Raw genomic sequence first — 144,179 nt, 5'->3', positions numbered from 1 at the left:
GAGTCATTAGTGAGCAGAACATACCTTCTAATGATTGTCAGTCATTGTCTTAGTACAACATACCGTCTATTGGTTGTCAGTCATTGTGTGAGTACAACATACTTCCTAATGGTTGTTAGTCATTGTCTGAGTAGAACATACCTTCTAATGGTTGTCAGTCATTGTCTCAGTACAAGATACCGTCTATTGGTTGTCAGTCATTGTGTGAGTACAGCATACTTCCTAATGGTTGTTAGTCATTGTCTGAGTAGAACATACCTTCTAATGGTTGTCAGTCATTGTCTCAGTACAAGATACCGTCTATTGGTTGTCAGTCATTGTGTGAGTACAACATACTTCCTAATGGTTGTCAGTCATTGTCTGAGTCATTAGTGAGTACAACATACCTTCTAATGGTTGTCAGTCATTGTCTGAGTAGAACATACCGTCTATTGGTTGTCAGTCATTGTGTGAGTACAACATACTTACTAATGGTTGTTAGTCATTGTCTCAGTACAACATACCGTCTATTGGTTGTCAGTCATTGTCTGAGTACAACATACCTTCTAGTGGTTGTCAGTCATTGTCTGAGTCATTAGTGAGTACAACATGCTTTCTAATGGTTGTCAGTCATTGTCTGAATCATAAGTGAGTTCAACATACCGTCTATTGGTTGTCAGTCATTGTCTGAATCATTAGTAAGTATAACATACCTTCTAATGGTTGTCAGTCATTCGTGAGTACAACATACCTTCTAATGGTTGTCAGTCATTGTCTGAGTACAGCATTCCTTTAAATGGTTGTCAGTCATTGTCTGAGTAGAACATACCTTCTAATGGTTGTCAGTCATTGTCTGAATACAACATACCTTCTAATGGTTGTCAGTCATTGTCTTAGTACAACATACCGTCTATTGGTTGTCAGTCATTGTCTTAGTACAACATACCTTCTAGTGGTTGTCAGTCATTGTCTGAGTCATTAGTGAGTAGCACATACCTTGTAATGGTTGTTAGTCATTGTCTGAGTCATTATTGAATACAGCATACTTTCTAATGGTTGTCAGTCATTGTCTGAGTACAACATACCTTCTAATAGTTGTCAGTCATTGTCTGAGTCATTTGTGAGTACAACATACCTTCTAATGGTTGTCAGTCATTGTCTGAGTACAACATACCTTCTAATAGCTGTCAGACATTGTCTGACTACAACATACCTTCTAATAGTTGTCAGTCATTGTCTGAGTACAACATGCCTTCAAATGGTTGTCAGTCATTGTCTGAGTACAACATACCTTCTAATGGTTGTAATTCATTGTCTGAGTCCTTAATGAGTACAATATACCTTTAAATGGCTGTCAGTCATTGTTTGGGCCATTAGTGAGTACAACATACCTTCTAGTGGTTGTCAGTCATTGTCTGAGTCATTAGTGAGTACATCATACCTTCTAATGGTTGTCAGTCATTGTCTGACTACAACATACCTTCTAATAGTTGTCAGTCATTGTCTGACTACAACATACTTTCTAATGGTTGTCAGGCATTGTTTGGGCCATTAGTGAGTACAACATACTGTCTAATGGTTGTCAGTCATTGTCTGAGTACAACATACATGTACCATTCTAATGGTTGTCAGTCATTGTCTGAGACATTAGTGAGTACAACATACCTTCTAATGGTTGTCATTCATTGTCCGAGTACAACATGCCTTCTAATGGTTGTCAGTCATTGTCTGAGTCATTAGTGAGTACAACATACCTTCTAGTGGTTGTCCAATTGCTACCCCCAGTCCTTGAAAGAACAACACCATACCCAGGACCGTTCGGAACAACTGAGGTCCAACGAAGTCTTCCACGACTTTAGTATTGAGAACCAAAACAACACCTCCAAAAAACCCATAAAGAGCTGCATGAATGCTCATCCAAAAATAAACTTGACCAGCAATCTCAAACAGGATAATGTTAACCCCACACAGTATCGAACAGGTGGCCAGAATTTTGTATCGTTTTATGCGTGGTTGATCTCCTACAAACACCCCTAAGAGCCTCCCCAATAGATCTCCTGCTCCCGTGTAGGAAACCAGTGCAACATTCTCGTATTTAGTGATTCCACGCGACATGGCATCCAATGGTAAAAATAAAATGAAGTTGAAATATCCTACGAACACCAAGAAACTGAAGAGAGTGAAGAACAGCACCACTGGCAATTTGAGAACATAAAACTGGAATAAAGCTGGGAATGTTCTTTTTCTTCCACACATATGAAAAGTCCAAACAGGCCTTTTTGGGATGTCCTTTGGTTTTGCGACTTTATTTGCAGTATCTTCCCCCTTCTCATTTTCAGACAGGAGCCTCTTTTCCACTTCATCCCCATTCCCTATATCACCAGCCACATCGACCCCTTCCTTAGTCTGAATTTCTACAGGCTCGAACTGCTTTACATCATTTTCATTGGCTTCAGGTTTCTCCATGGCGATCGGAACTTGCTCTGGATCAGATGACCTCTTTTCAGCATAGAATGATAGGGGCCGATATAGAGCTCCACAAATACAGCCATTGAGATATATGGCGGCCACAATCAGAATGGCACCTGAGAGAGAATATTTCTCTAAGAAAGCTTCCACAAGGATAGGCATGATAAATGTCCCTACGCTGACACCAGTTAAGGCACAAGCTGTCGCCCTGGTGAACCGTCTGGAGAAGTATATCTCAATCATCACCAGTCCATTACCATAGACGTAGGCACTAGCCAAACCTAAACAACAAAGAAACAGGTATTATCCCAACCCAAACGACAAAAAAGGAATAAAAGTCACCAAACAAATGAAATAGGTGCATCATATACTTATAGAAAATGCACTGTTTTACGCCCTTATTCGTAAGTCGAAAATACAGAAATTATACCACTACAATATTTCAATAATAAGCATCAAGACCATAAACAAAGAATATACTAAAATCTAAATTTTGAATCTAACTAACTTTTGAAATAATTTTCATAAACCAATACAATTTCTAGTATATGTTTGTATTTGATTTTTTTATTTTATTAAAAACCAACAGTCTTTAAACATCTATGCTCGATAAATGTTCAGATATAAGTAATCAAATTTTGACTTTTCTCAGTTTGTGGTCATGGATTCTGATAATATCACGTACATCCCTCTTTGGAATTATATGGATCTCCCCAGAACTCTTCAATTTTATTAACAAATTATAGACATTCTGATGTCAATATTTTATGCAATAACATCATATCGTCATGGTGTCTACTCAGTACGGTTGTCACCAAAAGTAAACCGGAAGGATCCAGCTGTGCAAAGGTTGGTTAGCCTTAACCGACAGTTAACTTGTCATCGACACTTACAATGATAAATGTTAGCTTAAAGCTGACACGAAGTAGTACATATGTACACTTTTCTCATCTTATCCGCCATATTTATCTCAGGTAGCCTAATTTACTCTACCCGTATATACCTCAAATGTGATTGTCACACCTGAGTGATTTCTCTAGGTGGACTCGACCAGTGCAGATCTCCGATAGTAATATATAGGGAATGAGAAACAAATCAAATCACATTTTAAAACATTATACTTTGCTGATAATTACAAAATATTTATTGTATACCAATCCAACGTTTAGATAATTTAGACAAAAATGCAGCAACAAAAATTAAGCTTTCTTGCATACTTGCAAGTGAATGCAAGAATTTGCAGTTTCTTATGAAATAAATGCGGATAACTCATTTGCCAATTACATACTGATGGAATGGAATAAGCAAAGAGCATAAAATATATTATTTATATCAATTCTTGCAAAATACAGGTGCATGCCATATGCATAATATGTAATGCACATGGCATATTAGCCAAAAAATACCGTATCAAATACGGACGTCTACTCAACAGGTATCGGAGATGTGCACTTACCGAAAATATTAGATTCTCTTTATTCTGATAATTCCACGAAACAAAATGATAAACTCCATTTGTATATCATTAGAAATTTACAACACGTTGTCATTCCATTATACAGACTGCGACACACTTCACCCGTGCCAAACAGGGCGTCTTCAATCAGGGGAGATGTCAGAGTCGAAATTTTTTCCTGTATTGAATGCTTGTCTGGTCGAGGTTTTGCAGTTTATAGAAATTGGGAATCTAATCATATACACTGAGCATCTGGTTGGATATACTGCGTGCACAATTCAAAATTTATCAATGATCATATGCAAACTTCGATATAGAAATAAGGGAATAATGATCGAAATATACACCTTTGTGAAAATACCGTTATTACAATTGCAATCCATAATAAACAGTTGATTACACAAATACACATATGAAAGGAAATATATAAACGGAAATATAGTTTTATTGTCTCTTTGGGAACCATATAATTATTTACGGTCTATGTATGTCCATATTCATTGATTGAACAAGAGAGAGAGAGAGAGAGAGAGAGAGAGAGCGTCCTACTTCGATGTACAATACATCATTTCACAGAAGGAAAGACAATTGATCACTGATTTAATGTAAGCTTACAATCATTAAAAATTTCCAGCTATTTAGAAATTGGTGATTGCCAATATATTGGAAACTTACAGGAGTTGATGCTTATAAATGAATTCATTACAAATTTGTTTTAAAAAAAAAATATTAGTTTGAAGTGTACATGTAGAAAATTTTGACTTTGTATGTTAGAATAACGGAAAAAAGTAAATTGTCAAGAAAGTGGGGAGAGCAGGTCAGCCTCCCTGCCCACCCCAACCCCCTGTATACGTGCCTAAAATAACATATCAATTCGTGTTGAAAGAAAGGTGCATATCTGCATTTTATTAAATTCCAAAGGAGCCCGAATTTAAGTGTTCCCCTATCAATTATTTTGTATGCAAGATTCGTTTCCGAATTTCGAAGCATGCTTTCAGTCAGAGCAGAAACGAATTCATTTTGAAGTACAATGTACATCTAGTTTGAATGCAAATGTGGGGTTCCTTCTTTTAATTCCATCAGACTCAATAGAACCCCCTCCCCCAAACTATGCAGCTTTGTTTTAATGATATCTAAATCGATATATGAATCCGGATATGAATTATATGTTTTTTCGTGATCATATAGATATTGATACTAATAATGAAAAAGGAAAAGGTTTATACTCTTGCCTTATGTATATCCTACTAATGCATTACAGTATATTGACACTGTATCATATCAACTAAAACCTCAACACGAATTTTACTGATTTATGAATGCAAGGTGGAGATATACTAACATCTTACCGATACTTTGTTTTTATTGATATCTAAATCGGTATATGAATCCGGATATAAAGTATATAATGTTTTTTCGTGATCATATAGATATTGATACTTCTACTAATGCATTACAGTATATTGACACTGTTTCATATCAAATAAAACCTCAACACGAACTTTACTGATTTATGAATACTAACATCTTATCGAATACATTTGAATTTGCAATTTCGAAGTACAGCGTTATGTCTATTTTCATTATATATCCATTGCGCCAGATCTACAAAATGAAAACATTTATGAATAAATTACACTCAAGCCTCAAAGTAATCATAATGGCATGTTACAGAAACGTTAAAACACACATATAATATAGTCCTGCAATGCATGCATGCGATTTTTCTGAATACATACATTTATGTATTCGTGAATGAAGTTCCTACGCTTGAAATATCTTGGTCTTTACGCATTTTGTTTTGTGAATTTGGTTTATCATTCTTTACACTGTGTAAAAGAAGTAAAAATTGGTGAAGGGTGCAATTCTACACCATACAATTAGAATACATACATGTGTTGCAAAGCAAAATGTACATGTAATAACCAGACATGTATCGTCATTTTTCATGGGGTGTGGGGTACAACAGGAAGAAAAAAATGTAAATTTGGATTCTTCAAAATTTTTCGCCATTCAAAAAATAATTAAAAAAGATGAACGAAAACAACAATAAAATAAAACAAAAACAAAAAACCAAACAAACCAAGATGTTTTGTCCGATGTTCAATGTCTTAATGTGGGGTGAAGGGTTAAAAAGTCTTTCACTTTGACTGCCTCAATAATGTCCCCCTACACTTCATTTTCTTCAATCGTTGGGGGTGGGATGGGTTGGTTAGAGTCCTCTACTATGAGTGCCTCATGATATATTAATTTTCTTAATTGATGGTGGTGTGTACCTTCTACTATTATAGCAGAACTTTCAAGCTGGGGTCAAGTGGGGGGAGGTGGGTTGTCACCCAATATATCTTTTATTTGCATTACAAAATAACAAATAATGGATATTGTTATTTAAGGTGAGGGACAAACACTCTTATCCCCTCCCCTTGATTCCATGTGCTTGATAACAACGCATATGATAAACTCGATTATTACATTTTGCATTAGTACAATTTGCAGAATGTAATAACGCAAAATGACATAGATCTATTGAATGCCAAATTATTAATGAAAATAACATTATTTAAAGATATGTTTAATTTTTAATTATTTCGTGCTTTAGATTAATCAAATAAATCTGTATTATCAATTAATGAGAACAATATTGTGTAACTGTTCTCTTTTATTGAATTAACATATTATTTGTCTTAGTAAGAGCGCGATTATTACAAAGATCATCGTTTGAATTCCCCCCCCCCCCCTCTCTCTCTCATCCCATACAGTGTTGCATGTGCAAATTATATATGCATAAACCATTTATGTACCTAAATGATTTCCTGATTTATAAATCTGCAATACTATGACCAGTAAATCATACGGTATAATGATTCATGCACAATACATTGTACGTATTATACTCTGATACTTCCCCTGATTGAAGATAGCTGATCGGTACGGGCTAAGTGTGTCACAGTCTATACAATGGATAGTGGTATTTACTGTTGGAATTCATGGATTCATGGATTATGCAAATCAAGGAAGTTTTACTACTACTTAGAGTATTTTCGACAAGTGTACACGTACATCTGCGACCCTTTACAGATATTACGAGTAGACCCAGGTAAATAGTCGTCCGTATTCGATGCGTTTTCATGACGAGCATACATGCCATGTGCATAAGTACAGTAGTATTTATGTTTATGCATTTTGCTTGAAGTAAGTGTGAATGGTGTATATTTTATACCCTTTGCTTATTCCATTTTATCAATAGATAATAGATGAAATATTTCTCCGCGTTCTTGTATAGTTTTGACATATTTACTGCAAATGTACGCACATTCAAGTAAAGAAAAGGCATTCTATATCTATTTATTCAAAGCTTTTAGAATGATTTACTACTGTACGATATGTGTATTGTAATTTTGAGCACTGCATGGTGTTTCAAAACGTGATTTCATTTCTCCTTGATGTCCTATAAATTAGTATCGGAGATGTATGTGTTACCTGTCGAAACTACCCGCACAGGTAAATCGAAGACACTGATGTGAAGTGAAGCGTAGCAAACATCGTCCCCTTATATACCATGCGAACCCTGATACACATATAACAATAGAATATCCAACTAATATGGCGGACATATAGAATTATACTATACTTATTAATTCATGTCAGCTTTAAGAAATCACTGCAATGAATACTTACAACGATACAGCGTTAACATAAGAAATCACTGTCATTAACACTTACAATGATAAATGTTAACTTAAGAAATCATTGTTATTAACACTTACAATGATAAATGTTACCTAAAAGAATCACTGTCATTAACACTTACAATGATAAACGTTAACTTAAGAAATCACTGTCATTAACACTTACAATGATAAATGTTAACATAAGAAATCACTGTCATTAACACTTACAATGATAAATGTTAACATAAGAAATCACTGTCATTAACACTTACAATGATAAATGTTAACATCAGAAATCACTGTCATTAACACTTACAATGATAAATGTTAACATAAGAAATCACTGTCATTAACACTTACAATTATAAATGTTAACATCAGAAATCACTGCCATTAACACTTACAATGATAAATGTTAACTTAAGAAATCACTGTCATTAACACTTACAATGATAAATGTTAACATAAGAAATCACTGTCATTAACACTTACAATGATAAATGTTAACATCAGAAATCACTCTCATTAACACTTACAATGATAAATGTTAACATAAGAAATCACTGCCATTAACACTTACAATGACAAATGTTAATATAAGAAATCACTGCCATTAACACTTACAATGATAAATGTTAATATAAGAAATCATTGCCATTAACACTTACAATGATATATGTTAACGTAAGAAATCACTGTCATTAACACTTACAATGATAAATGTTAACATAAGAAATCACTGTCATTAATACTTACAACGATACAGCGTTAACATAAGAAATCACTGTCATTAACACTTACAATGATAAATGTTAACTTAAGAAATCACTGCCATTAATACTTACAATGATAAATGTTAACATAAGAAATCACTGCCATTAACACTTACAATGATAAATGTTAACATAAGAAATCACTGCCATTAACACTTACAATGATAAATGTTAAGATAAGAAACCACTGCCATTAACACTTACAATGATAAATGTTAACATAAGAAATCATTGCCATTAACACTTACAATGATAAATGTTAATATAAGAAACCACTGCCATTAATACTTACAACGATACAGCGTTAACATAAGAAATCACTGTCATTAACACTTACAATGATAAATGTTAACTTAAGAAATCACTGCCATTAATACTTACAATGATAAATGTTAACATAAGAAATCACTGCCATTAACACTTACAATGATAAATGTTAACATAAGAAATCACTGCCATTAACACTTACAATGATAAATGTTAATATAAGAAACCACTGCCATTAACACTTACAATGATAAATGTTAACATAAGAAATCATTGCCATTAACACTTACAATGATAAATGTTAATATAAGAAACCACTGCCATTAACACTTACAATGATAAATGTTAATATAAGAAACCACTGCCATTAACACTTACAATGATGTAGTGTTAACTTAAGAAATCACTGTCATTAACACTTACAATGATAAATGTTAACATAAGAAATCACTGTCATTAATACTTACAATGATAAATGTTAACATAAGAAATCACTGCCATTAACACTTACAATGATAAATGTTAATATAAGAAACCACTGCCATTAACACTTACAATGATAAATGTTAACATAAGAAATCACTGCCATTAACACTTACAATGATAAATGTTAACTTAAGAAATCACTGTCATTAACACTTACAATGATAAATGTTAACTTAAGAAATCACTGTCATTAACACTTACAATGATAAATGTTAACTTAAGAAATCATTGTCATTAACACTTACAATGATAAATGTTAACTTAAGAAATCACTGTCATTAACACTTACAATGATAAATGTTAACTTAAGAAATCACTGTCATTAACACTTACAATGATAAATGTTAACTTAAGAAATCATTGTTATTAACACTTACAATGATAAACGTTAACTTAAGAAATCACTGTCATTAACACTTACAATGATAAACGTTAACTTAAGAAATCACTGTCATTAACACTTACAATGATAAATGTTAACTTAAGAAATCACTGTCATTAACACTTACAATGATAAATGTTAACATCAGAAACCACTGCCATTAACACTTACAATAATAAATGTTAATATAAGAAATCATTGCCATTAACACTTACAATGATAAATGTTAACATAAGAAATCACTGTCATTAACACTTACAATGATAAATGTTAACTTAAGAAATCACTGCCATTAACACTTACAATGATAAATGTTAACATCAGAAATCACTGTCATTAACACTTACAATGATAAATGTTAACATCAGAAACCACTGCCATTAACACTTACAATAATAAATGTTAATATAAGAAATCATTGCCATTAACACTTACAATGATAAATGTTAACATAAGAAATCACTGTCATTAACACTTACAATGATGTAGTTTTAACTTAAGAAATCACTGTCATTAACACTTACAATGATACAGTGTTAACGTAAGAAATCATTGCCATTAACACTTACAATGATAAATGTTAACATAAGAAATCACTGCCATTAACACTTACAATGATAAATGTTAACATAAGAAATCACTGTCATTAACACTTACAATGATAAATGTTAACTTAAGAAATCACTGCCATTAACACTTACAATGATAAATGTCAACTTAAGAAATCACTGTCATTAACACTTACAATGATAAATGTTAACTTAAGAAATCACTGCCATTAACACTTACAATGATAAATGTTAACTTAAGAAATCACTGCCATTAACACTTACAATGATAAATGTCAACTTCAGAAATCACTGTCATTAACACTTACAATGATAAATGTTAACATAAGAAATCACTGCCATTAACACTTACAATGATAAATGTTAACTTAAGAAATCACTGCCATTAACACTTACAATGATAAATGTCAACTTAAGAAATCACTGTCATTAACACTTACAATGATATATGTTAACGTAAGAAATCACTGTCATTAACACTTACAATGATAAATGTTAACATAAGAAATCACTGCCATTAACACTTACAATGATAAATGTTAACATAAGAAATCACTGCCATTAACACTTACAATGATAAATGTTAACATAAGAAATCACTGTCATTAACACTTACAATGATAAATGTTAACATAAGAAATCACTGCCATTAACACTTACAATGATAAATGTTAACATAAGAAATCACTGCCATTAACACTTACAATGATAAATGTTAACTTAAGAAATCACTGCCATTAACACTTACAATGATAAATGTTAACATCAGAAATCACTGTCATTAACACTTACAATGATAAATGTTAACATAAGAAATCACTGCCATTAACACTTACAATGATAAATGTTAACTTAAGAAATCACTGTCATTAACACTTACAATGATAAATGTTAACATAAGAAATCACTGCCATTAACACTTACAATGACAAATGTTAACTTAAGAAATCATTGTCATTAACACTTACAATGATAAATGTTAACATCAGAAATCACTGTCATTAACACTTACAATGATAAATGTTAACATAAGAAATCACTGTCATTAACACTTACAATGATAAATGTTAACATAAGAAATCACTCTCATTAACACTTACAATGATAAATGTTAATATAAGAAATCACTGTCATTAACACTTACAATGATAAATGTTAACATAAGAAATCACTCTCATTAACACTTACAATGATAAATGTTAACATCAGAAATCATTGTTATTAACACTTACAATGATAAGTGTTACCTAAAAGAATCACTGCCATTAACACTTACAATAATAAATGTTAAACGAATCACTGCTATTTACACTTACGGTGATATAGTGGTAACTTAAGAAATGAATGTCGTTAACACTTGCGATGATAAATGTTACTTATTAGCTAGTCAGTTTTTAAATCGAGGTAAGCTACCGACAAACAAGTTGATGGTACAGGGATTTCAACAGTCTCGATTGAAGTCAGCATTTCGCAAATTCTATGGTCGTTATAACGATCTAGTTCGTCAATACAACCTCGCATTGGGTCAAATGATGTCTGACGTGTTTCATACCGATTGTTAAGCCGTTCTTGGCATACTGATTTTGACTACGGATACCTCCGTTTACCTGGTCAGGATATGGGGCTCACGGCAGGTGTGACCGGTCAACAGGGGATGCTTGCTCCTCCTAGGCACCTGATCCGACCTCTGGTGTGTCCAGGGGTCCGTGTTTGCCCAACTATTTATTTTACATTGCTTGTAGGAGTTATGAGATTGATCACTGTTCGTTATCTTCACCTTGCATAATATTGTGACGAATTGGGATTGGGCACGGGATGTATTATTATCTATAAATAGAGCTGATGTGATCCGGACGTTATCGTATGACAATACGATATGACCCAATGCATAACGAATGCCGGGTAACATAAATACGGCTGTTTTGCGAGAGACAGTGTCATTCTGAAGTAGACGCTGGCAAGGAATACTAGTAATCGAAGGTACGGTGAAGAAAGAAACTAACAGTATACGATGTCTAGTATACTAGTAGGGAAGCGTTGAATGGTGGGGACGTTCACCTGGTGTTTTGTTAATTTTATTTTATTTTGTTTGATAAGTCCATCCTGTCCTGTATAAGACACATCTCCCGTACTCCCGGATCTGTCACATCAAGATCTATAGTCTCTTTATGATAAAGATAGGAAATCTTTAATATATCTGTATATATTGACTCGTATATTTCATAATCATTTGTTTAAGATCAATATCAATAAGTATAGGAACTCATTCAAATCTTCGAACCCTAACACGTTACAATATTTTGTGATATTTCAGGAACAATTCACTTACATCCTCTTATCCTGTTTCTACCAAAAACAAACTTGGAGTGCATTACCAGGTCTGTATAAGAGTTAGCATATTTTGATAGTTTCTGGTTGTGGTAAATAAAAATGTAAAGTCATCTCTTATGTATTACAAAAAGTTGCTGTAGTAGAGAAGACGAGAACATTATTTGGATCAATTAGAGATCAAACCCGGGACACCTTTCTAGTTAGGTGATCTAACTAGGTCGATGAAATTTTGGAAATCATAAAAGAACTCTTGATATCGAGATGAAAGTATAATTTTGCCAAAATGAAATGTCAAAAATGTTGAGTATGACCTCAACAAGGAAGACTCGTTTTTCTTCTTTCAAGCAGTAGCATGAGTTATCTTTCTTTTTCACATATTTTACCTTCAATAGACAAGGATATGTTTATTAGGCCAGGTATTTAAGAAAGCGTGTCTAGGTTACAAGATCCAATATAACTGTAGGTCTTGTCATTAAGAATTTGTATACAAAATATGAAAGCCCTAACTTTAATAGTTCTGAATATATGTGTTTTCTTAAAAGTAGGTCAAATTTCAAGACCGCAAGGTCAAAATTCATAGAATGAAATAAAATGTCTTGCAATAGCTATATACAAAATATGAAAAATTTACCGTAATTAGTTCGGGAGATATTGAACGAGTCAGAGATTCAAAAAGTAAGTCCAACTCCAATATCAAGATCAGAAAGTCATACTTCAAGATCTTGCCATAAGGAACCTATATACAAAATCTGAAAGCCTTACCTCAAATAGTTCAGGAGATATTTGATAGGTCGTTTTAAAAAAAAATCACGCTCCTATGTCAAAAGATCAAATATCATTGTGTTCAAGGTCTTGCCATAAAGAATTTATATACAAAATATGAAAGCCACACCTAGAATAGTTCTGGATATATCTAAAAGGTTACGTAAGTTAAGTAGGTCAAACTCCACGCTCAAGGTCAGAAAGTCAAAGGTCATGATTTGAAATGAAAGGTCTTGCCATATGAAATATATATACAAGATATGAAACAGTTCAGGACATTGTATAGGTCAGATTTGTATTGAAAGTATGTCAATCTTCCAGGTCGAGGTAACAAGATCACATACCATTGTAAGGTCTTACCATAAAAAATATATATACAAAATATGAAAGCCCTAGCATTAATAGTTCAAGAGATATTTCTAAAGTTTCCCCTAAAAATCAGCATATAACACTTTGATCCCCCGTTGTTTCTCCACCTATCCTCGAGGATGATGAATTGCACAAACTTCGAACTATTCTATGTCAGGAAGCTTTCATGTAAATTAGAACTTTTCTGGCCCAGTGGTTCTTGAAGAAATTTTTTTCAAAAAATGTCCATATATATTCAGAAGTAAAACGTTGATCCCTTATCGTGGCCCTAACATGCCCTCCGGGGTCATGATTTTATCAAACTTGAATCTGCACTTTCTCAGGAAGCTTTCAAGTAAATGTAAAGTTCTCTGATTCAGTGGTTTTTGAGAAGAAGATTGTAAAGATTTTCCTTATATATTTGCATGCAAAACTTTGGTCCCCAATTGTGGCCCATCCTACCCTTGACAGCCATGATTTTAAAAAACTTGAATCTGCACTATGCCAGAAAGCTTTCATGTAAATCTGAGCTTTCCTGGCTCAGTGGTTCTTGAGAAGATTTTTATAGTTCCCTTTATATTCGCATGTAAAATTTTGATCCCCAATTGTGGCCCCACCTTACCCCCGGGCGATATGATTTTAACAAGCTTGAATCTACACTATGTTGGGAAGCTTTCATAGAGATTTGAACTTTTCTGGCGCTGTGGTTCTTGAGATTTTCCCAATGTAGAATTTTGACCCCCTATTGTGGCCCCACCTTACACCTTGAGGATATAATTTGAAGAATCTTGAATTTGCACTATGTCAGAAAGCTTTCATATAAATTTGATCTTTCTGGCCCAGTGGTTTTTTAGAAGATTTTTAGAGATTACCCTATTTACTCGCACGTAAAATTTTGATCCCCCAATGTGACCCCTCCTCAACCCCGGGGGCCATGATTTTAACGAACTTGAATATGCACGATCTCAAGAAACATTCATATAACTTTGAACTTTTCTGGCGCAGTGGTTCTTGAGAGGAAGATTTTAAAAGATTTTCCTTGTATATTCTCATATAAAACTTTGATCCCCTATCGTCACCCCACCCTATTGCCGGGGATATTATTTATGCAAACTTGAATCTGCATTATGTCAGACACCTTTCATATGAATTGTAATTTTTCTCACCCAGTGGTTCTTGAGAAGATTTTAACAATTTCCCCTGTATATCCTCATGTCAATATTTGACCCCTATTGTTGCCCCACCATACCACCGGGTGATATGATTCGAACAAACTTGATTCTGCTATATGTCAGAAAGCTTTCATATCAATTTGAACTTTTCTGGCCCAGTGGTTCTTGAGAGGAACGTTTCAAAGATTTTCCCTGTATATTCTCCTCTAAATTTTTGGTCCCCTTTGTCGCCCCACCCTACCCGGGGATATGATTTGAACAAACTTTAATCTTCACTATGTCAGGAAGCTTTCATATAAATTTAAACTTTGATCCCCTATTGTGGCCCCACCCTATCCCGGGACCATGATTTGATCAATCTTGAATCTGCACTATGTCAGGAGGATTTCATGTAATATTCAAATTTTCTGGCCCATTGCAATTGGTTCTTGAGAAGAACATTTTTAAATAGTCCCACCCTATCTTAGCACTTTAAACCTTTATAAAACAACTCAATCTACAGGTATTTATTTTACAGTATCTAAGTTAATTTTTTTATAAAACATCTCAATCTACCGGTATTCATTTTACAGTATCTAAGTTAAACCTTTATAAAACGTCTCAATCTACCGGTATTTGTTTTATAGTATTAAAGTTAAATCTTTCTAAACCTTCTCAATCTTCAGGTATTTATTTTACAGCATCTAGGACTAAGATAAAATTTAATAAAACATTTCAATCTACAGCTATTTGTTTAACAGTATTTAAGATAAATTTTGATATAAAGAATTCATTTTACTGGTATTCATTTTACAGTATCTAAGATAAATTTTGATAAAAATTAATTCAATCTAAGGGTATTGATTTTAAACCATTTACCTGTTCCCACGCCGAAGAAGAACGAGAAGAATTCGATTCTGATTAGAAATGAAGACAGAGAAACCATGACAAAGGCCACAATACTGCCCACAAACACTACCTTCCTCTGGGTGAAGTGTTCTCCGAGCGCCATACAGAATGGACCTGGAAAAGACAGAGCATTCATTTTATTTCTGTTAGTACTACCTTAGATCAACAGAACCCAGACAACATGAATAGGGTTTGCCCTACTTTGACATAGTGTAGACCTTGAGCTTTACATTTGATCTTGGAATATACAAGATGTGTTTTGTCTTAACTTGTTTCCATGCAATTTAACTTTGTTCCTTACAGTTTTAGACTTCAATGAAAAAAAAAGACCACAAGCATCATCAGTCAATTGAGTATTAATTTAAAATATCACTAGCCCACAGGTGTTATCAGTCACCTGAATATTAGTTAAAAGTATTACTAACCCCTTTGACAATATCTATAATAATTATAATTATAGTTTTCCTGATGTGCATACCTAAGCAGAATTCTAATACATGTTTTCAGCAGAACCAAGTTGCACAAAAGTTACATGTAGCTAAGTTTAACGGACAGTTAATGGTGAAATTAATGGCAAGTTAACTGTCGGGTCAAAGTTCACTAACCTTCGTGCAACTGGATCCAGTAGTAGAAAACAAGATGTGTTCTTTTAGAATACACAAATACCTCTAAATGTACCCATATTGATGAAAAACTTGACATGATATAATATTAAATGTTATATCAACACCATATGAGGTATTTGAACCCGCTCTAGAGTCAAAACCCTGGGATTGTGAAATTCACAATTTTGATTGTACATCCCTTTCTGTTTTTCATTAATATGTATTTGTCATGTTTAGGCTTTATATAAATAATATCATCAAAATTAAAGAAGTATTTCTAATGATAGACATTTAATCACTACGACCATTTTGGTCCCACCCTGGTACCCAAACCCTACCCCTGGGATCAAGAAATTTCCAAGTTAGTTAAAGGGCTGCCTGCTCCTTCTAATATCTGTGGGTGTAGTAGTCTTGAAATTTACAATGTAGGTCTCCTTTGTCCCAAAGGTACTTCAATTCAAATCTAAAAAGAATTGAAATTATAGTTATCAAGAAGTTTAAAATGCTTAATTGCTAATGCTAGTCTTAACAAAAAGCTTTTTCAGCAGTGGCCATTCATGCCTCTGTCTCTGAACTGTTTACTAGACCAAAGAAAAATCCACTGGGCCAAATAAAACATAAACTAGTATTTATATTTCAGTTTTGTGAATAACTCTGAAGAGAGATTACAAGAGATGAACCACTACTATGGTTTTAGTCATGATTAGCTTAAGTTAGATAGAAACACTATATATCCAATTGATTCTGATTACTGTATTATCTTCACTTCATTTCAATATACATTTGTTTGGTGTTATGATTTTAGCTGAAAGTCAGTGATATTGATGATTTTGAAAGCACAAACCTGACGGTCTTGTATATGCAATAAGTTTACAAGTCCAGCCCAAATTTTGCTAGAGTTGGTCTTCAGGCCAGTGGTTTATTTCGATGGACAGAAGCAGACTCAAGTGACCTGAATATCCCTCCACTTGACACAATATCCCTCGGAACACAATATTTTAGAACTACCTTGCATGTACTTTGCTAAAAGCGGGATCCTTTGAGATGGTCACCATTTCGAATTTGACCTCTGGCGAGACTCTTTAGATGCTAGTGTAACGAGTATGCGAGTGGATAGACAATCAAATTTTAATTGAATTGGAGGTGGGGGCTCGTCTACATGCAATGAATTTGAACGATTTGCCGGCAAAAATCATAAAGATTTGGTTTTTCCTTCCCCATTTCTGACAACAGTAGATCAATTCCTCTCAATTTGAGAAAGAAATACAACACTTAATTTTTCCCTCTACTAATTAAAATCAAAGTTCCAGAATTTTTGTTTGATGTATATATTTTTGTCATCGTGCGATAAGTGTCTCCATGAAAAAAATGCTGGTGTGCACTCACAACGCATTTTATTTTTATTTTCAATGCATTGACTTGGTCCCAAATTTAACACACTTTCAAAAAATTCAAAGTGGGTAATGTTTTTCAAAGTGCGTTGCCACAGCACCACTTCATTATAGTTTCTCCGGATCTCCCAATTCTAATGACTTAATACCAATATCACAACCCTGGTGCAATATATACATACACCTGAATCAATACTGAATTGTCTGGCTAAACTATATACTCAGGGAAATGTGCCTCTCGTGAATGTAATGTGAAAATACTTTGTATGTGAATCTCATGTTAACATTTCACATGAGAAGCGATTCATGTGAGATTCACATTATTCAAACACATGTGAAGAACTCATATCAAAATTTTTCCTGTGGAATCATATTTGATGCTCTTTCCACAGGAAATTCAGCGTAGAAATTTCACATAAAATTCATACGAGACACATTTCCCTTTGCGCACATATTCAAATGATAACAAATAGCACTCAGACAGACAGACAGATAGCATATATTGTTCAAATAGACAAAAAGAAAGCAGATATTGCTCAGAGACAGACAGATAGCACATATTACTTACATAGACAGATAGATAGTATATATTGCTCAGATAGACAGATAGATAGCAGATATTACTCAGAGAGATAGCAGATAATACTCAGATAGACAGACAAATAGCAGATATTGCTCAGACAGACAGAGAGCAGATATTGCTCAGAGACAAATAGATAGCAGATATTCCTCAGATAGACAAACCGATAGCAGATATTGCTCAGATAGATAAACGGATAGCAGATATTGCTCAGATAGATAAACGGATAGCAGATATTGCTCAGATAGATAAACGGATAGCAGATATTGCTCAGATAGACAAAAAGGTAGCATGTATAGCTGCAGGACTGTAGCTCTCTGAAAAAAATATTTTGACGGAACAGATCTAGAGAGCTACAGATCCACCCCTTATAAATAAAAACCTTCGATTTACGGCGCACAAAAAGCTGCGCACGGTTGAGGCCTGCTATTGTTGTATTCTTGTGTTGCTGTCTCATAAATTTAATATAAAAAATTCTTAACATATTTTTCTACTATACTTGTGTCCAAACAAACCTTCAAATATTCATTAAAGGAAGTGAACATGAAAAATATATTTGTTGCATACTAAACTGAAAAGACCTCCTGAAACTAAATAGTGTGGCCTGAATTTAATTTGCTTGTTTCTATTACGATATTTGATCAATTAAACACTCTAAGTTAAAGGTTTATGGAGGTCATCCATTATTTCCCAGTATGCATCTGTGCTCTGACGTAGATGAGACACATTGCTGTTGTTGACTGCGCATGGGTCACTATTATACAGCAGAAATTTATGGATTCATATTAGAATTGATGGATAAGGTTTTGGAGCAAAAAGAATTGAAACGAAATCTAATTACAATACATTAAGAAAAAGAAGAAAATACCCCCACAAAATATCTCCAGCTCCTCCAACTAATGGACTTACTCAGAAGCACTAGTACTGTTATATTTCAAGATTCCAAATCAATTAATTTTATTAGATTTAAAAAATATTTGGAGATAATTAAGGTGACTGTGTCATAAAAGTACTGTAACACAGGCATATAATTTATATATTTTATAATAATTGATGTACATGGACCACAGATAAATTTCGGAGATGCAATTTACAGTTATATTATTTATTTACACTAATAAAAATTACTTATTCAGAATCTGTATCAAAGTCTGAGGTTTCAAGAAATCCTTTATAATTGCAGTGCTCTTTAGGAAATCCTCCCTTAATTTATGTCACAACAAATGAAGGTAAAACTACTCTGATCCACCCCCACCCCCACCCCCCATCCCAAGAGGCTGACCGCGTCTGACCTAGTTGATAAACTGTCTGTAGGCCATAAATCTTGATAGCATGCCTGCAACAGAATTGTTACTGTATTCTATCACGTGTGTGTGTAATTGGAAATATTTACACACAATTAAATGCCATGTTATGTTTAGATTTTAATACATGTGAATACAGAAGGTATTTTTCATTTTCCTGTTTTTCTTACTTGTTAACAAGTTGTTAATTCCAAGTCCTTTGAGACCCTTCCTCTCTGGATAGATAAATCCATGGATAAATGTAAGCTGTATCAATTATAACAGGACGTAGACACAACATGTCAAATATGGGTGTAGAGAACCGCACTTTATGTGTATATCCATGTAATCTGACACAAAATGTTCAAACTCATGACAACAAAGACACTCCTTGAATGTATACATAATTCCTCTCCATTAAAATCAATTGCTAGTAAAGAAGAATTTTTCTGAGAAGCATTTTCTTCCTCTGTAACATATCAGGTTTAAACTGATATCCCATATTTAATTCACTTTCTGCTGATGACATTTTAACGTTGATGCTTACAATGTGCCAAAAATACACAATGTGTCCTACTGACATCAGCATCAGTGCTGCCCTCTAGTGGATGCTAAGAAATAACCCAGCAGGGAGGTAATAATTTTTTTTCAATATGACAGTTCCCAATGATTGAAAAGATTAGTTAATATTTATGAAATATCTCCCTACTAAACAAAGCTACATCTTAACGATTTTCAGAATTCGTTATATACATCAAAATGACTTTAAACACTTTGTCACATTTTCATGTTCACTTCCTTTGTAGCCCCATACGATCCGAAAACTCCCAGCTTAAAATGATTTCGTTTGTTGTTATAATAAGAAAACTGACAAAAACCATATGTATCCCCTTTACAGGAGAGATATATTAAGAGGCCTATGTACACAATGCTCACACGAGTCACCTTGCTAATACATGACAGGGGCATCTTTTGCTGTAGGGATCTTGTAATAACTCTCTTGCGATTGTATACAATGTGATTTCTTTCGTTTGAGGAATCAATTAGAGAGAATTCAATTTCTATTTGGTAACGATAATGAATGGATTTTTTGGATATTCAAGGTTTTCTATCTGAATACCTGTTTTCATGTTCAGTCATGAAAATAAACAAAACTGGTTTTGATAAGCTAGTCAGTTAAGACAATTTACATCAGCACATAGACCAGTAAAGACGCATTCAATTTTTAAAAACACATTATGTCTTTTCAAATCATACAAATCCAACTTTATAGACATTGTTTCCTCGGTATATCGCTATCCCCACATACTGCCATTGAAATGTGTACAACGGATTTCCTTTCACACTAAAAAGATGTCTTAATGCCAACTTGTCTAATATCACCATCTTTCACCAGTTTGCAGGTATAAAAAGTCAAATTATCTATATATATTTCCCAATAGCAATGCCAACACACTAGTATTAGAAGTTGCATAATTATAAAGGATGGGTCTTAGCATATGAATTGTGTGGTGAATCGTAGCAAACTTGAATTTTATTGGCACCACCTGCCATGGTAACGAATATCAATTAAATTATAGGCAACTGCTACATTATCGTCATAAATTAATCTCAAAATTTAAAAAAAAATTCTGAAATTTTCCATTAGAATGGCCCCACCAAAACAACAGAGAAATACATATTTAAATTAAGCTTTAATCACCTGTTGTGTACCATGTGAACGTTATGTGTTTTAATGTGTGTGATGTCATATTGTCTGTGTTCCAGGAAAAAAAGTTGCCATTATATGTATTTGTCGATCTCTCAACGCATTCAGTAAGTCATCAGTCATGGGTACATGTATAATGCAATAAACGTTATTCGAAAAATTACCCACACAAGTTGTTGTACACACATATAGATTTTGTTTTGAAATAACACATTTTCGTTATTGATTTTTCTTTCAAAGTGTCATTGTTTTCGCGTGAAATTTTCAGGTTTTGTTAACATTTTCCTGCCAATATACAGTACATTATATTCTTGGGTTCAATGATATAATATACAGTTTTACACAAGACATGTAGCAGGTGTAGACTAATAGTATTTTTGAATTATTAATGAAAGGAGGGAGTAGCACGAGGTAATTGATGAAGGACAGGAGAAAAGAGAGGTAATTCATTGTGACAAACAATAACTTGTGTATGTTATTTTTCTAATAACATGTCTGCATTATACCCTTGATTGGTCATGACAAAAAAGGAGTATGTCTATATGTGTTTTACATATGCACAAGCACAGAATATCACACTATTAGATGAAATCTTCAGAACTAGTTTAAAGCAAAACAATTTCATGTACTTATCTATGTTTTTCACGACAATAAAACGATAATAACTGAATTCATTAACCCATTCTGAATTGATAAACAAAAATGGTCAAACTCTTCTTAATGCCAAAATAGCCTGGGACAAAAGCTGGCCATATAACAAAATGATAGTGTATATCATTCATGTACATGTATTTCTATTCATACACTAAAGTTGTGTTTTGTGCTGCTGCTAATTTGGATTTCCTAATAGTGTGTTGTTGATTTTAACTGATTATAACTGGGTTTCAAAGGAGAACAGCCCCTGAGATATATATCATAAGGACACCTGTAAGGATATGTAATAATTTTACCTTTGACAGTATACACAGCCCCAAAGATCCCCTGTAGGGATTTGTAATAACTTACCTGTGACAGTATACACAGCCTCTGAGATCCCCATAACATGGGCACCTGTCCCAGTAGTGATTTGTAATAAATTACCTGTGATGGTATACACAGCCCCTGAGATCCCCTGTAGGGATTTGTAATAACTTACTTGTGACAGTATGCACAGCCCCAGAGATCCCTGTAGGGATTTGTAATAATTTACCTGTGACGGTATACACAGCCCTGAGATCCCTGTAGGGATTTCTAATAACTCACCTGTGACGGTATACACAACCCCTGATATCCCCTGTAGTGATTTGTAATAACTTTCTTGTGACGGTATACACAGCCCTGAGATCCCTGTAGGGATTTGTAATAGCTTACTTGTGACAGTATACACAGCTCCTGCGATCCCCTGTAGGGATTTGTAATAACTTATCTGTGACAGTATACACAGCCTCTGAGATCCCCTGTAGGGATTTGTAATAACTTACCTGTGACGGTATACACAGCCCCTGAGATCCCCTGTAGGGATTTCTAATAACTTACCTGTGATGGTATACACAGCCCCTGAAGTCCCCTGTAGGGATTTGTAATAACTTATTTGTGACGGTATACACAGCCCCTGAAATCCCTGTAAGGATTTGTAATAACTTACTTGTGACGGTATACACAGCCCCTGAGATCCCGAAAACAGGGGTACCTGTTGTTGTAGGGATTTGTAATAACTTACTTGTGACGGTATACACAGTACATGAGATCCCCTGTAGGGATTTGTAAAAACTTACCTGTGACGGTATACACAGCCCTTGAGATCTCCATAACAAGGACACCTGTTGCTGTAGGGATTTGTAATAACTTACCTGTGACGGTATACACAGCCCCAGAGATCCCCATGACAAGGGCAGCTGTCGTTGTATGGATTTCAAAGTAGAGGATAACTTCTCTCATGATAATTCCAAATGATTTGATAATTCCCATAATGATGAAATATGAAATAAAAACAGCTGAAAAAAAAACAACAATAGATCGGATGAAAACAAACAGTCTATTATGAAGCCCATTAGCTACAATGATTACTTGAGTCCATTTGCTTTAATAAAAGCATATGCATTTTACTAGGTAGCATAGTAGTCTTACTTAGATAACTAACTGACAAGCACAATGCATTGAAAAAAGAGGCCGATAGGCCACAAAACTCGCCTCCTCCCTGCTGTTCTTCAGAAGATTTCATAAAATTTTATAAAAGGAGTCCTCTTTATTCCAAATAGTTTCATTTTACAATGTAGTATCAATAGCTTGTTCACGTGTTTGGGGGGAAATCCATTTGAATGTTTTACATATACACACTATATACCAAAGTTTGACCCAACCCAGGAGTCAAACCTCTATCCCTGGGATCATGAAATTTACAATTTTGGTAGAGGCTTTCTTGCTCTACTTGACAATGTATTTAGTTTGTCTTACAGATGTCTGGTTGTAGAGAAGATTTTGGAATATCTGTAATTTTTGCAGTTGTTGCCCTGCCCTAAAAGCACTGGGGTGCGAGAGTCCTGAAATTTACAATTTAATGTCCCCTTTGTCCCAAAGATGCCTCATATCAAATTTGAAAATAATTGGAATCGTAGGTATCAAGAAGTTGAAAATATTCAATTGTTACCACACATTTAATCACTATGACCATATTGGTCCTACCCCACTACCAAAATGCCTACCTCTGGGGTTATGAAATTTACAATTTTGGTAAAGGACTACCTGCTCCTTCTAAATATTCATCAAGATTCTATTAAGTGTCAATAGCATTAAAGATGTCATTTAAATGTTTTAGTTTACGATACTGTATACAAGGCAATTGTTCGTGTCGTGAATCATTTTATTTTTATTTTTGTTGGGTTTTTTTTTTTATTGTTTTTGTTGTTGTTTTTGTACACATGTATATTTCACAATTATCCTGTATAGTGAATTTTGCTCCATGTTGTTTTCATAAATACACAGAAAATAATTGAACTCAAGATTTAGATTTGCCTAAAGTTGTTTCTTGTTACTTTAAAGTGATGAAGGAATTCATACTTCCTCAGCTTTAAAGCAAAAAGAGCGAAAATAAAAAGGATGAAGTTTACCTTGTAAACAGTACTGTGGTTATCTGTACTGTACTGTAGTTATCTGTACTGTACAGTAGTTATCTGTACTGTACTGTAGTTATCTGTACTGTACTGTAGTTATCTGTACTGTACTGTACTGTAGTTATCTGTACTGTACTGTAGTTATCTGTACTGTACTGTAGTTATCTGTACTGTACTGTAGTTATCTGTACTGTACTGTAGTTATCTGTACTGTACTGTAGTTATCTGTACTGTACTGTGGTTATCTGTACTGTACTGTAGTTATCTGTACTGTACTGTACTGTAGTTATATGTACTGTACTGTAGTTATCTGTACTGTACTGTATTGTAGTTATCTGTACTGTACTGTAGTTATCTGTACTGTACTGTAGTTATCTGTACTGTACTGTACTGTAGTTATCTGTACTGTACTGTAGTTATCTGTACTGTACTGTAGTTATCTGTACTGTACTGTAGTTATATGTACTGTACTGTAGTTATCTGTACTGTACTGTACTGTAGTTATCTGTACTGTACTGTAGTTATTTGTACTGTATTGTAGTTATCTGTACAGTACTGTGGTTATCTGTACTGTACTGTACTGTAGTTATCTGTACTGTACTGTAGTTATTTGTACTGTATTGTAGTTATCTGTACTGTACTGTAGTTATCTGTACTGTACTGTATTGTAGTTATCTGTACTGTACTGTAGTTATCTGTACTGTACTGTAGTTATCTGTACTGTACTGTAGTTATATGTACTGTACTGTAGTTATCTGTACTGTACTGTACTGTAGTTATCTGTACTGTACTGTAGTTATCTGTACTGTACTGTAGTTATCTGTACTGTACTGTCGTTATCTGTACTGTACTGTACTGTAGTTATCTGTACTGTACTGTACTGTAGTTATCTGTACTGTACTATAGTTATCTGTTTTGTACTGTAGTTATCTGTACTGTACTGTAGTTATCTGTACTGTACTGTCGTTATCTGTACTGTACTGTACTGTAGTTATCTGTACTGTACTGTAGCGATCTGTTTTGTACTGTAGTTATCTGTACTGTACTGTATTTATGTGATTTATACATGTTATAGAACAGTTATAGTGAAAACTTAACAGTACTGTGGTTATCTGATTTATACATGTTATAGAATAGTTATAGTGAAAACTTAACAGTACTCTGGTTATCTGATTTATACATGTTATAGAATAGTTATAGTGAAAACTTATCAGTACTGTGGTTATCTGATTTATACATGTTATAGAACAGTTAGAGTGAAAACTTAACAGTACTGTAGTTATCTGATTTATACATGTTATAGAACAGTTAGAGTGAAAACTTAACAGTACTGTGGTTATCTGATTTATACATGTTATAGAACAGTTAGAGTGAAAACTTAACAGTACTGTGGTTATCTGATTTATACATGTTATAGAACAGTTAGAGTGAAAACTTAACAGTACTGTGGTTATCTGATTTATACATGTTATAGAACAGTTAGAGTGAGAACTTAACAGTACTGTGGTTATCTGATTTATACATGTTATAGAACAGTTATAGTGAAAACTTAACAGTACTGTGGTTATCTGATTTATACATGTTATAGAATAGTTATAGTGAAAACTTAACAGTACTGTGGTTATCTGATTTATACATGTTATAGAACAGTTAGAGTGAAAACTTAACAGTACTGTGGTTATCTGATTTATACATGTTATAGAACAGTTAGAGTGAAAACTTAACAGTACTGTAGTTATCTGATTTATACATGTTATAGAACAGCTATAGTGAAAACTTAACAGTACTGTGGTTATCTGATTTATACATGTTATAGAACAGTTATAGTGAAAACTTAACAGTACTGTGGTTATCTGATTTATACATGTTATAGAACAGTTAGAGTGAAAACTTAACAGTACTGTGGTTATTTGATTTATACATGTTATAGAACAGTTAGAGTGAAAACTTAACAGTACTGTGGTTATCTGATTTATACATGTTATAGAACAGTTAGAGTGAGAACTTAACAGTACTGTGGTTATCTGATGTATACATGCTAATGAACAGTTATAGTGAAAACTTAACAGTACTGTGGTTATCTGATTTATACATGTTATAGAACAGTTAGAGTGAAAACTTAGCAGTACTGTGGTTATCTGATTTATACATGTTATAGAACAGCTATAGTGAAAACTTAACAGTACTCTGGTTATCTGATTTATACATGTTATAGAACAGTTAGAGTGAAAACTTAACAGTACTCTGGTTATCTGATTTATACATGTTATAGAACAGTTAGAGTGAAAACTTAACAGTACTGTGGTTATCTGATTTATACATGTTATAGAACAGTTAGAGTGAAAACTTAACAGTACTGTAGTTATCTGATTTATACATGTTATAGAACAGTTATAGTGAAAACTTAACAGTACTGTGGTTATCTGATTTATACATGTTATAGAACAGCCATAGTGAAAACTTAACAGTACTGTGGTTATCTGATTTATACATGTTATAGAACAGTTATAGTGAAAACTTAACAGTACTCTGGTTATCTGATTTTTACATGCTATAGAACAGTTAGAGTGAAAACTTAACAGTACTGTGGTTATCTGATTTATACATGTTATAGAACAGTTAGAGTGAAAACTTAACAGTACTGTGGTTATCTGATTTATACATGTTATAGAACAGTTATAGTGAAAACTTAACAGTACTGTGGTTATCTGATTTATACATGTTATAGAACAGTTAGAGTGAAAACTTAACAGTACTGTGGTTATCTGATTTATACATGTTATAGAACAGTTAGAGTGAAAACTTAACAGTACTGTGGTTATCTGATTTATACATGTTATAGAACAGTTAGAGTGAAAACTTATCAGTACTGTGGTTATCTGATTTATACATGTTATAGAACAGTTAGAGTGAAAACTTAACAGTACTGTGGTTATCTGATTTATACATGTTATAGAACAGTTATAGTGAAAACTTAACAGTACTGTGGTTATCTGATTTATACATGTTATAGAACAGTTAGAATGAGAACTTAACAGTACTCTGGTTATCTGATTTTTACATGCTATAGAACAGTTATAGTGAAAACTTAACAGTACTGTGGTTATCTGATTTATACATGTTATAGAACAGTTAGAGTGAGAACTTAACAGTACTCTGGTTATCTGATTTTTACATGCTATAGAACAGTTATAGTGAAAACTTAACAGTACTGTGGTTATCTGATTTATACATGTTATAGAACAGTTAGAGTGAAAACTTAACAGTACTGTGGTTATCTGATTTATACATGTTATAGAACAGTTAGAGTGAAAACTTAACAGTACTGTGGTTATCTGATTTATACATGTTATAGAACAGTTAGAGTGAAAACTTAACAGTACTGTGGTTATCTGATTTATACATGTTATAGAACAGTTAGAGTGAAAACTTAACAGTACTGTGGTTATCTGATTTATGAAAACTTAGAATGAATGGATAGCAAATGAACAGACCTCAATCATGTCAATCTCTCTAAATCTTGATGCTCACCAAATGCCACAACGAATGCCCAGCCTCGGTCAATAGGCGGTCCTGACATAATGACGGATTGAATAATTTCTTCAGCTAGCAATCGGTATTATGGTTTCTGAAGCTACAATATATTTTCAAATATGTATATATCCACGGTATCTTTAATTCAAATGAATTTAAGATTTTTTTTCTTTTTTTGGAATAATTGCGTTCATTAGTTATGTTATATTTATCGATATCATATACAGTAAATAAAACTTGATTAATAGGAAGTCACTAGTCGCTCCAAATTAAATGTTCCTTATATAACGTATATCATCTCTCTCCGTATTGAAAATTAGATAATGATTTTACTAATGTAATTGTAAACCGTTATGCCGAATAGTTGACAAAAGAGAAAATGAACGGTCGTTAACATTTTCGAAATTTGAACCTCAGTATAGCGAATGTGTTTATAACGGTAGTTTTTGTCCAGTGCGACAATTTAAAGGCAACATTTTAAATACACGTCGTTTCTCCTCGTCAAACGCAATAATCGAAAACATAATGCACTATATGAATGACAAACAGTAGAACTTGCTATATTGTAAACAGTGGCCTGATTTCTTGGACGTTGTCAGGTAGTGTACAACCTATGTGTAATTTCGGTAAGATGGTTTAAATCACAAGGGCGAGTCAATAAGTAGTCAGCCTATCCTATTTACGGTTGACCTAGACGGTCACAGTTTTCATGCCTTATTTCAATACATGCTTTATACCTGGGTACAAAATTGCACCCGTATCGAGGCATACTTTAGTAAGATATTGAATGTCAAACGTGGCTAGTGAGGCATGCTTTTCATTTAAAGTTGAGTACCGTGCTATAATTTGGTATTTGTATTTAAAAGATAAAACAGGCAAGGAAATACAAGGCGAGTTAGCCGATGTTTATGGGTCTTCTGTACCATCTTATGTTCAGGTTAAATTCTGGATAGAGTAATTTAACCCTCTCTCTACCGTATCGGTCAATATGACCGATAGCGCGTAAAAACAGGGCTACGCAAAAGGAGTGTCTATAAATCTTTGAAACTACGGACGTAATATATATGTTTTATATATCATATTTTTGGAAATTTTCTATATTTTTGAACTATGCAAAAATCAATTGAATAAATAAAGCCATTAAATTAAAAAAAGCATTTAAAATGAAAGATGACTTCGTCTAAATATGACGCAACGCTTTGTCGCAAGGCCATTTCCCCCCTCGCTATGATTTTTTTCATTTTCCCTATGAATGCAATATTTTTTATATTTTTGAGAAGCATATATTCCCTGCTTTCAGTACATATAAAAATTATTTTTAATGCCTGGCAAAGTTATAAGAAAATAGCAATTTTTTGCACATATACGTTGTTTTACGATTTTATTTCTCAATGTTTAAACAGATCGGCGTTTTATCTATATTTATATATGGAAATAGGGAAAAGTAAATACATCCTGTAAAAGTAGAGGAAGTGTTCTTTTTGATGGACCCTTATTCATATTATAATTGCCCGTAGTTTTTATATTACGATAAAATGAAATGGGGACATGCTGCGCGGTTTTCTAAAAAATTAGCGACAAATCGACATGGCCAACAGCAATCGACGCGCGTCGCACAATAAAGTGGTGAAAACTATTTGTATTGTCCTTTTTTAGTAAATTCAGTACCTGTTGATACACTAAAACAACATACATACATGTATGAAATAATCAGCCTGGTATCTCTGCTTTTTTTTTTAAAAAGCATAAAACCAATATTGGTTTATAACAGTTATACAACCTACATGTAACTTCATAAAACACCTATTGAGAATGTTACATCGGCAGATTGAATTTAAAAAAGATAAATAAAGCACTTCAAATTCAGATATAAACGTTATATTTGTTCGGAATAGTAATAATTTTTTTCTCTGCCAAAGAAAGGAAAGAAAAAAGAAGTTCGCCTATATATAGCCTGTATACTTTTATCCGGATCGCGGGCCTCGCTGGGTTTTCTGAAAGTGTGCACGGAGAACACACGTGTTTCCGTTTCAACGAAAACAAACACAGCTTCACCGTGACTGTCACAGCGAACGCTTGTATTTTACATCTTTAAAACGACCTGATGTCAGAAGAAGATGCCCTGGATCTCCTGTTGCAGGATGACCCAAACGATCATGCATTCAGTATAAATACGTACATGTAAGTTGATGTAGCCACATAGGCCGACTAAAAAGGAAAAAAAAATGCGGTTTTGTTATGAAAAATTCACGATTAATTAACCGCGATTTGATACCATGCTTTGTCGTTTCATGAAAGAAAATATTTATATTTTATGATATCTAAAACAAGTGAATAACACCCTGTCCGGGTCCGGCAGTTTGATTAACACCCCCCCCCCCCCTTTCCCCCCCAGAATGATCTCCTTACCTGACGCGCGAGTGTAAGAAGGGGTTGTACTTAGTGTATAATGGGATGGGGTGGTTTTAATCAGACTGAGCATTCACGACCGTTGGTGAAAAGGCTATTTTCCAAGTTTTTTCCATGTTTATAAAAGAAATTATCTTTCTATGAAAAGAAAACACAATCTGTTAGGAAAACACAATTTGCATTATTGTAATGATAGAATTTATTATCATAATTTGAATTATTTTCTTTATTCTGTAACAGAAATAAAAACAAAATGTGTGTTAGGGCCAAAATGGGTGTGGGTTAACATTAATAAAAGTCTGATTATGACAGGCTAATGAAAAATCATATTGATTTCTCTTTTATCCAAATGCATGTATTTTATATACACTTAGTAGCTTATGACCATAAATTACATGTGATCCATACATGCTGGTACTTGTATGCTATGACCTGATAGGCACATGTCCCCTTCTTGCCGGCCTCCTCCGTGGCCGAGTGGTTAGAGCATTGCGCTCAAAATCACATGGCCTCTCACCTCTGTCGGCGCGGGTTTGAATCCCGTTCGCGCCGGTAAGTGAGAAAGTTTTCCCAGTTTACTTTCGAAAGATCGGTGGTCTCTCCCCAGGTATCTGGGTTCTCTCTTCCACCAATAAAAAAACTGGGTGCCACCAGATAACTGAAAAATTGTTGAGTTTGGCAGAAAACATCAATCAATCAATCCCCTTCTTGCCTAGAATTTCTCTAATTTCGACTAAATCCACAGCCCATCAGAGTACCATACAAGGGGATTTAGACACTGGGTACCATTAAGAAGCAATTATATTCAACTTTTATATCTGGGGTCATTCACTTTCCCTCAGAGTTTCAGTATTTTCGCTGGACCCTGTAGGTTTTAACCTGAATTTCTTCAGTATTTGCCCTCGTGTATAATATATGCTAGGCATAATGCAGATACCTACATGATACATATTTTTTTTTCATTACCCACTCTGCTACTCTCGCAATGTATAATAAAATATTCGATTCATTTCTAACACATGTATGCAATCCCTTACCTTATCTTTAAATAAATTTGAGTAAATAAATTTAAGTGCGAAACTGTTCCATGCTACCGTGAAACTTAGATTTTGCTTTTTAAACATAAACCAACAATTCTTAATTGTAATTTCTTTTCTTCTTTAAAAAGGGTATTGACATCCCAATATTTAGTGGGAAGTTCCCAGGTATCATCCGCTAGCGACAGTCTACTGACAAATCCAGACATGCATTGGAAGGATGCTGATGTGGAGGACACAGGAACACCTGATCCCAGAACTGTGGCATTTCATTCGGGGTGACAACCTGCCTTTCAGTTGGTATGACTCTTTGAGGTTGAATATAGGGTTTAATCAGTATAAATTTGATTAACATTCAAATAAATCCAGATAATACATTCACAATTGGAATCATGGCATTATGGTACACTGATATGTGTGTACCATTTTACTGGGGTTTTTTGGTTTTTTTTTGGTTTTTTTTTAAAAAAAAATTTTTGCTGCATAACTAGGGATCGTATACATACAAAATGAGATAATTTCTAATTAGTTTCTAATTATAAGGTATGACACGTTTTAAGGTATGGTGGCCAATACTGATTTTATTTGCAATTTTCTTTCAGATATGGGACCCTATTATTCGGAGAACTGCAGATTTTATGAAGCTGTTTTTGACAGAAGATTTGGTTTTCTCCATCTGTGTTGCCACCAACCATTATTCTGAGATAGTCATATCTAGGGGGAAGAGTTGCCATATACTTCCAAAGGAAGTTTGCAACCTCTCACTGAAGAGGAACTGTACAGGTATTACTAGTTTTAAAAACCGATATTGTGGCAATAATTTCCAGTTTCAAAAGAATAATAAAATGCATAGTAAAAAGATTACCTTTACCAAAATTAATCTGGCTGTGAATGTAACTCATTTATGAAATGTGTACTACAATTACCTCTGATAAAATTTCATAAGTAATTAAATGCATACTTTTCAGAGGGCTTTGATTATCGAAAACATTTACAGAGCCAATTTGAGTATTCAAAAGCTTTGACAATACATTAGTATTTAGGACTAAGTATTAAGAAATATTTTTTTCCAGATTTTTGTGCATTATCTTATACACGCCTGCTGTGAAGTTCCAGTCGATAGACAGATATTGGTCAACGCATGCCCCTGTCGGAACAACTCGTTATCAAGAATTATGTCTAGAAATAGGTTTCAAGAGGTTGAATATAAGAACATTTTTGTTAAATATGATGCAAGTACATTTAAATCTAGTGATTGAAAGTAAGTACTTGAACATTCGTTTATGTTGAACTTGGAGAGGAAAAATGGTTAGTACTTTTTGATAACATTTGATAAGGTGTTGTTGCTTAGCAACCAAATATAATTGAATAAAAAAATAGATTATTTTAGATTAACAATAACTGAAAGATCTTTGTTTTAATGTTACTTATACTTATTCTATTTAATGGAACATAATGGCAAAACGTCATATTATTAGAAAATGATCGACAAGTATATAAAGTACGAAGTTTCCATTTAATGACCTTTGACCTTAATTAATTCTCTTCATTATATTTTTTGTCAAAAACCTTTTAAAATGATTAAGATCTATTTAAAGATTATATTTTTAAAATAATGTGACATTTACTAATCATCATGGATTGTAATTACGTTTAAATTGTGTCGAATGGATGCAGAAAGGCAAATTATGGTCAAAATTGTACTATGAGTGTTGTTACTTAGCAACCAAAAATATTTGTTTGTCAATAAAATTGATTAGTTTGATTTTGTTCTTTTTGTAGTATATTAAAAGGCACATTAGATCATACATTTAGAATTTCCTATTTTTGACTCTAATCTAGTGAGAGGGGTTGTAATATATATATTTCAGAGAAAAAAGATTGCAAAAATGTGCACTTATATGACCTTTGACCCCGTAGACCTATTTGAGGTCATGGGATACATTGACAAATTTTATAAGAAATTGTTCCTTGTCCAATTCCTAACAAAATTATATGTCATATGCCTGTCCCAAATCGTGATACATGCAGATTTAAATCGATTTAAAAATACTGTCATTTAGTCTTTAAAAACCTCTAAAATGTGCCAGTAGAGAAAGGGTTAAACACGGTAGAACGTCTTTTGAAGATGAAGCCAGGTCTGGACGCCCACTGGATGCCACCGACGAAGAAATATGTAAGAAAGTTCGGGATCTTGTATACTCTGATAGGCAAATTCAGGTGGATGCAAGGTGAAGATAACGAACAGTGATCAATCTCATAACTCCTACAATCAATACAAAATAGATAGTTGGGCAAACACGGACCCCTGGACACACCAGAGGTGGGATCAGGTGCCTAGGAGGAGAAAGCATCTTCTGTTGACCGGTCACACCCGCCGTAAGCCCCATATCCTTATCAGGTAATGCCTGTGTCACATTACTAGCGGGTACCGGGCGAGGTATAGGTATCGGTGGGGGACCTGTCAAGATCTAACACCGTAGGGACACATTTCCAAGTCTGCCGGGTGATTAGCTCTCCTCATATACCGCCCGCACCTCGGGCGGGACAAGGAAGGCAGCCGTATGTTTACCGGGCGGGGAGCGTATGGAATGATGGTGTTGGTGGCCGCCCGATATCCGTAAGGTTATCGGTAGGTAACCGGGAGGGGTACGTCCGGTACCCATACGGACATCGTACGGACTAGGTACCCCCGTGCGGTCACCGCTCGGACACCTGAGGGGTATCGGATGAAGCCCGGACGATGTCCGTTCTGAGAACATCCGGGTATCGTTCGGTGACCTTTGCCTTTTCATGCGTGTTAAGTGCAATTAAGGCAATTGCAAACTGGTGTATATATACCTATCGTCATCGTCATCATCTCCAACATCATCATCGACGCTGTTGCCATCAACATCGACATGGCCAATCCTCCGAGGCATCTGAGACTGCCGTTCCTACGTCTACAACTCGCTGAAGCACGTGAGCGTTATCTTACGATGGGGTTGACATCGCCAGGATTTAACTCCGCGCTAAAAGCTGCCGGTGGGGTATACGGGCCCTGAATGGCGTGTTCTCACCGCATGGTCCCCGGCCGGACACTTTTCAGATTTTGGCATTCTCAGGCCGCTCAGAACCCGCTACCTAGTCGGATACCTAATCGCAGTGTAATGTGACACAGGTATTAACGGGGTTATCCGCAGTCAAAATCAGTGTGCCAAGAACGGCCTAACAATCGGTATGAAACACGTCAGACAGCATTTGACCCAATGCGAGGTTGTATTGACGAACTAGATCGTTATAACGACCATAGAATTTGCGAAATGCTGACTTCAATCGAGACTGTTGAAATCCCTGTACCATCAACTTGTTTGTCAGTAGCTTACCTCGATTTAAAAACTGACTACACCCAGAACAAGCTCTTGCATATCGAATCAGTTGAGATATATAAACACCATATGCAGGTGATAATGGAATATTGCTACATAAATGTGGGAAGTTGACGATGGAGAAGCTGAAATCATCCCGTTTGTCATACAGTTGAGTTGTTAGTTTGCCGTTAATGTCTACTTTCAATAAAATATCTAAGTATGAAGCAGAAGTGGACGACTCTGTGGTGTCCTTTATTTCGAGCTCACAGGGATATATCAAATCGACATATGAATGAAAGTTATCATTGTTAATAGACAAAACGTCATCGATATATCTAAAAGTCGAATTGAAGGTCACAGCGAGATATTTTTTCTTCTCACATAGAAATTTTTGAATAAATTCTGCTTCATATGAATATAAAAACAGGTCAGCTAACAAAGGAGCACAATTCGTGCCCATGGGAATTCCAACAGACGGAAAAAATTAAGAACATCGAAATTTATCAGATGAATATCGTATTTAAAAATTTATCGATTTGTCTGATCGTTGATCTTGGGAGGGACTGTCCTTCGTTAAACGAGATGTATATAATGTAAAACTTATACGGTACCAATTTTGATGCACCAGATGCGCATTTTGACAAATAATGTCTCTTCAGTGATGCTCAACCGAAATTTTTGAAATCCGAAATAACAGGAAGATTTATGATGCAATCATAAATCTTCATAAAAGAATAAATATGGGCCTAGTTAAAACTATCAAACGCAATACTAAAACTGAACACCTACACAATCTTATGCTGATCATGTTGTAAACCAATCCACCGTATACAACGTCACATTTGAGGAGTCATCACTGTGGAGCATGAGGGCTCGACTCCGAAGCGGAGAAAACGCAGTATCACCGAGCATGAGATCGATTTTCTCATAATCTACACCATATTGCTGCAAACATCATATTGCATAGAGTGTGGTAGATATATTTTGATTATTCAAATTTGTCACCGAAATTCAGAAACCCCTACTTACCTCAAACACTTCGTACACGTTTCACGAGTAGGTCTACAAAGTTGAAATTGATGATTTAAAACCATCTTTCTCTGTCATTTCATCTCTCTGCCTACTTGATTTGTTTGATAGGGAGTATGTATATCCCGATATCATGATTGTTGATGATTATATCGCCCTTTTACTTACATTTCACATGTAATTTGCACAATATCTTACCAATTTGTAATGTGTCGCATGAGGGCTCAAATCTGGCATGCCGCAAGGAGTATGCTACATATATTTTACTGTATCGCCAGGTTTTGAAGTTTGACCTTTGGGCTGATTAACATTAAGTTTTCCATGATCCTTTTAATATCACATATTTGTCATTTTTCTTTTCATAATTCAGAATAAAATATGGTTGGAAAGAAGCACAATATTCCTACGAATATAATGAACAGTGGGCTATCGGCAAAACTGAAACTTAAAAGCTACAAAGTGTACCTAAATGTATTCCATCGAATTTATGTCCTGTAATCAAATAGCTCTCATCTGTTACCAAAAATACTTGCACACCATTGAAAGGTCGAACGCTAAACGAAGATCTTTTTTACACCAAAATCCCTGCATGTGTAAAACAAGCATTGCTGAATTGTATTTAAAAGGGGGATACCCACACGCCTGTAATTCTACCACGGTTATTGTAAAGATCACAGGAATACCGTGATCATTATTCTACGATATGCCTTCATACGTATGAACTGATCATGAGAAAATTGACACACATCTCGCTTGCTTGAGGTTTGCTAATACAACAATAAAGTTGATAACTGATAATTCAATTTTATAATCATAAAAATCTATCAATATATGTTGTAAAACAAATTCATAAATGACAGAAGAATATTTGCCATTCAGTGCAAACCAATCATCTGTATTTCTCGAGTCATACACATTTAAACATGGCGATTCACATAAAAGTTTTTCTTGAACTGTATTCAAAGCAATTGATATAACCTGTTAACTAAATACTTGAAATATTTTTTTTCAAAATAGATTTAGAATACCCCTACTAGCTCACCATTTGCGTCAGCAAAAAACAAATTGAATGTAGGCCGTTTCAATCTGCCATGACGTCATAGTCACCCAATTCGTATCTATATAGGAAAACGATCGGGTGTATAATTTTTAGCCGTAGTAGAATAGAAATAAAGTTCTTGTTGTCGTTTATCTTGGAGGATAACCTCCTTGGTCTCGAAATGTTGTTTGAAATAGAAAACCGTCGGTTTTTGAATTTTAAAACATTCTCAACTTCGTCGGTTATCCTGCAAGATACACGAAAATGAGATCATTATATCTTAAATATACTTTTCGTCGTACTTGTATAACTAGCGACCAAGCCGTGTGTGCAATTAACAGGGGTCCAACTCTTAATTTTGTATTGCTTATAAGAGTTATGAGATTCATCACTGTTCGTTATCTTCACTACCCTATACCTGTATTATTACTGCATATGTCAATATACATTAGGTATTCTGATAGGTAAGTACCCTGGGGTCATCCCAACCCTATTTCACGATTGTTGAAATATATTTAAAACAATTGAGATACTAACCCCCTAAACCAAATATATTCCTACTATATATAGACCTACTCGTGAAACGCGAACGAAGTGTTTGAGGTAAGTACGGGTTTCTGAAATTCGGTGACAAACATGAATAATCAAAATATATCTACCACACTCTATGCAATATGATGTTTGCAGAAATATGGTGTAGTTTATGAGAAAATCGATTTCATGCTCGGTGATACTGCGTTTTCTCCGCTTCGGAGTCGAGCCCTCATGCACCGCAGTGACGACTCCTCAAATGTGACGTTATATACGATGCAATCGCAAACTATTGGCTTCCCGGAAAGTCCCTAGAATGTGCGATTGGTTGTAGACCTAAGTGTCTATGATGTTGCCTCACTTCGTTCTGGAAATTTCCATAAAGTTGATTCAAAACTAAAATCACGGATTGAAGAAACGAACAGGCATATTTTATTTATTCAACAATTATCAAATCTTATTTCTTTTGTAAGATCAAAATCAAGCATCGAGACACAACAGATAAACTTCATATTGTATTATCTTTTACAAGTTGTCATTTATAAAAAAAGAAAACTGACTTAGATCCGCCAATGCGTTTTCACCGCTTTACTCTCATGTTACATGTATGTTATTTCAGGGTATTTCGAAATCGAAAGTAGCATCTGAATTAATTTTACGATATTTACTAAATAAAGTAAGATTTTATTGGCATAATCATGTTACTTAATTCGCCAATCAGATAATTTTGACGTTGTAGACGTTAACGGCATTTTTTTAACATTTAAGAAGTGTTAGTCTTTCTACCTGATAAAATGTATACACACCAGGATTCTGCCATTCTTTTTCTATGACACGTCAAACCCAATCCGTACAATATAATTAATTCCGGATTATATTGCAAGATCATAGCATATGAAATATTTTCCTTTTCATTCCGATTCAATTACAAAATAAAGCAAACGACTCAAATAACATGAGTACATACTGACCCAAAAATCATTTTCTAACATTAATATTCATGGGATTTCGGAATACATGCCTTCCGCCGTATGGATTATAAGCAAATATGAAAAACCTTTGCATTGAAATAAGAAAGCGTCTCCTTGCATTCTTTAAACGAGTGTTTTCCAAATTCTGAATGGCAAACAATAAAGATTGTCAAATAATAACACATTTAGATCACCTACTATCTAGTCATACTGCTTAAATATTCATTAATGCGTATTTGTTGTCATCAATGTAGCAAAAGTTATGGATTCTGCAAATAGATCCGAAGTGTTTGAGCATACCAGATGGTTAAGTCTTGCAAACTTCCGATGTAAATGTAGCTTATTTATCGTATTGTTCCGTGCAATATAGCATTTGTGCAACTACTAGTTATAAATGCAAGAAAAAGCCGTGACCTACCTTTCGGCGAATTTCGAAGCGAAGAAAATCGACTCCCTCTGGCGTTAAAAGCGACTCCCTCGTACTTTTTTGCGACTCCCCCAAAGTGACGGTTGGATACGGTGTATATGTCATGTAAAGATAAACTGCAATGATCTTATGGACCATATTCTGGTGGTATATGAGTGGTGAAAATGCTAACTTTCAACACTGTAGTGATTTAAATCTCTGTTGCATAAAAAACCCACATGTTTTCAACATCACTCGGACGCCATATTTGTTGTTTTGGTGTAAGTAAAATCTAAACCGAACCGAATCGAAATCCGGAATTTGTAATCGGTGCATTGAATCGAATGGTGTGAATCGCGGTGCACCGAAATTTTCGGTGCACCGCACAGCCCTAAAATTCACATATGCCTGACTGTACACATATTTTTTCTATACAGCTTCGTGGTACATGCAATTGATGATCTATTTTGCTACAAAGTTACAGTTACTAATACATTAGAAGTTAGTTATCGAGCGGTAATCAACATTTCAAAATATATAGTGTAGATTAGAGAATCACCCTGAAAACAAGCAAATACCTGTCAAAGACACAAAACAAACAAACAATAAAAAACTGCCTATCGATGTATTCACTTCTTTATGATAGCAAATAACAAACTGGTCGTGATAGCAAATAACAAACTGGTCGTGTTGAGTTCATCAGCATTATTTTCCTATGATATTCTCTCCTAAGTCCAAACTGTAAATACACAAGATAAAATCTGGATAATAGCAAAAACGTAGACTACTAAGTAGAATTATGATAAATGAATACTATATTCATATCTATATCTGAAAAGGGCTTCTCTATCAATCAATGGTCACGTGTACTTCCTCTTGACCGCGTGTTAAGCACACACTGAAGTTCGATCCCGACGTTTATACTCCGGTAATGTAATTGAATCTCGTAGGGTGAGAACGTTTTTAAGGTTTAATATTACGACACATCCTATAGTTAATGTTATATAACAGTAAGAAATGCTCAAATCAAATCATGCTTCCCAGTATTCACAAAGGTCACAGTGACCCAGTAAACAGTAGTATATTGAAACCAATGTAAAAATCCGAGTCACATGGAAGCTGTTAAAACGGTCAGTTTCCATACTTTCTTGCCGTCAGCTGTCAGTTCGTTATCAGTTGTTAGAAGAAACCTACACGGCTGGGAAGCTGTTTAAAACGGACACGTCATACCGTTGACAACTGTCCGTAAATTGTGAAAAGTCACTTTATCTTTCGTTTTGTTTTATCAGGTTTTGTTTCTTTCTTTTTCTTTAGAGGGGACTATTTTTCAAGATAGTGACTTCATACATATTCGGAATAATAATAATGACATGATGATAATAATGAAATTCATATAGCGCCCTATATGTGTATAAAACAAATTACTCTTTGCAGGGGTAAGAGGAGGAATGAAACGATAAACACAATTCAATGAAGTTAAATGACAGTATGGCATAAGATCTTATATCTGTAAAATTACGAAAATAAAAGCCTATAATTAAGATCAATGTCGATCACTATGCAAAGTATTAGAAATCAACGAAATAAAACATTAGAACATATAGAAATTTTGCATTAAAATACAAATTCCTGTACTGTGTAACATGCTTAAAAGTCAGGGAAAACAATTTAACAAAGTGGGTTTTTAACAGTTTTTTCAAAGTGTTAATGTCTTTTTAGCAACTTTAACATGGTGGGGAAGGCCATTCCACAAACCCGCTGCAGCCCATCTAAACGTGCGTTTTCAAAAGACTTTATACGAATGTTTGGCAGGGTGAGACTTAGTAATACCACATGGCTGCCAATGTGTTATCTTACCGTCATTATGCATCATGTTCTCCAAATTCGTATAATATACTGAAGTTTCATACGAAGTGCAAGGTGTAAATATGAACAAAGAGATATGTTGTTGATGTCGTCATTGGGATAATGAAATCTGCCGATAGCCATAATTCTAACAGTGACAACAAACTGATGCATCAATACACTGAATAGAACATTAATAATTTACGACACGATGAAGAAAACTAACTCAATTTCACAGATTAGATGTTGATTCCTGTCGCATACACCATCCCCAAAGAGGTACTGTAGGCCGTGGAAGAGTCCCACACAGTCCTCCCGGGCGAAAAAATTTGGATTGCTTCCGCCCCACTTCGTGTAGGTCGCCTGCGTATGACTACGGCTCCACACCCAGGTACCTTGCTCAGCAGCATCATTCAAATCAATCCAGAAGTCTTTAATATCAAACGACCCTACAAAGAATAGCATTACAATATGTTTTGTCTTAGATTGTACGATGAAAATGAGAACATAACGAACAGTGATACATTTTATAACTCCTGTAAGAAATGTAAAATAGAGAGTTGGGCAAACATTGTCCCTTTGATATACCAGAGGTGGGATAAAGTGCCTAGGAGGAGTAAGCATCCCCTGTCGACCGGTCACACCCACCATAAACCCTATATATATTGACAAGGTAAATGAAGTAATTCGTAATCAAAATCAATGTGCAAAGAAAGGCCTACCAATTGGTATGAAACACGTCAAAGAACATTTGACCCAATGAGACGATCAATTAATTTTCTGGAGTTACATTTTCGCAGTTTAAGAGAGAATAGCATGTTCTTTTGTTTTGATGTCGGGGTAGAATAAAAGAAAAAAAAATAACGTATTTGAAATTCTGTGTGAATTTCACAAAATTGTCTAAATGAAAGGTGAAGATAACGAACATTTATTAATCTCATAACTCCTATAAGCAATACAAAATATATAGTTGGGCAAACATGGACAAAATCAGTGTGCATAGAACAGTCTAACAATGGGTATGGAACACGTCAGGCAGCATTTGACCCAATGATAGGTTGTATTGACAATTAAATCGTCATTACGACCATAGAATTTGAGAAATGCTGAATTCAATCAAGACTTTTGAAACCCCTGTACCCCTAACTTGATTGTCAGTACATGTAGGTTGCTTTGATTTAAAAAACTGGCTATACGCAGGACAAGCTCTTGGGTATCGAATCAGTAGACCACCTGACTCCTTATGGTAAAATTATTCCTGAGCTTTTTCATTTTTACCCTCGATCTCGCGGATTTTCTGTATCAGAAAGTTGTGTTCATTCTCAGATTCAATAGTGACCAAGTGGGCGCCAATCACTTTACAAAATGTCTACAAATAAAAGTCACAGTTTCAAGTATACAGTTTTGGTACTGGTTCTATAATAGTAAAAGACTAGGGAAAGGAAAATTGTATATAAGTATACACTTACAATGGATTCTGGCCAGCTGAAATGTTGGTGAAGGAAGACATAACAAGAACCGTGATGTTTAATAAATCCATCAGGACATACAGCTGTACCGGAAGTGCAATGACCTAAAAAGATGCAGAAAATAGTGTGTCGTTAATCACGTTTTCTCCAAATCATTGAGTAAGTACGACTTAAAAAACCTACTGTTCAGTTTTTCTCATATACATCATGTATTAACACATGGTTTCAATGGAATTTAATTGCAGTAAATTTTACATTTCCATTTTGAATGGATTTTGAATGAGAGAGACACTTTACTTACTTAAACAGAAAAGTAAAAGGAGGTCCAGTAAGGCGCGCTTGGCCATTTTCACTTGTTATTGTTCGTACTTCTTATCATACTGCAAAATGATAAGACATAGAAGTGTATACCGTCATACCAACTGATAAGGCTCTGAAATTTAAAATGCTCCCTCTTGGTAAGTTAGATCACGGTGGTTGTGTATCAGTTATAAACATGGAGACAATGTCTGTCTTTAGAATGGTACTGTAGTAGTCACGTGCAGTGATGATCTCGTATGTGTTTGTGCTTTTTAGTGTAGTATCAATAATCAATAATGCATGTGATTAATCAATATTTACAAGCTTTTGACTGTGTGACCTGTGTTTTAGGTCTTGTCGTTGCTCTGGTTTCTTTAACACTGTGCGAGGGGCAACCGAACTGTCACTTTGGTTCAAAAGGTGTCACCTTTGGAGAGTCATGTTACAAATTTGTACATGAACATTTGAGCTGGCCAGAGGCCGTGGTGAGTAGTGTTTTGTGCCAGAAAGTGAAAATGATTCTTTTACAACAAATGGAGATATGTTTCTATATATACGCTATGTTAGTTTACTAGTGTCTGTATTGGAAATTAGGAGAAAGTTGAATTTTTTTCTGACAGACGTATTGTGTAGCACTTGGAGGCGAGTTGGTTCGCATCGAGTCGGCTGCAGAGCACAACTTCCTGATTCAAATTGCAAAGCAGTTGAAACAAAATGACAGTAAGAACAATTAAATCGAGTATAAACGAGATTGAAATGTGCTAAGAAATGAAATTTTCTGTATAATGGTTTTATTTTTAGCGTCATTTGATATAAAAGACTACTGGATCAACCTGTCTGATGTCATTGTGCAGGGAGAGTGGGCGTGGCTAGGAAACACGAGACTGGATGCTCCTAGTGACTCACCTAGCAACGAACTGGCTTCGTACGTTAGATGGGGTCCAACTCAACCGGACAACACTCCTAGAGAGGACTGCGTTGGACTGTGGCTTCAGGGAGATTTTCTGTTCGGGGATTGGCCTTGTAGTACTCGTTTACACGCTATATGCGAGGACAGGTAACTTGTTAAAATACTGGACGTAACTGTGCTACCTATCCAGTTTGTTTTTCTTTCATTCTTAGTTCACCAGAGTTGAAAACCCAAGGACGCTTTGTCTGTCCTCCGTCTGTCCGGAAACTTTTAACATTTTCGACTTCTTCTCTCTAACCACTGGACCAATTTCAATCGAACTTGGCATAAAGTATTCTCCGGTAGAGGAGATTCAAACTTTCTTCATATGAAGAACCATGCCCTCGTCCAAGAAGAGATAATCTACAAAAGGCAAACATAGGATGAAGTCGTTTAAAAATCTTCTAAAGAACCACGGAGCCAGAAAAGTTGAATTTATATCGATGCTTTCTGACCTACATGTAGTGTATATTCAAGTTTATTCCAATCATTGCCCCGGGGTAAGGTGGGTACCACAATAAGGGATCAAATTGTCACATGGGATTCATAGGGAAACATCTTTTCAAAATCTTGTTAAGAACAGCAGGGCAATGATTACTCATATTTACATGCAAGCTTTCTCAGGTGGTGCGGATTGAACATTGTTCAAATCATAACCACCGGGGGAAGGTTGAGGTTTCAAAAGGGGTTAAAGTTTTACATAATGATATGAAAGAAAACATTTATAAAAACTTCCATCTTAATAATAGCAAGGCCATGATTAATTATAATAATATATAAGGATCTTTAGGTTAAAGTTCCTTCAATTCCGGGGTCGAGTAACTGGACCATACTAAATAACAACGCAATGTTGTGTGGATTCAAGTTGTTTCCCCTTCAATTAACCCTGGGCTTAGGGTGGAGCATATTTTACATGTGTGAATTCAAGTTCGGTTATTCCTTGGCCATCTGGGGCTAGGCTTGGGCACAATATGAGGTCAAACGGTTTGATGGAAATACAGATTTGAATGAATTTTTTTTTTTTAAATCACAACCGCTGAACAATAGCAGGACCAGAGTGACCCCTTGGTGAACGATATACTCAATTAGTCTCTTAGTATACACTGTATATGACGGCGGGTGTGACTGGTCGACAGGGGATGCTTACTCCTCCTAGGCACCTGATCCCACCTCTGGTGTGTCCAGGGGTCCGTGTTTGCCCAACTCTCTATTTTGTATTGCTTGTAGGAGTTATGAGATTGATCACTGTTCGTTATCTTCACCTTGCATTATTATGACTAGTTTGAAGAGAAACGATACCATAGCACTCTTTATTAAAGGACACATCTCATGTTTTCAAAGTATACAACATTACATGCATTTCGTCTTCTTTATGCTTATAGTAATTAATTCTAATAGTTCGTTCGCCGAAATTTTGCGATAATGAACCACTTTACAGACTTAAATCTAAGCCCCGATTTCAAAAAGTCTAGTTAATTAGGTAGGTAGTCACGTGGTATAGTGACGTCACATGCGCCCTTCGGATTGTGAAAGTACTGCGAGATATTATTAAAAACTCAACTTTTAGGGGCCTAATTTATTTACCATGGGCAACATTTAAATCGATGTTGACAAATTGTCCGAGTTTTATATGTATTCGCCACCAGTACACACATATAACGATGTAAATACCAAAATATAGCGAGTAAAGCGTGTATGAAATCGGCAATATTGTGAGTAAATATTGTTTATATGGCTCGTTGTCTACAAACTGTTTGGTAATGTTATTCCTTTATACATCTGTAATTGACACTGTTTTTCTAAAATAAACAGTGCAATCATTATTTACTTTTCGATTAGACAAATTATGATACGTTAAATTGTTGACAACTAGGCCCTATGCCAAACTATTGTCACGAGTGCCTTTTGGAAAGAAAGAAAAAGACAGCACACACGCAAATCAATACAAATATTCAAATTTAAAGTGGTAATCACATTTTTTTATTTTGATAAAGCAATCTTATTACTATTTTTGAAGTGTGATCTGCACGTCTTTAGGAAGTACAAACGCACTCAAGATGCTATATATACGAATTCAATAAGGAAATAATTTTATAATTCAATTTAAAGTTACGAAATACAATATTCTATTATTTGTATAATTAAAAGTTCAATTATTTTGTATCTTTAATTTTTTGTTGTTGTAAATCTACCAGTTAGTAGAAGTTACATTGTATCGTTCCAAGGTGAAGGTCAGTTGATCCGAGTGTGTATTGAATTTGAAGAGCAAAACAGAATGTTATGCCATAGGCCTACCAGTGCTTATAGCTTCGATATATCCATTTTCTCGCAGTTTATCAGGGTCTCTGTCCAAGCGGTGTTTGAAAAGGTGACTGGGTGTGTTTTTTAAGGTAAAGTTCTTGCTCCAACAACAAAATTATCCACGTCTTTTTTCTCTTACCTTCCTTCGAAAAATTGAAACATACTCAGTCTAAATCCTTTCTACCGACAACTAGTACACCCGAGCACGGCACAAAACATCTTAATACGTTATTATTTACAGGCCGTTAACGTGATAATTGTTTTCTTGTCGATTAAATCTAATCTCTTTATGAAATGGCCAATAGATGTTTTCAAACCCGAGGGCGCATATGACGTCACACAAAATGGCGCGTAAACTAGCGAAAGAAAATATGCATATCGCAAGATTTGAATTTCATCGCTTTCAAACTCGAAAACTACGCAAAATATTTCATTTAAAACACATTTAAAGTAGTTTTAGGCATTTAAAGAGTTAATTTTCCTGAAAAAATGAAAAAGTTTAGAAACATGCGTTATGTCCTTTAAGAAAAGGTACTTAAAACTGTTGGTGAAAATAGTTGTTTTGAATACAGACGTTACTAAATGTATGTCGGTGAGTTTTCTTTCATTTTGAAATGTTGCTTGAATATAAGTCATTGGAAAAAAGTTACGGCAGAACACTTCTGCATCGTAATGTGTGACCTACTTTGGAAGCGCAAGTGCATAAAGGAGTACTGTCATATGTTCTGCTTGTCTGATCAGAGTCACGGTAACGCTGCCAATCTGCAATAATTAGTTCAAGCCTCGCATAGCATTCAATTGTTTTCGACGTTTCGGTAAATTTGAGTTTTGAATTTTAAATTATTGATGTGTATATTGTTATACATAACAATGCCCTTAATTTGAGATTATTTTTTCTTCCAGCATGGGACATTGACACTTGACAGCAAATATAAAAATGTATCTAAATGAAGATAAAAATAATTAACATGTCACAGAGTTACATACGAACATTTCAAAGAAATATTTCATTTTAGATTCTGTAGATACCTATAATCTATATAACGCTTTGTTTTTATTCGAACAAAATATAACATATTCTATACGATCAAGAGTTTATAAAAGTTTCGTACGAAATTTATATATATCATAGGCGGATCCAGGAATTTGTGAAAATGGATGTCTAACACTTTATCGTAATTTTCACAATCTCAACCCCCTGCCCCCATTTACACCCTTTGCTTGTGTACATAACATATCAGGGAGAACAGTTTTTATACACAAAAATGCTTAAGACCGGCGAACATTAAGTGGCAAGAAAATTAATGAAATATACAGCATTCATTATGTTAATCTGTTACACAGTCAAAACAATTGACGTCACAATGGGCGATCTAACGGGTGGGAACATTTTCCGGCACAGAATGAGGATTTTCTAAATGAAAGCGTTTGCGAAGAAATTTTATTTTGTGGGGTGGTTTTCTTTGGATTTAATGTATATCATATATACAATATATACACATAATTTAACGCAGTCTTGTTCATTTATGCTCATTTCTCATGCATATTTACGCAGCGCGCCCGTAATCGTAATTATTTTTTGTACGATAGTAATGAAGTACATGTATGTGATGCGTAAATATGCATGAGAAATGAGAACAGCTTTCTTCGTAAATCGAGTTCCATATACACATACATGTATACCGTTTTCTTGAAATGTTAACCGTAACAAATATGCTTTAATGGGTATTATTATGCGGATCATGCGCGGTTGAATTGGACTTTTGCATCAATATTTTGCCCCTGAAGTGAAAGGTAAATGTTGATTGAATTAAGGAATTGCAGTTTTCATTGTTTTATGATCAACTAGATGAATTATTAAAATGGAACTAATAATTACGTTCCCTTGGTAATCTCTTCTAGACCTCATACTTTTGTTTTGAATACGTTTCACCAAATGTTAAACTATGGCATGTCAAACGTTGCAATAGTTGATCTTTTCCATTTGTATTGTATAATTTCCCATTTGCATTCTATATTTTCCATTTGCATTGCATAAATTTGTATTTGTATTGTATAATTTTTCATATGTATTCTATATTTTCCATTTTGTATTCTACACCTGCCGCAACACAGGATATCCGGTTTAAAGGTCATGTCGGAAAGACCCGTGATTCACTATCTATGTTGATGCGGCAATGGCAGGCGCGAAGCTCGAACTCACGACCTCCCACCCACAAACCAAGCGATATATCACTGAGCTACCGTAATCAGGTCCATACAGGACTAGTTATCCCCCCCCCATGATCTATGTTTTATAGAACTGTCCAGAAGAGCATGCACATTTTATTTAGTCAGAATTCAGTAGATTAGGGGGGCTTAGACCCTTCGGTTTAACACCGAGTTTGGTTTGTTACAACTATTCATTGGATCAATCTCGAGTTACCGTTCATCGAATTTGGTAATGCGTGAGATGTTGAAGAGGTCAAGTTCAGGAGCCACGTTTTGCAGGAAGGTACCGTATTTGCTAAATGCAATGGTGTGGCACCACCCCCACCCCCAAATTCATTGATTTTATGCGCCTATTGTAATCAGCACATTCAAACTAGTCCTGGCTGATCTAGATAATTTTGAATGAAAGGATGCAGTAAACTGCTGGATGTCAGGGGACTGTCTTAAGACCCCTAGTGAGTCCAGGGCAAAGCCTAGGTAGGGGGTGTAGGGGGAGGGGGGAGTGTAGGGGGGGGGGAGAAATCCCTTGAAACCAGTGTGTTCTGACAAAATAAAACGTACAATCAAGCTTTTTTCGACATTTCTATACAAAATATCATATTTGTGAAGGGAGAGGGGTCGCCCGGCGCAAGATTCGTCATTGCTAACTACATAAATGTATGTTCAACTAGTCCTATATGGAACCGGTCGTGTTAGTTCAGTGATACATGCATACCCTTTGGTACGTAACCGTGAGGTCGCATGTTCGAGTTCTACTCGTGTCATGGCTACATCAAACCTTAAACGTAAATATAGCTGATACTTCGCCAAACGCATGGCTATTTAAAAGTGAGAATCACCGATAATGTGACACCCCGTGTGGCGACAGGCATTGGCACGTTTAAGAAACCCCACTGCTACGCCACTGTGCGCTGAGCATAGTAAGTCTATTTGTGGTACGTCACCGGCCTACAGTTGGTGACGGTTATATATAAGTGGCACCTAAACTAATGAAATCCTTCGTAACAAATCAAAATAAAAAATGCCTAGGATACAATACAAATGAAAGATTTTGCAATGCAAATGGAAATTATACAATGCAAACCAAAAAATTATATATTACAAATGGAAAATATAGAATACAAATGGCAAATTATACAATATGAATAGAAAATATAGAATACAAATTTAAAAAAATGACAATGCAAATGAAAATTATAGAACGCAAATGAAAATTTCTACAATGCAAAAGGAAAATATAGAATACAAATGGAAAATTATACAATACAAATGGAAAATCATACAATACAAATGGAAAAGATCAAATATTGCAACGTTTGACATGCTATAGCATGCCAACGTTGCAATATTTGATCTTTACCAGCTGTATTGTATAATGTTCCATTTGTATTTTAGTGGCAAGAAATGAAATATACAGCATTCGTGATGTTCATCTGTTACAGTCAAAACATTTGACGTCACAATGCAGCGGGTGGATCCTAACTCCACGCGGATTGGAAAGATTTAAGCTTATTGCCGCGCACGAGTGGGGGCATTTTTCAGCTCGGGCTCCCTTTAAAACATGTCCAGATTGAAATTCCAATTTGTAAATTGATTGACAATCCACTTAGTTTTATTCTTATTGCATTAATGAATCATAATGTTTGATATGAACCCCGACCTTCCGCATGCGGGGCGAACGCTCTACAATTAGACCTCCATGTTAACTGCATGTTATGTACAATATTCTATTATATATTATTAATTACTTCTCTACAATGTACATGTATTTATTTGAGAATGAATAATTTTGTTGTTGTTGTTGGCGGTAATTTGTTGGAGCTGGGAATTCCGCAGAGGGTGTGATATGTAGTCCACAATGTGGATGATCTCGTCTTTGTTTACATTTTCACTGGACAAAAATAATACAGCATACTTGAGGGGCGGACCGGGTGAGAGGTGGGGGAGGGGAGAGAAGATTAGTTGGGGAGGTTCTTATACTTTTTTTTAAATAGTATAAATTCTTTCGTTTTTAGCTTACCTGAGCTGATAACTCAAGTGAGCTTTTCTGATCGCCTGTTGTCCGTCGTCTGTCCATCTGTAAACTTTTTACATTTTCGACTTCTTCTCCAGAACCACTCGGCCAATTTCAACCAAACTTGGCCAAAAGCATTCTTGGGTGAAGGGCTTTCAAGTTTGTTTAAATAAAGGGCCATGTCCCTTCCAAGGGGAGATAATCACAAAAATGCAAAAATAGGGTGGGGTCATTTAAAAATCTAAAAAGAGCTGAAATTTACATGAAAGTTTTATGATATAGTGCAGCTTCAAGGTTTTTTAAATCATGGTCCCCGGGGGGTATGATGGGAGCCACAATAGGGGATCAAAGTTTTATATACATATATATAGGAAGAATCTTTAAAAATCTTCTCAAGAACCACAGAGCCAGAATAGCTGAGATTTACATGAAAGCTTCCTGACATAGTGCAAATTTAAGTTTCTTAAAATCATGGCCCCCGGGGGGTAAGATGGGGCCACAGTAGGCGATCAAAATTTTACATACAAATATATACATGTAGGGAACATCTACGGGGTCAGGAAAGTAGAAATTTACATGAAAGTTTTCTAACATAGTGCAGATTCAAGTTTGTTAAAACCATGGACCCCTAGGATAGAATGCGGCCAGAATAGGGGATCAAAGTTTTACATACAAATATATATGGAAAATCTTTAAAGATCTTCCTCTCAAAAACTACTGGGTCAGGAAAGTTTACATTTACATGACAGCTTTCTGACATAGTGCAGATTCATATTGATTGAAATCATGGGCCCCAGGAGGAAGATGAGGCGACAATAGGGGATCAAATTTTACACACAAATTGGGGAAATCATTAAAAATCTTCTTCTGAAAAATCACTGGGCTAGAAAAGTTTACATTTACATGAAAGGTTCCTAACATAGTCCAAATTCAATTTTGAAAAAAAACACCATGGCCCCCGGGAGTAGGTTGGGGCCACAATAGGGATCAAAGTCTTACATGCGAATATATAGGAAACATTTTTAAATATGAGCCAAGGTGACTCAGGTGAGCGATGTGGTCCATGGGTCTCTTGTTCCTTTTTCACCACTAATCTGCACCGAATATAGACGTATTCGATGCCGGTTTTAATTTTAATCTACTGAGGCTACATCCAGTTTGCAGGAAGCGTGGTCAGAGACTGGGTGCAGTAAGCCTGTTATAGTTATATGTATTATAACCGTAGCAGTGCATATGGGAAGTAAACATGCAATACACTACAGTACCCAAATGATATGCAATTTATCACTATTCAGGGGAAGGGATGAGAGGGCTATCCCCTGTCCGCCCCCTCATACTTGTATCATATCAAACCCATATTCCCTTCCACGTGGACGTTTCCATATGAGTGAAAAATTCTTGAGCAGGACTTTACACAATACACAATCAATCAATCTCCTTCCACGTGACCCACTGATGGTATATAATCCTAGTTATGATATCATAGCAGAACGTTACGGTTTGCGGTGAAGCATGAGACGCTTTAAGGACTTTTGTACTAAGGATGCACAGCAAAAAGAGAAAGAAGAGAGCTATACAAGCTTCACGTTCAACAATTGGATCATTACTCGACCATTTCGTTCAAGTCGAGGGGTTATTTTAGTTTTACTGAAATAGCTAAATGGGTGAGCTGATGTTGCGATTGCACGTTCAAGTTCACTTTATTTGTGCTGTCACAATTATTTTTTTTTTAATAGTAAAAACGGGAGGTGCTCCAAATGGTTTCGGTGTAGCAAGCACAATGCCCTCTAGTGGAGAATCCCTGCGAAATGCATACATGTTTGTCAACGATAACGTCCTAATAATTTTCTGTGTATTTGTTTTCTAAACTTCTAAGAAAAACTGTATTAATTAAATGTCAGTCTTTGAAAAATTCATTGACGAGGAATTTGCAATATAATCAGTCATTTTTAGGAATGAGTTTTTTATGGGACCCATATACTTCCACCTTTAAGTTATCCCAGGATGGGAGCTCTATACCGTTCGATTTGAGAAGGTTGTGGATTTGTCATTATCACATAACAGAGTCCCGGTCTACGTTTACTCTCCGCCAAACCTCTGGATCACTTTTATCAATTTTTGGAAGTCGTAGAAAATGGCCACCAGTGTTTGACCCAATCGTAACTCCTCGAATGTCTCGCGCACTCGACATAGATCTCGGATGTAGTACGATGGCATCCATGAGCGAATTTGATGCATTGTCAATTGTGACGTCACAGCAATGCATCAAATTCGCTCATGGATGCCATCGTATTACATCCGAGATCTATGTTGAGTGCGCGAGACATTCGACGAGTTCCGATTGGTGTTTGACCTTACAACGCCCGCCCGTCATCCCGAACCCGAGAAATAATCGGGAGGATCGATAAACTTATAACGCCCGCCCGTCATTTCGAAACCGAGAAATAATCGGGAGGATCGATAAACTTAGAACAGTCTGTTTGCTGTTGAAGTTAGGTTTATGAAAAAAAAACAACAACAACAAAAAAAAAAATCAAAAACAATATTTTCACCTCGTAGCTGATCATGTTTTAGTTGAAGTATGGTGTTAGTAGCGTTGAAAATTTAGAGAAAACAACTAAGGAATTATTATACATGTATGAATATACAAGGGTTGACCCCACCCCCTTTTTTGCAAAGGAATATGCCTCTGATTTCTCTGATCATGACGCTGATTTGTCAATGTCGATTCTGAAAATTTAGAATAAATCAAAAAGAATGATCAAAGCTTGCATTCTAATATCTTTCTATACTAGTTGTATTACATGTACATCCTACCTTGAGTCATCAGAAGGACAGACAAATGTGGTACAAACTTTACGTGGTGATTGGATCATTGCTCAGTTCAGTGAGCTATTAGAGGCTGGTTTTATTTTCCAATAATAATATCTCGCGATCATGGTTCTTCAACAAAATCGATGATGATTCTTGATTGGTTTGTTGAAATATTTAATCTGTTGTTTAACAGCATTCCAGCTGCGTATCACTCTGATGATGGTTTCGATATCAACTAAACTTTTTTGTTGGCATTTATTGCTTTATTATGGTAAGTCCAAAGTTATATATATATATATATATAAAAAAAAATACAATCATTAATTTGTTTTATGAAAACTATATATTTCATGTTAATATTTATTTCATGTGAATTTTTATTTCATTTTAATATTTATTTCATATTAATATTTATTTCATGTTGATATTTATTTCATACAAAATCAAACCTTAAGAATTACCTTCAAGCGAATTAACCTGCTTTAAATGAGAAGTCGGAAGTGTTACAACGAAAGCAAGCAAAATCCATTGTATTTTATTATTAACAATGACTCCCATAATTAAAAATGAAAATTCAGGAAATAATGCTTTCCATTAACTAGGCAATACCTGTATTGCTTGCACGGTGCCTGGCAATTCAGCAACATTACACGTAAAAGTGTTGCTAGGTTTGCTGTAACACGTGGTCTGCTAGGTTTGCTGTATCACGTGGTCTGCTAGATAAGGTTAACAGAGAGCTCACGAAGTCGTGGCGGTAGACCCTATAATAACAGTTTATCCAAATGCTATCATCTCTGTTCGAAGTTTATGCCAACGTCTCTTAATCAATTTGTACTGTCCGCCCATGTCATAGTACAGTAGATAGCACCCCTAATAATGGGTAATGATAATATCATCAGTAAGTTGTATGTTATTAAACCCCTAATATTATTACAAAATCACCGGTTGAACCGTTCCTGTGGGCTGAGATGCTAGATGCAGACGACGTGTTCGACAGTGTTCATACGCCCAACAGATTAATAGTGATTCGGTCTTTGCAGTTATAGGCAAATATCTTTCAAAATTTTCTAATGCATTTTATCACAGGATTAAAGAGTAAATGTTAAAATTGTATGATATACATACACACGGGTTTGCTTATCAATCAGGCGTAGCGATGAATGTTTTAACACGGGAATCATTATGTATGAGATACACACACACGGGATCGTTGATCAATCAGGCGTAGCGATGAATGTTTTAACACGGGAATCATTATGTATGAGAGTAGTATAACCCGGCTCGATAGGGAGTTCAACTGAGTGCAGTTTTGAGTGCGGGGTGATGGGTGGTTCAACTGAGTGCACTTTTGAGGTCAAAAGGTCACGTTTTAGAGTGCATTCGAGAGCGGGCGTAGGGTGCGCCGAGCTAGGGTTTCGCGTGCCGAGGTAGCGCATGCTAGGACTGCGCGTGCCGAGATAGCGTGTGATAGGACTGCGTGTGCCGGGCTAGGACGGTATGAACTTGGGAGAGCGCTATGAGATAGGAGCGCGTGCGGAGCTATGACGCAACAATGGGAAGAAAAAATCGATAACACTTAAAAGTCGCTATGACGACGAGGCCCGAACCGTGTTTTATCGGTGTTTTAATCCTCAGTGTTTGATTCCTTTAAATTCACAGTGTTATTCATAAAAAACGCATGGTTGAAAGTTTACACTTTTATTCAATGTTATAATCTAATTAATTCAGAGTTCAGGTTATTGACGTTGTGGAACATTCTATATGACGTTGTGGTCGAGCTAGGCCTGGAACATGACCTTGTGAAAAAACCTGCTTTTCTTGTGGCAATAAGTATATAAACGCAATACACAATATTCGCGTTGTCACTTTCATCACAAGACTAATATGGCAAAACACGTTAAGAAATGTGGAAATAAAAAGAAAAAGATTTCAAAAGGAAAAAATGTCTTCTGTACGTGGCAAATTATTAAGAAATATGAAATAGCGAAGAAATGCAGAGGATATTCGGACTGGATGGCAGGAATAGCGATTGGGACTGAATTTGTAGTGCATAGTACCATACCTAATGGACATACACATGCGGTAATTGTTACCAAAGAGAAAATGACATTTGAACAACTACAAGAGAAGATTGGACGCATAGATGATGTGCAATCGTGCAGAAAATTGAAAGACTCAATACGTTATGTGACTAAAGAAGACTATAGAGCGGTGGTTGAAGGAGTAGATAAAGATTATTGCTCAGTCATTTGGAAAGCATAATATGATTACGGTGTGACCGTTGGGGCGAGCGCAGCATATCTGAATACATTTTCAAAAAATTTATATTGAAAACAATGAAAACTGATTAGGATTACTGTCTTGCTCTTCTCGCCGATGTAGGAACCAGTTTAGCGGGAAATGCAACGAGCGTGTTGTGACGTAGCCTGGTAGTTGTGACGTGACTGTTTACATTTCTTTAGACAATATTTTAAAAAGAAAAAGAAAGGGGGAAGAATATGATTGTCATCCTTTTCTTTCAAATAAGAAAGGTTTGTAATACTTCAAAGATTTTTTTTATTATTATTTTACGAATCGGACCATCCGCCATTTTGTACGAGGGACTTCTGGGATTGGCGTCAAAAAAAATTCTTGTTAGAGGTTGAGATTTAGCTCGGATTATTTCCCGCGCTCTAGTCATTAGAGCTCGCAGTACGAGCCAGCGCGGAGCGCTGGCTCGCTATAAGAAGTCTTATTCCTCGGATATTATCATTCCTACTGGTTACCCATACTGTGAATTAGCACCTGCACAACAGAAACAATACAGAGAGTTCTTTACTTACTTCACAGAACAAAAATATCAAGATGAAATTTACCGTGATAATTTAGAAATTACTTTGAAACCATGGCAATCATGGGTTATGCAGCACTTAAAAGAACAAAAGGATCGGAAGATTTTATGGTTGTATGATGGGATGGGAAACAATGGTAAAACAACATTGGCTCGATATCACCACATTGTTAACGGCGTGTTTTACACAGTTAACGGTTCATATGAAGACATTGCATTCGCTTACAATAGAGAACCTTATGTGATTATTGACTTAACGAGATCAAATGAAGACTGTGTTAACTACAAAATTATGGAGAGCCTGAAGAATGGCATGATGTTTTCGACTAAGTACCAATCAGGTACCAAGGTTTTTAAATCTGCTAAAATTTGTGTCATGGCAAAGAGCAAGGTACATTAAGGCCCAAATTTCGCCACAAAATTAGGATAAATTTAAAATGTGGTTTCACTTGGTTTAATCATTATGATTATACACTAGGGCATTGGCCCTGATGATACATGTGGAAATTAGTGACGTAATATGTTCTGTGACGTCATTTTCCTTATCTCCGATTGACATTATTTACCGAAATCGCCGAAATTAGCCGTTTTTTATGCCTTTGAATCCATTTTTAAGATCGAGGACATGCAACAACCACCAAGATGTTTTGTGTACAAATTAATCATGTTGAAAGTCAGTAATGAGCAAAATTTCGACTTGGTTGATAAATGAGCAGACTATTAAATTTAACGTTTAACCATTTTCCGCGTTCATCTGTAATACAAATTTCAACGTTGATGGTGTTCATATATACAAATTTGATGAATAGATAACATCCATATGTACAGCATACTAAATTTTATAAGACTCTACGTAGTTTGCATTGAAGAAGATAGTGTGTAATCAGAGAATTGGAATCTTCGACACAGATATTTCCGATTCCAATTTTACTCGTTTTATGTTTGATATAGATACGCAATGATATCAACGCAATTAATGTAACACATGGCAAAGTTCAATCACATATTCTTTTTTATCATAGATAGTTTATGATATGAATTATCCCTCTAAATTGGTGTGCATATACTGTGGCGGCTACAATGCGTATCTAAATACATGTCTACATACGCCTTGTCAGTCATAATATTCTAACGTACATGTAGGCTAATTATAACTTATTGGGTATGTTGCATGTGTAATTTCAAATGCTATTCTAATATTGTATTAAGCAATATGTCAGACACATCTAATGATAAATAATCATAAGGGGGGGGGGGATAAATCAAAATTCGCATATAAAATTTATGGAAAAACTACATTCTCAAAACAAAAGAATGTGTGGGCCAAATTTTCCTGTTGCTACGTCGCTGTAATAATTATTTGTTTATAGAACCACCTTACATTTGTCGATGACTGACGCACGTGTTCTGTGATATAGTCTTATTTAAAAATACATGATAGCTAGTCATTGGTTACTATTTTCATCATTAAATCGTGGAACTGGTGTTGAAGTATTAGAACGCGATTTTTACACATAAGGAGAACTTTCTTTTCCTGCATTTACACTCTAACCATTCCACTCACCGTCGTTCACTTAACATTTAGTGGCATGTGCACAAAACATCACTTAATGACTAATCCGGACCTCCACTCTAGATCCGCGCATGATTCGGATATAGTGACTATATCCGAATCATACGCGGATCTAGAGTGGAGGTCCGGATACCCCCTCCCCTCTGGAATTAAAGTTGCATGTAATGTGTGCGTAAAGCAATGACGACTAAACTAAATCAGATCACAATATTATCATGAAATCATTTGTATAAAACTTCAACGATTGTTTGAAATCCTTTTCCCAATCTACATAATTACCGGTGATTAATTCTTGGCTTTTTTCAATTTCACTAGAAATCTATGTGGAAATATAATGCAAGGTCTCAACAAAGCACAGGAATTTGGATACAGCAATAATATATTAATTTCAGCAAAACATGATATTTTGTAGGATTAAAGTTTGAACACTCGATATTTTCTTTGTTTAAACTTCAAATAATTCAAATAGCCTATGTTATAGAAATAAAGTAAAAATATTGATCAATTGTTCAATGTGTTGTAATCGTACACTATCATTATTTGGAGACGGTAGTGAAATGAAGAATTTTCGCTGCATTTAACATTGTAGATAGATGAAGTACATCAGTCGCGTGTCATTTACTACAAACGAAAATTGCATATTCCCAGATCCATGGAAATCGTGCAGCATGCTGAAAGTACCCTGAAGAGGTGTCTGACAAAATCAAGTGACGAAGCCCTTGTACACAACTATGGCTTCGAAAAACATGTGCTGGTCATGGTCACGGTGTGATGATATCGTGGCACTTATGTACGATGATGAATATCTAATATGAATTTAAGATCGAATGAAACTTAATTGGCTGTTTTATAATAATTTAATTATTCACATATTGTTAAGTATAACATTTTCTACAATTTTACGTTCTGTAGTAATTTTCTTGAGATCGATTAGGTGAACAACGTGAACAAGCATATGATATGTCTCCGAATGAAACATTACTTAACCGCCGAGTTTCACCTGAAAAAAAAAAAACTATTTGGTAAACAATGCGCACCCCTTTCTCACACCAAAAATCCTTGAAAAAAAGTACATATCTTGTTCGACAAAATACGGTACTATGCTACACATCGACGTATTCTTCATGATATTCAAGCATAAATATGATGGTTTGATGAGAGAATCATGAAAGAAGAGGCTAGATTTGGTCATCAAATTTTCATTTATTTGTCTCAAATGAACAATTTGCATCTAGATTTTGAATTTTTTTCCCAGACCCCCACCCTCTTTAAAAGGGGACAAGCCCCTCCCGCACTCTTCCCCTTGTCGCATCGCGAATCGGCCGTCTACTTTCAGCAGCCGGACTAGTCAAAAATCAGCAGGACTAGTAAATTATAGATTCTAGTAGTCCTTTTCACTAGTATAGTGAAAAAACTTAGTGTCAAAAACTGATTAGATCTTACACCTTTCATTATTTTGACAATTGCTGGAAAATATAAATACCTTTGACTGACGGCAATATATATGCTGATGCACTGTCATAGTGATTGACTTTGGTACTGTTAATAGACAATCTCTGCTTCATTCATCATTAGAAACTGGCCGAAAAGGAATTGTTGAATTATTTATTAGACAGGGAAACCAAGGTTATTTTCATGATGTCTCCGACTAAATCGGCATGTAGCAAAAGGTAGAGAGAGAGAGAGAGAGGGGGGGGGGGTGGGTGTCACAATATACGATCCTCTCCCATGCGGACTTCGGACGTGGTTTGAGACAATGAATATGATTCAAACTTTTTTCCTTTGCGTAAATACTAATGCGTTGAAAGATTTGTTATATAAAGATAAGTGTCAGTAGCATGTGTATTTTCTTCAAATAATGAGTGTAAATAGATGCAAGTGTATATGCTAAAACATTGAGGATAATACCGACAAGATTATTTTTTGTTAGGTTTTTCATTGTGTCAGTGTCAAATCTTGTGTAGAACTTATCACATTGTTTGTAAATCTTATCACATCCTATAAGGTTCACATTCGGTCCCATTGTCGTGTGTTGAATTTTAAAAAAAAATTGAATTGCAAAGACAAGAACGGTATATTTCAATAGCAGTGTTGTTTTTGACATTTCTTCAGCGCGAATTAGCTACTGACGGAGTGACAGATTTGTCTACTGAGTCCGTGTCATTTTAGGAGATTAAATGAGCATTCCGTCGTATTTATCTTCATAACCAGAATACATTGATTTTTATATGTGCTAATTGGTATTCTCAATAATTAACACATTTGAAAAAGAAATTAAATATACCTAAATCATCAAGCTAGTTCATCATTTAACAGAGACTTGGCAATCCCTAGTATTGATTAGAAAATATAAGGATGCCATATTTGGCATCTAATGCATTCAATTTGCACAATACGTTCATTATATATTCATTTCAAAATAGGTTGGTGGCAATATAGTTTTTCTTCGAAACATTGCTTGGTCATGTGCAATTTCAATGGGATATATGTGTATATTTTTGTGCAGCAGGATACGGACATGTAAGGTACTAAAATCAATGCTAGGCGTTTGATAGATGCATTCCTGTCAAAACTGCTGGAAGCAAATGGGACTAAACATTTATTATTAATATAATTTGGAACAATTCTAGATATCTACTATTGTTGTGAGGGTAAATATCATTTCCATACAGTAGGACCAGCAGGCATGTTCACGAGGCTATCTTAGGGCTAAGCCGTGTCGTAAACATGCCTTAAGATACTACATAATCTTAAATCAGTTTCCGGAATTTTTCCCAAACTTAGGCCTCGCCATAAGTTCATCCGAACTTTAAGACAGTCCAGCCCTTGCCCTAAGGTCCTCAAAAGTTTGTTTAAAATGGCGTTAGCCATCATATTGAGGCGAAGGGTTCAAAGAAACCATGAAAAGATAGATGTATTTAAAGATATTGACAGCCCACAAATATTACTTAGTTGCGAGTAAATATACAGATTTTCGTAGCTTCCCAGTGGTTTTGGACTTGGATGCCTTCTTAATGTCACTAGGATAGGAAGGTCACTTCTCCCTACTCTGACCCACAGTGGATGAAATAATCTCTCTCTCTCTCTCTCTGTATATATATATATATATATATATATATATATATATATATATATTAACACATATGGAATGTTCGAGTTTCCCTATGCGTTTCTTGTACTTCTTTATTTTAAGCAAGGTTTGATAGGGAGAAGTTGAACTGAATCTCTAGATTTTTAATAAGTGCAAAAAGGTCAACTACTTAAATGAAGATTGTTTAATATATATAAATATATATGATGTATACGAATATATTACCAATCAATGATTACAAGATTAAAATTCATGAAAAATTACTAAAGCCTATGAACATTCAGAAATAAATTTCATGGCTTTTGTTGTATATTGTGGAGGCCACAATATGCGCAGTGCAGAAGTTGCTGATTAATCCAGAGCACGTGTTTACAAACTACATTTTATTCAACTACACAGAAAGTACATACACACAACACAGATCTATGACGTAGAGCACAGTATCGATTATACAAAACAGATGTACATGGACAGTTTCCGGATTACATATATAACACTCCTCCCCCGTTAAGGATGAAAACTTATTACAATGAAATATTATCATTCATTAATGCTTCAATGTATGATATACATTTGACTAGATTATCAAACTTACATAATACTGAAATAGTTGAAACACATGGTAAGATTGAGAAGTAAAGTACAAAATGACTACAAACAATTGAGATAGTCACATTGGATCTAAATCTACACAGTCTTTAACAGTCAATAATATGAACACATTTACAAGTCCAGTTTCTGAGTGGGTTTACGGATCCGTTGTGGGTAACGACGCGGTGTATTGTCCGGTTTGGGCAATGGTGATTTGTGTTTATTACCCAACGGTACTGGTTGTTCTGTCAGTTTTTCGGTTGCCACAGATATCTCTGGCACGCTAATGTCCTTCGGTAATGAAACATCTGGTACATACACGGGTAGAGGCGGTTCACTTATATCACTTGGTAATACAGTGCTTTTCATTTGGTCAACGTGTCTGCGCCATGTGGAACCATTTACATCAACTTGATAAGACAGCGGACCGGTCTTTGTAGTGATGTTTCCTTTCGCCCATCTCCTTCCTTCCCTGTAGTCGCGGACTATTACAGATTGACCATTTTCGAATTCACGGATGTTAGTTCCGACATGTTTTGGTACTTCATGTTGTTTCTTGTGGACAACATTGGCAGTATTTGGTTTCAGAAGGTCAAGACGTGAGCGGATGTTTCGGCCATACATTCGCATTGACGGAGTTTCGTTGGTGGTTGCATGGGGAGTTGTGCGATACTTGAAAAGGAAAGCGCATAACTTTTGGTTAAGGGTTGCAGATTTGTCATTGTCTGCACTCTTGATCGCGCGTTTAAAAGATTGTACGAATCTTTCTGCCTGTCCATTGGTGCGAGGATGGTACGGTGCAGATGTTACATGTCTTATACCGTTCCGAGTCATGAATTCTTTGAATTCTGCTGAGACAAATTGTGGGCCATTGTCCGATACTACTTCATTAGGTATGCCTTGACGGGCAAATAAGGTTCGCAGAGTTTTACTGTAGCCGATGCTGTTGTAGATGTCATATGAAATACTTCCGGCCATTTGCTATGAGCGTCAACCACAATGAGGAACATAGCATTCTTAAATGGTCCTGCATAGTCAATGTGTAGTCGGTACCACGGAGTTTCAGGCCAGTCCCATGGGTGTACCGGTGCAACGGTAGGCTGATTCTGTACAGAAAGGCATCCTGTACATAAGCGGCATGTTTGTTCTAGGTCGCGGTCGATGTTCGGCCACCAAACATACGATCTTGCATATGCTTTCATTCGGACGATGCCAAGATGTCCTACATGTATTTCATCCAACAGCTTTGTGCGTAGGTTTTCAGGAACTACTACTCGATTTCCCCACATGATACATCCTTGATGTAATGTTAATTCATCCTTTCTTTGAATATAAGGTTTCATGTTGTTGTCACAAGTGCAAGGAAATCTCCCAGTCGACACAAAGTCAAGAACTTGCGATAAGATAGGATATCGTCGAGTTGAATTGCGCACTTGCTCAGAAGTTACAGGTAACATTTCTAACTGTGTACTGTAGAACATGTCCAATTCATCAGCCTCTTCTGGTTCTGTAGAGTCGAGCGGCAATCTGGACAGTGCATCCGCATTGCTATGCTTGTGTGTGCTTTTATACGTGATGTCATAAGAATGTCCAGATAGGAAAACAGCATATCTTTGCAGCCGCGCCGCAGTCATTGCTGGTAAAGCTTTGGATGGGTTGAAAATACTGAGCAATGGCTTATGATCAGTAATTAGCGTGAAGTGTTTTCCAAACAGGTAAGTGTTAAACTTTTGTATACCCCAGTAGATAGAAAGGGCTTCTTTGTCTATCTGAGAGTATCCACGCTCTGCTTTCTTCAAGGTTCTTGATGCATAAGCGATAGGACGTTCATTTCCATCCGAAAATGTATGCGAGAGCACACAGCCAATACCATATGGAGATGCATCACAGGCTAGTTTCAAAGGTAATTCTGGGTTGTAATGGCAAAGTACTTGTTCAGAAGCCAGAATGTTTTTCACCTTCCGGAATGCGGAATCATGTGAATTTGTCCATTCCCATTTCACCTTGTCCTGGAGGAGTCCGTTCAAAGGGGAGACAACTGTGGAGTAGTTCGGGATGAAGCGGTGGTAATAATTGACCAATCCCAGGAATGCTCTTAGTTGTGTAACATTTTCAGGCCTGGGTGCCTCAGTAATTGCAGTGATTTTATCTGGTGACTTATGCAAGCCATTTTCGTCGATCTCATGTCCACAGTAACTCACCCTCTTCTTAAAGAATTCACATTTGTCCAAATTGACACGCAAGCCATATTCATCGAGACGTGACAACACCTTGCTGAGGTTACGCTTGTGGTCCTCATCCGAAGTACCAGTGATGATGATGTCATCCAAGATGCACTGGGTGTGTGGAATGCCCTGTAGAACTTGTTCTATGGCCCGCTGCCACATAGCCGGGGCTGAAGCGATTCCAAATACTAGTCGTTTGTACATATACAGTCCTTTATGCGTGTTGATCACGAGAAGCTGCTTCGATGCTTCATCAAGCTCCATCTGGTGGTATGCTTGAGTGAGGTCAATTTTTGAGAACTTCTTGCCTCCAGAGAGATTGGCGAATATATCATCAATTTTAGGTAACGGATATTGATCCACTTTCAAAACTGGGTTAACTGTAACTCGATAATCACCACATATGCGAATGTTACCATTTTTTTCAGGGCTGGGACAATAGGGGTTGCCCAATCACTGTGAGCCACAGGATGTATGATCCCTTCATGCTGAAGTCTATCGAACTCCTTTTCTATCTTGGGTCGCATGGCATAAGGTACGCTACGCGCCTTGAGGAATTTTGGATGTGCATTATCCTTAAGGCTAAGGTGAGCTTTAATGTCCTTGAGTTTCCCTATGCCCTTTGCAAACACAATCTTATGTTGATTCAGAAGCTTGTCAAGGTTTGTGGTGTGATCCATGCTTGGTATCCCTTCAAGGTGTAATGCCTTAATGTCAATCCAGTTGAGTTGGAGTTTCTCTAACCAGTCTCTACCAAAAAGCGCTGGTCCATTCTGAGGTACAACGAATAAATCCAACTCGGCTTCTTGTCCATTTATTGCTACCAAGGTTTTCAGCTTACCAATGGGTCTCATGGGATGTCCAGAGTAGGATCGCAATGTTTTGTCGCACGACTTTAGTTTCACATCTTTGAAAGTTGACTGATAATCCTGCTCGGAAATTATCGACAGTGCTGTACCTGTGTCCAGCTCCATGCTAACAAGTCTACCAGCTATAGTAGGTTTCACGATAATGGGTTTCGTGTGTTTCTCCTGTACGCTATTCACATTTATGTGCAGAATTTGGTCGTCATCTGATTCGGATTCTCGTAGCATGTGTACTCCTCTGCTTCTGGATGTTTTCCTACTGTCCTGTCGTTTCCCTCTACGTTCCTTCAAACACGCCTTTTCAATATGTCCCTTAATCGAACAAAAACGACACACAGTGTTAATATGTTTACACTTGTCAGGTTTATGGTCACCCTCACATCGAAAACATGGTTGCGCAGGCGCAGATTTTTGTTTGGACTGTTTTTTAGGGGTAAATGTTTTCAAGTATACCTTGTTGACCTGTTGTTGGCTACGTTGTCCCTGTAATTCGATTGCGTCATTAGTGGCTGTTTCCATAGCTACTGCAGTCTTCACCGCTTTGTCCAGGGTCAGATCATCCTTCGATAAAAGGTTTTTCTGGATGTTTTCATTTCTCAGACCGCACACAAATCAATCTCGTAGAGTGTCACCAAGATTAGCACCAAAATTGCAATGAATAGCCAGATTTCGCAGCTCCGCAACATACTGCATTGTTGTTTCACCGTGTTTTTGGTCCCGCTTGTGGAACCGGAAACGTTCCGCGATGATAAGAGGTTTGGGGTTCAAGTGTTTATTTAGATGATCAATCGGCACTCAAAAGTTTTGTCAGACGGTTTGTCTGGGGCTACTAAGGTTTTTAGTAACGCATAAGTTTTTGGACCTATTAAACTGAGTAGTGCCGGTACCTTCTTATCGTTATGTACCTCATTGGCTAAGAAATACTGTTCAAGGCGTTCAGAATAGGCCTCCCACGTTTCTATGCCATCGTCAAAGTTTCCTATCTTACCGATTGCGAAGGTCGCCATCGTTACTGAGCCGTAATGGATTCGTCGTAGTGTTGAACTACCGAAATCTCGTCGCCAGTGTTGTATATTGTGGAGGCCACAATATGCGCAGTGCAGAAGTTGCTGATTAATCCAGAGCACGTGTTTACAAACTACATTTTATTCAACTACACAGTAAGTACATACACACAACACAGATCTATGACGTAGAGCACAGTATCGATTATACAAGACAGATGTACATGGACAGTTTCCGGATTACATATATAACAGCTTTGTATACATTCTACGTAATAAAGGCAAAACAATTATTATGTAAATCATTCAATACAATTTTAGAATGTTGATTTTGGGGTCATTTTTATACACAGGATTTGAAATAATAGTCAATCAACACACATAACAAATTAAAATTATCAGTAAAGCAATTGCCTATCATGAAGAATCTTAATTCATTCACTCACATTAATTAATTTTGGCAGATCCAGAGGAGGGTCCCCCCCCCCCCCAACTTTCTCTGGGACATTTATGTAGCTGTTTAGCATTAACTAGAAATTGCCTGACTCTCTTGTAAAGAATTTCCATTTGCATTCATTAAATGACACACCAAATTCCATTTTCTGCTTGTATCAGATTCACAGGACTTGCTTTAATGCATGCTTAATCTGATGTTGAAATAGGCATTTAAAAGATATATAAAACGTATGTTCGTTTTATAATATTTCTTTTCACATATCTTCTGAATGAATTTCATGTTCTGTTTACTACAATCCAAGGTAACATTGGTTAGTGCGTGTTCCTTCGCTCAAAAAATATCTAGTGTGCTGGAAAAAAAAAAGAACAAAGTGTACATATACACACAAGAATAACTTAAGGTAACCACGCGCTACGTACATATATAATATTCATTTAATTTAGATTAAAACAATGCAAATGTAAATACAATGTTAAAATTGAATGAATATATATGGGTTGCTCTACAATTCTTAGATACAATTACACTAATCGTCCTTCAAATCACAGCACCCGCTGCATCGAATCATCTACAATTGATTTTAAAATGGAATCGATAAGATTATTGCTTCATTGTCTTTACCAGTGATCTTGACCGAAGATTCACAACTTTGGTCCAAAGTCATGGCAAACCATCTGACCTCAGACATTTCTTGTATTAAGTTTGACCATCATCAGTTTCTTACATTACCGAATTTTAAGAGCCTTGAAAAGACAATATCATTGTTTTATATTAATAATCTTTTTTTTAAACTTGTTTCACTGACAAAACAAATTACACAAACATTCTATGTAATTATTTGTCTGTCGTTTTACCAAAGCATTTTCTCAGTGACCTTGACCTGCTCCAAATGCTAAATATCACAACTTTAAGATCACATGCAATCTTCCCAAAACCACGAGTTGTACCACATATATGAACCTCTAAATATTCTCTATTAAATTAGGCCTACTGAGTTATAGCTCAGACAACATTTGAGATTTTTATACATATGTACTGGTAACCTTGAAATTGGTCAAATAATTTCAACACAAGGTCAGTACATATGGTTTGGTGATTTAAAACATTCCAAATATCAAGTATTACTTATAGTTGTCTCTCCCATGTAAAGATCCCGAAGGGATCCGGGTTAGAATAGGTCTGCAGTACCCCTTGCTTGTCGTAAGAGGCGACTAAATGGGACGGTCCTTTGGATGAAGCCGTAAAAACCGAGACCCCGTGTCACTGTAGGGGTGGCACGATACAGATCCCTCCTTGCTCAAAGACCGTAGGCGCCGAACATAGGCTTAAATTTTGCAACCTTTCACTGACGTCTCAACATGAGTGAAAAATTCTCAAGAGGGACGTTAAGCAATATACAATTAATCTAAAGTATGCGATGTTGTAGTAATGTTAATTTCAAATACATTTCATTGGCTAATCTCGATTTCAGAGAGAGAGAGAGAGAGAGAGAGAGAGAGAGAGAGAGAGAGAGAGAGAGAGAGAGAGAGATATTTATCTATTAAACAGCATAGAGATAAAGATAAATAACAGTGACCTGTACGAATATTGATCGCAATTAATGATATTCAAATATTGTGCATTTAAATAACTATTCCTATAGACACTAAATTTGTTGTAGTTATAAATACCAACTTGTAATTTTCTACAAAAAAAAAAGAAAAAAAAAAAAATGAAGATAGAAAATACCAACTTGTACTTTTCTACAAAAGAAATAATTGAAGATAGAAAATACCAACTTATAATTTTCTACAACAGAAATCATTGAAGATAGACATTGACCCGTGCGTGCACGAGTGGATATAAAATAATTATAGTGAAATTGGAAGAAAAAGTACATGTACTATTTTAAAATTACATGGGGGTTAGTTGTGATTGGTTTTTGTTTGAAAATTTATTGTCATCTAATAAATGACATTAGTTCACACAATACTGGTGTTATATTTGGTTTGTTGTTCCTTCAGTATATGGAACTTTACCAGAACACCAATATTACATAAATAGTATCAAGTGAAATATGTCCAACAAGAGGTACTGTGAGCAATGCTCACTAAGAATACCCCCCTGCTTACCCCAATATCGCAAAGGGTGTTGGTAATAGGTATAAATTACTTCTTTTCTGAGTGTAAAAAACAAATGGCATGACAAACCTTGGGTATTCTCTTCTCTAGCAGTGCGCTTGACCTTTGACCTCAAAGTTGATAGGGAACATCTTCGTCTCATGGGTAGTCCATATGTATGATATGGTGACTATAGGTGGAAAGGGTAACGCTTCAGAGCCCGGAAACCATATTGCTACATCGATGTCCAGTGCCCTTGACCTTTGGACCCCAAATTCGAAAAGGAACATCCTCGTCCCATGGGTAGCCCATATGTATGATATGGTGATTGTAAGTGGAAAGGATAATGCTGTAGAGCCCGGAAAACATATTCCTACTTCGATGTCCAGTGCGCTTGACCTTTGAACGTTTGACCCCAAATTCGATAGGGAACATCTTCGTCCCTTGGGTAATAGATGTGTATGATATGGTGACTGTAGGTGGAAAGGATAATACTTTAGAGCCCGGAAACTATTGCGTCTACAGACAGACGGATTGGCAACCTGATTCCAGTATCCCCCCCCCAACTTTGTTGCGGGGTATATTAAGTTCAAATAGTGGACAATTACAGATGTGTTCATCTAAGTTATAAGTAGACGTAATTGAATTAAATCTTCAAATCTGTTATGGATATGTTACAAAGTATCAACCTATCTTTCATTTTATTCCACTTATCTTCCCTTTAATTAGCTGGAGAACTGTAGCTCTCTGAAAAAATATTGGGACGGAACAGAGAGCTACAGATCCACCCTTTATAAAAACCTTCGATTAACGGCGCACAAAAAGCTGCGCACGGCTGAGACCTGATATCGTTATATTCTTGTGTTACTGTCTCATAACGGTCAATCTCATAATTCCTATAAGCAATACAAAATAGAGAGTTGGGCAAACACGGACCCCTGGACACACCAGAGGTGGGATCAGGTGCCTAGGAGGAATAACCATCCACTGTTGACCGGTCACACCCGCCGTGAGCCCTGTGTCCTGATCAGGTAAACGGAGTTATCCGTAGTCAAAATCAGTGTACCAAGAACGGCCTAACTATAGGGGTAAACGCATAATTCATTGTATATTATTTATACGGTGTAATTAAGATGTAGGTTTGCAGTCAAAAGTATGGCAAAAATTGTGAATGTTACAGTGATTGAAAATTGAAATGATATATGTATGATACAAATAATAATTATACATGTATAATTTACCGAAGAAATGGAATGGTCTAGTAAGCAGATTTTCATAATATTTAAGGGATCATTTTAAAAGATTATCAGAAGTGTTTGACATGCTAAACCATGGCAGTTAGCAAGATGTGCATTTTGATTAATTACAAAAAAAATATTTAATGTGTTATAAGATTAAATGTACCTTAAAGATGCAGTGTGTATAGGTATATTCTGTCTGTAGATTAAACTTCATTTCGGCTTCTAAAAGTTACACATGTCTACATTGGTCACATTAACATGTTGCGGATTTGCTTTAACGGGCTTATCATCGGAACAGATGTATGAATGCATTTTTATTAATTTGTGATTTTCCAGTATTATTATTATTTTTTTTTTTTTTGGTAAATAAAACTGGATAGTTTGCTACTCATTGCCTCATTGTCAGATTTTGATTTGAAAAGGCACTTAAAGTATCGCGAAGGTTTTCAATGTATTGATGTAAATTTAACATTTTTTTGTTGTTATATGTCTGACCTCCGAGGAATTACAATTTAAATTGCCAGCGCTATCAATAACAAAAAACTTTGTAAAATGTTTTACATGAATAGAATGTAGAGTATCATCAATCGAAGGTTATTATATAAATCAATTCTCTCAGAGTAATGATATCAACAGGCTTTACGGTATCATATTTCTAGGTGTTTCATTAGGCCAAATTCTGTGATCTAATCGACGTATTGTCATGATCTCGTCTGCTCAAGCATTATGATGATACATCAAAGACGTTAAGTGATTTCCTCAATCTTGTACTCGGGTTTTTATTTAGGTTCCTAAATTATGTATATATTTTAATCATTATACCTCAGGAAATAATCAACTATAAACTACATCAGAAGAAATGAGGATCTCTGAAAGATTTACACTTGGGTTTTGCGAATCTTATATATTTTGTTGTGTTTTTATCAGACTTTTTTTTAAACAACTCATATTAAGACTTTACTCCTAATTGTACCACATATCCAATAGCTACTCAGTAAATAGTTCGTCAAACAATATTAAGAACTATATTTTGCTGTAATGTTTGAGAGAAAAAACCAGGAGAGTGGAAATCGCATTCCTTGCAAACACCGACATAGGATAGAGAAAAAATCAGAGAGAAACAACGATCGATATCTGGCGATATCAAAACGAGACGACTGCAGAAAACAGTGTGTCCAAATAATAATGAATAATCAAAACGAGACGACTGCAGAAAACAGTGTGTCCAAATAATAATCAAAACAAGACGACTGCATAAAAACAGTATCAAGATAATATTCAATAATCAAAACGAGACGACTGCAGAAAACAGTGTGTCCAGATAATAATGAATAATCAAAACGAGACGACTGCATAAAACAGTGTGTCCAAATAATATTCAATAATCAAAACGAGACGACTGCATAAAACAGTATGTCTAGATAATATTCAATAATCAAAATGAGACGACTGCATAAAACAGTATCAATATAATATTCAATAATCAAAACGAGACGACTGCATAAAACAGTATGTCTAGATAATAATCGAAACGAGACGACTGCATAAAACAGTATGTCTAGATAATAATCAATAATCAAAACGAGACGACTGCATAAAACAGTATGTCCAGATAATAATCAATAATCAAAATGAGACGACTGCATAAAACAGTATGTCTAGATAATAATCAAAACGAGACGACTGCATAAAACAGTGTGTCCAAATAATAATCAAAACAAGACGACTGCATAAAAACAGTATCAATATAATATTCAATAATCAAAACGAGACGACTGCATAAAAACAGTATCAATATAATATTCAATAATCAAAACGAGACGACTGCATAAAACAGTATGTCAAATAATAATCAAAACAAGACGACTGCATAAAAACAGTATCAAGATAATATTCAATAATCAAAACGAGACGACTGCATAAAAACAGTATCAATATAATATTCAATAATCAAAACGAGACGACTGCATAAAACAGTATGTCAAATAATAATCAAAACAAGACGACTGCATAAAAGCAGTATCAAGATAATATTCAATAATCAAAACGAGACGACTGCATAAAAACAGTATCAATATAATATTCAATAATCAAAACGAGACGACTGCATAAAACAGTATGTCTAGATAATAATCAAAACGAGACGACTGCATAAAACAGTATGTCTAGATAATAATCAATAATCAAAACGAGACGACTGCATAAAACAATATGTCCAGATAATAATCAATAATCAAAATGAGACGACTGCATAAAACAGTATGTCTAGATAATATTCAATAATCAAAACGAGACGACTGCATAAAACAGTATTCAGATAATAATCAAAACGAGACGACTGCATAAAACAGTATGTCTAGATAATATTCAATAATCAAAACGAGACGACTGCATAAAACAGTATTCAGATAATAATCAAAACGAGACGACTGCATAAAACAGTATGTCCAGATAATAATCAATAATCAAAATGAGACGACTGCATAAAACAGTATGTCTAGATAATATTCAATAATCAAAACGAGACGACTGCATAAAACAGTATTCAGATAATAATCAAAACGAGACGACTGCATAAAACAGTATGTCTAGATAATATTCAATAATCAAAACGAGACGACTGCATAAAACAGTATTCAGATAATAATCAAAACGAGACGACTGCATAAAACAGTATGTCCAGATAATAATCAATAATCAAAATGAGACGACTGCATAAAACAGTGTGTCTAAATAATATTCAATAATCAAAACGAGACGACTGCACAAAACAGTGTGTCTAGATAATAATCAATAATCAAAACGAGACGATGCATAAAACGTCTGTCCAGATAATAATGAATAATCAAAATGAGACGACTGGATAAAAACAGTATGTCCAGATAAGACGACTGCATAAAACAGTGTCCAGATAATATTCAATAATCAAAACAAGACGATTGCATGTAGCAGATTATTCAGATTACGAACAATTCCACGACCTTGAATAATGAATTCACCATATCAGATAATGAACATTTCACATCATAAATGCTGTCATCATAAACAAAAGTCTTCGTATAAAAAAGTTAAGTATTGTATTTCAGCATATCTAAAGTTCAAGTTTATAACCTGCATTTCTTACAAGTATACTTCTACTACTGCATCCAAACTTTTTAAATATAAGCAAACGTTAAAGTGCTTAGATATATACTATCTTATACTTAATCCACACACGTGTTCTTAACTTGTTCTTGGTCTGTGTCTTCTTTCAACTATAGTCCAGCTGAAAATGCCATGACTGGTAATTTTGATATACAAGGGCGAGTCAATAAGTAACCAGCCTAACTTATTTCCGGGTGAGATCCATCTCTTCTTTTTCGATGTAATTGCGCTCTAGTGTGATGTACTTAGACCAACGGTGTTCAAGTGTCATCAGTCCAGAACTGAAAAAGTCAGGGTCCTTTCCATTGACCCACTCCGCAACTGCCGTCATGACTTCTTCGTCAGACCGGAAATGACGTCCTCGGATATCCTTTTTCAAGTTTGGGAATAGGAAGAAGTCGCTAGGAGCTAGGTGAGGCGAATAGACAGGATGCGGTATTAATCCATACCCGTTTCACCCTACAGCATCCATTGCAACTTTGCAAGTGTGGACTCTCGCGTTGTCGTGTTGTAGAGAGTCTACATCGGCGTTTTTCACGGAAGGCGGTTCTCAGCTGGTCTAGCAAGTTTGCATAGTACACTCCAGTTATTGTACTTCTCTTGGGTACACAGTCCAATATACTAACGCCTTTTGCGTCCCAATATACTGTGGCCATTACCTTGCCAGCAGATGGTTGCGTCTTGAACTTCTTTGGCCTCGGGGACCCAGGCCCTACCAACTGACGACTCTGAGCTTTATTCTTTGGCTCATAATAATGAACCTAAGTCTCATCTACAGTCACCAGGCGTAAAAGAAAATCATCTTTTGACCTAAAACGCTGCATACTGATGCTCTGGTTGCCTTTTGCTCGTTGCTAAGATATTTGGGGACCCAACGGGCTGTTAGCTTGCGCATACCTAAACGATCATGTAAAATTGTTGACACACTACCATGTGAAATGCCTGCACTGTTTCTTCCACCTGAATTTGCCTATCAGAGTATACCAGATCCCGAACTTTCTTATACATTTTTTTGTCGGTTTCATCCAGACCTGGTTTTATCTTCGAAAGACGTGCTACCGAGTGTGAATTCCCCTACCCAGAATTTAACCTGAGCATAATATGGTGCAGAAGACCAATGAACATCGGCAACTCGCTGTGTATTTCCTTGCCTGTTTTACCTTTTAAATACAGATACCGAATTATAGCACGATACTCAAATTTAGATGAAAAGCATGCCTTTGCATCACTAGCCATGTTTGACATTCAATATATCATTAAAGAATGTGACACGGGACCTCGGTGTTTACCGCCTCATCCGAAGGACCGCCCCATTTAGGCGCCTCTCACGACAAGCAAGGGGTACTGGGGAACTACATGTACATATGTATTCTTACCCGGATCCCCACGGGATTCGGTCCAATGATTTTTGCAACCGGTAGGGGAGTATGAATTGCCATGCAATACTCTCAGAATGCTAGCTTTTTTTTTTACACGCTATCAGCACAAGAAATTGAATTTTTAATTGTAGATCTATATAAAAGCAATTATGTATAGATAAGATAAACTTTACATTGTATTTTAGGAATGGACAGTTTTCCTCCTTGAACAATTTTTACTCATGCATTATGAAACCACCTTATTAAATGAATGAGATCGCCAAGCTTCCCTTCTGTTACGATGACGTCAGGCAATATTTATACCCCACGCAACGAAGTTGTTGAGGGTATAATGTTTTTGACCCGTCCGTCAGTCCTTTTTTGTCAGCGCAACTCAACAGAATTTCGTGAAACTTTGTAGTTAATAAGGACACACGTTGTAGATGTGCATATTCCCAGGACATTTTTCTGGGTGTTATGCTCCCTTTGACTTAGAATTTTGAGCCCGTCTGCCATGTTCTTTTCAGCTTAACTCCTTTGAGACCACTCTACAGAATTTCGTGAAACTTTGCAATTAATAAGGACACGCTTTGTAGATGTATACATTTCCAAGAAATTCTGATTCAATAATTTTCTGGAAGTTCTGCCTCCATTGAACTTAGAATTTCGAACCCGTCTGGCCTGTTCTTGCAGTAGTGCATAACATTACCATTCATTATGTGAGGCATTGTCAAGCAATGCTGGAGCTTGGGTATGTGAGCTTACTCACTTCTGCTTTCTTTCATTATAGATTGTTTACAATGTATTCACCAGCTTTTTTGCAATGTACTCACGATTGTACAATTATTTTTATTCATCCTTAACACTAAAAAGTACAACGGATTTCTTTTTCATACAAGGTATGAAGAACTTAAACTTGTGTTGCTAGCTTTTATTGTACATGTGTTCGCATAGTTTCGGTGAAAGCAAACATTCCTAAGACCATGACGTCAGGCAATAAATAGACGATACGCCAGCACTCTTGGTTAGATATTTCGTCTCCTTACAGATTTTGGCTGGTACTACTTGACGGAAGCACAGAACACGACTTCCAGCGATTGGATTTCTTCGACGCCTATTAACTACCTTGACAAAGCCACAGGTAACAGTCCCTAATCGTTATGATGTATTCTGTTGTTTTTAAAAATGAAATCATTGCTTGCTCACTGTGGGAGTGACCGGTCCACAGGTGGTGCTTACTCCTCGTAGGCACCTGATCCCACCTCTGGTGTGTCCAGGGGGGCCCAACTATCTATTTCGTATTGCTTATAGGAGTTATGATATTGATCACTGTTCATTATCTTGACTTGTTTGCATAATAAAAAAATGTTGAAATGATAACATAGATGCAAATCTCAGTAATATTACAATTACATGAAAGGTGAAGATAACGAACAGTGATCAATCTCATAACTCCTACAAGCAATACACAATACATCCTTCTATTAAAAAAATCTTAGAATATAGTCAATATGAATATTTTGATTCCATACAGAAAAGTAAATTCGATTGGAGTAGTTATGTGTTATGGCCATAGTACAACAAACTAATAAGATTTTCTACAACCTGTTAAGCCACTTATCTCCCTTAAAAATTAAGATATTTCAAACAATAACAATGTGCATGTTGTACACCAAAACATTTATAAGTGGCCTCGGGTTCTGTAGCATTGAACGTTAAAATGAAAGCATCAAATTTACTACATTCAATAATCTAGTGAAAGATTGTATGATCAATATATTTTGTACTGAAATTAGTCAGGAAAACAAGGGATCGCCGGTCCCTAAGGTTTTCCATAGTGTATAAACCTTGTAAGTTGTACATAACTTCTTTATAGCAAATCTGACGAATTCTACTGAAGATGTCTCTCTTACCACTGACTATACCACTTTGATGACAACTGAGCCGGCCATAGGTAATGATAAACAGTACCATCAACGTTTTATATATTGGTTAAAAAGTCTTGCAATCGTTTAACTTGTATTTCTTTTTTTTTTACCCCTTGCTTGTCGTAGGAGACGACTAAATGGGGCGGTCCTTCGGATGAGACCGAAAAAACCGAGGTCCTGTGTCACAGGACGTGTGGTACGATAAAGATCCCTTCCTGGTTCAAGGCCGTAAGCGCAGAGCATAGGCCTGAATTTTAGAGTCCTTAACCGGCAATTTTAACGTCTCTATGTGAGTGAACAATTCTCGAGAGGGACGTTGAAGAGGTTTGCACCTGAAATTTGGAGTAATATCAATTTTAAAAAATGTATTCTTGATTTCTACATTGATGGAGAATTAGGAAATTGAAAAGAAAAACTGGGGTAGCAATGCTTGTTATCAACTCAAGATTTATTCACGCTTGTTCTGCTCTGTTCAGTCTTTAAATCGAAGCAGGCTACTGACAAATAATTTGATGGTGCAAGGGTTTCAACAGTCTCGTTTAAAGTCAGCATTTTGCAAATTCTATGCTCGTTATAACGATATAGTTTGCCATTACAGCCTATCATTGTCTTAAAATTATAATTGGAATTTTAAAAAAAGTGGGGATTGGAGATCACAATTTTAAATCATTAGCCAAAATACTGAATTTTTATACAAAAGTTCGAGTAAATTAATTTAGACTTTTTAAAGAATCGATGTTCTGATTGGTAAAATATATCAACCAAATTTAATAAACTACAACATTCGAACTAGTTCCAAGTCTAAGCTACTTGTATCATAAATCATAAAACTGAAATACACCTGCAGGAGTATAAAAATAGAAGATATATTGGATGAAACAGAAACTGTAATATCGTGTAGATTGAGAACCTTTTGATCACTCAGTCCTTCCTCCAGAACATATAGTCCCTGCCAAACCCTTTCAAAATATGAATTCACACAAACTTTCTCAATTGGATAGGGTTCAGTAATAGATGTCCAATGAAAGGTGAAGATAACAAACAGTGATCAATCTCATAACTCCTATAAGCAATACAAAATAAAAAGTTGGGCAAACACGGACCTCTGGAATTTCCAGAGTTGGGATCAGGTGCCTAAGAGGAGAAAGCATCCCCTGTCGACCCGTCAAACCCGTCGTGGGTCCTATATCCTGATCAGGTAAAAGGAGTTATTCGTAGTCAAAATCAGTGTGCCAAGAACGGCCTAACAATCGGTATGAAACACGTCAGACAGCATTTGACTCAACAATAGGTTGTATTGACGAACTAGATCGTTATAACGACCATAGAATTTGCGAAATGCTGACTTTCATCGAGACTGTTGAAACCCCTGTATCATCAACTTGTTTGTCAGTAGCTTTCCTCGATTTAAAACTGACTATACGCACAACAAGCTCTTGCATATTGAATCAGTTGAGAGATATAAACACCATATGCAAGTGATAATGGAATATTGCTACATAAATATGGGAAGTTGACGATGAACAAGCTGCAATCATCCTTTTTGTCATATAGTTGAGTTGTCAGTTTGCCATTAATGTCCACTTTCAACAAAATATCTAAAAACAGTGCGACATTTAACTCTGGACACGACAAAAGTCCGGAGTTTCGCCAACCCTTTTATTAAGGATACAAATAAACCCTTTACAAAAAAAGATGGGATTTTATGTTCACAAGACATGCACCAACATTTACACTTGTAACTATTGTAGTTTTTAAGATATTTCACCTGAAATCAAAAAATCCCATGGGATTTTGGAGGGATTTTTAATCCCACTTGGGGGATTTTCACTCCTACCAAAAATCCCATGGGAGAAAAAATATAATTTCTCCCATAGGATTTTAACTCCCATATTTAAATTCAAAATGGGATACAATGTCCCATAGGAGGAAATGTCCCATAATGAACATGAAATGGCAGTGAATATCCTATTTGAGCATGAATGGGAATAAATATCCCAAATAAAACACAGGATGGGGACTTTTATCCCATGAATATAGTAATAAAGCAGAAAATTGTATCTTAAAGAGTGTTGTTTGTCATGATTCTTAAGAATGTACTTGCAAGCTAAGGAATGACATTAACTTTATATCTAGTAATTACATTCCTAAATTATGTAGACCTATACATGTGTTAATGGATAAATGTCTAAACAACATGAGAAATTAAATTATATTAGAGCTCTGCATTACTAAACTCTTTCCCATGCAATTTCAATTGTATACATATAACCCTATCACAAAAATATTAGAATAAAATTGAACGGTATTAAATTATGCAGTTAGAACACTAACTTATTTACATGCAGCTGTTCACATTCTCTATTTACAACCCTTTACAGGTCGTCAGGTGTGAATATTCACAGGAACCGGTATTTTTGTCTGTAATAATAATAGTAGGCCCTATGGTACCATCCCCAATGAAAAAAATAACCCAAAAGGAATGGCACCATTTCTTACTCAAAACTTCGCTTCAAAATAATTCGAAAATTCTGCTTTTATCGTCCCCACCCCAATTGTCATTCTGATTCAGTAATCCCAGTGCTTTTATTAGGGGTGTGTGGTATATACCCCTACTCTTATCATTATGTTCAGGCTAAATTACCTGTTCCTCTGATATGTTGTGGAATTTTGGAATAGCCTAGCTTACAGTTACAATTTGTTTACAATATATTAAAATTAGTGTTAATTAAGTGCTTACGGTGAAATCTGCTACTGCTAGATGATGCTAAGTTGTTTCGTGAACCGAATCAGACATCTCCAACAAGATTCTCGAAGATTTAACAACACAAGAATCATTTTACAAAATGCATGCTTCGGTCCATCATTCTCCCTCTGACAATCACATTCATTCTGAAGTCAAAGTACTTTCTCCTATACCTGAAGCGTCAAAAAGACTTTGACAGGTAAATACGAATAAACGGTTAACAGACATCTCGACCCTAAGAAAGTTCAGTCCTGGATGTTCTAGTCCAAAAAGAAGTATGATCCAATCTTATGCATTCATTTATTACATTTCCGGTTGAGCAACACCCAAATCCTCTAGAGAAATTGTTTACAGTTATATGACATTACCTAAATGTGTGACACAATATTAATCCACCCCTGCTCAAAGGGGCATAAGCACCGAGCATAGACCTAAATGTTGCAGCCCTTCACTGGCAATGGTGACGTCTCCATACAAGTGAAAAATTCTCAAACAGGACGTTTACGTTTTTTTTTTTTTTGTTTTTTTTTTAATTTTGTTTTCATTTTTTTAAATGTTAAACATGAAAAGTATAACTGAATCTGTGTTCACAGCCAAAATTTTAACCTTCTGGATGCAGGAATAAAAGCAATATTTTAGCCTTCATTCTGTGTTATGTAAACAAAGACTGGAGTCTTTTTATGTTTACATTTAAGGTGGCTCACTACACCGGGAAATAGTTTCTCAAATCAGTACAAATAGATTTAATATTTTAAAAAAGATCTGATGATATACAATAAGTGTGTATGCCAAAAACAGCAAAAAATGCAAATTTGGATAAAAACATGATTTTCAAAAATATTATTTCAACACATGAACAAAAGACTGGTGGATTTGAGCTCAAGATCTGTAGTTCACCAGCCCAATGCTCTCTCTCTCTCTCTCTCTCTCTCTCTCTCTCTCTCTTGCCCAATGCTTTATTAATTAACCACTGAGCTATGGTGTTATAGACGAATAAATCGATCAATACAAATACTTTCCCAAAACATTTAAATCGCCATCTTGTAACATAGTGTCATAAAGCTTTAGTGTAGTGAGTACCTTAACAAACCAGTGAAATGTTTAATTTTGTAATTGAATTTTCAAAGCATCTTTACTTTTGCACATGCAATTTTACAAAGATTATTCAATAAAGGGTAAAAAAAAAAACAACACTTAAAATACTTGTTTTTGATCCACTGTAGAATTTAGGAAAATATTAGATTCCTGGGTCAGAGAAATCTAGACATCATTAAATGATAATGAAGTATTGTATAAAAAAAAAAAAAAAAAAAAAAATTCAAGACTCTGCAATATGTTTGCAACTAGGAGAAATGGTCACAAGCTATTTTACACCCGCATCCCTCTTGGATCGAACCACTATAACTTTTAGGATAACAATAAATCCTCTCCCAACAATGTGCACATCTGCAAATGGCAATGAAGCATTGTACAAAGTTTCAAGTTTATCAGATAATCCATACAGGAGAAGCATTTTAATGCACAATTTAAGACTTTGTGACAGACAGACTTACAGATATGGACAGAAAATACAAAAACCATATAATTATATGAAATGATTTTGCATGTAAAAAGTACATGAAGTGCACAATTATGATTTAAATGTAATTATCATTTTTATTAGGAATTTAGATGTCTCCTCTTTTTGCAAACAATTACACATCTATATATGAAGATGACATATATAGTGAGCATATAAAACACTCCTACCAAAAATGTAAACAAATATGTGCAATGCAAGTTTGAAAAATATGTATGTCTTAAAAAGTGATTGACTAGATATCAGGAAGCAAGCAAGCTCACTCCATGTTACTGTGCTACAACTAACTGAAATTCACTACATTATCCAAAATCCACCCAAAAAGAACCAAAACCTACCAACACTAAATACCAATATATATCCATGTGAGGTCAAGGTTTCAGGAGTGAAACAATGTATTTTTTAAACTTTAAAATCATTATGTTTTACTTTTGTAGGATATTCATAATGTTGAAATTGATTTAAAGCAATCAATTTTCAATTGGAGATACAAGGTACATGTATGCACATAAATGTACCACCCTGAATCTCATATCATACCTTATTATAGCTGGCAAAATTATGAAATGAAATTTAATGTCACCACAGAATTTATAATTTCCGTTTCTTTCTCTCAATTCACATGGAGACCTCCTTTTTTAGAGTCTTATTTTCTTTTACTTGAATGTTCTAAATTGAAATCTAAGGAATAATAATCTTGGAAGAAAAATCTACATGAAAATATTTTCTACTTTGAGAAACAAAATGACAAACATAACTGTTTTAAATGTAAGTAAGAAATAGAAAAATAATTCAATTTAATGCACTTACATATGTAATTGAAAGAAAATTCCTTTGAGTACATGATTTTAGAATGAAAATAAGATTGATTAATATTCAATAAAGTATTTCAATTTCTTCAAAACTTCGATCTTCAGATGATTTTCCATCCAATGACACTCCAAATGTATGATCACACACATTTAGCAGGAACATATGTTCCTCAAATCTCCTTCACATAACACTTGACTACTTTTGAAATGCAATTTAAGTCTTTTTAGAAATTAACAAAGATGAGTGTACAGATTCATACCCTAGCTGTTGATGATTGCTAAAACTGATCACTACTCAAAACTCTGAAACAAATCTTTATGGATTTTTTTGTATTTCACACACACACGCACACATACACGTACATGCATACACACATCAAAAATATCAACAAGACACTGACCTTAACTAAATACCTGAGTTATTTAGTTAAAAGTATTACTAACCTCAATATGAATGAAATCTATATAATACAGTAACTTTTCTTGCTCTAGGCATGCATTTATATGCTAAATTCTAATATTCAGTAGAAGTATAATACATGTATAAGGTGTAATTCATTCCCCCAAAAGCGTCTATACTGATGAAACATTTTACAATTATAAACTTGATATACACTTTTAACACTATTTGGATCTGACCTTGAATCAGAACCCTGGAGTTGCAAGTGTCACAATTTTTGTACATCTCTTTCTGTTTTTCTTGACAATGCATCCATCATTTATAATATTCTAGTGTCAACAAAATTAAAGAAGGATTCTTTTAAATCATAAAGACATGTAATTACTATGACCATTTTTGGTTCCATCTATTTTAAAGCTAGTATCAAAACCTTTAGATTCTAACATGTATATATAAACTGTGTTTTTAATTATCAAATACCAAAAAAAAACCCACCCAAAAAACCAACCAACTTTTAGCCATTAGTGTTTTATTTTGATAATTTAATTTACAGATACATGTATAAGTTGTCATAATGTCATTTAATTCTATTTTATTGTTGCATTCCTCTTCTTGCCCTTGTAAAGCACAATCTCATTAAAATAAGATCTTTGATCCGCTCCGTTATTGTTATAAATAAGATCTTTGATCCTCTCCATAACAATAACGGAGCGGATCAAAGATCTTATTGAAACGACATAACAATAACGGAGCGGATCAAAGATCTTATTTTAATCAGATTGTGTAAAGCACCTTAGAGTAATAAACTGTTTTATTTAAGGCTGCATGTATATAAATTTTATTATTATTATCACTGATAGAGGTCATGAAATTTACAATTACCTGTTCCTTCTTTACCTAAAAGTATCAATAGCATTAAGGAAGATGTTATCTAAATTTAAATGTTTTACACATAAACACTATATATCAAGTTTGGTTCCTCCTGGAGTCAGAATTTCTACCCTAGGAATCATGATATTTTCAAGCTTGATGTTTTGTTTACTGTCACAACAGAAGCTGACCACTAGCAATAGGTCACATGAGAGAATCAATTGACCTAAAAATCTATTAATTAACATGATTGAAATGTTTTAATCTTTATATCCATGATAAGATATTCTTTATATATTTTATATTGAATTCAATTGGTACTTTGACCTCTTTATTTTCAAAATAATTGGAATTATGTCTATATACACACATGTGAGAGTTGGCCTCCATGTGTCCAATGAAGAAATTATGAATAATGGAATGACAAATTAATGATTGTCTAATGCTTACAGGGATGGATCCAGGAATTTTTGAGAGAGGGGAATTTTACCATTAATTTTGGTTATCAAGGGAGGGGGGTCCACCCTCAAAATGTGTTATTTTTACTTTATTTTAGCAAAATTTCCTGAACCAGCACCCCCTCTGGATCCACCACTAGGTTATCATTTACTCCTTCATTCTTGATTACAAACCTAAGGACAATAAATTGTAATTTCACATTTTTTTTAAATTTGACAATATTTCATTATCACACAACAGCAAAATTATGAAAGCATATACATGTACGTACAATAATAGCAAATTGATTGTTCTGACATATCATTTGATATACATATATATTCATAAGAAAATTTGAACTATCATGCATATTATAAATTATCAGTCATCAAGTTTTTTGTTGTGTTTTTTTTTTTTTTTCAAAGTAATTTCACATTTTGAATCTTGCTTATTAATTGATATGTTGATATGGAATCAAATGACATGCATGCACGCAGAAGCTATGTGAAAAAATGTCAGATCTTGTGTAGCAATTTGTAAACCCAATGATTACAAAGCCTATTAGTATTCTATATCAGTAAAAGAAAATCCTATTTTAATTCATATTTTGCAATAGATATGATAAAAGGAATAAGCATTTAATAATAATTATCAAAATCTATAGTTTAAAATTGAAAAACAATCTCATAAAAAATATAACATATATTTTACACATGCATTTTTGTAAACTTTACAAAAGGAACAGATTTCCCCCCTGAATTTATATAAAAATCAGTATTATGTCCTGTGACATTTTGTTATTATGCTTTAATAAACTTCTAATATTGACTTTGTCCTTGCATGGTCATTTTGTCCATTTTTTTTTTATATCTGTACCCAGGTTTTGTCTGGTGAATTTTACCCCAACTAATCCCTTTGTGTATAATACACATGGGATGTTCTTTACAGCTCAGCAAGCCCCTGACTTTGTTTCTCATTGTTCCTTATCTACAATTACTGGGTGAATGACTTTGTGAGGTTGTAATTTGCCATCTAATACTTTTATAAGCATTTCATATCATGATCAACATATCATGCTATTTCAGTCAATATTATAAATAATTCATTTGATACATAATATGTAATATTGTAGGCTTATATGGTGATATTTGGAAAATAATGGCAAAGCAATTCTCAGCATGAACATTGAAAATTATGTTGCAATATACATCACCCAATACAAAGACAAAGGATACATTTTAATTTTTACGTTTAAATTCATATGAAATATTGTGAAATTCATAATCATGTGAATGCAATAGCTGCAGAACTGTAGCTCTCTGAGAAAATATTAATTGGTACAGATCTGTCCCAATATTTTCTCAGAGAGCTACAATTTTGCAGTTAGTGAATGTGGTTAACTTATACTACCATTAAGATATGTAATCTCTTTCTAATATTTGTTTAATTTGTACCTTTTTCATATTGTACAACAAAGTATAATTTAATGCACATTAATCCTCGGATTATAATAATTTTTTTAAATTATTTTTTTTAGGCTTAATTTTTTTAAAATTTATTTGTACAAATAGAAATTAAGTGCATCATAATATATACTTTTAAAGGTAAGATGTACAATTGATATATAATCACTCATACCAACCATTCATACTCCACTCAAACATTTCAAAACTATGGATTATAAATTTTGATTAGTGCAAAATTTGTTAATTTCTATAAGGTCATCTCAAATCTTTTAAAATCATTTTAGTGACTTTTTGGGGGAAAACACCTGAAACACTTTTAAAGCCAATTTAAATGGTCCAGGTCAAGCATATTTTGCTTTTAGGCCAAATCTTTGTAAGATCATTTGTGCACTTTGACAATTATTTCTAAATATTCAGGCTAGTATAATGAAGAAGTATGGATGTTTCAATTTTCATTAACATTTAATACCAAAACCATATCTCCTTTGCTTGACCAAAAAAGCCCCCCCTCCACACACACACAGTGAGGTCTAGATCCGCCACTGTTTAATCTGTGATTTTGGGGCGAAGTTGGATCAATTTCATTTTATAAACAAGTCCAGTGGTACGATGGATTTTTCATTTTCAAGACAAATTAATAGAAATATAAATTGTTAGCCAGTAAAAAGAAGTAATGATTTAAATCAGATACTTGGAACAGTGTTGATGTTAACAGGGACCTATATACTAGTTAGTATATAGGTCCCTGATGTTAACTTATGAAATTCTTATATTGTATACAAGATATTATCCAACTAACAGATAGACTTTTGCAATTATATCTTATGCATTATGAACTGTAGCTAAACAATATCACTATTAAAATCTTATGTCCATTTCCATGTAGTTGGGAATCAATTAAGCTTTCCTGGTTCCGATTTTGATTTAATTTTTATTTTGTGAATATAAATCAATATTTGTCTAATCACAGGAACCGGTAATTTTGTTTGTAATGATAATAATGAGAGTCTATACGATACCACCCCCCACCCCCGTGTTTTTATTAGGAGGTGGTATTGAATACACCCGTAAATACAGGGCCGTAAATTACATGGAGGCGGAGGAGGCAGCTGCCTCCTCCAACTTTTGAGCCAAAAAAAATTAAAATTTAAAGTTCATTAGAATTTATGTTGTTTCTAATAACTAAGAACATGATACCTCCCTTAAAAAGCATTCCAAATCTTTCTTTTAGAATGAGTTAGTCAAGTAACATCTTAGAAGGCCCTAGAATCAAGGATTTTGCACGAAACGTGTTCAGTGTGCACAAAATGTGCTCAGCGTCTGGGGGGCCTCGGCGGCCCCCAGACCCCCGCCTAATTTCCTGCCTCCTCCAAATTGAAGGTTAATTTACGGCCCTGAAATATCATTACAGATTTACAAGTGCACTTTACGTATTGTTCTCCACGGGTAAGGGCACAGGCACCGGAAGTATGGATACATGTATTTAGAGATTGGCCTTCTACTGGTATATAATAAAATGAATTTTATTATACCGGTAGAAGGCCAATCTCTATACCGGTAGAAGGACAATCTCTAAAGCTTACCAAAAAAAACCGTGAAACGATTACATGAATCGAAGAGGGATGAAATAGACTACGAATTCATACACTTCAGAGAAATTATTCCCATAAAAAAAAATATGAAAAAAAGTTGAGGGGGGGGGGTAGTAATATCCATATTTTAAGGTGCCTGTGGGCAAGGGCGCATCCAGGAATTGTTTAAAGGATGAGCGGATTGCGACCCAAGTTTGTGCCTATTCCGCCCCGGCCCCAAAGAGGGGTGAATATCGCAAACTGGTAAAATGACCAGTTTTGTTTAAAACTATGGAAGTAAAGTGGAGTGACTACAACCCTCTCGATCCGCCACTGATGAACAAGAACTACATTACGGGGATTAGGAAGCACAGGGTTCATTTAGAATAATTGTAATCTTTAAGGAAATCTTCGTGGAGCACATTATCGCAAATAGTTGCTGAAATTGAACCTTACCATAATTCCGCCGGCGAGGATTGCAGCTATTTTCACTTTCACATCGCAGGAGGTGCGTTTGATGAGCTATCAACTTATACAGACAGTATCTCCTCATATCTACATGTACAGGGGCGGATCCAGGAATTGTGGTTACGGGGCGCCACTTTATGAGGCAGTGGGTCCATGGCGAAGCCCTGGTTGGGGCCCAGGGGGCGAAGCCCCCGGAAACTCCTGGGTTTTACAAATTTTATGGGGCTTGAAATATTTCTCCTATTTAGTCATTTGTACTACATGTATTTTCTATCAATTTAATAAGGTGAAATTAATAAAATGACCCAAATTTTAAGGTTTTTGGGGGGGGGGAAATATTAAGTTCTCCCAATAAAGTAATTAAAAAAATTAAAAAGATTTTGTCATTTATTTCTCCGCCTACGCCCCCTCTAAATCCGCCACTGATGTATATTGCAATAATCTACCAGAATATACTGACACCTTATAGGTGATACTTCATTAGTACAAATGGACACCACCACCACCACCATCCCTCCAAAGGGAGGGGGTGAGACTAACAACGAAAGGGGAAAAACACATTCCGCAAATTATAATATACATGTAACAGGCTGTCTTTGCATTTAGTCCGAGTGTTTTCAGTTATCTTTTTAAAATTCTATATATTGATTGCAACACAAACATCCTATTATAATTACATGGCGATGATAAAGTCTCAGTAAGTTTCCACAAAGCTGAAAATTGGTATACACCATATTGTACAAACTGATACAGAACTAAAATATTACGGAAACTTATCAAAACTTTGCGGTAGACTATCAGTATAGCAATGTGCATACTAAAACAGAACAGTTTCTGCAAACCGAAATTTTCGCAAACTTGATCAGCTTTCAGCAAATTGTCGTTGCGGAAACTACTTGAAAACAACGTAGATATATCAAGTTTCAGCAGGACACACCAAGTTTTTGCAGGGAGAAAGCTATCAAGATGAAAAATGAGTGCGGAAACTTGACGAAAACCACTTGTACACCTAAGTCTATGTAGTGAAATTTGTATTTTTCATCCATTTGTAAATTCCATGTTTTTAATGAAAAGAACTTATAATAATTGACATTAGTAAATACTATGTAATATTGCAGGTAAATTTTGTAGGGTATATAAGCGAGTGGGGGGGGGGGGGGGGATTCAGACCAGCTTTTAGTGTTAGGAATTGCATGCTTTAGTCCCAGTTTGTGTTACTCTGAAGTGAAGTCCCAATTGGTTATTAAAATGCACGTACATAGATCTATACATTTCCATACACCTATATTCAGTGCAACCCCCCCCCCCCCCTAAAATTTTCAAATATAAGGTAAATCGCGGTATCTTGTTTAGAAAAATGTACTAAACGATAAAAGAAGCAATAATTTCTTCCACTCCCGGAGAAATAAATGACAAAATCTTTTGATTTCTTGCATTACTTTATTGGGAGAACTTAATTTTGTTCTAAACCCCATAAAATTTGAGTCATTTTATTAATTTCACAAATGACTAAATAGAAGACATATTTCAAGCCCTGTAAAATCCCGGAGCTTCCAGGGGCTTCGCCCCCCTGAACTCCACCAGCGCTTTGCTCTGGATCCACTGTGGGCCTCAAGGCGGCCCCCAGACCCCCTGCCTCATAAAGTGGCGCCCCCTCCCTGTAACCGCATTTCCTGGACCCACCCCTAATATTACGAAGTTCATACAGCCAGAATCATCGAAGCTTAGACTGGGTATTTTGAATTGAAGATTTCCAAAACGCAGTTTGACAAATAAAAACGGGTGTGTAATGCTCTAGTATGAAATTATATTGGAAAAGAAGAATCTACACGCGTGCACATGCGCATGCCTTTCTGCTGTCTGACTGGCTCTATCCTTCAGACTCTCGCGTTATAATCTAGGGGATAATTGAATTATCTCTCAAGATCCATGCAAATGGCCACATTCAAGTAATAGACAATTGTGTAGTATTACATGAATTTACATTTGTTGATTTTAAAGCAAGATAACCATGAATTATGTATTGTATTCAGAGGCGGGTGCAATATTTCAGTTTGGGGCCCGGAGAAATTGCTGGGTGGGTGGGTCTAAAGACCGCCTTTAGACTTCAGTAAGTCCAGGACAAAGTCCTGAGTGGTTCCAGGGGACAATGCCTATTAAAGCTCCCGCTTTTTTCTCTCTTCTTTTTATTGCAAAAACTAGCACCAGTACTCTCTAAAGTATTTTGATTGCATATCTTTATTCTTAAAAGCTGTATATTTGGCATGCGCATATTTAATATACATTAATGAAAAAAAAGTATAAAACTATATCGCATTAAAAGTGTACAAATTAAGTTTACTTAGTTCATTCCCAACATTGGGTGCATGATCTTTAGTTCCTTAGAATGTATTAAGTACTAGAGACACACGTTACATGGATATGAAAACAGACTCAGATTTGATTGATAGGATATTGTTTAAGTTTCCTCTCGAGAATTTTTCACTCATATGAAGACGTCACCATTACCGGTGAAGGGCTGAAAACATAGGCCTATGCTCGGTGCTTACGGCCTTTGAGCATGGAGGGAATTTATCGTGCCACAGAAGTTGAGACAGTGGGCCTCGGTTTTTGCGTTCTCATCCGAACGACTGTCCCATTGGGTCGTCTCTTACGACAGGCAAGGAGTACTGAGGACCTATTCTACCCGGTGTTGTAAAGCATAAGATTCTCCCCCGCATAGACTTTCCCTCCGGAAAAACGGGCCCGGGATAGACATTCCCCCCGGAAAGATGGGCCTGGAATAGAATTTCCCCTTACGAAGAATTAACCCGGGTCCAACCCAACCCCCCTTGGAAAAACCGTCCCAATATAGAAATTCCCCCTAAATGACAGTACACCCCCATTCTTACATTTTAGCTATGTATCTGTTTCCATTTCTATTACTAGAATTATCTTGCTTATTTAGACCCAGTGATTCTTCTGATTATTTTTGTGTGTGTGTATCGTGAACAATCATCATCTTATGATTTTTTATAAAAAGGAAATTGCTCAAATCGTGTAATGGTATATCAAAATTCATTCAGACATCTTAAAAGTCTTTATCGTTATTTACTAGTATCTAACATTTGAATTAGTAAAGTTGGGAAGAACTTAAATGATTTTTTTTAATTTAAATAAACGAGAAAATTTAATAACTTTTATTTATACAGTTCATCTATTTTACTTTTCAAATATTTTAATTATACATCTTATAGTCGATTTTTTACGAAAAATCCTACTTATATTGACCATCGTTAAAGTCTTTTGGTAAGCATATTGTATTTACAATATGCATTTCAAAGTTTTCAGCGTGTAAATCCAACTTCATCATGTCAACAACAAAAAATATTCGTTTGTTTTATGAATATCGTAATATTAATGAGCGCATATCTATTTCCTTAAACTATTATAACAAATGAAATCCGGAAACAGGGGGGGGGGGGGGGTTCTATATATACCAGGGTGATTTTTCCGCCAAAGGGGAGACTCTTTACTGACTTTGTACATAGGGGGAAATTATATGCTGGGGCGCAATTCCGGGCCCGTTTTTCCGGGGGGGGGGGGGGGGGGTCTATGATACAACACCGGATCCCCACAGGATAAAACATATCTGATATACATATTACATGTAAAAGCCCAACATTAACTGGATACTGGATATTGGACTACAGGGGCTTTGCAATTGAGGACTAACCAAATCACGGTTAGGGTGGTTCGGGAGGGGTTGTCCCCCTCCCTTACGGGAGAAAATATTGAAGCAGAGCAATTTCAAGCACATTAAATTCTTATCTTTGAAATGGGGGGGGGGGGGGGGGTGCGATCTCCACACCCCTTAATTCCGCAAGTGAGACTGTTAGTTAACTCTATGGTAAAATTTAGAAGATATAAAACAGAAAGAATTTTGATACAAGTAAAAAGTTTCATATATTTTTGGAAAATTATCTAGATGTGCAATATTTAGGATTAAGCTCAATAAAAATCCGAAGTATGTAACATTTGATAAGGGTAATTTTCGCATGGGGCGCCTCTATGCCGGCTTGATTAGATCGCGTCGTATACGTACATTTAATGACAGAGTGAAATTTCAGTGTTTTTATTGAAGAAAATATGTGGTTGTCATAGACAAAAAACTCCGCACTTTTATCGTGTCCAGAGTTAAATGTCGCACTTTTAAAGGTATTTTGTTGATTAGGAATATGCATTGATTGATCACTATTTTACGATCAAGTGTTGCATCTATATATTTTGGAAAATGAACTATACGTGATGGCTGGTCGAGGGGTTGGGGAAAGGGTGGGTGCTTTGATCAGTCCGCTACTAAAGTTTTCCTAGTAATGAAGACAGTATTAGTTCTTCATTGTAAAATCTATTTCCAATATCAACCGTAACTATTTCAACTCCAGTAAAGCTTCCACCAAAAATTACAACAAACAACAAATCACCAATACATAAATGTTCGAGATTATGTCTCTAGGTAGTGTCAAAAATAACAACGAAATCTTTCTTTGGAAGCGGAAGACCATAATGATAACAGAGATAACAATGAGGTCTTCAGTTGGAAGCGGAGGACCTGAATTACAGTAATCAAAAAACCCATATATACTAGACTAGATAGGTTAGGGTCAATGACTTATGATCTCGTATCTGACGAAGCGTAACGTGTAGAATTTAATAGGGTAGTTTGTTAATTGGGAATACAAAATGACTGACTAGTGGGACCACTATTTTTTTTAATTTTATTATTATTATTTAAGTAGTGTCAAGAACAACGGAATCTTCCGTTGGAAACGGAAGACCTTAATGATATCTTATTCAGGTTTCCATTTGGGAGCAGAAGACCTTAATTACAAGACTTGTTCGGTTAGGGTCAATCTGTTATGTTGTCGTGTCTGACGAAGCGTAACGACTAGGATTTAAAAGGATAGTTTGTTAATTGAGAATACACAATGACTGACCAGTTGGGCCACTATATTTTTTTTTTATATCCGTGTGATTATTTCCTGTACATATAGTATTGAAATTGTACATTGTATAGAATATCAGGGACTAAGTAGAGTGATTGATCAGTATTTTCCGTTCAAGTGCCATTTCTATCTGGTCAAAACGAGCCTTTTGTCAATTTTGGACAATAAATCCTGCAGGAGGAGGGGTGGCTTCTGCTCCTCCGCCGTTAAAGTTTTTTTTTTTTAAATTTCAAAATATTCAAAAATAAACACGATTATCTATTCTAAATATATAAATTATTCAAAATGTTTACGTTGTCTATTTCAACTTCCAATATAGTTAGGAAGCTAAGTGAATAACGCTGAATATTACCGCAGATATCCATTGACTTCATTTACCTAATTATTATAGATCAACACAATTATATTTATACATTTACTTAAAAAAGTGGCGGATCCAGGGGGTTAAATTGCAATATGAATACTTTACTTTTGAAGAAGAAGAAAATAGAAAACCCAAACAAATAGAAACTCCAAATAAACAATGAAACATACTAGTAAAGATCACAGGAATTTATCACGTACAAAATCAGTATCTAGGTAGTATTAGTGGGTTAGTGTCTGACGAAGCGTAACGGTCAGGACTCAATGGTGAAGTTCGTTAATTGGAATTACACAATGACTGACCAGTGCTTTACGTTCAAGGGTAAAAATGGGCCACTTGTCAATTCTAGAAATTGAATTGTGCGAGGGAGAGGGGGATGTTCGCTCTCAGTCATCCACCACTAAAGTTAATAAACATCATATGATGAATTCCTTAACATGTATATATGTAAAGTATTCAAAATGTTAACATTATATCTACTTGTATTTTAACTTCCAATAATGTTACAATGATAGATGAGTACCGCTGTTATAGGCATCACCAAAATTATCTAGCTAGTGGCGGATCCAGAGGGGTAAGAAGTAGGCATAAAATCGTGATAACAGTACTTTGCTTTTGGAATAATGATAAATAAACCCTGACAAGACAACCCTGATATATATATAAATGTCCGTGATCATAGAAATGTATCACATAAAAAATCGATGACTAAGTGGAATAACAATTAATTGTCAATGATAACAGGTTTTCATTGCGAAGCAGACCTTAATTACAATAAACAAGTACATCCATACATACAAGACTAGTTCGGATATGTTGTCATGTCTGACGAACCGTAACGAGTAGGATTTAAAAGGGTAGTTTGTTAATTGGGAATACACAATGACTGACCAGTGTCCCCACTACATTTTTTTTTTATTTCCGAACTAAACATCGTGTGACTGTTTATACCATACAGATATGAAATATTCAAATTGTACATTGTAGAATACCAGGGACTAAGTAGAGTTACAATGGGAGTAGTTTTTTTAATTGGAAGTACACAATGACTGACCAATATTTTCCGTTTGAAAGTGCCATTTCTATCTGGTCAAAACGAGCCTTTTGTCAATTTTGGACCATAAATCCTGCAGGAAGAGGGATGGCTTCCGCTCCTCCGCCTCTAAAGTTGTTTTTCTAATTTCAAAATATTAAAAAATAATCCTCGTATGATTATGTATCCTAGATATTTAAAGTATTCGAAATGTTAACGTTGTTTATTTCAACTTTCAATATAGTTAGGAAGCTAATATTAAGTGAATAACGCTAAATATTACCGCAGATATCCATTGACTTCATTTACCTAATTAGTAGATCAACACAATACGTCTACCTAATAACTGGCGGTTCCAGGGGGTTAAACTGCAATATCAATACTTTGCTCTTGAAGAAGAAGAAGAAGAAGAAGAAGAAGGGGGAAAAACCAAACAAATAAAAACTCCAAATAAGCAATGAAACATACGAGTAAAGATAATAGGAATCTATCACCTACAAAATCAACTCACGACTAAGTAGTGTCAGTGGCAACATAACGGTCTGTATTCAATGATAAAGTTTGTTTATTAGAAATACACAATGACTGACCAGTGTTTTACGTTCAAGGGTAATGTCTATCTGGTCAAAATGGGCCGCTTGTCAATATTAGAAATTGAATTGTGCGAAGTAGGGGTGGGGTGTCGTTCTCGGTTATCCACCACTAAAGTTAATAAACATCATAACATCATATGATGAAGGCATGTCTTCATCATATGATATATATATATATAGTATTCAAAATGTTTACATTATATCTACATTTATTTTAACTTTCAATAAGTTAGAATGATAGGTGAGTACATGTACGTACCGCTGTTATAGGCATCACCAGAATTAATTTAGCTAGTGGCGGATCCAGGGGGGTATTATAGAAGTAGGTATAAAATCGTTGTAACGGTACATGTACTTTGCTTTTTGAACACTGATAAATAAATCAGATAATCCTGATATATAAATGTCCGAAATCATAGAAATGTATCACAATACAAAATCGTTGACTAAGTAGTGTCAATGGATTGATTTAAGGTTTCATGTCCAACGAAGCGTAACGATTATGATTTACGAGGGTAGATTGTTAATTAATTGGGAGTACACAATGACTGAAAAGTGCTTTACATTCAATAGTCGTGTATATCTGGTCATTAAGTGGCTGGGGAAATAATTAGTATTATGCGTGAGGGATGGGAATGGGACGGGGGATCCGCCCATTCGCCACTGAAGTTATAATTTGAAAAATAAACATCGTATAGTTAAATTCTTTTGCGTATACAAGGTATTCAAAATATTAACGTCATCTATTTTATCATCCAATGAAATTAAAATGATAAGTGAAGACTGTTGTAACCACACAACTTGTGTAACTAATTAGTGGCGGATCTCGGGGTTAATACATTTGTAAGTAGACCTAAAAATTTGCGATAACATTGCTTTGCTTTATAAGTAAAAAAAGTCTACAATATTCATAAAACATTGATACACAAATGTCGAAAATCATAGAAGTTTATCACTATAAAATCGCTCGAGATGTTTAGACCACTTAGAGCCGAACTTCCCTAGAGCCGAGACGTCTGTTAACCGTTTATTCTGACACGCCTGTCAAAGTCTTTTCGACGCTTAAGGTAATGGTAGCAATCGGAGAAAGTACTTTGACTTGAGAATGAATACGATTGTAGAAGGGAGGGAAAGATGGACCGAAGCATGCATTTTGTAAAACGATTCTTGTGTTGTTAAATAATCGAGAATCTTATTTGAGATGTCTGATTCGGTTCACTAAACAACTTAGCATCACCTAGCAGAGTTCATCTTTCACCGTAAGCACTTAACACTAATTTTAGAATATGTAAACAAGTTGTAAGTTAGGCCTATTCCGTAATTCAACAACATATCACAGGAACTGGTAATTTAATATGTAGTAATAATACTGCTACCCTTTATAAAACCACAAGGATGGTGGGTGACGATAATTTTAAGAACTATTTTGAAACGAAGTTTTGAGTGAAGTATCAGCCCTTGTAGCCCCCCCCCCTTTCCCCCCAATAGCAGCTGATTAGGGGATGGTACGGTATATGGTATACCCACACTATTATTAATACACTGACAAATTACCGGTTCCTGTGAACATATTTTAACACCTGACGACATATGAAGGGTTGTGAATAGTGAATGTGAGCAACTGCATGTGAATGCACGGGCAATGGAAGTTGATGTAAATAGATACATGTAGTATGTGCATGTATATATATTTATACATGCACATACTATATATTTACATTAACTTACAGTGCCCGTGTGTGAATGAGTATTTCATAGTGTTCTTGTCTGCTTGTTGCAATAATATAGTCCCGTCCAATTTTATATGGAGATTTTTGTGCAAGGTTATATGTATACAATTAAAATTGCATGGGGAAAAGTTTAGTAATGCAGATCTCTAATATCCTTTATTATCTCTCATGTTTTTTAGACATTTATTCACAAACACATAGACCGACACATAAGAGTTTATAATTACTATATATATTTAAAAATTAATGTCATGCCTTGGCTTTTAAGTATATTTTAAGAATCATGACAAACAACACTTTTTAAGATACAATTTTCTGTTTTATTGTTATATTCATGGAATAAAAATCCCATCCTGTGCTTTATTTGGGTTATCTATTCCCATTCATGCTCAAATAGGATATTTACTGCCATTTCATGTTCATTATGGGACATTTCCTCCTATGGGACATTGTATCCCATAATAAGTTTAAATATGGGAGTTAAAATCCTATGGGAGAAATTATATTTTTTCTCCCACAGGATTTTTGGTGGGAGTGAAAATCCCCCAAGTGGGATTAAAAATCCCTCCAAAATCCCATGGGATTTTTTGATTTCAGGTGAAATATCTTAAAAACTACAATAGTTACAAGTGTAAATGTTGGTGCATGTCTTGTGAACATAAAATCCCATCTTTTTTTGTAAAGGGTTTATTTGTATCCTTAATAAAAGGGTTGGCGAAACTCCGGACTTTTGTCGTGTCCAGAGTTAAATGTCGCACTGTTTAAGTATGAAGCAAAAGTGGACAACTCTGTTGTGTCTTTTATTTCGACCTCACAGTGATATATCGAGTCGATATATGAATGAAAGTTATTATTGTTAATAGACAAAACGTCGTCGATATATTTAAATGTAGAATTGAAGGCCACAGATGTATGCACCAATGGGATCAGTATTGAACCACTAAATATTTCGTTGTAGCATCCTGTGTAGTTGTGCTTAAAAGCCGAGGAGGCACGTTCCTTAAACAATATACAACCAACCAACAACACATCAAATTTACTACATGCAATAATCTGGTGAAAGAATATATGATCAATATATTTTGTACTAAGTAGGAACACAGGTGCTTGTTGACAGGACTTCAGGTACCCCCTTCTTGTATTTTGAAATGTTCAATTCCTTTGGTATTCCGGACGTATTTTTGATGAAATATGTAACTTCAGAGTTTATATATTTCAATGGAATACACAAATTTCGCATAGTCAACCGTTTTTAAAAATGTCATATCACCGATCATAATATATGAACAAGGTGTGGAACTCAGCCAGCGACATGTTGAAAAAATCTACACCTCGCTGAGAAATCCTATCGGAAAAAAACACCAATAATGCACATACCAACTGAAAAGAACGGTCATTCTAAATCTACTGATGATTCGTGGATTAAATGCATCGCTATTTGGTGCGCAATAATTACTTCGCATCGCTCAATTTCATCGTTTTAACCTCGCCACTTCTCATTTCTGACTATAACAAACGGAAGTTGTGATGCTGGAATATTTCTGTCACAGCCAACTATTTTTAGAACGAGAAAACCCGAGACGAGGTCTTCCGAATACCATTACACGAAAAGGGAAGAGAATACCGATCATAGTAATCAAGTCTAGCCAAAGAGGGTCATACATGTAATTTCATTTAACTGGTCAAGTCGGTTGTGGAAAGACTAGCACATCCACAAATATAATTAAAAACCTCATGGTGTTGGGTAGGTAATTTATCATGGAAATCAGAAATAACCATGAAAGCACAATATATTGACAATGTTCCACATTTCAGTTATAAGGCCAACTATATATAGCATTGGCTAACATTCGTTTTTTTAAAAAGAAACAAAATAGTTTATCAAGCCCCTTACATATGATCAGATCCAAATTCGATTAAAAATATAAAAAGTAGGGGGGGGGTAACAAATTAATTGATAAAGGAATGTCAAAACTTTATGTTATAACTTAAATATAAGATTAAACAAATATCAACAACCAGCACTTGTGCATGCATCGCACACATATTTTGTGTATAGTTCACATCATGATAAAAAAAAAGTGGGGAGGTCAAGATGGCGTTCGAAAGAGAGTGAGCGTGTAGATCGACGGGACCCTGAACTTGGCTGGAGTGGGCTATATTAGTGATTTTCTACGGATAACGTTATGTTGTAATGAAGAGGGGTCAGTTTCAGTGGATTTCTTCAAAGTTTTGGACGCAAAAAGTGAGGATAAGTGGAAAATTTAAGACTTTTTCTTTTTTCACCTGTGCATTGTTTATCACGGCTCGCTGAACACTATCTTTTCATTACCTAAAAATGTCTACCCCGTGACACGAAGCGGTGCCGACCGTAAGAAGGAGAAAATGACTCCAGAAAAAACAAAGGAAACAAAAGAAACCTCGGTGGTAAGCAAATCGCTTGCACAGATTCAGAGAGATTTAACTGAAATGAAAACTGAACTGAAAAAGACAATCAAGGATGCTATGCTGGAGTCAGCAATTATGACGATAGTGCAGAAAATTGTTAGTGAAAACAATAAAGTCAGAGAAAGGGAAATGATAAAAGAAATGGACAAAAGATGTGCTGATATTACAAATAATTATAATAAAAAGTTGGAGAAAATGACTGCAAATATGGACAATCTTGAAAAGAACGTGCAGAATCTTACGGAAAAACTTGTCGAGTGTAAAAGAGAACTAAGAGTAACAAAGCAAAGTTTGGAGGAGACTGAACACACCTCTAGAGAGGCCCTCAGGCTAGGGAATTCGAATGAACAATTCTCCAGGAAAAATAACTTTAAAATCATGGGATTACCCGAGAAACCTAGCGAAAATACGTGGGGGGTTGTGAAAGAATTCATGAAAAACGTAAAAGTTCAACTTGACGACAGAGAACTAATAGCAGTGCATAGGATACCTGGAAAAGGAGAGATAAGGCCAATCATTGTTAAGGTCCTGAATTCCAATGTCAAGGCACGAGTAATGAGAAAACGGTCGGATGTGAAGAATCTCGGAAAGGGCAAAAAACTTGTCGACGACGTCACTAAAGCGAACACAGGACTTATTTCAGAGCTGACAAAATTTGAGGAAATTGACTCAGCGTGGTATTTCAACGGTGCCGTGTATGCCAAATTAAAGTCAAATAATCGTAAGGTAAAATTCGATATCACCGACGATCTGCCGACTAAAATAAAGAAAAACTCGAAATAAGACTTTTCCGGGAACTTGGTATTTTCTCGGACTGAACCTTACATTTAACTCGCCCAATAGACTTCCGGTAACGAGTATCAGGTGTTTCCCTGCAGATTGCAGAGTGTTATTCGTGACCTGTTTATTTCTGTTTTATTTTACTTTTTCACTTTTTTTCTTCTCATGTTTTCTGTTGTTATATTAGGCCATTACTGTGTGAATGCATGTATGTATGTGTTTCTACGATTATTGTTATGGTTGATACTGTAAAGGTGGTTACTATAAACTGTCAGGGGCTTTCTACTCCATCCAAAAGGCAAGATGTTTTAAATTTTTATAAAACAAAAGGATTTTCTATTGTATGCTTACAAGACACTCATTTCACACGTGATATAGAGGCTTGCATAGAAGCACAATGGGGATACAAATGTGTTTTTAATTCTTTTTCTTCCAACTCCAGAGGTGTTGCAATAGTTTTTAACAATAATTTTGAACTTGAATTACACAAAGAAAAGAAGGACTCCAATGGAAACTTATTAGCAATTGATTTAAGTATTAATAACAATAGAACAACATTAGTTAACATATATGGACCTAATGTTGATTGTCCAGAGTTTTATGAAAAAGTACGAGAATGTTTTATAGATTTCGATAATGATTACTTCTTATTGTGTGGAGATTTTAATATAGCTTTGGATCAAGCTCTGGATACTCAAAATTATTGTCATGTAAATAATCCCAAGGCAAAGGATATGCTTACTGAGGTCATGAATGATTTACATTTAGTAGACTATATCCGAGTTCTCAAACCATGTAATAAATTGTATACATGGAGGAAAAAAAAGCCATTTAAGCAAGCACGCCTGGACTATATCTTAATCTCAGAAAACTTTACCAATATCACTGAAGACTGTTCAATTAGATCTGGTTATATATCTGACCATTCAATAGTAGTCATCGAGTTCAGATTTAACACATTTGAGAGAGGGCGGGGTTTATGGAAGTTCAATAACCTACTTTTATATGATAAAGTCTTTGTTGAAAAGGTAAAACAACATATTCAATTAGTAAAAACACAATATTCCCATGACTCTCAAGATGAGAATTCTGAGCTTGATGATGCTTTATTTCTAGAAACCTTACTTATGGAAATACGTGGAATGACAATTTCTTACTCATCTTACAAAAAACGAGAAAGAAATACTTTAGAAGCCAGTTTGATAGACGAAATCAATGAAATCGAAACCAATGACTCAGAGGAGCTTGGAGTATTGGAAGAAAAACAAAAACAATTGGAAAATATAAGAAAGGAAAAATTAAAAGGTCACTTTGTGCGTTCTAGAGCCAAATGGATTGAAGAAGGGGAAAAACCCACAAAATATTTTTTGTCATCTAGAGGCAAGAAACTATTTAAATAAGACAATTAAAAAAATAGAAACCCAAGATAATGGGATTATTTATAATCAATCAGATATTCTGAAAGAAATCAAACAGTTTTATGAAAACCTATATAAGAATTACGACTCTGATTTGATCAATATGGACCTGAATGATATATTAACTTTAACAAAATTACCTAGACTTGATCAAAAAACGTCCATGGATCTAGAAAAAGATATTGGTGAGCGTGAAATCTTTCAAGTGCTTAAAGAAATGAAAAACAATAAGTATCCAAGCAGTGATGGATTTACAACAGAATTTTTTAATTTTTTTGGAATGATCTTAAGGCTTATATTACTGGTGCTATTAATCAAATCTTTAGGCAAGGATATTTACCAGTCTCACAGAGACTTGGTATCATTTCTTGTTTACCAAAGGGTGATAAACCAAGGCAATTCCTTAAGAATTGGCGGCCTATCACTCTACTTAATGTGTTATATAAATTAATATCAGGCTGTATTAGCCAAAAAATTAAAAGTACTTTAGATTATCTTATTTCTAATACACAAACTGACTTCATAAAAGGTAGATATATAGGGGAAAATACTAGATTTATATATGACCTCATGGCATATACAGAAAAACATAATTTACCAGGCTTGCTTATGCTTATAGATTTTGAGAAGGCATTTGACTCAATATCATGGTCGTTTATATATAAGGTCTTAGATTTCTTTGGTTTCGGTAACAATGTAATTACTTGGGTTAAAATTCTAAATACCAATATCAAAGCCTCAGTTCTACAATGTGGAAAGCTCTCTGAACAATTCGACATTCAGAGAGGGTGCCGTCAGGGTGACCCTATTGCCCCATACTTATTTATTCTATGTGCAGAAGTACTTGCTATTTTGATTAAACAAAATAAAAATATTAAAGGTATAGTTATCAATGATAAAGAACATAAAATGTCTCAGTACGCGGATGATACATCTTTGACCCTTGATGGCTCAGATAAATCACTTTTTAATGGTTTGGAAACCCTAGAATTCTTCTCAAAGCTATCAGGATTAAAAATAAACAGCTCCAAAACAAAAATTATTTGGATCGGAGCAAAAAAATTTTCTGCTGATGTCTATCATCACCCAAGATGGAAACTAGACTGGGGATCCACAAGCTTCACTCTCCTAGGAATACATTTTTCAGTTGATCTAGAAAAAATTGTAGAATTAAATTTTAGTCCTCAGATTCCTACTATTCATGCAATGATAAAGCAGTGGAGTAGAAGAATTTTAACACCCATAGGAAGAGTCACAGTCATTAAAACGCTTCTCCTCCCAAAACTTAATCACCTATTTTCTGCACTACCAAATCCCAGTCAAGAAATCATAAACTCGTTAACACAGGAACTCTTTAGATTTATATGGAAAGCAAAATGTGATAAAGTTAAAAGAGTAACGGTTACTCAAAAATGCATGTTGGGTGGGCTTAACATGACCAATATAAATAATTTCATAATATCTTTAAAGTGCTCATGGATTCAAAAAGTATCAACATGCAACCCATCCTGGATGAACATTTTTGAAGCTTCTTATGGAAAAGGAGTGGTGAATAAAATCTTAGATTTTGGGGATGAATATATATATTGTCTGCTAAAAAATACTTTTAATCCATTTTGGACTGATGTTTTTACTTCATGGATGAAGGTAATGAGTTTACACTTGACATTGAATTCTCGGACACAAATGAATTTTGTAAATGTTCCAATATGGTACAATTCAAAAGTTAAAGTTGGCAAATCATATGTGTTTGTAAAAAAGTGGTATGAAAAAGGTGTCAAGACAGTCAATGATTTTGTAGACTCTAACGGTGTTTTTCTAACAATGGATAGATTTGGAAAAAAAATTGATATTGATCATGTTTGTTTTATGCAATACAACAGTATTATAAATTCTATTTCTACGATGGCAAAAAAATTATGTGTGTCGAAAGAGTTGAGAAAATATGTTAATGGTCCATCCACACCTTTTCACTATGAAGATATACTATTGCATAAGAAATGCACAAATTATATATATAAGAACATTACTTATAAAGAAGAAATTCCGACTTCAATTGCTAAATGGAATTCATGTCCATTTTTGAGGGGCTATAGAGATATCATTACCAAGGAAGTTTTTGAAATATGTTTTAAATTAACGTCAGATTCAGCAGCACAATGGTTGCAATACAGAATTCTACATAGAATTATACCTGTTAAAAGTTACTTTAAAAAAATCAAAGTTGTGGATAATGATATTTGCTCATTTTGTGGACACAGCTCTGAAAACATTGAACATATTTTTGTGTTTTGCGACAAAATAGGAACTTTGTGGAACCAACTAAGCTTACATATTTATGAGAGAACAACAAATAGAATTGGTTTCAATGTTTTTAATATTATTTTTGGTGATTGTCCATTACAAAATTCCAACAAAGTAATAAATTTCATAATTTTATATACCAAGCAATATATATTTTTATGTTGCAAACAAAACAGATCACCATCTTTTGAGGGTGTATTACAATATATTAAGATGAAATATGAAATTGAACATTGTATATTTTCAAAAAACTGTAATTTTAAAAAATTCAGTACAATCTGGGCTGTATGGAAAAATATTTTTGATTAATGCCTTTCCTCTCTTTACTTGGTACTGTCAACCTTATTATGTTATTATAATTAACTATGTGTGTGAATCTATGTATGAATGTCATTATCAAATACTAAATTTTGCAAATAAAAAAAAAAAATATATATATATATATATAAAGTAGGGGGGGGGGGGGTCACAGGGGTTCAGGCCCCCACCCTTCTCCGAAGAACTTACATGATTTGATTTTTTGGTTGAAATCTCTCTACTGCATATCAGCAATGTCTTGCAAACACAATAAAGTCAACTCATGTAGGTTATTCGGGGGGGGGGGGGGGGGGGGGGGGGGTGAAAACAAGTACTTCTAAACATACATTGTGTCAACACCATTATGATCCAAATCATATCGTATAGGGTTAAGAGTTTACAATGATAATATATTTGGATATATTAAAAGTAGTATGGTTCCAATAATGTGTAAGTGTGCATGTCTTTAAAGTCTTTCCACAACCGATTTGAAATACTATGATCGGTATTCTCTTCCCTTTTCGTGTAGCTAATGGTATTCGGAAGACCTCGTCTCGGGTTTTCTCGTTCTAAAAATAGTTGGCTGTGACAGAAATATTCCAGCATCACAACTTCCGTTCGTTATAGTCAGAAATGAGAAGTGGCGAGGTTAAAACGATGAAATTGAGCGATGTGAAGTAATTATTGCGCACCAAATAGCGATGCATTTAATCCACGAATCATCATTAGATTTAGAATGACCGTTCTTTTCAGTTGGTATGTGCATTATTGGTGTTTTTTCGATAGGATTTCTCAGCGAGGTGTAGATTTGTTCAACATGTCGCTGGCTGAGTTGCACACCTTGTTCATATATTATGACATTTCTAAAAACGGTTTTTATGCGAGATTTGTGTATTCCATTGAAATATACAAACTCTGAAGTTACATATTTCATCAAAAATACGTCCGGAATACCCGAAGAATTAAACATTTAAAAATACAAGAAGGGGGTACCGGAAGTCCTGTCCACAGGCACCTGTGAGTAGGAACGTATCCGGGAAAACAAGGGATCGCCGGCCCCTTAGGTTTTCCTTACGTGTATAGACCTTGTCAGTTGTACATAACTTCTTTATTGCAGATCTGACGAATTCTACTGAAGATGTATCTCTTACCACTGACTATACCACTGTGATGACAACTGAGCCGGTCATAGGTAATTATAAACAGTACCATCAACGTGTTATATATTGGTTATCAAACCTTGAAGTCTTTTAGCTGGTATTTCTTTCTTTTTTACCCCTTGCTTGTCGTAGAAGACGATTAAATGGGGCGGTCCTTCTGATGACACCGTAAAACCCGAGATCCACGTGTGACACTATAAAGATCTCTTCCTGCTTCAAGGCCGTAAACGTCGAGCAGGGGCTAAATTTTACAGTCCTTAACCGGTAATTGTAACGCCACTATATGAGTGACACATTCTCGAGAGGGACGTTTGGAGTAATATCAATTTTGGAAAATGATCAAGATATAGGGCTCACGGCGAGTGTGACCGGTTAGGAGAAGATGCTTATTCCTCCTAGGCACCTGATCCTACCTTTTTGAATATAGTCAATATGAATATGTTGATTCCATACAGAAAAGTACTTTCTATTGGAATTGATACATGTATGTGTTGTAGTCATAATACGACAAACCAATAAGATTTTCTACAACCTGTTTAGCCATTTATCTTCCTTGAAAATTAAGATATTTCAAACGGTAACAATATGCGTGTTCTACATCAAAACCACTTAAAATTGGCGTCGAGTTCTGTAACATTGGGCGTTAAAATAAAAGAAAAAAATAATTGCAAGGTACACCAGATTGCCTACCATAGGACAAAACTTGTGGCTCTTCACTTTGAAGGTGATCATTTTTATATCGGTAATTAATTCTTCTAATTCGCCTTGCATCATGTGCTTTCTCTATTAAATCACAATCTGTATCAAATCCAAGAGGCCACTAAATGGGGTGGTCCTTCGGATGAGACTGCAAGCACAGAGGCCCCATGCCACAGCAGGTGTGCCACGATAAACATCCCTCCTTGATCAAAGGCTGTAAGCGCTGAGCAGAGGCCTAGATTTTGCAGTCTTTCAGAGGCAAATGGGGACGTCTTCATAGGAATGAAAGATTCTCGAGAGGGATGTTATAGAACCAAGCATCAAATTTACTACATTTAATAATCTAGTGAAAGAATGTAATACTATGATCAGTATATTTTGTACTCAGTAGGAACGTATCCAGGAAAACAAGGGATCGCCGGTCCCTAAGGCTTTCCTTACGTGTATAGACCTTGTCAGTTGTACATAACTTCTTTATTGCAGATCTGACGAATTCTACTGAAGATGTCTCACTTACCACTGACTATACCACTGTGATGACAACTGAGCCGGTCATAGGTAATTATAAACAGTACCATCAACGTGCTATATATTGGTTATCAAACCTGATGATTATTTATTTTTACCCTTCCATGCTGTAAGAGGCGACTAAATGGGGCGGTCCTTCGGATGAGACGGCGAAAACCGAAGTCCCTTCTCACGTGCCACAGCAGGTGTGGCACAGTAAAGATCCCTTCCTGCTCAAATGCCTTAAGCGCTGAGCATAGGCCTAAATTTTGCAGTCTTCAATGGCAATGGTTGGATACATGCATCAAATAAAGAATTATAAGTTTTATTTCTTATCATTTAATAATGTTTTTAAAATAGAAAAACAAACAATTTGTGTCATCGAAAGGCTTGAATTAACGTTTTTGAAATATCGCGTAGGAATACCTATACGTAACAAAGAAAACAACAACAAAACTGACTGTGCATTCAGGTTAGGTAGAGTTACTGTGCAGAATTAAATGAATTATACGCCAAATTAAAGATGTATGGGTTAAAAGCTGAATTAGATATAAAGGAAGAGAACAAGTGGTGACTGGATGTATGCTACATTGCATTCGAGGAGACGTTGAAAGCTGGTTGTATCGTAGGAACGGTGCAATGCGACTCAGTTCCATTTTAATATCAATTAAAAACCTCAACACCTCTTCATCGAAAATGCCCTCGTTGGCTGAGCCCCATATAACGCAGTTCAATTTCATTAATATGATCTCCCAGATCAAAAGTCGCTGCTTGCTCCGTCATGTTATTGAACTCGTAAAGCAGACGATACATACCGGGAACATGTGTAATCTGTCTAACAGACGATACATACCGGGAACATGTGTAATCTGTCTAACACACGATACATACCGAGAACTTGTGTAATATGTCTAACAGACGATACATACTGGGAACATGTGTAATCTGTCTAGGCCTTACCAGTCAGTGTCCTACGTCATCAAGTTGACTATATTCTGCCACGTCATCGCTAGGCCTAAGTGTGTTGTTTCTTTAAATTAATTTGTATTTGATTCATATCTTTGGTAGTGTTTATTTTCGGTAGCATCAAACGAATACATTTCGTTTACAATGCTTTGTGGAAATTCCCGTTTTATGAATAGTGCTAAAATTAGAACGGGCAAGACGCATTCCAGAAAATATTTCCGCGTGCTTAGTGCAGGTGAACTCTGGACGTAATCAAACGAATTTTTCATACAATCAGCATCGTTGTTAAGTCATCACTTTAAAAGTTGCATGGACACAATTTGATCTGAAAATTTTCAAATTTTATTTTTCCATTTTTTTTTCTGTTTACAATGCTTGATTAACTTATTTCTAAAGGTCAACCGAAATTTGATTGATTGATTGATTAAATATTGTTTTACGTCCCTCAAGAGAATATTTCACTCATATGGAGATGTCACCACCGCCGATGAAGGGGTGCAAAATTTAGGCCTATGCTCGACACTTATGGCCATTGAGCAAGGAGGGATCTTTATCGTGTCACACCTGCTGTGACAAGGGACCTCGGTTTTTGCAGTCTCACCTGAAGGACTGCCCCATTTAGTCGCCTCTTACGACAAACAAGGGAAAACTGAGGACCTATTCTAAGCTGGATCCCCAACATTTGAATATCAGTTGTTGAGTTACAAGTGAAATACAGCACTTGCAATTCTTTGTTATGTAAACAAGGCTCTGTCATGTTTTTGTTTACATTAGACTGTTTGATAGAAAATATCATGTTTAAAACAAAATGAGATGTGCCAAACACTAGAAAATATTTAATTGCATTAGGAATTCACTTACATGTATCAATTGAAAATAAATTGCTTAAACGAAACTTTGACTAGTATATTTATCCAATGTCAACAAAAACATGACACGATCCTTGTTTACATAACAAGGATTTGTGACCTCTGTATCCCCCATGTACCTTGACTACTGACATTCAAATTGTTGTTGCTGATTATGATACCTTAGTTAAGCATTCTAAACATTAAAAACCAAAAGGTTTAAATTTGAAAATTTTCAGCTCAAATCGTGTCCATGTCCCTTTAAATGATAAACAATATCCAACCAACCAAGCATCAAATTTACTACATATGTACATTTAATAATATGGCATCGTCGAATACTCATCACCCGTGGTCAAACTCGCCGAAAAATCATCGTGTGTAATTAATATGCGCGGGCCATTTGATTGGCTGCTGCACAGAGTCGCGATGGCAAATCAACGAATCAAAGTTTATGTTACTTATTTATACATGTATTCGGCAACGACAAAAACATTTCCGTAGTAAACACACCGATTGCAAATAAATTCACCAAAAACGACATTACCCGTGGGTGTTTGACGACGATGATATGGTGAACGAATCTATGATCATTAAATTTTGTACTCAGTAGGAAATTATTCTGGAAAACAAGGGATCGCCGGTCCCTTAGGTTTTCCTTACGTGTATAGACCTTGTCAGTTGTACATAACTTCTTTATTGCAGATCTGACGAATTCTACTGAAGATGTCTCACTTACCACTGACTATACCACTGTGATGACAACTGAGCCGGTCATAGGTACATGTAATTATAAACAGTACCATCAACGTTTTATATATTGGTTATCAAACCTTGAAGTTTTAACCGGAAATTATTTATTTTTACCCTTTGCATGTCGTAGGGGGGGGGGGGCGACGAAATGGAGCGGTCCTTCGGATGATACCGAGAAAACAGGCCCCATGTCACAACAGGTGTGGCACAGTAAATATCCCCCTCCCCCTGCTCGAAGGCCGTAAGCGTCGAGCATAGGCCTAAATTTTGCAGTCCTTCACCGGCAAAGGTGGTCAATGTTTTCCAGTAGAATTATGACGTGATAATAATCACGGAAATGAGCTTACTTTTCTTATCTTGTTAGCTTTATCGCTAGTTTTTAACGGAAATAGCTTACGGGAATATCGAGCCCAACCAAAAGGCCAAGGAAGGTTTCAAGCACTTAAGCTTTTTTTTCAAATCAACAAACTAGTGTACTTTTATCTTTTAGCAGTTATATTTTTAAAAAAAAACATATACTAGTATTTTGGCCTTAACTATTGATATTCATATGAAAAATCACAATTTTAGGAGCAAGGTTACAACACACAGGTTTCCACTTTACATGTAATAACAAATACTCATTTACTTAATATATAAAGAAGAGTCCTTCTCCCAGTCTCTTACATTAATCAGCCTTCAGGGTATTACCAATTGTAATGTACGTAATTTATACTCAAATTGTGAATATATATATTTTTGATATATTTACCTAAACTCTCGCCTGAGCTCACTTGAAGCCACAGCCCCCCCCCCCCCCCCCCCCCCCCCCCCCCCCCCCCCCCCCCCCCCCCGCTTCTTCAACACAAAATTTCTAAATGTAAAACCATGGTACATGCACTTGGTGTATATTTGGAAATATGTTATAAAATTTCAGATAAACTGACCAGTATGTGCACTATATGAGATTGGATTTAAATTATACATTGACGCATAGTTCATGAGATTAAATTCATGTTAACACCGGCGAATAAAAATTGGCAAGAAATGAAATATACAGCATTTGTGATTTTGAGGTCACCTGGTCAAAGGTCTAGGGTCAAACTGGAAATGAAAATACACTGTTCGTTCAATAGTTTGAGAACCCTTTACTTGACAGACATCAAACTTAGTACACTTGTACATATTCAGGAGTAGATGACCCCTATTGGTTTTGCGGTCACATGGTGAAAGGTCAAGGGTTATACTGGACATTATACAATTAATGCTGTTTTTGAGGTTAATACGATGATTTAGACACCTGAGGAGTACAATATTCACCGAGCCTCAAAAACAGCAATAATTGTTTTATTATATGATTAAATGATTAAAAAACCATTCAAGATTATTAATGTGACGACCAGTTAACAAACCTGCTGAAATCTTAGCCGACCCCAGTGAGAAACGCGGAATTTCATTGGACGGCAAAAATAAGTATAATCGATCGCGTCAAATTGGAAGTTCCCGACCTATTTTTGGTCCTATGTGGAAAAAATAATTCCTTGTGTTCACCTGGAAGGTCACGTGCAGGTAAACATAACGTAGTATGATTTCTACATTGTTGGAGGGGCCTCCGTGGCCGAGTGGTTAGAGCATTGCGCTCAAAATCACATGGCCGGCGCGGGTTCGAATCCCGCTCGCGCCGGTAAGTGAGAAAGTTTCCCAGATTACTTTCGGAAGGTCGGTGGTCTCTTCCCAGGTACATTGTATCTGGGTTCTCTCTTCCACCAATAAAAACTGGGCGCCACCATATAACTGAAAAATTGTTGAGTGTGGCAGAAAACATCAAAACAAAACAAACATTGTTGGATCTCAGCCAATTAGAGAGTTAGGAATTATTCAATCATATACTAAAGTAATATATTGTCTTCTATATTTTAAGAATCATTTGCTTGATTTACACCAAACTTGGTACACTGATAAGCATGAGGAGTAGATGAAACCTATCAATTTTTAGGTCAAATGGTAAATCCACTCTGGACATAGCAAGATTTTGTCTTCTCAATATTTTGAATTGGATTGGCACTACTATCAATTAAATGATGCATGTGTACAACTCTTTTCAATTATGCACCGTGGGGAGAATATGTGGTTTACAAATATTTCTTGTCTTGTATTGTCTTCTCATAAATTTAATAGAAAAAAATTCTAAACATATTTTCCTACTACACTTGTGCTCAAACATATCTTTTTAATGTTCATTAAATCACCATACGACCCGAAAACTCACAGCTTTTAATGATTTCGTTTGTTGATATTTGAAGGTATGTTTGGAAATACATATGATAAGAAAATATGTTAAGATTCTTTTTATATTAAAGGACAAGGGACGTTATTGGCTATATACCGCCGAGATTTTTCTTCTTCATTTTTTCAACTTTCATAATATGATTACGGTGTGACCGTTGGGGCGAGCGCAGCATATCTGAATACATTTTCAAAAAATTCATATTGAAAACAAGAAAAACTGATCTGGTTCACTGTTAATACGTAGGATTACTGTCTTGCTCTTCTCGCCAATGTAGGAACAAGTTTAGCGGGAAATGCAACGAGCGTGTTGTGACGTAGCCTGGTAGTTGTGACGTGACTGTTTACATTTCTTTAGACAATATTTTAAAAAGAAAAAGAAAGGGGGAAGAATATGATTGTCATCCTTTCCTTTCAAATAAAAAAAGTTTGTAATACTTCAAAGATTTTTTTAATTATTATTTTACGAATCGAACCATCCGCCATTTTGTACGAGGGACTTCTGGGATTGGCGTCAAAAAAAAATTCTTGTTAGAGGTTGAGATTTAGCTCGGATTATTTCCCGCGCTCTAGTCATTAGAGCTCGCAGTACGAGCCTGCGCTCGCTACTATGCTTAATTATTCTTTTCATTTACACAACTAGGATGTTCTTCTAATCCCACTTACATGAAAATGACGTAATATTTCATTATGACGTCATGAATATACGTTAAAGATGAGCTGTTTAGCGGAATCTGTTGATTTGAAATAAATTATGAATAAACTTTAGCAAAAACAAATACTTTTGCATGCAACAACCAGATTTATATTTTGCATGTTTAATTATCCATTAATATTCTTCTTTCGTTATCAATATGGTGTCGGTTGTTGGCTGCAAACAATATGAATTTTAAAAAATAATGAATGCGAAATCGGCTGTTTTCGATACGCAAATTCAATATTTTGCATGATACAAAACTGAAAAAATATTTTTGCATGCAACAACCATATTTATATTTTGCATGTTTAATTATCCATTAATATTCTTCTTTCATTATCAATATGGTGTCGGTTGTTGGCTGCAAACAATATGAATTTTAAAAAAGAATGAATGCAGAAATCGGCTGCTTTCGATACGCAAAGTCAATATTTTGCATGTTATAGAACTGAAAAAAAAAATTTTTGCATGCAACAACCATATTTATATTTTGTATGTTTAATTATCCATTAATATTCTTCTTTCATTATCAATATGGTGTCGGTTGTTGGCTGCAAACAATATGAATTTTGAAAAAGAATGATTTCGGAAATCGGCCGTTTTCGTTACGCAAATTCAATATTTTGCATGTTATAGAACTGAAGCAAACTCTTCCATCATTTAACCTCATAAACTTTTACTGACTTTGCGATTTAATAAATACATGTATGTCCAGTCAAACAATTAATGCTTTACCTAGTTTGCCATAAAAATCTGCACCTAATAAATGCAGATGATGTCTGCCTTTCGAGTCACGGAGGCGGATCAAAAATCCACCGTATGAAGAATGGAAATTATTCTACTTTCGTTTTTAAAGGTCACGGGAATATGTTTGGACGTCCTGTCGTTTCAAAATACGATTATTTAAGAATAAATTGAATTAAAAAAAACAAAAAAAAAAATCAAAGACACGCATAGACCTTTAATAACTCGAATTTATTATCTTTTTAGAAAAATCGAACCAAAATTCGTTCATTTTCGGCAAAAATGGGTACTGATACGTTATATACACTGTATCTCAAGAGCTAGATAGTTGGGATGTCTGTTACTTTTTTCGCTAAATTTTAAACTATCTTTAATACAAATATATCAAATATAATGCATACAACTTATTGCTAATAATATTGTCGTGTTTGTGCGGGTTTTTTTTTAAAGCAGTTTTCTTACATCAGTTTTAACGTACATGCATGTATGTATATATGTTGCATGTTGAAATTAAATATTACTACATTAGTAATTAGATATTGATTCCAAAGATTCTTAAAACGGTTTAAATTAAAAATAAAATAACAGCAAATCATTATTTATTTTTTCCAGCGAGATGTGGTTTCTTTAAAACGTCGAAAACCTGTGATCGATTTGAAACTTCGACCATTGTTGTGCATGGCAGATATTTTTCTATACCGCATATGATTGATTGATTGATTGAATAATGTTTAACGCCCCTCTTGAGAATATTTCACTCATGGAGACCTCACCACTGCCGGTGAAGAGCTGCAAAATTTAAGCCTATGCTCGGCGCTTATGGCCATTGAGCAGGGAGGGATCTTTATCGTGCCACACCTGTTGTGACACGGGACCTCAGTTTTAGCGATCTCATCCGAAGACCGCCCAATTTAGTCGCCTCTTACGACAAGCAAGGGGTACTGAGGACCTACTCAAACCTCAAACCCGGATCACCACGGGATCATATATATATATATATATATATATATATATATATATATAATATGCACATTTACAGGTACACATATATAACAAAGGTAATTCGGCATGATGTACATGTGTATATACATGTATAGATATAAATATTTAGACACCGTAGTATTGAGGAGGGGTTGTCCCTCCATTTGGGGGGGGGGGGGGATGACGACCATTTCTTTGCTATGGGAACAACTTGACAAGCCTAATGACACCTCAACTTTTATCAATCTCATCTGGTTACATGCATATTACTTGACGTGTTTTGCTGTACCCAACAAAATGATATCCCATTCATGCAACATAAATTTGTATCGTTTAGTACATGTACATATGATTTACCACACTTTATTCAATATATTTTGTAAATACCCACAGCGGCAGACATATTTTATTCGTATGTACTGCAACATGTATATTGGATACACATGTAAGCAGGCCTGTTATATAGTCCTTGGTGTACATGGCATAACAAGTAATTTTATCCGACTCAATCGACGTTTTTAATCGAAGTGTTAATATTTATTACCCACCCCCCCCCCCCCCCCCCCCAAAGAGAAAAAACAGGAAAAAGAAAATTCAAGAGCCATTTTATTTTCCATATTTCATTTGAATAGGAGGACATCGAACAGCACCTTCGAAAATATGATTGCGTTCTACTGAACAATTTTTGACAAATACACGCATTATTTCCCTCACTCTAATTAACACAAGATTCTTCCGCAAAATGTCTATGGCCACGATAAAGTTACATGTAAATGAATAATGTATTTTCCATAGCATGCCAGTTTTCAATAGTCTTTGATCTCAATGAGTATTTTTAAATAAAAAGTTAAAATTGTAACTTTAAAAAAAAAATATTCTAGAAGAATCAGGGGACTGTAAATCCTATAAGGTCGATGACGTCGTTCCGAAAAAGCGACCGTCGGAAGATAGCGTCAGAGTTAACAATGCAATATTGTAACTTTATTTTCTCAATATCAGTAAATGGTACATGTTATATATGAATGAAACGAGAAAATCATCACCTTTCTACCTGCAAAATATGCTCGGTTTTGGAAACGCGGCCAATTTTGGCCAATAACGTCCCTTGTTCTTTATGAAACAGCAATACAAGAATATAGCAATGTAAGGCATCGACCTTGCGCATGTTTTTGTGCGCCGTAAATCGAACTTTTTTTTCATACGAAGTGGATATGTAGATCTCTGATCGGTTCCAATATTTTCCCAGAGAGCTACAGTTCTGCAGCTATCTTGTTCATAACCATAAAAGCGCCGCTTGTAATTGCTAATTTAACTTTTTTGTGATATCAATATAATATGCGTAAATATGCAGGGGAAATGGTGACAGCTTTTTTGTAAATCGAGTTCCATATACACATACAGTGTTTTCTTGAAAGGTTAACCGTACAAACATGCAGCGTTTGAATACATAAAACTTCTAATGACAAACATTTTCCTATATTCTCGGACTCCCTATCATGTCTTCAGTCAATAAACATGAATATTGATCATCCATATAATTTAGATATCTTACACTGCTACTATCTTTTAATCAAAAAAGGTAAACTAGTTGAGTTCTGCTGGATCTCAAGTCACATTGGTATCCATGGCAACACCAAAGCAGACAAAATGGCGAAATATGCACTGCAAGATGATATTGTACACTTCAAAATTCCCAACACTGATTTTAAATATTTTATTAAACTAAATGTAAATTCTCTTCGGCAAATCTATCGGGATTTCTGTAACACAAGTAAACTTCATTCCACTCAAAACAAAGTAAACAATGCGTGTAACACCGTAGTGAAACGCCAAGATGAAGTGGTTATTTCGAGAATACGCATTGGACATTCAAAATTGACCCATTATTACCTATTAAACAGAGAACTTCAGCCTGAATGCATATCTTGTGACTGTCCATTAATTATACACCACATTCTTTTAGAATGTAGTGAGTTTACGCCCATACGAAATATACTTTTTAATAGTGTTCAATCAGTGAAAGAACTTTTTACAAATATTGACAATCATTATATTATACAATATTTACAAGAATGCGACTTTTACAGAAAAATTTGAAAACTTTTATGATACAACTGTTTATATACACGAATTAATTTTGTTTAACCTGTTTATGTATTTTTAACTTTTATGTCCGTCGGTTGTTAAAGGGTGTCCCGTTTCAAGGATCACAACACCCTTGGCAAACAAACGATCGTTTCCGTGATGTTCAAAAACGAGTAGGCTCACTGGGGGTCGTCAGGAGAACTCACACACTCACAATCAAACATGATTCAAATAGTTAACCGCCGTAAAATGGCTGAAATATTGCCAAAACCGCGTAAAAAAAATCAATGAATCAATCATGTAAGGGGTATACGGATCACATGCGTGGTGGAATTGAATTTTAACAAAGTTAATCTTACATACATTTTTTGCGCCAGAAGTGGAAGCTACATGTTGATTGCGATCAGGAACTGCAGTTTTCGCGGGCCTATTACTCGCTCATTGTTCTGGGATCAGTTAGATGATTTATAAAACTTGAACTAATTATTATGTTCGTCTTGGTTTTAATCTCTTATATAGACCCCACACTTTCGTTTTGATTACGTTCTACCAAATGTTTAACATCATTATTAAGTGATACAATTAGAGTAAAACTAAGTGGATTGAAAATCAACTTAGAAATTGGAATTTCAATCCAATGTTTTCAAGGAAGTCCGTGCTGAAAATGTTTCCACCTGTGCGCGGCAATAAGCTTTTTAATACACACCGAGTTAGCTTCAGCGTATTGTTTTGTGACGTCAAGTTTTGACTGTAACAGATGAACATCATGACTGCTGTACATTTCATTTCTTGCCACTTAATGCCCACCGTTTGTCATGGTTCATCCTACCCCTTCTGTGGGTATCCGAGTTGGAATAAGACATCGGTGCCCATTTCTTGTCGAATGACAATGGCGGTGACTTTATTACATCATACGAGCTTGTTCTGTGTATAGTAAGTTTTTCAATCGAGGTACGCTACTGACAAAAAAGTTGATGGTGCAGAGGTTCCAACAGTCTCGATTGAAGTCAGTATTTTGCAAATTCTATGGTCGTTATAACGATCTAGTTCGTCGATACAATGTATCATTGGGTCTAATGCTCTCTGATGTGTTTCATACCGATTGTTAGGCCGTTCTTGGCACACTGATTTTGACTAATCCCGTTTACCTGATCAGGATATTGTGCTCACGGCAGTTGTGACCGGTCGAAAGGGGATGCTTACTGCTCCTAGACACCTGATCCCACCTCTGGTACGTGTTTGCCCAACTATCTTTGAATGAAATAATATTTAAAATGAAATAAAGTGTTAAATGAAAAGTAAAGATAACGGGCAGTCATAAATCTCATAACTCCTATAAGCAATACCAAATAGAGAGTTGGACAAACACGGGTCCATGGATAAATCAGAGTTGGGATTAGGTGTCTAGGAATAGAAAGCCTTCCGATTTTGACCGGTAACACCCGCCGTAAGTCTTATATCTTGATCAGGTGAACGGAGTTATCCGTAGCCATATCAGCCTAACAATTGTTATGAAATAAGTCAGCATTTGACCCAATGATTGGTTGTATCGGCAAAGTAGATCGTTATAATGACCATATAATTTGCGAAATGCTGACTTCAAATGAAACTGTTGAAACCCCTACACCATCAACCTGTTTGTCAGTAGTCTGTCTCGATTTAAAAACTGATCATACGCAGAACAAGGTATTGCCTATCGAATCAGTTGAGAGATATAAACACCATATTATATATACAGGTGATTATGGAATATAGGTACACAAATATGGGAAGTTGACGATGGAGAAGTTGCAATCATCCCGCTTGTCATTTGAGTTGCTAATTGATTGATGTTTGCCGCCACACTCAACAATTTTTCAGTTATCTGGTGGCGCCCAGTTTTTATTGGTGGAAGAGAGAACTCAGATACAATGTGCCTTGGAAGAGACCACCGACCTTCCGAAAGTAAACTGGGAAACTTCCTCTATCAGTTGAGTTGTCAGTTTGCCGTTAATATCTACTTTCAATACAATATCTAAGTATAAAGCAGAAGTGGACAACTCTGTGGTGTCTTTTCATTCGAGCTCACGGGAATATATCGAATCGACATATGATGAATAAAATATTTATTGTTGATAGACAAAACGTCGTCGATATATCTAAATATCGAATTGAAGGCCACAGCAAGAGAATTTTTCTTCTAGTTGTAAAAGTTTTTGAATAAATTCTGCTTCATAGGAATATAGAAACAGATCAGCTAACAAAGGAGCACAATTCGTGCCCATTGGAATTCCAACAGTCTGTTGGAAGACCTGATCTCCAGAAACCACGAAGATATTGTCAATGAGGAACTGTAGCATATTTTTTATTTCAACTTCAGAGTACTTGTGCATGGAATCAGAGTGGTGTTTAACAAAGTAAATTCTTGGATGACTGATCACTAGATATGAATATATCCGTTTTCCATTTTGTTGTATCTCGCAGGGAAACTCTAAAGAATGTAAAGTAAACGATAACTATTCTCAAAACCTGACTTCATCACTGGGTATTGGATATTTTGTTAAACGCTACAAAATCGTATTGTGAAAGAAAGATAACTCTTTCGAATATGGCTTTAAAAGCTGAAGTCTCGTTTAGCGACAGGCGTTGGCACGATAAAGAACCCCCACTGCTACGACCGTAAGTGCTAAGCATATGTGTAAATTGGTAGTACTTTCACCTACAGCGGGCGATGTTTCTATATGAGTGAGAACAATTCTCGACGGGACGTCAAACAGACAAACAAACAAATACCTTTCACTACTTTTATAAAACAAATAGGGAGGAGGGGGTGTTAGACAGCCAATTAATCGAAATTAGCATGTAGAAAATGTGGGATTTGTGTTAAAATAGCGAAGAAAGTGAATTGTGAAAAGGGGACATACCAGGCCCCAGCCCACCCTAACTCCCATTTCTATGTGCCTGATATGATATTTACAGAAGTAGTTTTAGAAAAAAAATCTTCAGTAGAATACAAATATTTGAGCACCATAATTTTATTAGGTATGATTTCTTTTTTCTAAATGTATTTATCAATTATCCACGACAAACAACAAATATCATATATTGAATTCCTGCAAAATAAGATAGCAAAAATCACGGGAAAATCTATAATCTTAAATAGCCATTCACTTTTATAGACGTTGCTATAATACATATAATGATCTAAAGGTCTTAATGTATCCTAGTATGTAATTTGTAAAATTTTGTGATTTTTATGTTCTGAAAAATGTGTCACTGCAATAAATATATACCCGCTTCATTATCATTGGAGATAACCGTGTTACCTGTCGAAGCTATTCACGCAGGTAATACAGAAACACTAATGTGAATTGAAGCGTATAAAAATCGTCTCCTTCTATACCATACAAAACCTGATACATATGATAATAGAATATTCATGTAGTATGTCAGATAAGCAGAGAAATATAGCGAATACTAAGGACTCTATTATATTTAAGAATTCATGTCAGAATTCTACCATATTTAAAAATTCATGTCAGCTCTAAGTTTTCTTCTATCGTCTTTTCGTTATTTCGGCACACATAGTCGCCTATTATCATTTTATTGTCTTTCTGCCTCGAAAAGACGACAAAACGCCAAGCGAAAAGACGATAAAATTGGTCGCTAAATTGTAGGTTTTCTTTATCGTCGTTTCGTTATTTTGGAGTGAAAAGACGCTGATTGTAGTCATTTCATTTGGTCGTTTTTTGGCCTGAAAAATTATGAAACCAGACAAATAGCTGATGAAAGGTGAAGATAACGAACAGTGATCAATCTCATAACTCCTATAAGCAATACAAAATAGATAGTTGGGCAAACACGGACCCCTTGACACACCAAAGGTGGGATCAGGTGCCTAAGAGAAGTAAGCATCCCCTGTCGACCGGTCTCACTCGCTGTGAGTCCTATATCCTGATGTTTTTTTAAAGATATGTTTGAAAATAAACCGATTCTTGAGGAATAGAACGCCTGGGTTACATGTCGAGAACTTTGAAATTTTCTTGCGTTACTTGCGCATCTGGTGCATCAAACTTGGTACCGTAGAAGTTTTACATTACAACCCTTGGATCGAGGCCTCTGCTGATGGACTGTTACTCCCCGAGGGTCTCTACAGCCCAGTAGCTAAGTACTTCGTTACTAGCTTGAAAGTACGGCCCTTGTGCATAGCTCTGATCCTTAGACGAATTTTACTCCAATTTTTGGCACTCTGTTTTTTATTGTTATTTTGGATTTCCAAATTTTCGGCTTGAGCATTACTGAAGAGACATTTGTCGAAATGCGCATCTGGTGCATCAAAATTGGTACCGTATAAGTTTTACATTATGACCCCTGGGTCGAGGCCTCTGCTGGTGGACTGTTAGTCCCCGAGGGTCTCTACAGCCCAGTAGCTAAGTATTTCGTTACTAGCTTGAAAATACGGTGTATATTTAATTGCTGTCATAAAATTTAGTTTTACATACATCTATGAAGCTTCACTTTTTCTTCATCCGTGATTCCTAGCATGCAAACTGTCGAATGCAAATAAATATTAACACAAACCAGTATGATTCCAATGGTTGATTGATGATAACTCGCTGACTTTATGTTTGTTTTCAGTGATTTGCTCCAGTTTTGAGGCCAAAGTTCAACACGTGACCCCATTGGATGATTCTTATCTTTACATCGGCTCCAGGGCCACAGTCAGAATATATGTTAGCCTTCCTGTGGGTTTTATTAAAAAGCTGGAAATCAGGCTCATGCATGATGGGGAGAATATTGACGTTGTGCCAAAAAGCATCCATCCCACCAATGACGTGAAATACAGTAGATACTTCGACGCTTACATGAGTAGATATAACAATGTAAGAGATGTGATTCCATTGACTTATGTTCTATCATTGAGGTACAAAATTCCATGCAGGACATTTAAATCTGTGATATTTACGTTTCCAATCTCTCTGCCTTCAATAGCTTTGCCAATTGTACTAATAGTCATTTCCTCATGATAGCGATGCAGATATGAATAATAAGTGTATGCAAGGTGAAGATAACGAATAGTGATCAATCTCATAACTCCTACAAGCAATACAAAATAGATAGTTGGGCAAACACGCCCCCCCCCTCCTGGATACACCAGAGGAGGGATCAGGTGTAAAGGAGGAGTAAACTTCCCCTGTCGACCGGTCACACCCGCCGTGAGCCCTATATCCTGATTAGGTAAACGGAGTTATCCGTGGTCAAGGATTAGGGTTAGCTGGATATGTTAATCTTGATATAACAAAAGTCATGATTTTCTCAAAAGAGAAAGATTAGCAATGAACCATTTTGTTTTTATTTTGGAGGAGATATTGTTGAAATAACTAATGAATATGAATATTTAGGATTGATATTTGCATCAAATGGAAGTTTTAGACAAGCAAGTGCTAGCCTTGTGATAAGATTGAAAAGCTTATTATTCAATTATTATAGACCAGCCTTGCAAAACTTCAAAATGATAGCAGTTTGTAGTGTACATTGTACTTGTAAGCTGACCTTGTCCTGGGATGGAAATAAAGACATAACATTATGTTTACCTATATACAAGTTTATTTTTTGCACTTATTGTATTTTATAACAACACCCCCCTCCCCATTGTGGCTGTTGTTGGTCTTGGCAACTAGGCAATGAGTAAAATTTTAAAGTTTTACATTAAAATTTTACCATGTAAATTACACCTGTGTATTGACACCCAAATGGTACAGGCCAAAAACACATCATTGCCTAATGTTATATCATAAAATCAAGCAACAAATTTAGCAGATCTTCTCATTCCGGTTGACGGCAATGAGACGATTTGCAATCACCCCCAAACATCAATCATTAAAATGTCAATTTTCAATTAAACAAAAAACCATATGACTATGATTCCGGTGAGCGGCAATCAAAGTGTATCATATATATATGTGACCAAATTGTCACCAAATAATTCAATACATACAAAATTGTCCAATCAAATCATTCAATGTCCAATCACAGGAACCAGACGCGCATTCTTCCACATGGCGGAAATGGTTACAATATTAACCATTGAAGCCACCGCCACCAAGGGGGGGGGGGGAGCGGCTAGTTCCTGGAGCCAAGACCTTGCCACAAAATACCCCGTCCAAATTCTAGTATAACTTTGGATACACTTGCCATCCATTCGTTATAAATTGTTCTAACCCTGCACTAATGTTGTTGAGAAAAATTTCATTGCCTATATTTGATATATGGACCCCATCTGCCTCAAAAAGATTTGTGTTTACAAGTTTGATATCCAAATACTTGATATAACATCCCCCATTCCTTACTATATAAGCCGCCACTGAACTGTTGATTCTTTTTGCAGAATTATTTATTTTTTCTATGCTATCTGATGAATACCAGTTCTTTCTAGGCAATATTTGCGACCATACAAGCTTTGTATTGGGTAAAAGTTTCCAAATTTTGTCAATTGTACCTTTCATATCTTGTATAAGCTGTTTGATTGGTGTGTACCCAATATTATTACCACCACAATGTAGAATAATGTAATCAGGAGGGTCAGCAACTTTCAGCAATGTTTTGATCTTGTTGTACATTTCATACCAGCCCATACCCCCTTTTCCTTGCCACCAAATAGACACATTTAATCTATCCATTAGTCCCAAGTTAACTCCATCTGGTCTGATTCTAGCTGCTAAAAATGCTCTTTTGACTATTGATGAGCCCACTACCCATACCTGTTGTTCTGAAAGTGTATATATAGAGACATGACAAGATTATATAATTATATGACTTGAAACCATTTTCATATATACTTAAACATATGACAGTCTTAAGGGTTACACCTACATTTATATTATGATTACATCCTAACATAAATTTTGTATGCTTTAGATTTCCATCTTCCTGCTTTACAGATTTCTTCCTCTGACATACCAAACATTGCTGCACTGGTTGCTGCCCCAATTCTAAATGAATGAGACTTGTATTTTTTACCTTCTAACCCTATTATCGACAAAACTTTATTTAAAACTGCCGTAAATTGGTATCTAGTTAGTGGTTGTCCACTAAAATGACAGAACAACTTCCCCTGCACTGAAGGTCGTATTGCTAGATATTCTTGAATAATCTTAATTGGTTGTATTTGAGACCCAAATTGGCTATTCTGAATAGTAATTGTTTCTCCTTCCCCTATTTGATCCACTTTGGAATGCTTTAATTTTATTTGGATTTTATTTTCTTCTGTAAACATTGTTATGTCTTCATATTCAATTGCATGTCCCAGATCTTTTTGGTTTTTTACTGTCATTTCTCCAACTCTAAAGAAACCAAAAAATGCTAAAGTGTAGGCGGCTTGAAACAGTTTGCATTCATAGTAGTTTGTACAAACCAAGTGCAAACTTTGTAGTATTTGATTTAATATATTTGATGTAATTGGCAGTCTGGCATCATTTTTCTTGACCTTTCTTCTGAATCCTTCTAAGAGTTTCTTAACCAGAAAGCTTTGAGTTTCATCCCTATTGTTTTGAATTTTTAGTTTGTAAGAAATAGCTGAAATGTAAGTTCTAGCTGTTGCCACTGAGAGATGTTTTGCTGACATATAACCTATAAATAGAACTATTTGCTCTAACGTAGGGGGCCATATTTTGCTAAAGTTTAGGGAATCCTGGAATTCCTCAAAGCATCTTAGTCCCTGGTTGTATGTTTCCTGAGTATTTGGGGCTGTTGCTAGATGTAACAAGTTGTTTACTTCATTTCTAACATCAACTGCTGAAATTCTACTGGTATTTTTTCTGGTATCTTGTTTGCTTGTGGAGCCAATTCCTGAAATGTTTTAAACTGTTTACGTGACAGTGCATCTGCGATACTATTTTGTGTACCTGCTATATGTTTTGCCTTGAATACTATGTTGTTTTTTAACAATATAAGGACCAACTTTCTTATCAAAAACATGATTCTTTTTGATTTTGATGTTTGTTTGTTAATAATTGACACCAGTGCATTGTTGTCAATGTACATTATGATCCTCTTGTTCTTAAAGAGCATTTCGCCCCATATGTAAATAGCTAATACAATGGGCACCAGCTCCAAAAATGACATTTCTTTAAAAATACCTAAATCCCATTTTGTTGGCCAAGGCCAGAAAACCCATCTACCTTCCCAGTATGCCCCACATCCCAAATCTGGATTGCCTGTACTATCTGTAAACAATTTCATATTTTCGTTACTCAGCCAATCACTCTCATGCAAGAGTCTAACACCATTGAACTGTTCTAAAAAAAAAGTAACCAAGTTTTAACATCTTCCCTAAACTCATTTGTGATTTTGATATGATGATGAGCTTTTGTCACCCCACAAGTAGCATCATAAAACCTTCTGTTGAATGCTCTTGCATTTGGCACACCTTTGTTGAAAAAATTTAAGCTTCCAACTATGCTTTGTACTTCTTGTAACTGTAATGACTTTTTAATAAGGGCCATATTTAGCATAGATTTCAACTGTTTTACCTTTTCTAGAGGAATTTTTACAACCATATCAACCGTATTTATTTCTAAACCTAAAAATATAATGCTTGTAGATGGCCCTACTGTTTTTTCATTTGCTAACGGTACACCCACCAAACTGCACAAATTCTGAAACTCTTCCATTAAATGTGAACATTCTTGAGTACCTACTCTTCCAATAAATAAGAAATCATCCAGATAATGATAAATCGTGTCAATACCTGTCTGTTTCTGTAGTTGCCAGTGTAAAAATGTTGAAAACTTTTCAAACAGATTACATGACATTGCACAACCCATTGGTAAACATTTGTCAATGTAATATTTACCTTGAAATTTGAAACCTAGCAAATCAAAATCACCAGGATGGATTATCATTAGTCTAAATGCAGATTTTATATCCATCTTAGCCAGCAATGTTCCTGTTCCCAACCTAGCTACTGTTTCTAAAACCTGATCTAAAGATGTATAAGCTACTGTACATTCTTGGGGATCTATGTAGTGATTAACACCGTTATTTTCTGGAAAAGATAGATGTGTAATTAATCGCCACATTCCCTCTTTTTTTGGTACAATGCCTATTGGCGATATTTTTAAATTTGATATTGGTTTATTTGAATATGGTCCCCCTATCCTTCCTTTTTCTACTTCATTATCTATTTTTTCTTTTGCTCTCTCAGGGTGTTTTTTGACTGATGTAAGATTATCTGATTCACTCCCTATTCTTGGCCCTTTGTACCCTAATCTGAATCCAAATCTAAATCCTTGCAAATGCTCTAAAGCTATATATATATATATTTTTTTTTTAGGATAACTGTATAACAATGATTCTAAATTGTTTATATCTATAGGGGTGGTCCCAAGCTTCCATACATTAGAAAGTTCCCCTTTGACCTCTGAATTGAAACACCCCTCTTCCTCTTGTGTTTTGGTACTGACCCCTTGAAAATCTGTAATTTCCCTGTCCACGAAAATTACTAAAACCTTCCCCTTGTGTGCTGATGTTTTTTGATTGACAATTGTTGATAGGATGTTGACCCCCACACTTGATACATACATGCAAATATGCACAGGGTGATCTGAAGCATGAACCTTGGTAGTTGTAATTGTAGCATTTTTTACTCTGACTCTGGTAAGTTGGAGCAGCAGACAGAGTTTTAACAGCAGGTAAAACAAACATCAACCATAATTCTGAATCAACCTCACCCCATGGTTTTGTAGGGTTCTTTGCCATTTTTAATCTGAATTGTTGGTCATACTCTTTAAATCCAAGATTTCCTGACCTAGATGCTGCTAACCTAACATCATTCATGTATTTCAAAATTTCTAATGTTTTTGCCGGATGTGCTTCTAAATAAATACTGCAAAAAATTATAAATGCATCCGTCCATTGTTCAATGTTGTTGATTTTTTTTGGGAATTTTTCTCGGATGTTTGTAATTCCCCATTCACCATTACAATTGTTTGTTTTTGTGGCTCATTAGAATTAATCAACAGTTTTGCCAATTCTACATACTGACCACTGACTATTTTGTTTTTAATTTCTTGTGAAACATTAAGTCCAATGACATTGTTGTAACTGTTGACCATGTTTGGTATATCTATGCCCTGTGTACCTCGAATGGTTTCCCTGGAATTCTCCATGCGGAATCCCGATGGTTCATCTCTGGGTGATACATCCATTTCTCCCTCAAATCCATAATTTGTTGATGTCTCCATTGTCGTCTGCTCTTGAAATTCAACTGGTCCTTCCACATTTTTATTTGTTCGCCCCTTTCTCATAACTTCACCTCCCTTCTTCTTTTTCGCCCTCGTTGATTTTTCTTTTGGCATGTTTTTTCTACAATTTAACTTATTTTCCGTAGCTTCTGAATCTTATAAAAAATTAAAATGTTGTCTCGACTGTTATCTCACCGTTCTCCCGAAATTGCCTCGTCATAAAAGGAAATGCTATTCTATTTGCCAACTTATTTCCGGTAGGATTCCGGAATAGTGTTTCCGAAAAAATCCTCAGAAATAAAATATATTTAAGTCTGGCAAAAATAAATGGATTTATAGTTAATTCTATAAATCTTATTAAATCTAAAATATCTTTTAAAAATGATCTTTCTGTCCAAGTACATGTAAGGCTTAAAATGTATCAGGCTCTCATATCACCTATTGCTACATATTCATCTGAAATCTGGATTACTGATTTTAAAGATACATAAATTCCCAAAGTTGCCTTTTAAGAAAATAGAAAATACTATTTTGAAAGACATATTAGGCTTTCAAAAGAAAGCTTCTAATGTTGCAGTACTTTCTGAATTAGGTCTATATCTTTTACACAGTAAGATATATGAATGAATGTTTAAATATTACTGTAAGTTAAAATACATGTATATGGAATTCACATCCAAGAATAACAACCCATTGTTAATTGATATCAGGTGATTGGGATCAGGTGCCTAGGAGGAGTAAGCTTGTATGAATCTTGATCAATATAATACGTCTACAGTATTTTAATAGCTTCTGACAGAAATGAGAGTGGTGTGGATATAATGGAGTAGAGTGGAAATAGATTTCATTTTTGAAAATACAGGAGGGAATGAAATGTTTGGGGATGTAAAATTTTGATCCCCAATCATGATCTTATTCTACCCAGATAGAATCTGAATTTACACTACCTGTCAATGATAGCACATTACTGTGACTAATTATGCCACCAATGCTCTTGAGAAAAATATTTTAAAAATTTCCCTAAATATTTTCACGTAAAATTTGATTTCCCAATTGTGGTCCCACCCCACTCCCTTGTGGATTTAACAAACTTGAATCTGCACTATGTTAACGTAGTTCCACCCTCCTGTAACATAATACATTATGTAAGATATCGCAAAGTCAGTAGTTTAATAAGATTTATGCATGACAGGAACATAAATTTTCTTGGAGTTTTTTTTTCAATAACTGTTGCAGAAAATATTGTTAACCATAAAATATTTCAAAAGTTTAAGTTATATGTGAATAATTAATTAATAATCCAAAGTATTGAATTCAAGGGTAATAACTCCGTTTTCATTAAATGATTTATCAAGTCCATTATACGATAAATTCCCATTATTTTTCACAATTTTTAAAAATATTTTTTTAAAGAAACAATTTCATGAAATTGTTACGCATACGATTTTATCATTTCAACCAGTTCCTGTGAAATTTTGATGATGTTGTTTAAGGAAAATTGTAATTTTCTGATGTTGATACAGGTATATGTGTGATGATTAATAAAAAAAAAATATCAATATCGCAACATACCTATTTTATCATTTTAAACTCAGCTGAGCGGAGAGCTCAAACGAGCTTTTCTAATCACCAGTTGTTCGTCATCTGTCCGTCTGCCTGTCTATCCGTCTGTCTGTTAACTTTTTACATTTTCGACTTCTTCTCCAGAACCACTAGGACAATTTCAAACAAACTTGGCAAAAGACATCCTTGTGTAAAGGTCTTTTAAGTTAGTACAAATGAAGGGCTTTGCCGCAGATAATCATAAAAATAGGATGGATCATTTAAAAATCGTCTTCTCAAGAACGACTGGGTCTGAAGAGCTGAAATTTACATGACAGCTTTCTAACATAGTGTAAATTCAAGTTTATCACAATCATGTCCTCTGATGGTAGGATGGGGCCACAATAGTGGATCAAAGTTTTACATACAAATATATAGGGAAAATCTGCTTAAGAACCATTAGGCTATAACTGTTTATATTTACATGAAAGCTTCCTGACATAGTACAGATTCAAGTTTGGTAAAATCATGACCCCCAGGGGTAGGATGGGGCCATAATAGGGGATCAAAGTTTTACATACTAAGATATAGAAAACATCTTTAAAAATCTTCTCAAGAACCATTGTGTCAAAGACATTTACATTTGCAAGAACGCTTCCTGACATAGTGCAGATTCAAGTTAATAAAAATCATGACCTCCGGGTTTAAAGTGGGGTCACAATAGGGGATCGAAGTTTTGCTTACAAATATATAGGGACAATCTTTAAAAATCTTCTTCTCAAGAACCATTGGGTCAGGAAAGTAGATATTTACATGAAAGCTTTCTGAGATTGTGCATGTGCAAGTTTGTTAAAATCATGGCCCCAATTGGTAGGATGGGGCCACAATAGGGAATCAAATTTCCCATACAAATATCTGAGGAAAATCTTTAAAAATCTTCTCAAGAACCACTTAGTAAGTGGTATTAAAAACAGGGTGCAGAAGTCCTTTATAAGTATTTAAAATACAGATATGAATACATCGGTGTGTTGTTTTTGTTCCATTTGTACGATTATTACCTCCATATATAGTTTGATATAATGATGACCCAAATTTGATGCTTTGGGATCATGATATGAACAAAACTCAATATGTACCAATTGAGGACGCTCATATGTTAATGTGACTAATGGAAAGATTGTTTACTCCTTTACATGTACATGTATATAAACATGTAAACTTTGATTCCCTATCGTCGTCCCACCGTGTCAGTGGGGACCATGATTTGAACACTTATTTATCAACATTACTCCTCCTAAGCACCTTATCCCACCTCTCGTGTGTCCAGGGGTTCGTGTTTGTCCAACTATCTGCTTTGTATTGCTTATAGGAGCTATGAGATTGATCACTGTTCGTTATCTTCACCTTTCATTCATTAACGAATCTTTCATATATTTTTGTCTTTTCTGGCCCCGATTTTTAAATGATACCACGATATTTCTTTCTCATCTCTCCTTTCAAAATGATGCTTGTAGGAGTTATGAGATTGATCACTCTTCGTTATTTTCACCTTGAATAGTTTTGAATAACCTTAACCCAGGAATCCTTTATTGCAAATTCAGTTATATTGGCCCGTCCTCTGGAGAAGTTATAAAGTGAATGTGTAAAGTTTACCCAAAACGGACGCAGGACAGAAGGTGGTCATAAAAGCTTATATTAGAATTTGAATTAAATATGCAAGAATGGAAAGTTGTGAGAGAGATTTCGTAGCCCCGGGAGTTAATGATAGACTTATACTCAATTGACGGATAAAGCTTGTGGGCTTTTTGTTTTGGATTACCTTTCCTTGTCAACAACCTGAAGTGGCATTAAAGAAATATGGATTATAATTTTTCTTTCCTATTTTAGACAGGATTTCAAAGACATTTTAAGACCGGATTTGACTTCCATAATTTCACTGTGTCCGATTCACAAGTTGGCAAACATCAACTACTTTGTGATTTTCTAGTTTATCTGCACAATGCAAAGGACTTACAAGATGGACAAAATGTTAGCGTTGAAGCTGGCATTTCTTATCAGCAAAACGGAGCAGATACAGAATGTCCATGGCGTCTATTCAATCTTACTACAAGAACCACTCTGTTGGTAAGACTAAGGAGATTTAACAAAATCGCAATAATGAATTGAACCCCATGTAGTGAATGACAAACGCCCTCCCCATACCCACAATTTAGAATTTTGGAGTCTGTCTGGGCCAAAGAACATCTTTTAGGAGGTTTTTGTTTGTCAAGAATTTCAAACAATGGCGTAGAAAATCCATCCTCCGACTGCCACCCACCTCCCACTTCATACACACTTCCATAAACGATGCTACGTGCTTGGTGTGTATCACAGAGCTCAAAATTCTGTTTTATATAAACAAGGCTCGGCGAATAAAATCATATAACTCTTTGGTAAAAATCGCTTTCAATCATATAATCATTCATACTTGTTACCACCATTCAACTGATCCTTCTGTCTGTTACTAGTCAGAAATTTTCTAACCAGTTAAGGATACTAGCCATTAAAAATAACAAGGAATATTGTTTTATTTTTGTAAAACTCAAGTAATTGGACAATTTACATTCAGAGTTTAATTGACTTTTGGAAATACACAATATCACACATTGTAAACAATGGAATTAAATATTAGAAATTCAAAATTTTGTTATCAAATCGTAGCTGTGCAATCTCTATAATTTATAAAACCTAATGTTAAGAAATTTAAGAAGATGGGTATATATCGTAAGTGATATGTAAATTTGAGATGACATCTTGAACTTTGGAAATTAAGTAAAATAAGTCTGCAATGTAAAACTTATACGGTACTAATTTTGATGCACCAGATGCGCATTTCGACAAATAATGTCTCTTCAGTGATGTTCAACCGAAATGTTTGAAATCCGAAATAACAATGAAGTGTTAGAGCTATTTTAGGGAAAACAGAGTGCCAAAAAAGTGGAGTCAAATTCGTCTAAGGATAAGAGCTATGCATGAGGGAGATAATCCTTAAATTTGAAATGAATTTCTACATTTTCTAACAGCAATTAAATACATCCCTATTTTCAAGCTAGTAACGAAGTACTTAACTACTGGGCTGTAGAGACCCTCGGAGACTAACAGTCCACCAGCAGAGGCCTCGACCCAGGGGTCATAATGTAAAACCTACGGAACAAAGTTTGATGCACCAGATGTGCATTTCGACAAATAATGTCTCTTCAGTGATGCTCAACCGAAATGTTTGAAATCCGAAATAACAATGAAGTTTTAGAGCTATTTTAGGAGAAAACAGTGTACCAAAAAGTGAAGTCAAATTCATCTAAGGATAAGAGCTATGCATATGGGAGATAATCCCTAATTTTGAAATGAATTTCTAAATTTTGTATGATTAACATTTTCTAGTTCACATAGATATTTTATCTGCAAATTATTGTTTAATAAAACTATGGTTTGCAATGTTTTCATGCTTATTAAAGTGTTTTGTTTCTTTTCAGGAAATGAATAAGACGGCGTATTTTGAATTGGGCCTGAATGATTCTAGACTAATTACTGATGTCAACTTGATTACGAAACTGACTTTCAGAGCATGGGTCCCATACTACAATCCGTTGATTAAAGTTCTTTTGAAGAGATATAATGGATATCTGGGACTTGTGTACTTACGCGTGGCCAGCATTGGCGATGCATTTATTACAGTATGTCTCTACCATGCTTATAGTATGTAAATGATTAGATAATGCACGTACACAATATGCATCAATATAGGATTTGAATCACAATAATCTTGAGGTGTAAGTAAGCATATCCTATATTTTTGGTATTTCCTCTTGTAAAAATGGCGTTTACTCGCATGTTTCTGCCTTGATATCGGGTAGAAAGTTTCGATCAACATTTTATATGTTTGTCGCTAAATCAACAACTCAGAAAATCTATATAAAAAACCCTCATTTTCTGTCTATATATTCATTGCCAGCACGATTTATTTCTTGAATGAGATGAGGCAAATAAACCTAAAAGCAAGACATTTATTATCAACATCACAATCATTATTATTGAACTTATCAATTAAAAAATTGCTAGATTTTGGGTGTCAAAAATCAGTTCATGTAAATTTGCACTGTAATACTGAGTTGGATTTCTCTTACATCGAAATTTTACAGATTGAAATATAAATTGTACAGTTGCGCATTTAAAAAAGTCCATGTGACACAAATATACTTCCAAAGCTATCATTACAGTAATGTATTTTCTATCACATTTAGATACATTGACGCCGTTATATCTATTAATACTGTTCATTTTCATTCATGAAAAGAGAAGGTAACAAATGGTGGTCAATCTCTTAAGTGCCATACAAAATACGTTTAGAGTAGAGCAAACAGGGACTCCTAAAACCACAGAGTCGGGATCAAAGGAGTAAGATCCCCTGTTGAACGGTCACGGTCGACGTGAGCGATATATACATGTACAACTTGATGAGGTAAAAGGTATAATCCGTAGTTAAAATTAGTAAGTAAAGAACGGCCTAACAATTGGTATCAAATACGCTAGACAGCATTGGACCTAATGATAAGAGGTATTTGCAATTAAGATCATTCTTACTTAGATATTTCATTGAAAATAGATGTTTACAGCAAACTAACAACTGAACTGTATGATAAACGGGATTATTACAGCTTTCCCATCATCAACTTCCCATATTTATGTAGCAATACTCCATTACCACTTGCATATGAGGTTTATATCTCTCAACTGATTCGACTTTTTCTGGGTATCGTCAGTTTTTTAAATCGAGGCAAGCTACTAACAAACAAGTTGATGTTACAGGGTTTCGTCAGTCTCGGTTAAAGTCATCATGAAATCATCTCTTTTGTCAAAAAGTCGAGTTGTTAGTTTGCCGTTAATATCTACTTTCAATAAAATATCTACGCATGAAGCAGAAGTGGACGACCCTGTGGTGTCTTATTTCGAGTTCATTTGGATATATTGAATCGACATACGAATGAAAATTATTATTGTTAATAGATTATACGTCGTCGATATATCTAAATGTCGAATTGAAGGCCACAACAAGAGATGTTTTCTTCTCATGTAGAATTTTCTAAAAATAAATTCTGCTTCATAGGAATTTAATAACAGGTCGGCTAACAAAGGAGCATAATTCGTGTCAATGGAGATTCCAACAGACTGTTGGAAGACTTGATGACCATAGACCACGAAGATATTGTCAATGAGGAACTCCAGCATAGTTTTTATTTCAACTTCAAAGTACTTGTGCGTGGACTCAGAGTGGCGTTTAACAAAATAATGTTTGGATGACTGATTACTAAATTTTTGCGTTTTGCATTTTTGTTGATGAAGCAACTATGCTAACATGGATCAACTATGATACCAAAAAGTCAAGTCTTTAATTTATCGTGAGGAATGGCCGTGTAAAATGTTGAAAAGTCATACGTTTTATTGTTGCTGATTTAAGAAAAAAAATGTGCGATTCCAAGTTTAGAAAAGTTCTTTAGAATTATTTAGAATCCATATTTCATTTACACCACATATGATATATGTAGTCGCACAGTATGTTTGAAGTTTCTCCTTCACAGCTGTTAATATATTTGTGAGGAGCAAAGATAGGGGCTTAGTAGAACATTTACTGGATCCAGCAATGTTTCTTTGTAAGGGTTTTTATGACGTTTAGGAATCCAGTATAGATACGATGACTCATATTCATCCTACCTATTGACTGGGATATTGAATGTGTCCAAAACTGAAACATGGTTTTAACCCTAACCCTAAACTTGTATTTCAATATGCCATTAGGCGTCCTTACTCATACAAAATTTATATAATGCAGCGATAGATGTAGATAGCGAACCTGTTTACAATCTCGCCTAATTAGATCATAACTGTTTTCTATCACTTAAATAATAAAGAAGACTGTAGCAATCCACACAATTACAATGTATATTTCAGGCACTGAGTGACATCCGTCTTCTGAATGTTACAAGTTGTAGAGATGATGACGTTTTGGTGCTTGAATTTCCGTCCCACTGGGTTAACAGAGGTATGCAATGATTCACCCACAGTGTACATCGTGTACGTTTGATTGGATGTAAACAAAATATTTATTCTCTTAAAAACAATTTGTATCACAATTTACAATTGAACATTTATCAAAATAAATGAAACTAGATGCTTCATATTTCACGCACTAAACCTGGTTAAACAATTAGTAAGTTTGGATCGTTTCATTCTATCCCCGACGTCCTTCATACATCAGCCTCCTAACAGACAACATCAGAACATTTCTTGTGTTTTAGAATACTACCTATATCGTAACACCACCGACAGGGACGTCATTGTTTTTGAGGCAGGTGTGTTTTTGACGGAATCAGCAGTTGGCTTAGATTCGAATCAGAGTGCTGGGATAAGCATCTTGTTGAATGAAACTGAAGCATGGAACACATCCTTGACACTCATAGTGAATTCTACTGGCCAACACGTATGTTTTATCTGTGATAGACTTTCAATAAATAAAATTTATGGTTAAACTATTTATTGAAAAATCCCATGTGAACGAATGTCAGTGGTACAAAATACTATGCATTATCAATGGAGTGAAGGAGGTAGAGGTGACCCCCACAGAATTCATATGATCAAAGATGGAATTCGTTAAACAGACACTATAGGCCAATATGCTCTAAAAATGCTAAAATGACAATTTTACCACAACTTTCTCAAAGAAGATGGGTGAACAAGACCAGAAAAATGCCTATTGATCGGAATACATACTATACAAATATTTTCTATCATACATTATTTCTTGTAATAGACTGATATTTAACATAGTAATGTTAAATAATTTTTAAAAATTAGTGATAAAATAGAATGTATTAGCGATCAAAATATCATGACAATAATGATATTAATAATATAGGAGGTATAGAAACCATTACCCATAATGTTGTACTTACAGCTTACCTTCGTGTCAAGCAGTTTCTATCATTTTATCACTCGACTAACTTGCTTACAATATTTATGACGATTTAAATCATGCATGATATACCGTCTTCAATAAGGGACGCAGAACGCTATTATTTTGTAAAATATGTTTTTCCAGATTTTTCATCTATGATGGCTCATTGCTTCATCTTTTTTGAAAACTGACGAAAGTGCATTTTTAGTTTTCTCTACGTATTTGATTACAAACATTGGAGTGTCGACCCAAAAGGTTGAAATTTAACCAAACTCGACTTCAAAAATGACAAATATGACAATTTTGACTGTGTTTTCATTTTCATATTCCAATATTTCAAATAATCCAATTGCTTGCGTGTTTCATTTCCAATCTATGTTAAAGATGCATACTTTAAAACTAATTGGCAAATTCTAGCTCTTTTGAGAGTGATTCGATTTATGTCGCTCGTAGGCACTTTTCTCGCCTTATTCACCAGTATTCTTTTCTTACATCGTTGATTATATGTACTTTGTGAAAGTAATACATTTTTTAAGTTGAAAATTCTTGTTCTATCACAAAATTTATATTTTTTACGACCCATACAAAAAGATTTGAGTCTCCGTTTTTTCGGTATTAAGACGCATGCACGCAGAAGGTAAGCAATGCAGCATGGCGTCGAGTGGTAATAAGCGTACAATGGGTAGATCCTGGATTTGACAGATTCTGCGAGAAAGGAGGGTAAAATCAAAACGAAATAAAACTCAGGAGTGAACTGAAATTTCCCTGGGGTCAGTATTACCGTTTGATAAACAAGAGTCCACGCTGGATTAGCGAAGATACTGCTTGATATGCTAATAAATACCGAATCTCAACATTACATGTGTTAAGTCGAAAAACACCATTTGGAATAGTTACTGTTACGGTAAATTATGACTGATCATTATAAAGTGAGTATTTAAATGCCCCCCCCCCCCCCCCTCCTTAGGGATATTTAAATATTTAAAAATAAAAACAACACCATTGTTGTCATATAAAATTTGCGATAAAAGTCCAAGTGAGCATGAAGAACTCTTTGAATTCCGGATGATTTTCAAAGTGCCGATGAGGACAAATTGATACATTGGAATGGTTCAAAATTGTCAGTATGGACATAGATTTCTATCATTTTATCTTTATTCAAAGTAATTCACACGATTAATATGTGGAAAATGAGCTGTATTGTATCTTTTTAAAATACTCGTAGGCAAATATTATATTTAACTGATGTTTCCTTTCTTTGTAATTTTACAGTATAGTTTCAACTGAGATTTACCATTGATATTTCATACACATACTCTTTATTTCAGCTTTCAGTGCAAGATTTAGCACTGGTTAACGTATCGATAGTTGCTAATTCTTTAGAGGAATCGATATTTCCCTCCAACAATCTATCATTGGTATTAGTGCTAGATGTAACTCCGAACAAAAAGGACACTCTAAATATCAGCTTATGGATACAGCGAACTCGTAGCAAAGGGAAACCAGCAATGGTGATTGGAAACGTGTCTTTCAACGGTGCTGACGAAAGCATCGTGTGTCACAATCTTAGTATCATTTATGATAATACGGAAAACTCATCAATTCTTAATCTCGCAATCATAGACTTGCAGTACATGAATTCGGCGGAGGAACGTTTCACTAATTTGTTAAATCTGACGTTTGATGTCAGTGTTGTTCCTGAAAACGTGAACTTTGAAAACACTCACGTCGTGTTTGTCGCCATTGGAAATGTAACGTCAGAATATACGATTAACATGAAGCTACCAGAGATTTTCAACGACAGAAACAACACATTGTTAGGACAGTTTCCTAAGTTACTGGACGGCGATAACAACACGTGTGTTGATTTACCTATCAAGGGAAATTTCCCTCCAATATTTTGGACAAGGGTTCATACATCTTGGCTTGGAGTCTATGCATCTCCGTTCAAAATATCACTGATTGGGAAAGGCATATCATGCCAAAGGATTGGTGATAAGGTTTCCAAGGTAATGGAAGTTTAACGATTATGAATTTTTACAAACGAATTTAAATGTTACGTCTGAAATCAACTTCCGGTATTTAACATATAAAATACATCACGATTTTTAACAGTTATACTATTGTTAGTGTTGAGCTATTTAATAACATTCAAAGTATACATTTCTTAGTTTTTATTAAATGTTGAATATTACAGGTATCCGTACCTACATCAAACTCCACGAATGGATTCCATGGAGATCTGAAGTTTTGTGATGTAATGTATAATGGTGACATAAACAGAAATAGTAGTAAATGTGTGTATAATTGTCAGTGCAAAAATCACGTGGAATGTAGCGAAGTTATTATATTCATGGCAAATCGTGTAGACGCTTCTGTCTGGACTCTCTGTGAAATAAATGCAGTTCCGGTATAGTAAGTAAATTGTCATTTCAAAAGGATATGCACTGTGTTGGTAAAAGAAAAGATAAGGAATCGTAATAAATTTTAAAAATAGTATAAAGAACACAAAATTGAGAGTAGAGCAATCATGGACCCTGGACACAGTAGAGGTGGGATTAGTTGCCTTGGAGTAAGCATTCTGTGTTGACCGGTCACACCCACCGTGAACCTTATGCATTGATCAGATAAACGTATGAAAATATATGTGTAAAGAACGATATAACAATTGTTATGAAAGATTTAAGACAATATTCGAACTTATGACAAGTTTTGAGGTATTCAATGCAAGGTGAAGATAACGAACAGTGATCAATCTCATAACTCCGTCCATATCTAATATCTAATAAATGGATGGTGGAATATTTGTAATCATGGTATCATTTTGAAGGGTTCATCAAATAAAAATAATACACTATAGGAATTTTCAAAATTTTGTTTACTGCTTGATTTATTACACCTAGAATTTCACATTGAAGTATATGGGAAAAGCATGTTTTATTACATTATTTTAAAACATTATATTTCCATACTAATCTCGTGGTAGAAAGTTACATACACTTTAATTTTTATGAAAATATGAAATAAAATTAATCATTGACCATACACATTTTTTGAAAATTAGATTTTTCTTATTTTTACAAAGGGCAGACAACTCTTTTATGTTGATCTAAATCCTTCGAAATTGTTCATTATTCTTTCATTATACATGGAAAACCTTAATTGCAAATTAAAGAATTATAACGACCTTAAATTTGCAAAATTCTTCATTTGCATATGTTGTTTGTATCTCAACTGATTTAATGCGTGAAAAAAATATATGGTCAATTTGTAAATCGAGGCAGGGTGTTGACAAATAAGTTGATGTTACAGGGGTTTCAACAGTCTCGTGTAAAGTTGGCATTTCGCAACTGTTTGGGTCGTTATATAATGATTCAGTTTGCAAATACAACTTGACATTAATTTGAGTGCTGCCTGTTTTTGCATACGGATTATAAGTACGGGTTACTCTGTGTACCTGATCAAGGTATAGGGCTCATGTCGAGTGTGACTCGTTAACATGGATGGCTTACTCCTCCTGCTTCCTTTTCTGGTGTATCCAGGGTGTGTGTGTTCTACTCTGAATGTTGTGTTCTTTATAGGATTTATGAGATTCATCACTGTTCATCATCTTGACATTTTCTTTGATTTTTTTTTTATAAAGAACAAGTAGGTAATAATGTTTGAAATGAATATGGAAAGATTATCATTTGATGTATATCAAAGTATGCGGAAACCATACATTATAATGGATAATATTTTTTATTGTTTTCTTAAGATGAAGCATGTTAATATGACATTGCGAGTTTGTTCAAACCATAACCTCTGTTCATGAAGCGCTACAATGGAGGTTCGTCGTTTTAAAAGATATACACTGTAAAAGAAAGTGATTATAATCAGAGTGATACCCTTTTGAACCAGTTGAGGTTTACAATGTTTTCATTACATGTTAGATTGCAGGAAAACAACTGTCAGTCTTTTAACATGAAGTCCTTAAATTGTGAAGAGTACCTGACAATACACATTTTGTTGCAGCAAGTTCTTTCGACCGTGGATGGCTCTATTAAGTTTAGAAAGGAATTCGTGAATTAATGGGTAACAATTCTAAACTCTTGCACAAGTGAACAGTGTGAAATGTGGGTTTCTTGATTGTAAAGGTGAAGGTAACAAACAGTAATCAATCTCATAACTCACATAAGGAATACAAAAATAAGAGTTGAACAAACACACACTCCTTGACACATACGAGAGGCGGGATCAGGTGCCTAGGAGGAGTAACCATCCCCTGTTGACCGGTCACCTTGATCAGATAAAAGGAGTAGATTTATTTCTAATCAAGATCAAGATATAGGGCTCACGGCGGCTGTGACCGGTTGACAGGGGATGCTTACTCCTCCTAGGCACCTGATCCCACCTCTGGTATATCCAGGGGTCCGTGTTTGCCCAACTATCTATTTTGTCTTGCTTATATGAGTTGTGAAATTGATCACTGTTCGTTATCTTCACCTTCTATTGAATTTCACTATAATTAAGAACGTAATGTTCTCTGTAAAATATCCTCCACCCATCCCATTCTCATTTTATGGCTTGAAAGTCAACAAATATACAGGGAGATTTTTTGTATTTTATGGATTAATTGTTGTCAGTCTTTATCATATGGATACTTTTTGGTGATGTTTATATTTCATTTCAACATAGCCATCATACGTTGTTTTTTTATATTTTGAAATTTAGCTTTTTAACAGGGGAAATAACTTTTTATATCAGCTATTTGTTCTGTAATTACTATTTTGATATGCAGTTTTGTTAGATTCGCAGTTAAAGATGGGTGACAAGATCACTAGTATTTCCATTTTGAGGAGGTTTCTTTATCCATTGTATAAAGCATGATTAAGGCTAGTTTATATTCATTCTAGTATCATTTTGTTGATGTTTTTGATCAACGACAGAAACATTAAAAAAAATAACATTAAAAGAAAACTATCCTGAAACCAAATATGCTAAAACCAATTTGCTGGTGTGTCTATCGAAACTTTATATTTCTTTCACAAATAAAACGTGTGCTTCATATTGTCGCCTAAAATAATTTTAATATCCGAGATTATCATTCCTCACCAATAGTTTAGTAAACTTAATTGAGTTCCTCTCTCAAATCAGCTTGTTTTCAGAAAACTTTGTATTTTTCATGAAAGTTTCTTAATGATTTGACATTATTTGACATTCTTTCACAGACGATTCAGAGTGGCAGACAGGAAATTCGAATAGATAGCTTTGAGAATGCCAGGATAATTGTATGCGTAATGTGTTCGCTGGCATTTTTAAACATTTCGCAGTTTCAATTGTTTTGGAAAAACGTATTGGATGATATGCTATGCATCTTTGTGTCTTATTAATATGCATCTGTATTCTTATTGTTCTAAGTAACAACTTTTACTGATATATACACTTGTCTGTTTACACCTTATATGCAAAACTATATTGTATCTAGCTAATACAACTCAAATTACATCCTAGATAAATAAAATATTTCATTATATCATCTTACCGATTATGTGAGTTTTTCTTCTCAAATAGGTAAACACGAGAAGTCCTTGCTAATCGGAAAGTATTTCCATCCGGCTATATACTATCACCTTTGGATGAAAAAGTGAACACATTGGTTTTAGCTAATTAGTACAGTCTATTAAGTATTAATAATCATATCACAAAAGGCGTCACACTTAACAAAAAAAAAAACACCCCAGATTCCACAAGATCAAAGTGTTTGTTTTCAATATTGTTGACATGGATGAATCACCGTATAATGTCCTAAAGAATATTCCCTTTTGACGATGAAAGCATTAAACGGTTGCACACACACACTTAACCCATAAACATACCCTACAACAACCGATACCTACAAAAAAGTGAACACATTGGTTTTAGCTGATTAGTACAGTCTGTTCTAAGTATTGATAATCATATAAAAAAAGAAGTCACACCTACCAAAAAAACTCCAGATTTCACAAGATCAAAGTGTTTGTTTCAATATTGTTGACATATTGACATGGATGAATCACCGTATACTGTACTAAAGGATATTCCCTTTTGATGATGAACGCATTAAACTGTTGCACACCCACACTTAACCCATAGACATACATGTAAACTAGATTCCAACAACAACCGAGACCTACAAAAAATGTTCATGGACACCAACAATTTGATTGTCAATTTTTTAGATCGAGTGCCTTTCTCTGAACAAACAAAAAACGATTACAAAACATTGCTAAAGATAGTAAAAGATGTACAAAAAGCTAGCACTAGACTTACAATAAAGCTTCAAAAGTATGTACTGGACAAATTACATAATTATTGCTTCTGGCTTGCTGCTAAGGAGCGAATTAGAAGGTGGCATATTCTTCCAATGAACGATGTGATAATGATCAATTTAATAATTAATGCCAAGGAGGACGAGTTGATGAGTCACAGTGCATGACGGAAATTCACGGGTAGGAGTATTTGTATTGATTACCATCATTAATTAAATCGTCCTCTTTAATATTGATTATAACCAGGGCTTCAAATGAGACTGGTAAAACTATGACTATAAGTTTCTGTCAAAATTGAAATTTTCTTAGAAATGTAAAATTTGTAGAAATGTTCACAATAACACTATCGTTTAATGTAAAACTTCTACGTTACCAATTTTGATGCACCAGATGCGCATTTCGACAAATAATGTCTCTTCAGTGATACTCAAGCCATTGGAAATGACAAAAAACTTGTAAGAATTAAAAGGATAATTAGAGTGCCAAAAATGGAGCCAAATTCATCCAAGAATCAGAGCTATGCACGAGGAAGATATTATCCTTAATTTTGAAATGAATTTCTAAATTTTAATCCCACCAATTAAATATACATCCGTATTTTCAATCTAGTGACGAAGTACTGATAGACCATGGGCCAGTAACGCATTACCCCCCCCCCCCCCCCCCTCTAGGGATTTTTCTACACTATGATTTTGTGTAAGTGTGTATAAAATAAAGGTAAATGAAGGTTGTTTGATAAATTTATGTTGGGGCGTTTCGTTTTTAAGATATGGCCATTTGAATTCATAAAAAGTTTGGCAAATTCAACGTGGCTGTTACGGTGTTTCAACAGGGGATGCTTACTCCTCGTAGACACCTGATCCCACCTCTGGTGTGTCCAGGGGCCCGTGTTTGCCCAGCTCTCTATTTTGTATTGCTTGTAGGAGTTATAAGATTGATCACTGTTCGTTATCTTCACCTTGCATACTGCATTAAAGATGACACATTGTAAACACAAACAACGGGATAGGAACTTCCCAGAGAGGACATTTGTGAGAAATACGTATAAAAAATAGAAGACAGTGTACATATTATGGAAAGTGATACATATTTTTAAATGTCTATAAATCCATGTCTTACGAAATTATACAGTGTATACTACATTTCCAAAATAACATGTAGGCAACCTATTAACATGTTCAATACTAAATAAACAGTATGAAAAACGGTTTATTCCTAGATACTATAATCCATGGACCCTATCTTTATATTATATATATATATATATATACAATCTTGAGTTAATAGATATAACTTTCAACATAAAAATCGTTGTTCACATTTCCATGTCTCACACGATATATATAATATATGGAAGCCCATAAATGTGTATAATTAATAAAAAGAAAGCACATGGATTACTTTTGATTATACAATGTAAAAATGGGGAAACCCTGATAAATAAAATGCTCGACTATTGAGAATATGACATATTACAAACAATAAACTAATTTATGAATAAATTAGATTAATGATTTGTATTGATCCACAATTGTAAAATAGATAAATATATTGTCATATGTAATACTTATAAAGATGTCACATAAGGTACAGGGATTTCAACAGTCTCGATTGAAGTCAGCATTTCGCAAATTCTATGGTCGTTATAACGATCTAGTTCGTCAATACAACCTCGCGTTGGGTCAAATGCTGTCTGACGTGTTTCATACCGATTGTTAAGCCGTTCTTGGCACACTGATTTTGACTGCAGATAACTCCGTTTACCTGATCAGGATATGGGGCTCACGGCGGGTGTGACCGGTCAACAGGGGATGCTTACTCCTCCTAGGCACCTGATCCCACCTCTGGTGTGTCCAGGGGTCCGTGTTTGCCCAACTATCTATTTTGTATTGCTTGTAGGAGTTATGAGATTGATCACTGTTCGTTATATTCACCTTGCATAAGACAAAATCCCAAGAATAATAAAGGCATAAATTGTTTACTAGCTTTAAATGGTGCCTTGCATGGTTTCTATCGCTGGTGCTATAATAATTTACAAATATTAATTAGTTCCTACAAGTAAAACTTGAGCATTGACGAAGTTGCGCCGAGTCTAGTAAACTGTGAGAGTAAGAGACGTTCACTCAACCTGTGTTTACTGTTGACACTTTCATGTCTGTTCTGTAATGAAGAAACTCAAGTACAAGGAAAAAACACAAACTTGTTACGTGAGTGCCAAAAACAGTAGAAGCCATTTAAAAAACTCGGCATACAATGAAATTAACTATAACACAATAAATTAGTTGGTTAATTGTATATTGTTTAACGTACTGCTCGAGAATTTTTCACTCATATGGAAGCGTCACCACTGCCGATGAAGGGCTGCAAAAGTTAGGCCTATATACTCGGCACTTACGGTCATTGAGCAGGGAGGGATCATGCCACACCTGCTGTGAAACGAGACCCCGGTTTTTGTGATCTCATCCAAAGGACCACCCCATTTAGTCACCTATTACAATAAGCAAAGGGGTACTGAGGACCTATTCTAACCTATATTCCCACGGAATAATGGTTTTCTTGCCCCATTATTCGCCTCCTACGAAAAGCAAAAGGTACTGAGGACCTATCCCTTCTAGCCCAGATACCCACGGGACAACTATTAAGTAAAGTTCAGTATATCGATTTGGTTGCCAAGATAAACAAAACCGAGTTCGGTTTTCAAAATATGCATGTATACGATAAGGGATATAACTCTTACACAAAAACATAAACGGGCAGCTGTTTGGTTTGTTGATAATATAAAATAAATCCCGATGTCATGTCCCAAAATATTATTTGAACAGGAGGAAATATATTAGAGCTTTGATATGATATTGTTTGATTTTGTTAGTTCCGATATTTATTTAGGGATATTCCATTATCACCTACATATGGTATTCACGTCTCTCATTTGATTCGATATGTAAAAGCTTGTCTTTGGTATGATAAGTTTTTGAATCGAGACAGGCTACTGACAATCAGGTTGATGTTACAGGCTTTCCACAATCTCGTTTAAAGTAAGCATTTTGTATTTATCCAACCTTTAATTTTGTATTTGTTATAGGAGTTATGAAATTGATCACTGTTCGTTATTTTCACGTTTTCATGTTAAGAAAAAAAAAAGATTGCATGTCTTGTGTCATTTCTCAAAATACTCAAATTAACATTAGAATGCTAATTTGAAATTGTAAACTGATTCTGGTAATATAAGTGGATCAATGGCAAATCCATCCAAAGCGTGGGCCCTGAAACACCTTGTAAATATATTCGAGATGAAAATTTGCATGAAGACAAGTATTTATTCATAGTAAGATATGATCCGTCATGTGCATCAGATTAGATATGATCTGACATGTGTATCGGTTGAGATATGATCCACCATGTGCATCAGATATGATCCGACACGTGAATCAGATAAGATATGATCCGCCATGTGAATCAGATAAGATATGATCCGCCATGTGAATCAGATAAAATATGATCCGACATGTGAATCAGATAAGATATGATCCGACACGTGAATCAGATAAGATATCCTACATGTATAAACGCTAACCAAGACGCAACACAGTGGCTATTTTTAAAATCAAAGTGATCAATGCAATTTAAGGTACTGAAAATTCATCTTTCCAACCTTTGTGGAAAAGGTTTTATTTCAAATACACATGTACCTGTAAATAGGCTTTCATGCATTGAGCAATTTCAGAAAATTAATATTTTGTGTATGTATTTCGCGGTTAATCAATTTCTGTGATATCGGCTGCCATACAATGTTAAACGAATTTGTGGAATTTAAAAAAATCTAAATGATATATACGGGAAGAAAACACTAAGTGCGATATTCATTTCCAATGCAAAGTTTTATAAGTATGCTTTCGTAATTGACGGACGAACGTGTCATTTTCGTGTCGGCCAACGTACCGAAAAGAACATTGTGGGTGCATTTCAATAAATGACGCGTTCACCCACTACTGTATGCAGAATAAAACAAATACAAACCTATCAACGAAAGCGCCGATAAGTTTGCTCCGCGATTGAAGCGCCGATAAGTTTGCACCGCGATTAGAGCAAAATGATATTACATGTAAATTGTATGGTGCGCAATGCAGAACATTAAATTATGAAACGTAAAGTCAATTTACGATCGAGCCTATTTAAACATTTTTTTTTTTAAATATGACCATTTTTTAAAAATATTTACTTTATTTTTATTTTTGTCTTATTTCCCCCGGTTTTTTTAATCAAAGGAGGGGGTGACAGGGTTGGTTAGTTGGGGTATAATCTTAATTGTTTTTGGTATATCGGTATATTATTTCTAAATAACCCGTAGAGTACATATCTTAATGTTGTTTTAAATATAAAATTTAAACTTCATTTCAACATAAATAAAACAAATTAAATGTGGTGCATTTCGGGGGGATATACATGTAGTTGACATAGTTTGAATTGTATTGTCAAAAGTTGAACTTATTATTTCTACTTGTTATATTTATCAAGAATATATCATCTATTCCACAAAAACAACACAGGATTGATTGATTGATTGAATATTGTTAACGTCCCTCTCGAGAATATATCACCCATATGGAGACGTCACCATTGCCGGTGAAGAATTGCAAAATTTCGGCCTATGCTCGGCGCTTATGGCCTTTGAGCAGGGAGGGATCTTTATCGTGCCACACCTGCTGTGACACGGGACCTCGGTTTTTGCGGTCTCATCCGAAGGACCGACCCATTTATTCGCCTTCAACGACAAGCAAGGGGTGCGGAGGACCTATTCTAACTCGGATCCGCACGGGACAATAAATACAGGAAGGTTAACTAACAATGCATGGGCAAATGCAGTAGTCTAGAGAAATTATGTAGGCCTACAAAGTGGAAGCTATAACATTTTACAGTAATAAAAACTAACACGATCGAAGTAAAACAGCATCAGTTATTGGACTCCATGAAGTCAATCAGAATTTTTATTTGATGCAAGTGCAGACATACTAAAGAATATTTACAGATTTTGTAGATGTATTTGGTTAGGAATGATATATGTCTACACTTTTATGACAATACTACTTTTCAATCGCCAAATAACGAATAAATATTTGAAACATTAGTCATATGGGTCTTCAATTTCTTACTATCAGTGTTAATAAAACATAAGCTCGCCTGAGAGTGATGCATGTATGGAATGTGAATGTCATTAAAAAGATAGAAGACGACCACCAAGCTTGATTCGATGTGAAAATCTGATTTTGTCTGATTTGTGAGAACTGTAAAGTGTTTTTAGAGAAAGTAGGATCCATGACTCATTCTACTAGAGGAAACAAAAGTAAGAGGAAGAGGAAAAACAGCAACCCAACGAAAATATCTCGATATAAAGTATACGAGAGTCCGAGCAAAGAAAATTCAGACAATATGGCGGAGAGTGAAATGGTCAATGAGGACAGTAGTATGTCTCTTAGTTTCAGTGGACAAAACAACTTCAGCTTCTGGTGAGTGCTGCTATTTAGGTCCAATCAAAGAATCTGACTCAGAGTTGCATAATTTACTTTTACCACCCCCTGCCCATTCGAATACACCATCACGACCAGACTGGGTTGAAGAGATATTTAAGAAACTAGTTCATATAGATGAAAAGTTGTCCAAAGTCAACGAAATAAACGAAAAACTTTCAGTAGTGGTTGAGAGGGTGAACACTTTTGAAGCTGACCTAGATAAATTAAAGAGGAACTCAGGTAACGTGTCCAACACAATAGGGGTATTACGGAAAACATCAGAAGAGGTCAAAGGGCAAATCCAACATCTAGAGGAAACACAGAAATCTCTGGAAGATACAGTTACCGATCTACAGTGTAGAAGTATGAGGGACAATTTATTATTTTTTGGATTAGCGGAACGTAAAAATGGCAGAGAGAACTGCGCAACACTAATAGATGATTTTTGTGAGAATCAACTAGGACTTCCTTCAGTGTCCGAAAATATTGAACGAGCACATAGACTGGGTGGGCGGAACGAAGAACGGACAAAACCACGGCCCATAGTAGTGAAATTTGCCTCATACAGAATGAGAGAAAAAGTGAGGGAGAAGGCAAACAGATTAGCAGGAACATCCTTCAGTATACAGGAACAGTTTCCAAAGAAAATACAAGAGAAGAGGAAAATGTTGATTCCTATTATGAATGAAGCAAGGCGTAATAGGAAAAGTACGAAACTGGTTAAAGACAAACTCTATATTGACGGAGTCGAATACACCGGTCACTCGAATGCTGATGCATAGGGCAGACAGGAGAAT

General features: G+C 35.2%; 5 protein-coding genes across 5 annotated transcripts in view; 2 read left to right on the top strand and 3 right to left on the bottom strand.

Annotated features, from left to right (window-relative positions):
* The window catches only part of LOC125659831 (monocarboxylate transporter 12-like), a 46,496-nt gene extending 8,527 nt beyond the window's left edge, over positions 1-37,969 (bottom strand). Inside the window, exons 1-5 of the mRNA XM_056150459.1 lie at positions 37,925-37,969; positions 27,741-27,843; positions 22,950-23,093; positions 15,524-15,667; positions 1,734-2,729 (exon numbers count right to left, since the gene is read on the bottom strand). Of these exons, the coding sequence (XP_056006434.1) occupies positions 1,734-2,729; positions 15,524-15,667; positions 22,950-23,093; positions 27,741-27,789 (1,333 nt within the window). The 5' untranslated portion in view covers positions 27,790-27,843; positions 37,925-37,969. The remainder of the gene's footprint in view (positions 1-1,733; positions 2,730-15,523; positions 15,668-22,949; positions 23,094-27,740; positions 27,844-37,924) is intronic.
* A 1,157-nt stretch (positions 37,970-39,126) lies between these two features.
* Positions 39,127-42,275, bottom strand: LOC125659832 (perlucin-like protein). Its single transcript, XM_048891624.2, has 5 exons — positions 42,131-42,275; positions 41,830-41,933; positions 41,639-41,729; positions 40,587-40,809; positions 39,127-39,254 (listed from the first exon to the last, which is right to left on the bottom strand). The coding sequence occupies exons 1-5, from the start codon at positions 42,174-42,176 to the stop codon at positions 39,221-39,223; spliced, it is 498 nt and encodes a 165-aa protein (XP_048747581.1). The 5' UTR covers positions 42,177-42,275; the 3' UTR covers positions 39,127-39,220.
* On the top strand, positions 42,228-46,350 carry LOC125659047 (perlucin-like protein). Its single transcript, XM_048890590.2, has 5 exons — positions 42,228-42,287; positions 42,481-42,614; positions 42,750-42,849; positions 42,931-43,186; positions 46,283-46,350. Exons 1-5 carry the CDS (start codon positions 42,275-42,277, stop codon positions 46,293-46,295), a joined length of 516 nt encoding a protein of 171 aa, XP_048746547.1. The 5' UTR covers positions 42,228-42,274; the 3' UTR covers positions 46,296-46,350.
* Positions 46,351-52,617: 6,267 nt separating this feature from the next.
* LOC125659061 (location of vulva defective 1-like) lies at positions 52,618-115,339 on the top strand. The gene is made up of 7 exons (XM_056150458.1): positions 52,618-52,689; positions 73,946-74,038; positions 74,774-74,851; positions 102,245-102,319; positions 103,470-103,544; positions 106,013-106,087; positions 115,192-115,339. The coding sequence occupies exons 1-7, from the start codon at positions 52,635-52,637 to the stop codon at positions 115,230-115,232; spliced, it is 492 nt and encodes a 163-aa protein (XP_056006433.1). The 5' UTR covers positions 52,618-52,634; the 3' UTR covers positions 115,233-115,339.
* Positions 115,340-118,318: 2,979 nt separating this feature from the next.
* On the bottom strand, positions 118,319-123,169 carry LOC125659829 (uncharacterized). The gene is made up of 3 exons (XM_056150853.1): positions 122,953-123,169; positions 119,235-119,580; positions 118,319-118,370 (listed from the first exon to the last, which is right to left on the bottom strand). The coding sequence occupies exons 1-3, from the start codon at positions 123,167-123,169 to the stop codon at positions 118,319-118,321; spliced, it is 615 nt and encodes a 204-aa protein (XP_056006828.1).
* Positions 123,170-144,179: the final 21,010 nt, after the last annotated feature.

The sequence above is a fragment of the Ostrea edulis genome, chromosome 9 (assembly GCF_947568905.1).
Source record: "Ostrea edulis chromosome 9, xbOstEdul1.1, whole genome shotgun sequence".
NCBI lineage: Eukaryota > Metazoa > Mollusca > Bivalvia > Ostreida > Ostreidae > Ostrea > Ostrea edulis.
Note: the sequence above shows the minus strand (reverse complement) of the source record. Positions and strands in the feature narration are given on the sequence as shown.

Excerpts from the sequence above, each read along its gene's own strand:
- LOC125659832 (XM_048891624.2), bottom strand. The coding sequence starts at position 42,176 with ATGGCCAAGCGCGCCTTACTGGACCTCCTTTTACTTTTCTGTTTAA. Across the intron at positions 41,934-42,130 it reads CCTTTTACTTTTCTGTTTAA|GTCATTGCACTTCCGGTACA; the intron begins GTAAGTAAAGTG and ends GCATCTTTTTAG. Across the intron at positions 41,730-41,829 it reads TCAGCTGGCCAGAATCCATT|ACATTTTGTAAAGTGATTGG; the intron begins GTAAGTGTATAC and ends TTTTATTTGTAG.
- LOC125659061 (XM_056150458.1), top strand. The coding sequence starts at position 52,635 with ATGATGGTTTCGATATCAACTAAACTTTTTTGTTGGCATTTATTGCTT. Across the intron at positions 74,039-74,773 it reads CTACCTTGACAAAGCCACAG|CAAATCTGACGAATTCTACT; the intron begins GTAACAGTCCCT and ends ACTTCTTTATAG. Across the intron at positions 106,088-115,191 it reads GACAACTGAGCCGGTCATAG|AGTACTTGTGCATGGAATCA; the intron begins GTACATGTAATT and ends TTTCAACTTCAG.
- LOC125659829 (XM_056150853.1), bottom strand. The coding sequence starts at position 123,169 with ATGCCAAAAGAAAAATCAACGAGGGCGAAAAAGAAGAAGGGAGGTGAA. Across the intron at positions 119,581-122,952 it reads TTCCAGGGAAACCATTCGAG|AACAACAGGTATGGGTAGTG; the intron begins GTACACAGGGCA and ends ATACACTTTCAG. Across the intron at positions 118,371-119,234 it reads ATATTGCCTAGAAAGAACTG|GACAAGGTCAGCTTACAAGT; the intron begins GTATTCATCAGA and ends TTTCCATCCCAG.
- LOC125659047 (XM_048890590.2), top strand. Across the intron at positions 42,615-42,749 it reads TGAGCTGGCCAGAGGCCGTG|ACGTATTGTGTAGCACTTGG; the intron begins GTGAGTAGTGTT and ends TTTTTCTGACAG. Across the intron at positions 42,850-42,930 it reads GCAGTTGAAACAAAATGACA|CGTCATTTGATATAAAAGAC; the intron begins GTAAGAACAATT and ends TTTTATTTTTAG.